This window comes from Macrotis lagotis, chromosome 1 (assembly GCF_037893015.1).
Source record: "Macrotis lagotis isolate mMagLag1 chromosome 1, bilby.v1.9.chrom.fasta, whole genome shotgun sequence".
Lineage (NCBI taxonomy): Eukaryota > Metazoa > Chordata > Mammalia > Peramelemorphia > Peramelidae > Macrotis > Macrotis lagotis.
This window is the reverse complement of record NC_133658.1, coordinates 866,384,373-866,528,551: the sequence shown is the minus strand read 5'-3', so window position 1 is coordinate 866,528,551 and position 144,179 is coordinate 866,384,373. Positions and strand designations below refer to the sequence as shown.

Sequence of the window (144,179 nt, the reverse complement as noted above, 5' to 3'; positions counted from 1 at the left end):
GATGAAGCCTCACTGGCTCTTTGTGATCACTGTTTCCTTTCCTAGCTATTCATTAACCATCCCTTTAATAATAAGTCCTCAGGAATATTGCCAAGCATCAAAATCAAGCCTATTTGGCTTATGGTTTGCAGGCTCCATTTGCCTCCCTTTTCTGATAATTGAGACAACTCTTTGGTTGGACAAAAAGTAATCCCCTCATTCTCTGATTGGGCCAGGACACACCTCCTCATTCTAACTGGACAAGGAGATGCTTCTGACAGGACCATGGAGCCTCCTTATTACCAGGCAGGCCTGGACTGGTTTTTCCATTCCTTGTCCTCCATCTTAGGGACCAGTTTTGCTCAGGAGAGCTGGTGGTTTATGGGGTCACTACTATGTAATGCCAAAGCATGAAATTGAGCTTATTTTCATGCCCATTCATTCACAAAAAAGTCTTTCCCCCCTTCAACAACAGGCTACCTCCGGTTGTTCTTTCCTCCTTTTCTTTGCTCTTCATATGTTCTGTCTTGATCCCATGTGGGGTAGTTCTACAGCAGATCTCCCACTGACAGCAGAGAACAAGAGGAGAGCCAAAGGGAAAAGAGCAGATTGGGATCTGAGCATCTACACATGGGGACCAGAGATCAGAGGATTTGGAAGGAGCCAAGGTCCTATGAAGGGGGCAGGGGAGAGGAAGGATTGAAATAAGACAGACAGATTCTCTGCACAGCCTCAAGTCCCATGATTGGAAGGAGAAAAGTTTTTTCAAAGTTTACTCTCTCTCCAAAGAGATGGGGAGGCGCTTAGCATGTTGTGCTAAGAAAGACACTGCTGGGCAGGAGGTGGGGTAGGTTTAGCCAGGGACCCAATGGTATCCAAGAGAGAGAAATTTAGGTGAGGGTCCTGTTTAAAGGGGTAAAGGGTACCCTGTGTAGTTTTACCTACAGGCAAGATAAACAGCTGATTAGAGCATTTTGAGATTTGGGGGATAGAGTGGGTAAATAATCTCTTCAATGAATGGAATGCTTTCATGAATGGAAAATCCTTCCACTAATGCAGATGGTCAATTGTCATGCTTATTAGCCTTACAGGTGACATTTTCCCATATTGACCTCTCTGAAGAGTTTTTCTCCAGTGTTATTTCCTTCTCCTGGTTATCCTCTCTTTCCTTTTTATGATCCTGTTTTCTCTCACTATTGGACCCCCCCCCCCACTGTCTAAAATGTTTTTATTAGTTTCCTTTTCTGAGTCTCACTTGCTATGAATGGGTAAAGTCTCTGGGCTCTTTTTCTCTTCTTTCTTGGGGAATCTCATCTGTGCTCATGGGTTATAAATAAATGCTTATATTACTTGTCTGTTGATTGAATGGGTCAGCTCTCAGCACTATTCCAAAGACTCCTCTTGAGTTTCATTTCCGTATCTCCCTGTTGGTTATTTTTGTTTCAGAGTCCCAACGGCATCTCAAACTCAACATGTTCTAAATAAAACTCATCATCTTGTCTCCTAAGCCTACCCTCCTCCTAACTTTTCTGTTTCTGACCATACCACCATCATCCCTCCAGGCACCCAATGTTGGAGTCACACTCAACTAACTCTTTACTTTCCTACCCTCCTTATATCCAATCAGTCACCAAGTCCTGTTATTTCTATCTCATCACCATCCCTCACATGTCTCCTTTCTAGTCTATAATTAGAGGCAGTGTTGGGTGGTTGGAAAAGAGCTGGGGTTGCAATTGAGGATCGTAGGTTCACATGTTGGCCCCAGCACTGAACAGCTGCCCCTAATTGAGTCCCTCATCACCTCTAGACTGGGCTGTTGTAATAATCTTCCAAGTAAGCTCTTTGTAACCAGCCTCATCCCTTTCTAATCCTTAACAGGTCTGCCAAAATTACATTTTTAAAGCAGAGGTCTGACAGAGTACCTCCTGGGTTTAGTAATTCCTATTACTTTTAGAAGAAGCACACTGGGATCATAGATTTAGGGCTGAAAATGTGTGTGTGTGTGTGTGTGTGTGTGTGTGTTCAATCAATTCAGGTTAATGACTTGCCCAGGGTCATATAGCTAGTAAATGTCTGAGACTGAATCTGAATTCAAGTTCTCCCGGACTTTAGGATTGGAGTTTGGAAGGGCTCTTAAAGATTATCTTGTTCAGTCTCCTCATTCTACTCATTGAGACTCAGAGGGCTCAAATAGCAAAGACACAGCTCCTCTGCCAGGTCCTCTAGCACTAAATCTGATATCCTTTGCACCATACTCAGGAAACACTGAAGAAACTTAGCATGCATATCACCTGGTGTACAGTTGAATAAATGCTTACTGCCTATATTTCACTGACTTTCAACTCTTGTGTTTGCTATTTAAAACCTTTCCAATCTGCTTCAAATCTATTTTTTCAGATATGTTTTATATTACTACATTATGGACAGTCAAACTACTAACTGTTTCCCACCTCCATTCCTTTGACCAGGCTATCATCCTTGCCTTGGAGGCCCTCTCTCTACAACTTGGAACCCCCAGCTCCCCTCATGGCTTAGCTTTGAGACCTTTTCTGATTTGCCCAGATGGTGAGTATTCCCTCCATCCCCCAACTGAAATCACTCTGTTCTTTTATTTTTTGGGGGGGATGTGTGCTATTTTTGTATTTGCATATTTGCATACATGCTGTTTCCCTCAGAAGAATGTAAACTCCTTGAATTCAAGAATAGTTCATTTCTGTCCAGGATCCCCAGTGCCTCAAATGTACATAATAGGCACCTAATAACTTGTTTCTTTAATTGCATTGAATTAGCTGTGGTTATAGACCAATGCATTCCCTCTGGTCATAGACTGACTCCCAGCCCTGCCAATAGTCTCCCCAAAAATGTTATAGATCATATGAAGGAAGGAATGAAAGATCATGGATGGCTTAGTGAATTCATCCCCACTTCTCCAGGCTCAAAGCAGCTAGAGAATGAGACAGAAGCATCATCTGTGTAAGCAGAGCATCATCAGTATGTAAAGTTAGATTAGAGAGGACCTTAGATGTCATGGAATTCAATCCTTTCATGTATATTTGAGGGACTGAGAGACCCAGCCAGAAGTTTCAGAGATGACATTTGAACCCAAATCTTCTGATTCCAGATATAGCCTCTCCAGCAGGTATGTGATGGAGATGGACCTTCATCCATCTTTCCATGGTTTCAATCCCTGTATTCAAGGGAGATGAGAGCAGATGACCCCCCTACCCCTATTGTTTGGAGACTGCTAATGGGTTGCCCCCAATCTTCTTTTCCCCAGGCTAAATAATCTGAATTTGGAGATCTTAGAAAATCATAGAATGTCATACCTGAGTTCTAATCTTGACTCTCATCTCCCACCTGTGTGAGTTAGAGTAAGTCTGGACTTTAGTCTTCAACCCTGTAAAACAAGGGGGTAGCATTCTATGTTTTCCCATTCCTGTGCTGATCTCTCATCTTGAAGGTCCTTTCCAAGTCTGTCTTTGCTCCTAGCTTTCTATTTTAGTGTTAAGAAACTTAGAACTCAGAGGAGTACAGAAACCTACCCAAAGTCACACAGCAAATTAATGCTAGAACTCTTAATCACCCCCCAGCATTGGAAAGAGAGTTTGATTTGACATCTGAGATTCTGAAGTTTGAATTCTGGCTGTGCTACTTTAGATGTGCTACTTCATGTCATCTCTCTGGGCCTCAGGTTACTTCTTGTAAAATAAGAAAGTTGGGCTAGATGGCCTTTAAGGTCACATGTGCTCTAGAACTATGGTTCCTAAGTAGAAGACCATGTGGTCCATCAGTGGTAATCATTCCTTTATTCTGTTTTATTTAGTTTTTTTTCATGGATTATACTTCTTGGACAACTCAGTTGGGAGCATGTTGGGTTTTTGCATGATGTGTTGAAATAAAATTTATCAATAAAAAGATGAGGAGGAGAGAAAAACTTCTGGGTTTGAAGTTCCAGAGTTTTTTTGTAAAATGGCTTTTTCCTCTTCTTTGCTCTCACCCCCTTTTCACGATGTTTCACCAAATATTTCTTCCCTTAATCCAAACCATTGTTTTTCCAGGGTGAAACTCAAATCAAAGCCACATGTTGCCCTCCCTAAACAGGAGCGTGTTCTGAGCAGACAATAGGGAAACTCGTTGGAGACAAACCCGGGACTCTATTACTGGGAGGACCACCAGGAAACCCTGGCTACAGGACCTCAGTGGAACTTGGGCTGGCCCAATACATTAGGATTTTCTGAACATGGGTTTGAATGCAGAGCCAAGAACTATCCCATGAGGTCTGCAGTTGGCAGAAGTAGCCTCTCCCCTTCCCTCCCATGGGCCAAGGAGCATCCTAGTCTGAGAATGCAAGCAAGACAACATGGCTATCATCCCCTTTTGGTGTTGGTCTTTCATGAACTCATTGGAATAGAACCTTATCTTCCAGGTGCGTAGAACAGGGAAGACAATAAGTCTCAGTCAAGCCCTGGTTATGCCACTTATATACTCTGTGACTTTGGACATGTCATTTCCCTTATTCTGACATTCTGAAGAATTAGACTAAATCATCTTTAAAGTCCTTCCCAACTCTCTGTTGCTAGCTGGCCTCTCTAGCGTCTTTCAACTCTTAAAGCAATCTTAAGGATTCCTCCCAAATCCCAAGTCCCTTTTCTCTGGGACAACCCCTGGTTCCTATGATTGGGATGTCCTGCCTGCCTCCCCTACTTTGTCGAATTTCTACCAAAAGTCCAATTCAAATACCAGCTCCTCCAGGAGACCTGATAGTATTCTGCCAGGTGCCAATGATCTTTTCCCAACTAAGGATCTCACAGAACACTTTTGCATGTTATATTATATGATCACCTGTATTTGTGTCCTAGTCCCCGCTAGATTAAAAAATCCATGATGCCAGGGACTGGGTCTTCCCTAGCCTTTGTACAACCAATTCATCTTAGTGTCATGCAAATTTGGTACAAAGCTGGCTCATGGTAGAGACCATCTAGAGTAGATCAACTACCTCATTTTACAGACAAGGTAACTGACTCCCAGAGAGAGAGGAAGGAACATCTCTGAAGGACAGAATTAGGAAGGGGAAGAACCAGGGATGTTAATCCAGGCCTCTGATCCAAAATTCAGAGTTCTTTCCCTTGAATTTCCATTTCAATGGTAACAGATAAAGATTCTTGAAATACTCAGATGCCCCAAAGAGATGTGAATAATCATCATTACTGAAAACTGTGAAAAAGAGAACTTTCAATAGCTACTTAAGAAACAGAAAGATAACTGGATAGAGAGCCCACTTTGAAGCCAAGAAGACGAGGGTCCAAGTCTTGCCTCTGACCCATAATAGGTGTGTTACCCTGAGCAAATTCTTATGATTCAAATATGATTTAGGACTAGAAATCTCATTGAAGGTGCTGAGCTGCATCAGTAACTGGGATTTCCCAGTCTAGGAGCACCCTACACTAAAGAAATTGGAAGTTCACTCCTTGTCCCTACTTTAAAAAGTATAGCAAGTAGTGGAGTCAAGACGGCATTGTAAAGCTGGGAACTTACATGAACGTTCCCCAAACACTCCAAATACCTTGCAATTATGACTGAACAAATTCTAGAGCACCAGAACCCACAAAAAAGACAGAGTGAAACAATTTTTCAGTCCAAGATAACTTAGAAGGTTGGCAGAAAAGTTCTCTTGCACCAGGGTGAGGGAGGAACACAGTCTAATATGGGTTATGCCAGCCCAGCTCCAACAAACCAGGAGCAGATCTAGGGGTGATAGAATCATTGGCAGAAATAGCAACCCACAGATAGTTAGGGATTGGATATAGGGTCAGAAGGAGACTTGAAGGATTGAGATGGCCTTTCTGCCAGGGCAGGAATCTGTTACATTGCTTATACTTGGATCTGGGTCACAGTCCTTTGTCTTAGTTAAGAGCATGAGATCCACAAAATTTGTGGTCATAAGGGAGCAGGGACTCTGGTCATAGTTCCAGGATTGAAAAGAGTGCTTGTGGTCATTCAGGGCACAATACAGGAAAGTAGAAAAGTAGAAAGTAGAAAAACACAGCTCTCCTTAGATAATAACCATCTTGGAAGCACCAAAAACTTATAGATCCCAGAAATATCTGAAAATAGCTGTACAAAAGGAACCAGAAGCTTGGGACAGTGACCTCTCCACTTGGGAAGCAGAGCCCTACTTTAGTAGACAGTTAAAAGTCAATAAATAGTTTGGGAAAAATGAGCAAACAGAAAAGATTCTGACCATAGAAAGTTTTCATAGTCACAAGGAAGATCAAAACACACACCCAGAAATGACAAAGTCAAAATTCCTGCAACCGAAGCCTCAAAGAAAAATATGACATCACTGCCAATGATTCTATCACCTGTAGTCACAGGCCATGGAAGAACTCAAAAAGGATTTTTATTATCAAATAAGAGGAGAGGAAAAATTGGGAAGAGAAATGAGAGTGATACAAGAAAATCAAAGCACAAAAACAATTTGAAGAAAATAACACTTTATTATAGGCCAAATGGTAAAAAAAAAAAAAAAAAAGATATAAAAATCCAATGAAGAGAAGAAAAGCAGAATTGGTCAAATGGAAAAAGAAGTACAAAAGCTCACTAGAGATTGTAATTCCTTAAAAGTTAGACTTGGACAAGTGGAAGCTAATGGCTTTATGAGACATCAAGAAACAATCAAAAAAATCAAAGAATGAAAAAATAGAATAAAATGTGAAAAGTCTCATTGGTAAAACAATTGACCTGCAAAATACAACCAGGAGAGATAATTTAGGAAATATTGAACTACCTGAAAGTCATGATCAAAAAAGAACCTAGGTATCACCTTTTGGGAAATTATCAAGGAAAATTGTCCTGATTCTAGATCAAAGGGTAAAATAGAAATGGAAAGAATTCACCAACCACCTCCTGAAAAAGATTCCTAAACTAAAAATTCCCAGGAAAATTACAGAAAAATTCCAGACCTCTCAAACAGGGAGAAAATACTACAAGCAGTCAAAAAAGAAACAATTCTAAAATTTTGGAGACACAGTCAGGATAACCAAGATTTATATAATCTTCAAAAGGGCAAAAGGGTTAAGATTACAACCAAGAATCACCCATCCAGCAAAACTGAGTATAATCCTTTGGGAGGAAATGGATATGCAATTAAATTAAGGATTTTGAAGCATTATTGATGAAAAAAAGAGAAGTGAATAGAAAATATGACTTTCAAATAAATACAAGATGCAAAGGAAACATCAAAAGTTAACAGGACAAGGGGTAGCTAGGTGGTGTAGTGGATAAAGCACCAGCCTTGGAGTCAGGAGTACCTGGGTTCAAATCCGGTCTCCGACACTTAATAATTACCTAGCTGTGTGGCCTTGGGCAAGCCACTTTAACCCCATTTGCCTTGCAAAAACCTAAAAAAAAGTTAATAGGACAGAGAAATCATAAGGGATTGGATAAGGTTAAACTATTTATACTCCTACATGGGGAAATGATATTTATGACTCCTTAAAACTTTCTCATTGTTAGGGCAGCTAGAAGAAATATATATAAAAAGCAGGTTGAATGTGATGGTATGATTATCTAAAAAAAAAATTAAGAGTTGAGAAAGAAGAATCCCTGGGCGGGGCAGGCTAGGTGGCATAGTGGATAAAGCACCGGCCTTGGAGTCAGGAGTACCTGGGTTCAAATCCGGTCTCAGACACTTAATAATTACCTAGCTGTGTGGCCTTGGGCAATCCACTTAACCCCATTTGCCTTGCAAAAACCTTAAAAAAAAAAGAAAGAAATATTGATCAGAATGCTGTAAGAAAAACGTAGAAAGACTTACATGAACTGATGCAAAGTGAAATGAGGAGGACCAGGAAGACATTGTACACAGTAACATCAATATTGTCTGAAGATCCTATATGAATAATAGTTATTCTCAGCAATAGTTATTTATTTTTGAATTTTACAATTTTTCCCCCAATCTTGTTTCCTTCCCCCTACCCCGCACAGAAGGCAGTCGATTAGTCTTTACATTGTTTCCATGGTATACATTGATCTAAATTGAATGTGTTGAGAGAGAAATCATATCCTTAAGGGAAAAAAATGAAATATAAAAGATAGCAAAATTGTATAATAAGATAATGGTTTTTTTTTTAAATTAAAGGTAATAGTCTTTAGTCTTTGTTCAAACTCCACAATTCTTTCTCTGGATACAGATGGTATTCTCCATTGCAGACAGCCCAAAATTGTCCCTGATTGTTGCACTGTTAGAATGAGCGAGTCCATTAAGATTGATCATCAACCCCATGTAGCTGTTAGGGTGTATAGTGTTCTGGTTCTGCTCATCTCACTCAGCATCAGTTCATGCAAATCCTTCCAGGCTTCTCAGAATTTCCAACCCTCCAGGTTCCTAATAGAACAACAGTGTTCCATAACGTACATATACCACAATTTGTTCATCCATTCTCCAATTGATGGACATTCACTCAATTTCCAATTCTTTGCCACCACAAACAGAGCTGCTATGAACATGTACTTTTTTCCTGTTTTTTTTCACACATGGAAAAGTATTTTGCATGGCTGAAGAAGTATGACCCATGTCAAATTACTTGCCTTCTCAATGAGGAGGAGGGGAGGAAGGGAGAGAATTTGGAACTCAAAATTTGAAAAGAAATTTTAAAGTTCTTTTACATGTTATTGAGAAAAATAAAATATTTAATAAGATTTTTTAAAAAGAATGTCTGGGAGTGAAGGAAAGAGAGAAGGAGAGGTCTGGCTGGTGGAGAGAGAGATGATTTAGAGTTCAAAGATTAGAGTTGAGCTTTTGCAAGAACTGTGTGACCTTGAGCAAGTCACTGCCTGTCTCTGAGCCTCAGTTTCTTCCTCTGTAAAATGAAGAAGAGGGAAGGAGGTCAAAATCAATCTTTCCAGTTCCAAATCTTTGAAATTATGGTCTTTTGGCTATCACTGAGAAGAGAAACATAAAAGCAGGCAGGAAGTGAGTGGAGCAGTCAGAGAGGGAATCTGAAGAACAAATAAGCTAGAGAACCCTTTTAGAGTCAGGGGTATGGGAGGTCCTTTCATGGTATGTGGACATATGGGGAACTGATTGTTGAGGGTGAGAATTGGGGTGCAAGGCTAGAAAAGCCTCTTTCCCTCTCTTCCTTCCTCTCTATTTCTGTCTCTCCCTGTCTTTCTGTCTCTGTCTCATTCTGTTTGTCTGTCTCTCCCCTTCTCTCATTTCATCTCTGTCTCTTTTTGTCTCCCCCCTCCCTTGCCACTTCTCTCACTTTCTCCTTCCCTCTCCCATATTTTATAGGTTCTATCTAACCCAACAGAGAGAACACAACTCTATCAGTATCCTCACAGTCTTTTCTCTCTCTCTCTCTCTCTCTCTCTCTCTCTCTCTCTCTCTCTCTCTCTCTCTCTCTCTCTCTCTCTTTCTCCCCCCCTCCCCCCATTTCCAAGACTTCCTCTCACTGGGCTTCTTTGCACAGACTGTCTTCACAAGTGGATCCTTCACTGCCTGGAAGGAGAGGTTGGAGGAAGTACCTGGGTAAGTAGATAGAGACACCCACATGTGTTGGCTGTGTGAAGTACTATACTTATTAGATCTTAAGTGGGTTATTTTGGAATATCAGGGTTTAGGACCAGAAGGAACCTTACATATCTTCTAGTTCAACTTCCTCATTTCAGAGATGAGAAAAGTGAGGCCCAGAGAGCTTCAGTGACTTCCTCCTGTCATAGTTATAAGAAGCTGGTATGAGAACATCAAATCATCTAGACTGACTCCACCTGCCTTTTTTCTTGTCTTCTTTTTCCTTCCCTTCCCTGCTTATCTTTTCTTTCTCTTTTTGTCTGTCTTCCCCTCTCTTCCTTCCTCTCTATTTCTATCTCTCCCTGTCTTTCTGTCTCTGTCTCAGTCTGTCTTTCCCCTTCTCTCTGTTCATCACTTGTCTCTCTTTCTTTCTTTGCCCCCCCCTTCCTTCTCTCCTCGCTCACTTTCTCCTTCTTTCTCCCAATATTGTACAGGTTTTATCTAACCCAACAAAGAAAAAGTCAAGAATAAGCTTGTACAAACTCAAGTCTGTTGACAATCAGGAAAACAGTCCCTGAGGCTCCATTTGGAAAGGCATCAAACAATCCCCCACTTTAGTTAGTTCCACCTTTCTTTTGGACTTTTACAGTCTCTGACTTCCAGGGAAGGAGAGGATGGAGCTGGGATGCTCCTCTGGACACAGGGCTTCCTGCTCTATCACTCTTTCTTTCTTTCCCCTTGGGAAAGATTCACCTCACAACTCTAAAGATTTATTTAAATTACAAATGAACAAGAAATGACTCACATTTCTACAGTGCTCTGAGGATTGCAATGAGCCTTTCTCACAACTCTGAGTTAGGCAGTTTAATTATTTTTATTATTATTACTCCTTTTCTATAAATGAGGAAATTGTGGCTCTAAGATGTTTTGTGACTTCCTAGAAAAAGTCGGACCTTGAACTGAGCCTTGGAGGTTGGGAAAGAATCAGCCTGGGAGAGAGGGAAGCATGAGAAGCAGACAGGACCTTCCAGTGTAAGAAATAAGAAGGAAAACTCAGAGACTTTTCTGGAGAAAAAAAGTCAGAAATAGTGAGACCCAATTAGTTAGAGAAGAAGGTGGGTGCAAGGGAACCCCCCCCCATGTTCCTGCTCCCAGTTCTTGTCACCCCCCACCTCCCAGAAACCTCATTTACTCAACTATTCAGCCTGATTCATCTCCCTTGACCTTTGTGAGGTTCAATAAACTTTTGAGGGATAATCATGACTGTCACCCCAGACATTTCCTCTTCTCTGGTCCTGATGCAGAGCCAAGTGTTGTGGTCTTGAGCATATCACTTCCCCTCTCAGCCTCAGTTTCCTCAAATTGAAAAATGCGGTTAATAAGACTTTGGTAAGAGAGAACTAGTGTGGCCCATGGCCTTGCTGTTCAGTAAACACCAGACTCCTGTGCAACAATGTTTGGATTTGAATCCTAGCTACAAAGAAGTGTCTTGAGACATGTCTGTTCTTGGGATTCTTAACCTTTTTTGTATTATAGGCCCTTTGAACTATGATCCTCTTCTCAGAATCATAGCTTTAAATGCAAATGATAAATGCACAAGATTACAAAGGAAAGCAATTATGTTGGAATGCAGTTTTCAGCATATGTTTAAAAACAAAAACAATTTCCAGACCCCAGGTTAAGAATCCCTGACAGTTCTTAATTTTGTAGATGTGCAAACAGAGAAACCCAAAGAGATGTCTATCTACAATCAAACACCTAGTAACCAGCAGAATTTGAACCTATATCCCATGACTTCTGTCCCTAATTCAAGTCTGCATCCCACTATACATGTTGCTGGTTCTTCTACTTCCACTGCACTATGGAGAATTACTGACTGCCTCACTCACAGGGCATATTGGGGAAAAAATGCCTAAGACGTCATGGTGGCTCAAGGGCCAATCCTCTAGGTAGGAGGAGCTGGGTTTGAATCCTGCCTCTGCCAAATTCTGGATATTGGCCACCATTTTTGAAATCACTTAACCCTCCTTGACCCCAGTGCAAGCCCAGATGTTAGAGTTGAGTTGCTGACCTATGTTATTGGACAGGGTTTCCCACTGGGAATTCCCAACAGACTTGGTCTAGATCCCAATCTCCTATCTCTTCAAAGAACAGAAACAAAAACTAATAACACAGGGATGAATATCATTGCTACTCAGTAAAATTTTATTGATGGATTAATTAGTATTAAGAGCCTTGCAGTAAGGACTTCTATGGTTTTAACCTGCTTCTACAAAATGGGGGGGGTAGTGCTAGACCTTAGTGACTTTTCCTTTCTGACCCATCCTCAGTTCATCCTTCAGGGCTAGAGGACATTCAGCCTAGAGGCCATTACTCTGGATTTGAGTTTAAGATCTCATTGTTGCTGAGAATACTTATTCATTGGATAATTCCTTAATCTCTTTGAAATTCTGTTTACTTTTTTGTAAAATGGAAATACTTCAAATTACACTATGTTGCATTGAAATTATTGCGTGAACCTCTAGCATTCTGTAGAAACGAGCGCCCTTCTTCTAAGCCTCTGCCCAGGGGAGGTCTGAGATGGACACTTTATCCTAGCAGAACCAAGCAGCAGAGGATTCCCCCCCCCCCCAAAGTTTGGCCTCTGAAGTCTGAAGTAGAGGGATTAAAGATTGTGAGGCCTAGTAGGCCTCAGGGGAGGGAGGTGCCCCCCCCCCGGGTCTTCTCAGAACCCCCATAGGCCTGACACCCTCACCAGGGGCTGCAGGGTGGATGAGTTCATTTACTAGAAGTGGCCCCTCTGTCAAAGGGTGGAGGGGGGCCTCTCTTTCTCATCAGGGCCCAAACAGGCCCTTTAAGCAGACAAGTGCGTCAGCAGCACAGCCGGGCTCCCTAGCTCCGGAAACGCCACCCCGGCGATCAGTCACGAACCCCAGAGAGCAGAGAAAGAATCAGGTGACTTGCAGGGAAGCTGAGCCAGACGGAGGTGCAGAGAGCTCCCAACTTCCCCCTCCTCCCCCTCTCCCCGCTTCTCAGGCCCCTCCAAGCTGGCCAGGAAGTCAATAATAGCACCTGGCTGGCCGGCATGCACCTGGCTGGCATGCAAAGTGCCCATCACCAGCCAACACTACCCCCCCCAAGAACCCCGATGCCAGACTGGTAGGATGTAGGGCAAAGAGCAGGAGATCAGAAGAGGGTTCCCATCCTGAAGTACCACTCCCTCACTACCTGTGTAACCAGGATAAACTACTTCTGCTTTCTCTCTAGCTCTCAGTTTCCTCATCTGTTAGATGAGGGACCTAGATTAGCTGTCTGACCAGCTCCTGGCCAGCTCTGAATCCTACGGTCCTGTGACTTCATCCTCGTGCTGGCATACATGAAGGACGGGAGGCAGACAAGGTTTGGGGAGGGGGCAGCGAGAAGAAGGAGGGGGACAGGGTGTGGAAGTGTGACTGAGCCCTGGGCAAAGCTCAACCCCCCCCCCCCCACTTCTTTCTGAATCTATTTAAAGCCCATGGTCGTGGGAAACCATCAGATGTGTGGTTTCTTCTGCTCCCTCCCCGTCTGGTGACTCATCGAGAGTGAGAAAATGCATCTTTTTTTTCTTTTCTTCTTTTTTTTTTTGACACCCAAGACTCCTGGGCTGAGAACCAGGACTCCAGAGGGCTATCCCATCCTTCAGCTTGCTTCCAGGAATGATGGAGTCTGTGATCATGAATGGGAAGACAGGTTCTAGTACTGCCTTTACTACTCACTCACTCATCATGTGACTCTAAGCATGCCACTTCCTCTGTCTGGGCCTCAGTGTCCTCCTTTGTAAAATGAAGGATTGGGCTAAATAATCTCTCCCTATAGTCTATATTCTATATTCTAAGGTCTGTCCCAGCTCTGACATTCTGTATTCTGAGGTCCCTCCTAGCTCTGACAGTCTAGGTTCTAAACTCTCTCCAGCTCTGAAGTCTGTGTGATTAGGTCCTCCCAGTTCTGACATCCTGTGTTCTAAGTTCCCTCCCAACTCTGACATCCTACGTTTTAAGGGCCCCTCTGAGTTCTGACATTCCATGTTCTAAGAGCCCTCCCGGCTCTGACATCCTGTGTTCTAAGGGTCCTCCTGGTTCTGACATCCTGGGTTCTAAGGACCCTCCCAACTCTGACATTTTATGTTCTAAAGTCCCCTCTAGCTTTGACAGTCTAATTCTAAGCTCTCTTCTAGCTCTGAAGTCTGTTCAAGTCCCTCTCAACTCTGAACTATGTTCTAAGGTACTTTCTAGCTCTGACATTTTATGTCCTTTTTTTTTAGGTTTTTGCAAGGCAAACAGGGTTAAGTGGCTTGCCCAAGGTCACATAGCTGGGTAATTATTAAGTGTCTGAGACTGGATTTGAACCCAGGTACCCCTGACTCCAGGGCCGGTGCTTTATCCACTATGCCACCTAGCCTCCCGTGACATTTTATGTTCTAAGCACATTCCCACTTCTTGTTTTACTAAGTATTGATCTTTTGTGTTCTAAGGTCCTGTCCAGCTCTAGAATTCTTGGTCCTAAGAGCTCTTACAGCTCTGACATTCTGGGCTCTAAGTTTCCTCTCAATTCTGATATTCTGCATTCTAAGGATCCTCTCAGCTCTGGCATTCCATGATCTAAGGTCTTCTATTGTCAAGTTCTGCAATCCTTTCCAAATTTAACATTTTATATTCTAAGGTCCCTCCTAGTTCAAGATGGGGCAACTCATTTGTGGACTGAGGCCATATCAACCTGGGTTTGTATAATATGGAATCAGAGAAGATCAGAAAAGGGAGAAACCAAAGAGAACAGGCCATTCCATACTTAAACAAAGATCCTCTTGGCAAAATCTCTGAAAAACTATCATCCATCCACTGTTTGATGATGTCCCCCTACATCCCAAAATGAACAACTTCATTTTTTAAAAGCTCAATTTGTCTGGAAGTTTTCCCCTTAGATTCAATCACTTAACTTAATAAACTTAATTTAATAAATAATGAATAAATTAACTCAACATTTATTAAGGGCCTACCATGTCCCAGAAATTGTGTTAAGCCCTACCAAAGGATACAAAGAAAAGTTACAAAAAGTTTCTGCTTTAAAAGAGCTCATTCCAATGAGAGGTAGGGGGGGAATGTAACACTCAAATAATTCTGTCCAAACAAATAATTGACAGGATAAATTGGAACTGGTCTCAGAGGGAAGGTATTCAGATTAATGGGTAACTGGGAAAAGTTCTGTGCAGAATTCAAAACTTTAACTGCATCCCAAAGAGGGCCAGGGAAGGAAAGAAGTGCTGATTAAGAGGGAGAGTTCCAGCCATGGGGGAGATCCAGGTGAAAATGTTTGAAGTTCAGGGTTCCAGTAACTTGTGAGAAGAATAGCAAGTCACAGAATCAGAGACTATTTGGAATGAGGAAGATATAAGAAGAGAGAAGAGATAAGAAGGCTTATAAAGGGTTTTAAAAGCCAAATGGAGAATTTTATCATTGAGTCTGGAAGTAATAAGGATTTTCTGGAGCTTGAACCTGCTGCTCCCTAATTTTCTCTGGTTATTATTGCTTTGTCCTCTGACTGAATGAGTAAAATGTCATAACCCCCCTTTCCAGTGTTTTAAAGGGAAGGTACAAACTAGTGACCATTTTCCTCCATCTCTAACCTCTACTATCAGGAGACCTTTGGAGAATCTCTTGTAGACTTCCAAGAATGCAACAATTTTATAACCAAGGCACAGTTAAAAACAACCAAAAAAACAATAAAGACACAAAATATTTTGAGTTTGTTCTAGAAATCTATATACCTCCTATTTTCTCTTTTCCCTCTCTAAAATTTAAGGAATCAGATGTAAGGCTGAATGATCTTAGGTTTCTTGGGGTTGTGAATATATCCCACACAGGGGAGATATAAGAAACAGGAGACAAAAGAAGCAGACTAAAGTCCATGTCAAGGGAACAGCAAATTCCTGAACAAGGTAGGAGAAAAGTCACACCAAATTGTAGAATTCCAAACTACCATGGCCTTTAGAACAAAGAAGTTAGAGCACACACTCAAAGGTAGAAAGAACCTTAGAACATAGAATGTAAGAACTAGGAGAGGGGCCTTAGAATACAAACTGTCAGAGCTGGGAGAGCCCTTAGAACAGAGAATGTCAAAGTTGGGAGAGTCCTTAGAACCCAAAATGTCAGAACTAGGATGGCCCTTAGAACACAGGATATCAGAGCTGGGAGGGCCCTTAGAACATAGGATATTAGAGTTGGGAGGGCCCTTAGAACACAGAATGTCAGAGTTGGGAGGGCTCTTAGGACACAGAATTGCAATGCTGGAAGGGATCCAAAAGACCACAGAAACCATCCCTGAACAGCAATTAATCAGTCTATAATTGAAATAGTCCAATGAAAAGAGTTCTGAACCTAAAGTCAAAGAATCTGTGTTTGTATCTTGGAATTGCTGCTAAACCATAATGTGACATGAACAAACTCACTAAATATCTCTAAGTCTTAGTTCCTTAAGGGAAAGCAAATGGCTTCTAAGGGTCCTTCCAACTCTAGATCTAGGATTCTATGAAGACCTCTGGTCAGAAAGAGCACCATGAAGTCAATTAAACGTTGGGATATGGTCAGTCTAGGTGACATCTGATTCTACCCTCCTGTAAGTTTTTTGAAGAGGGATAGGAATCCAGAGAAGCCTGGAAGGATTTGCATGAACTGATGATGAGCAAGATGAGCAGAACCAGAAGAAAATTGTACATCCTAACAGCAACACGAGGGTGATGATCAACCTTAATGGACTTGCTCATTTCATCAATGCACTAATCAGGGACAATTTTAAAATACCTTCAATGGAGAATACCATCTGTATTCAGAGAAAGAACTGTGTAGTTTAAACAAAGACCAAAGTCAATTTAAAAACGGGTCTAATGTACTACATAATTTTGCTATCACTAATATTTTATTTTCTCCTCCAGGATATGATTTCCCTCTCCACACATTCAATTTCGATCAATGTATAGCATGGAACCAGTGTAAAGATTAGCAGACTGCCTTCTGGGGGGGGGGGGAGTTTAAAATTTAAAACCTTACAAAAAATGATTGGTAGAAGCTACTATTGTATATAATAGGGTAACAAATAAAATATTTAGATAATAAAAAAGAAAAGACCTGAGATAAATAGAAAATTTGGACTTCAAACAGGAGACTGAAGTTCTAAAGTAAATGGCTTCTAATGGTCCTTCCAACTCTAGATCTCGGATTCTTTGAAGACCTCTGGTCAGAAAGAATACCATGCAGCCAATTCAACATTGAGATATGGTCAGTCTAAGTTGATATCTTACCTCTCTGTCCTTGATTCTGCCCTCCTGTAAATATTTTCTTTTATAAGCCAAACATTCCTACTTTCTTTGACTAGGGAAGTAGGGTTATCCAGAGGAAAGCATCCTGCCTCTGAAGTCCAGAGAGTCTGAGCTCCAGTCCAAAGTCTAGCACTTACCACTTGTGTAACCCTGAGCAAGTCCCTTCCCTCTCTGGGCCTCAAGTTTCCTATCTATAAAAGATGAGGTTAGACTGGAAGACTTCTGAGGCTCCTTCTAGATCTAAAACTATAAACTAGGGGATCATTGGGATGGTGTGGTTCCAATCCTTACACCATCCTGACTGACTACTTGAAGACATACTGTCCATCTGATCAATTTTCTTCCTAAAATAGAGTTTCCAGAACTAAATACAATACTCTAGATGTGATCTCACCAGAGTAGAAGATAGTGAGGACTGTAACCTTTTTAGTCTTGTATCCTATGACCCTATTGATACTATCTAAGATCATATTGGTCTAAAATCACCTAGTCACCATATTATAGTGTTGACTCATGTTGAATTTACCATCCACTGAAATCTCCAGATATTTTTCCAGATAAGCTGCTGTGCAGTCACGCCTCCATTGTGTGCTTATGAAGTTGATTTTTTAAACTATGTGGCAGACTTTACATTTTACATCTATCAAATACATTTTGTCTAATTGGAGTTGACCCATTTTTCTGGTCATCAAGAGATGGATTGGAATCCCAATTCTACAATCTCTCCTAGCTCTGTTTCATCACTACATTCCACAAACATGTCATCTATAACCTAGATGACTCATCAAGAGTGATAAAATGCATTTTGTTGGGTAATTTTCTTTAATAAGAAGAGACCTTAGTCACAAAAATATCATGTCATGAGATTATGTTATGCTGTTGTCACTCTCACAGAATTAATTGCCTTGACTTACTCTAAGATCCAATGTCCTTGACCTGTTTGTTGGTTTTTGTCTATGACCTTCCAGCTTCCAATTCTGTGCATTTTAGAATATAAATTTAAAATTAGATTATAAGGTTCTTGAGAGCAAGGACTGTCTTTTGCTTCTTTTAATATCCCTAAGTGTTTAACACTACAGTATCTGGTACAGAGTAGAAACATTATTGAATGTTTATTGATTGATTGCTTAATTGACTGATTTTTATCCTGGTCTCCTGGCTTCCCTGGTTTTCTTTAAGGCTTGGTCAATATCCTATATTCTGCAAGAAGTTTTCTCTGTTTCTCATCATTTTCATGCCTTCTCTCTGAGATTACTTCCCATTTATCCAGTGTGTATATCTTATTTGTGTTTAGTTTTTTACATTGTCTCTCCTATTGAACCATGAGATCCATGAGGGCAAGGGACTGTTTTTTCCTTTCTTTGTATACCCAGGCCTTAGTACTGTGATTGGTTCATTATAGGTGTTTTAAAAATAAATGCTGGCCTTTAATTTAGAAAAAAACTCAGATATCTTATAGTCTGATCTTTTTATCTCATACTTCATGTCTCTTCCTTAAGGATGTGATTTCTCTCTCATCACACAATTTGGATCAATGTACAACATGGAAACAAAGTAAAGACTGACAGATTGCTTTCTGTGCGGGGGAGGGAAGTAAGACTAGGGGAAAAATTGTAAAATTCAAATAAAATCTTTAATTAAAAAAAAGAATAGGAACTATCTTTTGCCTTTTTTCGTATCCCCAGCACTTAACACATAGCCTGGGACTTAATAGGTGCTTAATAAATGTTTCCTGATATAATAATAATAATAATAATAATAATAATAATAATAATAATAATAATAAATGCTTGCAGGGGCAGCTAGGTTGCATAGTGGATAGAGCACCAGCCCTGGAGTCAGGAGTACCTGAGTTCAAATCCAGTCTCAGACACTTAATAATTACCTAGTTGTGTGGCCTTGGGCAAGCCACTTAACCCCATTGCCTTGCAAAAAAAAAAAATAACAAATGCTTGCTGACTAACTTAGAATGGAAAAAGATCCATGAAGAACTAAAAAAAAATCCTTAAGGTCATCTAATCTAACCCTTCTAATGTAGAAACTGAGTCCCAGATTCTAGGTCTCTTAACTCCTAGGTCATGGCTTGGGTCTGAATTTCGAAGAGGTCCTCTCTTTCCAATGTTTCAGGCATTCCTTCATTGCTAGGACCTTCCAACCCCTAGGAAGTCAAGCATTTGGTTTGCTATTGATCTTAGGGTCAGTTGATATATAAGCTCTTTCAGGGCAGCTATCCTTGTCCCTTACAGGATGCCTGTCACAGAGTAGACACTTGATCAATACTTCTTGAATTAAATTGAATATTGTAACCTTCAGGCTCCTGCTTGGAAATCTGGTCTTCAGTGATTCTGTTGAACCTTCCCTCCCACCACCATCCTCCAATAATTAAGAAGGGGAAGCCCAGTTCTAGGAGCAGCAGATGTCAAACCAAAGACCAGACAAAGGCAGCAATCAAATTCCCCTGGGGCCCTTTGCGTCAGACCCTGGTCCTGGCCCCTGTCTAGTTTTCCTGAGGAGACCAAGAATTTTGTTTGTGGTTTGAAGCACATCCAGTCATCATTTCTATTTCCTGCATCCAACCTGGGCTGTTGAGTGCTCTGGCTGGATCTCAGCTAGGGAAGGTGGAGGTGGCTCAGAGGAAGAGGGGATCCCACCTTTGGCGTTGCATCAACAGTAGTTTAGGAGGCATATCATGGCTTATATTCCTAAAAACAACAGGAAACTATTTTCTTTGGTTTCTATAATTTCAACAACACATATCATGGAGGAGACTTAAATAATCAGTTATTGAATTAGTGATGGATTGGGCTAAGTAAGAGTTCCCTGGGGCTCATATTCTGGAAGGGAAAGTTAAGTCTCAGAGAATATCAGAGATGAATAGAATATGGTATGTGAAATCTGGAAGGGCCCTTAGAACACAGGAAGTCAAAGTTGGGAGAATACAGAATGTTAGAACTGGGATGGAACTTAGAACACAGAATGTCAGAGCTGAAAGACTCCTTAAAACATAGAATGTCAGAACTGGGAGGGCTCTTAGAACACCTGTATGTTAGAGCTTGGAAAGAACTTAGAACCCAGAATGTCAGAGTTGGGAGAACACTTAGAACACAGGATGTCACAACTGAGAAGGTACTTAGATCACAGATTTTCAGAGCTGGGAGGGAGCTAGTAGAATCTGGAACGCCAGATCTGGGAGTAAACTTAGAGTACAGAATATCAGAACCAGAAGATACCTTGGAATTAGAATGTCAGAGAAGGAAGGAATTTTAGAATATTGAATGTCTGAGCTTGGAGGGAAGGTAGAACACAGAAAATCAGAATTGAGTAGGACCTTATAAAAGAGATATTCAAGATAAATGGAATCTTAGAGATCACAGAGGAACGAAATGAAGCCTCAGTTGGGGTTTTGCCTAATATCCCATAGTGAGTTAGGGGCAGATCTAGGGCTGAGCTCCAGATCTTGCCCAAAAGTCCACCAATTCTCTATGGACCCTTGGACCAGTTTTCCTATGTGGTCACAGGAGCACGTGGCTTTGAGGAGTAGTTAGTTTGTCCCACACACCTTTACCTGGAGTCTGTTCTACACCTACCCCTTCCCCACCCCCACTGCCATCTGCTTCTTTGCCATGATCTAGCAACCTAAAAAAAAAGTCACTGGATTTAGAAACAGGAGACATGACTATTTCATTTCCCCTCCATCCCTTCCTTGAGCTTCAGTTTCTTTTTGTGTAAAATGAAGATGTTTGAATTGATCTCTAAGTTCCCTTCTCCCACTAAAACACTGTGATGCTGTCAGGTCATTGCCAACCACATCAACATGGGAATTGCCCTGGTCCCCAATCCCAGCCTAGATCTTAACCTTAAAAGGGGATGATGAAATGGACCACTCAGACCTTTGGGCAGGCAGCAGATAGAAATCAAATGAAGCCCAGAAAAATGAAGTGACTTGTTTCATTTTTAACATCAGAGAACTCAGGCCTGGAAAAAATCTTAGAGAAAACATAGTCCAGATACGTCATGCTACAGATGAAGAAACCAAGGCTCATATGATATTTTTTTTGAGTGACTTGCCCAAGGTCACACAGCTCATACATGTCAGATCTGGATTTGAACTCATGCCCTCTCCTCCTTCTCCATCAAGCCCCCTTTTCTAACCCAAGAGCATTCATTAAGTTTGGGACAGAGTTTAGAATGGTGCCCAGGGCTTCTACCTCTTTACTGACCAATAATGCCTTTGTAGTCTCTGTTTTCCTAATAAGCTACCCCATGTCTTCCTCCATCAGAGGAACATCTATCTGCTTTTATATGGTAGTATCTGAGGGGTATTAGGACTTGCCCCACCAGCACAAATTGATTCCCCATTGGTACCTGAATTTCTACAATTAGAGAGTCATTTCTTTAAGTCAAACAGTACTCTTTCTGTGTTCCCATGAGAGGGGAACAATTAAGGTTATAATATCTCCTTGTGGATGAGGATGACAAAAGAATATCTGAGACTTGAGAGTAAGGGGGTGGGGGGGTGTTCCTCTGAAAAGAGAAAAATATAATCAGAATTCAGCCCAATTCTGCCTTTACATCTTTCCCCTCACTTTCACTGACAGTCATCACCCTAGTTCAAAGGTCCCGACTACCACTCATCTGCACTATTGAACGTTTCCTAGTTCTTTCTTCCAATCTTCTCCTCTCCAATCCATGTTTCATATAGTTGCCGAAAATATCTTCCTAAATCTCAGGCCTGATCACATTTTTCTCTTCAAAGGTCTTCCATGGCTCCCTATTGTTTCTGGTACAAAATAGAAACTTCTCAATCTATTGAGTAATACCATCCACAATCTTGTTTTCTCTGACCTTTCTAGCCTTATTTTTCATTCTTTCTCTTTGAATTCTGCGTTTTAGCCAAACCATGCAACTAATTTTTTCCAGAACTCCAAATTCTATCTCCTATTGTATTATATTTATTTAATCTTGGAACACACTCCCTCCCTCCTTTAAGGCGCAGCTCAGATCCCCTATACCTTTGTGAAGCCTTCTCTGACCCAACAGACTATATCCTTGAGCGTAGACCGTTTTACTGAGGGATGCAGTTTGTTGTTCCGTCGTTGTTGCTCAGTCGTTTCTTCACTCATGTCTGACTCTTCATGACCCCATTTGGGGTTTTCTTGGCAAAGATATTGGAGGAGCCTCCTGGGTCGCTTTTGTTGTTGTTTGTTTTTTCATTTCCTCTTTGGGTTTCAACACCTAGTGAAATACCTTGCTTAAGGTAGGTTCTTAATAAGATCATATTAAGTGATGGTCAGAAGGGAGACCGGGTGTCCCTTATCTTCTCTTCTGATAATGCATTAAGTTCTAGAGGAGTTCAGAGGATAATAGGGGGTCCTGGATGAGATAGTCAGTCGTTTCAAGAGAGAAAAGGATGCAGACTGTGGATCTGTGACTGAGGAAGACCCAGGTAAAATTTCAGGATAGAGTCAGATACAGTGCGATGGTCTAGGAATCAGGAGACCTGGGTTCAAGTTCATTGCAAGGTATGCCTAAAATAGAATCTGGGTGGGGGGAGATGCAATTGCACTAGATGAGATGATTCCGAGTGTCTCTGAGGGCCCCCAGGTTCCCTGATCAATTCAAACATTCTCTTTGGCAGCCGGAACACACCCTGTGACTGAACCCATGGAAACTGGTAGAGATGAAGTTCTGGATTCCTGTTATCACTTTCTCAATGAATCAGAGCTGTCGAGGTAGATAGGGGTGAATCATTTGGGGCAAAGCTTAAAACCTCAATCCATTCATCCCCTAAAAGGAGGGGGGGCTCCTGCCTTGTGGTTGGTTCACACCTTGGGGCCAGTATTCCCAGCCCCATCTGCCCTAGCATCTCTACATTAAATCACAGAATGTCAGTTCACATCTCAGTGGGATAGTACAATTTATAGAGTACTCCCTCTTTGGGGCGTGCAGGAGACCAGCATTTATGCTTAGAGGTTTGACTTAGAGGCGGCTGGTGAATGCCAGTCCCGAGACTTTATCTCCAAATAATAGTAATTGCAATGAGATCAATAGATAGATAGATAATGATTATATGTGATATATAGATAATTGTAATAATAATGTTTGTCCTTCATTTTTGAAGAGTACCACAACTTATTATATATCATATTACATGTCACACATATCATGTTATGTATTACATGTATTGCTACATTTATAACATTACAAATTATTTATATTATAATACTATAAAGAATATAAAATACATGATTATATAAATATAATGATAATTAACAATAATAGCTAGTGCTTATATAGCATTTTAAGGTCTATAAAGTTCTTTACAAATAGTCTTTCATTTTATCCTCATGACAACAACCCCACAAATTCTGCCCATTTTACATAGATGAAGTTGATACTCAGAAAGACAGAGTCATTTCTGGTGGCCATACAACATGATGAGAAGCATGATGTCAAATGCTTCTTGATATTTAAGCTTAGAGTTGGATCCCAATCCTGTCTTTGACACCTGTTTTCTGTGTGACCATGGGTAGGTGACTTCATTTCCCTGAAACTCAGTTTCCTCATATGTAAAATATAATTCTAGTGCTTTCCCTTTGTTGAATATTTCAAATTTGTCCTTGATTATATGGGATATGCTTGATATATGTAAACTCATCAACCATATAGTGATAGCCTGATTACATTTATATGCCTAGGATTATATGTACATGCTCTCTCCTCTTAAAAAAAACGGAAACTCCTTGAGTAGGGAGCATTCATTTTTGGCCTTTGTGTTCTCAGTGACTGTTATACTGACTAATTGTTAAATAATTGACTGATTGTCTATCAACAGGAAGATGACCAGAGAAGAGTGGAATCCTGTCCTAGTGAGTCCTATTGAAACAACTGAAAGATCCAGACAATTTGGGAAGCTTCCTCAAACCCCTAAAAGTCTCTGATGTCTGAAGAGCTCTTGTTAGTGAGCCTCTAAATTGAGTTAGCCACCAAAAAGGAGTGTGACGGGGTAACAATGTTGGTGACAGAGCTGAGATGTCTTGCTTTGAGTCCTGACTATATTGATCATTTTCTGTGTGACCTTGGGTGAGTCATTTCCCTTTTCTGGGCTTTAGTCATCTCTATAATAACAGCTGGCATTTGTAGATACCATTTCAGAATCTACAAAAGGCTTTCCATTCATTTTTCTTCATTTGACTTTCACAGTAAAGGGAGGGAGGAAGAGAGGGAGGGGAATTTAAAAGGTTTAGGGAATCCTGTGTGGAATCTCCTTCCAAAGGCACTAATTGATAACTTTTCTGCATCAAGGAGCCCAGGATGGGGCAACTGATGACTCTAAAGGATAGAGCACTGGTCCTGAAGTCAGGAGGACCTGAGTTCAAATCCAACTTCAGATGTTAATAATTACCTAGCTGTGTGACCTTGAGCAAGTCATCCCCCCCCCAAAAAAAAAACACAAGGAGCCCAGGAGTAATAAGGGGAAGGTGACTTGTAAAGGATCACATAGGGAGAAAGTATCAAAGTTTCAGCTTGTATTTCATCCTGATTTTTTATGCACTAATTCAGAGGCATCAAATATTAGGCAACAAGCAAAACTCCAGAGTGGTTTCTGAACCAGATTAAAATGTCACTGGGAAATGTTTAACAAAATAAGGCAAACAACAGTGCAACAGAGACAATATTAATCTGTGGTTTTCTAAGTCAACAAGCCTCCATTTTTGATTGAGCTGGACTTATACAGTGATGCCTCTTTAGGGAAATATTCTTATTATTTTCCCTCTCTCTTCCCACCATCAAGAAACTGAGGTTCAGGGAGGTAACATGACCTGTCTGTGATTACATACCTAGAATCAAGGTGGGAATCAAGCACATTTCTTCTGCATTGTCAGTAAGAATTTACTAAGTACTTACCTAGATATCAGTCTAGAACTCAGGGTTAAAAATTAAGACAAAAACAGTCCTTATCCTTTTTACTATAGAACAAAAAGAACAAGATATGTTCCCAAGGGTCCTCCCAGCTCTGACATCATGTGTTCTAAGGGTTCTCCCAGCTCTGACATTTTCAGTTCTAAGTCTTCTTACCTCTGACATCCTGTGTTCTAAGGGTCCTCCCACCTCTGACATCCTTTGTTCTAAGTGTCCTCCTAGCTCTGATATTCTGTGTTCTAAGGGCCCTCCCAGCTCTGAGATTTGGGGTTCTAAGGGTGTTTCCAGCTCAGACATTTTCAGCTCTAAGGGTCCTTCCACCTCTGACATCCTGTATTCTAAGGGTCCTCCGGGCTCTGACATTTTGGGTTATAAGAGTCCTTCCAGTTCTGACATCCTGTGTTCTAAGGACCCTGACAGCTCTGACATTCTATGTTCTAAGGGCCCTCCCAGCTCTGACATCCTATGTTCTAAGGGTTCTCCCAGCTCTGACATTTTTGGGGTTTTTTTACTTTTACATTCTGGGTTCTAAGAATCCTTCCTGCTCTGACATTCTGCTTTCAAACATTTTGTGCCCTTCCCATCTACCATCTCTATGCTTCACCTGAATTCTGGACTTGAAGATTAAATTTCCTGTTCAGTTCTCGTCATTTCAACAATTTGAAAGTTTGAAAGTCCCCTATTTCATTGAATATCCATCTTTTCCCCAAAAAGAATACACTCAGTTTTGCTGGATAGTTGATTCTTGGTTGAAATCCAAGCTCTTTTGCCTTCTGGAATATCATTTTTCCAAACCCTATGAATTTTTTTTGCAAGGCAAATGGGGTTAAGTGGCTTGCCCAAGGCCACACAGCTAGGTAATTATTAAGTGTCTGAGACCGGATTTGAACCCAGGTACTCCTGACTCCAGGGCCGGTGCTTTATCCACTACGCTACCTAGCTGCCCCATTATGAATTTTTAATGTAGAAACTTCTAAATCCTGTGTAATACTGACTGTAGGTTCATGATAGTTGAATTGTTTCTTTCTGGCTGCTTGTAATATTTTCTCCTTGCCTTGAGAGTTCTGGAATTTGACTATAATATTCCTAGGAGTTTTTGTTTGGGGAATCTCTTTCAGGAGGTGATTGGTAGATTCCCTCAATTTCTTTTTTTTTGCAAGGCAATGGGGTTAAATGGCTTGCCCAAGGCCACACAGCTAGGTAATTACTAAGTGTTTGAGGTCAGATTTGAACTCAAGTCCTCCGGACTCCAGAGTCAGTACTCTATCACTGTGCCACCTAGCTACCCATGATTCCGTCAGTTTCTATTTTACCTTCTGCTTCTAGGATATCAGGACAATTTTCCTGGAGAATTTCTTAAAAAATGAAGTCTAAGCTCTTATCTAATCATGACTTTCAGTTAACCCAATAATTATTAAATGATCTCTCCTGGATCTGTTTTCCAGGTCAGTTATTTTTTTAGTGATAAATTTCATGTTTTCTTCTAATTTTTCCATTCTTTTTTTTTATTGTTTCTTGTTTTCTCACAAAATCATCAGCTTCCCTTAACTTCATTCTCATTTGAAGGAATTATTTTCTTCAGAGAGCTTTTGTATCTCCTTTTCCATCTGGTCAATTCTGCTTCTTAAGATGTTCTTCTACTCTTTGGCCTTTTGGACTGCTTTTTCCATTTGGCCTGAACTATTTTTTAAAGATGATATTTTCCTCAGTATTTTTTTTTGTATCTCCTTCACCAAGCTGCTGACTTGGTTTTTCATGATTTTTTTCCACATCTGTTTCACTTCTCCTCCCAACTCTTCCCAACCTGGTTTTTCAAAATCTTTTTTGAGCTCCTCCATAGCCTGAGACCAACTCATATTTTTTTGGAGGCTTTGGATACAGAAGCTTTGACTTGGCCACCTTCTATGCATTTTGATCCTCCATAGGATCAAAGTAATTGTCTATGATTAGATTTTTTTTCTTCTGATGTTTGCTCTTTTCCCTAGCCTGTGTTTTGATTTTGTTAAGGTAGGACTCTGCTTCCAGGTTGGAGGATGCACTTTTGAGGGCTTTTGTAATTGTTTTCAGGGACACACCCCACCCAGGGACTTCAATTCCTTCAAGGTCTTATAAGAGGTTCTGACAGCTCTCCTGGCATGTGCTCTGGTCTGTGGATGATCACAAGCAGTGCCCTCTCCCCTGGAACTGAGAAGAGAATCCCTGCTCTGCTATGGCAGTAAAGCTCCCCTTTCTAAGATTTGGAACTCAGTTTGGGCAAAGCAACAGAAAAATAGCAGAAAGACCTCTGCTGTCTTCCCTGACCCCTTTATGGTATATGAGCTAAGTGCTCTGGAAGCAGCTTATAGGCGGCTCTCTGCCAGGTTTAATTCTGGTTCCCAGGGGCCAGGCTGCACTGAGGCCTGCACTGAACTGGGCTCCCCTCTCACTCTGGTGTGGCAGTTTTTCTCACTGACCTTTCAAGTTGTCCTTGGCAATCCCAGGGCTTGGAGAGCTGCAAACTACCCTCACTGCCATCCACTCAGGCACCCCCAAGGAACCAGGTGCCCTGAAGGCTGTTCCTGGATGACTGGAGCTAGTATTTTTCTGTATGGCTTGGGCTGGGCTGTGGCCCTTTCCAACTCCAGTGTAACAGGCCTTTCCTATAGATCTTCCAAGTTGTCAAGTCAGAAAATTGTTTCACTCAGTCTTTCTGTGAGTTCTGCCACTCTAAAATTTGGTTATAGTCATCATTTAAAGCATTTGGAGTGATCTGGGGGAGACCTGCCTTCACTCCACCATCTTGGCTCTACCCCCTAGCTATTAAGTATCTAAGGATGAAATTGAACTCAGATCGTCCTAGCTCCAGTACCAACCTTCTTTCCACTGGGCCACTTAGCTGTCTTGGTGAACTTGGGCAATCATTGGTTACCCTTGGTCTCAGTGCCCCCATTTATAAAATCAGAATTGAATTAGATGATAGTTAAAGTCCCACCCTGAACTGAATTTCTGACTATAACTTAGTCCTTCTCAGATCTCAGGCTCAGTCCAAAGACCACCTCCTTGGTCATTTTTGCTGACTGATTAAACCCATCCCCACTGAACTCTCTCCCTTCTTTGCAGATGTAGCACAGTCAGAAAGGAGCCATGTTTAGTCTTGGGTCAAAGCCCTTCTCTGGTTCATACTATCTGTGTGACCTTGGACAAGTTGTTTAAGCCTTTACTTGTAAAAGGAGAGGGCTGTCCTAAATGATCTCTAAGGTCTTTCTACCTTTAAATCTGTTAGCTATGGCTTTGCTATCAGAATCATCTACTTTAAGCATCATAAAAAACAAACTGGATAATTTTGATTATATTAAATTAAAAAGCTTTTGCACAAACAAAATCACTATAATCAAGATCAAGAGAAATGTAGTAAATTGGGAAACAATTTTTACAACTAGTCTTTCCAACAAAGGATTCATTTCTAAAATATATAGAGAACTGAGTCAAATTTATAAAAAAAACCAAGCCATTCCCCAATTGATAAATGGCCAAAGGACATGCAAAGGCAATTTACAGATGAAGAAATCACAGCTATCTATAGTCATATGAAAAATTGCTCTAAATCATTACTGATCAGAGAAATGCAAATTACAGCATCTCTGAGGTACCACTTCACACCTCTCAGAGTAGCCCATACAACCAGAAAGGACAATGATCAATGTTGGAAAGGATGTGGGAAATCTGGGACACTGATTCATTGTTGGTGGAGCTGTGAATTGATCCAACCTTTCTGGATTTGGAATTATGCCCAAAGAGCAATAAAAATGTGCATTCCCTTTGATCCAGCAATGCCACTACTGGGTCTATACCCTGAAGAGATCATGAAAAAAGGTAAAAACACCACACATAAAAAAATAGTCATACCAGCTCTGTTTGAGGTGGCAAAGAATTGAAAATTGATGGGGTATCCATCATTTGGGGAATGGCCAAACAGATTGTGGTATATGTACATTAAGAAATACTACTGTTCTATTGGAAATCAGTAGGGAAGGGATTCCAGAGAAGCCTGAAAGATGTGCATGAACTGATGCTGAGAGAGATGAGCAAAGCCCAAAGAACATTATATACCCTAACAGCAACATGGGGGTGATGATCAACCTTAATGGACTTTCTCATTCCATCAGTGCAATAATCAGGAACAATTTTAGGATATCTGTGACAGCGGATATCATCTGTATCAAGAGAAAGAACTGTGGAGTTTAAATGAAGACCAAATATCATTACCTTCAATTAAAAAAAAAGTTGTCTTACATACTACATAATTTTCCTTTCTCTAATATTTTATTTCTTTCTCAAGGAAATGATTTTTCTCTCAACAAATTCAAATTTGATCAATGTATAGTATGGAAACAATGTAAAGACTATCAGATTGCCTTCTGTGGTGGGGGAAGGGAGGGTAGGGGAAAAATTGTAAAATTCAAACCTTACAAAAATGATAGGTAGAAACTACTATTGTATATAATTAGAAAACAAAAAAATTTTTAAAACAAAAAAGAATCATCTATATTTATAGCAACAACATTCAGGGTGGCAAATAGTTGGAAACTGAGGAGATGCCAATCAGTTGGGGCTGAATATGATGGAACATGAATGTGATGGAACACTATTGTTCTATAAGACTGGAAGGACAGGACTTCCGAATAGCCTGGAAAGACTTGCATGGACTGATACAGAATGAAGTGAACAGAACCAGAATAATATTGTACACACTAATGTTAGCAAATGCTATATCATTTGATCCTCACAACAACCCTGTGAGGGAGATGTTGCAACTATTCCTATTATAGAGATGAAGAAACTGAGACTGAGAGGTTAAATGAGTTTCCCAAGGTCATATGGTTAAGAAGGACCTTAGGTAGGATTTAAACACAGATCTTCCATCTCCAAGTCTAGTTATTCACACTACCTAGTTGACATTAAATTCCTGCCCTCAAAGAACTTACATGGTTATGGGGTTGGGAGCATGTATAGAGAAAAATAAGTGAAAATATATATATTTACACTCTATATGTATGTTTGTATATATGTTTATAATTCATGGGAGTGACAATTCATGAAGGTTGCAAACATTAACAGTTACAGTGATATCATGAGGGACTTGGAGGAAATGACACCTAAGCTATGCATTAAAGGAAGGTGGTTCTAGCATCTAGCTATTTCAAGTATCGCCTTCTTTCCTTCTTCCCCTCTCCTCTTTTTTTTTTTTTTTGGCACTATAAACTCTTCCAGTGATCCCTTGTTACTCATTATACAAGGTATAGGCTTGGACTCACAGTAAATCTGAAATGAAATTAATTCCATAGATTAAAGAGGGGCCGGTCTATTATGGCAAAATCACTGGAAGGACCCATGCTAGAAAGTCTCAATGGAAGGAATGTCAGCTTTGGAATTAGAAGAACTGGGTTAGATCCTTGACTCTGTCACTTCCTACCTTTATGACTTTGGATAAGTCACTCATATGCTCTGGGACCTCAGTTTTCTCATCTGTAGCTCTATTGACCCAGATGGGAAAAATCTCACATGTCCATAAGAGAAATGAAATGATTCTGACTCTGGAAATGCAAGGAACCTTAGGAATCATCTCATCCAACCTTCTTACTTTATAGCTAGTCCACCAATATGGAGATAGATATAGAGTTAAAGTGATTTGCTTAAGGTCGCAGGATTGCAAGGAACTGACCTGGGATTCAAATTGAGAACCTATGACTCTTTCCATCACACCACGCTGCTCTCCAGGGAAGAGAAACCTTGTATAATTAGAAGGACATGACAGCTACCACCTAAAGTTACCGACTGACTGTCTGTTGGTGGTTTCAGGAAAGGGGGAGGGGAATGAAAAGGGGCCAGACAAAGGTGGGGGCCACCATTGGGCAAGGGGAGCCATTCAAAGCTCTCACTAACATTCCCCCTGCCCCCTTTCCTGGGCTCAGAAAAAAGGGAAGGCTGGTCCAGACCGGGAAGTCATCAGTTTCTGATGGCTAGTGGGGCGGTTGACTGCTACCGCGCCAGGGGACGGGGCCCCTCAGGCTCTGGGAGGCAGGAAGTGGTTAGACTCTCTCCTTCCCTGGCCCCCACACCTAGCCAGGCATTTCTCTATGAGCTCACACTTGGGAAATGGCCATGTCCCCAAAAGCCCCTGGCTTCTTGGGCTTGGTGGTGGTAGGATGGGGTGGGGGGAAGTGGGGAGTCTTCTTAGAAGTTCATCGAGTACTGTTGTTTGAGTCTGATTTGGGGTGGTAAAAGCAGATTGAGAATCAGAAGTCTGGGCTGTTGTCTTGGCACTGTCTCGGATTCCCCCCCCCCATGTGACTGTAAACAAGCTCCTTCACTGCTCTTAACCTCAGTTTCCCTATCTGTAAAATAGGGAGAATAACATTTGTCCACAAGGTTCTGAGTGGTTCTTTCCTCTCTGGACAGGGGAGGGGGAGGGAGGGTAAGAGGAATGAAACTGCCCAAACAGTAAAAATGTTAAGATACTTCTAGTTCACTTCTCCCTAATATAGATAGCTCTTTGTCTCCATGTTCCCCGGTCCTGAGTCCCATCCCCCATAATTTGACTCTCAGTTATAAATAATAGAGTCTCAGAGCTGGAAGATGGTGGGGAGGGGAGACATCATGCCTCTGTGATATAGTGGCTTGGAGTCACAGGACCTATTATTTAGTTTCTATGGGCCTCAGTTTCCTCATCTGTAAAAAGAGAGTGTTGACCTAGAGTTCCTCTAAATTCTTGTGCAGCTCTAAATTAATGATCCTATAATCTAATCCATACCTTAACAAGAATTCCTCCTACAATTTTTTCAACAACCGGTCATCCAGACTTCACTTGCATATTTCCAGTGATGGGACACTCACTTTCTTATAAGAAAATTAGGATAGCTCTTGCATTAACATTAAATTTGTCTCTTCACAATTTCTACCTGTTACTCTTAGTTCTGTTCCCTGGAACCAAGTGGAACAAGTTGAGTCCTTTTACATGAAAGCCTTGGCAGGTTCTAACAGGCTAGAAGGATTGCTGTTCCCCAACAGATAAGTGGTCAAAGGAGATGAATAAACAGTCTCAAAAGAACTGCAAATTAATAGCAACATGGAAGAATAATCACTCATAGTAAGAGCAAGGCAAATCACCACAAACTTTGCAAATTGGCAAAGATGACCAAAGATGAGTATAATCAATGCTGAATAGACTGTGGAAAGATAAGCACATTGGTGCATTGTTGGTCGACCTGTGAATTCGTACAATAATTTGGAAATCAATTTGGAATGAAGCAAGTAAAGTGGCTAAAATGTCCATAATCCTTTAATTCAAAGATCCCACTTCTGAGTTTATATTCCAAGAAAGTCACTGAAAAAGAAGAAAGTTCTTATACACATCAAAATATTTTTGAGATAGCAAAAAACTGGAAATAAAAACAGATTATCATCTGGGGAATGGCTAAATAAATTGTGATATTAGAATGTAATATATATGTGCCATTAAAAGAAGATAAATGTGATGAATACAAAAAAGCCTGGAAATATCTACGTGAAGTAGGGCAAAAGAAAACAATTTACTCACACTGACAACAACAAAGTAAAGGCAAAGAACCAAAGTGAATGTTACACAATTACACAGACCAAGCATGATCCTAAAGAAGAAAAATGAGAAAACATTCTACACTTCACTGTTTGTAGAGAGATAGGAAGTCCAGAATATTCCATATATTTTTCATATTTCATATAGTTTTGTGATTTATTGATTAGTTTTGCTGATTTCTTCTTTCTTTTTTCTTTAAAAAGAAATTTTTTATTATATAAGATGGAAAAAGTTAAAAGACACTAGGAAAAATTCTGATTCGATTAAAAAAAATCAAAAGATATCAATAAATATTTCTTGGTGGGATGGGGTAGGGGGAAGTGAGGAGCCTTCTTAAAAGTTCAATGAATACTATTGTTGATAGAATCTGATTTGAGATGGTGAAAATAGACTGAGATTCAGAAGTCTGGGTTGTTGTCTTATCATGGTCTCAGATCCTCATCCTGCATTGTGATTGTAAGCAAGCTCCTTCATTGCTCTTAGTCTCAGTTTCCCCATCTGGAAAATAGGAGAATAACATTTGTCCAAGAGTTTCTAAGATGGTCTTTTCCTGTTTCTGGAGAGGGGGGTGGGTGGGGAGGGAGGGAGGGCAGGAGGATTAAAACTGCCCAAACAGGAGTGGCTAGGTGGTGCAGTGGATAAAGCACCAGCCCTGGAGTCAGGAGTACCTGGGTTCAAATCCGGTCTCAGACACTTAATAGCTGTGTGGCCTTGGGCAAGCCACTTAACCTCCATTTGCCTTGCAAAAACCTAAAAAAAAAAAACCTGCCCAAACAGTAAAGATGTTAAGATCCTTCTAGTTCCCATCTCCCTAATATAGATAGATATAGATTATCCATCTATGATCCAAGGACCAGTCTAACCAAGTTTAGAAAGACTCATGACCAGACTGGCCACGTAGCATATATTTTAAGGGGTTTACGACCTTGAACAAAGTCATAGAGGAACTTCAATCTACATGTGTGAAGGGACACCTCATGCCAATGAAATCACAGATCATGGAAATATGGAAGCACAGAAACATTAAGCCAAGACAAAGGAATGAATGTCTAATATCGAAATCTCAGACAAAATCGAGCTGGTAGGGAAATATCTAATGGAAGAAAGTCTTTCCCAAATCCCTTCAATTCATCTCATGAGGGTGATTAGCCACTTACTCTCCCTCACAGATATTCTGACCTGACCATTTGACATCAACCCTAGCCATGGACATGTTTTCCCTTTATCTTCAATCAATCAACAAGCATTTTGAAGTGCTTCCTATGTAGCGAGCAGTGTGATGTACAAAGAGAAAAGTGCCAGTCCTCAAGAAATTTACATTGTTCTAAGGAGGTGCAACATGTTCTGTTAAATAACTAGGGGATCAATACAAAGGACTCAGTGATAGGGGAGACACTACGGGCAGCTAGGCGACTCAGTGGATTTAAGCTCAGATCTGACCTGAGCTCAAGTTTGGTCTCAGATACTTCCTAACTATGTGAGCCTGGGCAAGTCACTTCACTCTGTTTGTCTCAGGTTTCTCACCTGTAAGATGCGCTGGAGAAGGAAATGGCAAACTACAGTATCTTTGTCAAGAAAAGCAATAAAATAGTCTGAAACAACTGAACAACAGTAACACCAGGAGAGATACTAATAGCTGGGTAATCTAGAAAAACCCCTTTAGGATTTGAGCCTTTAAGAAAACCAGGGGTTTCAAGAGGTGAGATGAGCAGGGAGGAGAAATGCTTAAAGGGAGGGATGGGATATCATGTACAGCAAATCTCACATAGGTCCTGTGGCTGGAGCATTGAGTTCCAGAGCAAGAGGAATGCACAAGCAAACCGCCAAGAAGGGCTGGAGATATCCTATGTAGAGCCTGTTCCTCTGAACAGTTCACAACAGACACCTGGGTCCCTCTCCTCCCAGCATTTCCCAAGCCCGCTATTGGGCTCTGTGGTGGTGGTGGTGGTGGGAGATACCCAGGCAGGATGCAACAAATCTCATTCTCTGACTCCTCCTAGTTCCCAGCAACCACTTTCCAGAGAAGTGAGAAGGGTGTGAAGATCACAGCTCACCCACGTCCGGGAGATGGTATCTGGGACCTGAAAAACTCCTCGAGGCCCAATTTCTGCCAACCTCAGCCCCACCTCTCCCACAGGCTCAAGGAAATGTGGACTTGATCAGTCATTTGGGGAACCTTAGGTCAGAGTTTGGAGATGGTACCCCCATGCCCCACCCATCATCACCATGCTCATCCTACCTTTTCCCTCTCATGAGATTTGGAAGTCTTGGCTTTGCCATTAATTTATAGTGTGACAGTGGGCAAGTCACTTCCCTTCTGGAGCCTCAGTTTCCAACTCAGTAAAATGAGGAAGTTGTCTAGATCTACTATGGTCTTTCACTGGTAGTTCTATGTTCTAAGGTACCTTCCAGATCTGCATTCTGTGTTCTGATATTCTAAGACCCTTTCTAGTCTTAACATTCTATAGTTTTACCATTTGACTATTATATTCAATTCAATTCAATAAACATTTATTAAGTGCCTACACTGTGTCAAACATTGTCATAGGCTTTGAATATACAAACAAGAAAATGAGATAGTCCCTTATCCTCTAATCAGCATTCAGCTGAAAAGGAAAAAAAAGACATGTTTGTATATATGTTATATATCTATATATATGTATGTGTGTATGTATGTTATACAATATGTAAATAATGCATAACAATATATACAAAATGTATGTAATTTCTGGAGATATAGATGGGGATGTTAGGGGAAACACAAGTCTCCTATGAAGGACAATTTGTTATCAATAGCATACTAATTCCAGAGTGTACAATGGGAAGGTAGGAAAGAGTGAAACAGGGACATGGGAGGGATAGGGGGATGGGGGTGACATGGATGGGGATGAAAAAAGTTGAGTGGACATGATGATATCACTTCATGCATCCGTCAATCAATCAACAAGCATTAATTGAGAATCTACTAGTATTAGAGAAACAATGACAAAGGTGAATTGGACTCCTGCCTCCAAAAGTATGCAGTCTATTGGGGTAAATCACACAAACACACACACACACACACACACACACAAACACACACACACATATAAAATGAAGTTTATATAAAATAATTTCATTCCTGGGGGTTTCAGATGAAGGATCTAGTCAGATGTGGGAACTTAAGTCTTAAGAATTCAAGTGACTTGTCTGGGGTCACCCAGCATGTGACTGAAACTAGAGCTCTGATCTCCTGACTCTTTGATGATACATCCCATATTAGATGCCTCAGCAATGCCCAAGACTAAAGAACTAAGCCGACAGCAGAAGCCCTTAGTGAAGCTCAACACATGGTTCCAGTAAGAAGGAAAAGGAAGGAATGGAAAGGAGGTAGTACTTTGTGGTAGAGTTAAGGGTGGTTGCTTATCAAAACTCATTCATTCCTTTGACTTGGGTATGTGTCTTCAGTTGTGTCTAACTCTTGGTAACCCCATTTGAGTTTTCTTGGCAAAGACACTGAAGTGGTTTGCCATTTTCTTCTCTAGCTCATTTTACAGATGAGGACACTGAGGCAAACAAGGTGAAGTGACTTATACAGGGTCACCTAGATAGGGTCTGAGGCCAGATTTGAACTCAGGAAGATGAATTTTCCTGCTTTCAGGTCCAATGTTCCCTTCACTGTGTCTAGGGTGATTTGAGGTAATGCATTATAGAATCAGATTGTCAGGAGAAGGGAGGGATTTTGGACCCGTGACTGTCAGAGTTGGAAGGTGACATTAAAGAAGAACGACAACTAAAAAGGATCATCATCAGAGGAAATTTTAGAATATCTAGAATCTATATAGTGTTTTAGACTTTACAAAATACTTTATAAATATTATCTAATGTGAACTTCACAACAACTCTGAGAGGTGAGTGTGTGATTATTACCATTTTACAGATAAGAAAACTGACAGAGGGTAAGTGACTTTCTCAGGGTCACGCAGCTAGTAAGTGTCTGAGACTGGATTTGAACTGAGGTCTTTCTGACTCCAGGGCAGGTACTCTATTCACTGAGTCACCTGGCTGCCTCTAGACCACAGAATGCCAGAACTGAATGGGAAAATTAGTGGTCAGCTCTTCAAACCCCCAGTTATAGATAAAAAAAAAATACCCATGAGGCAGGGAACTGACTTTGCCAAGGTCATCTAGTTGATTAGAGCTATTGGTAGAACTAGAATCCAAATCTTCCTCAGGAGGAAAGGAGTCCTTCTACACTACATTAAATTGAGAAATAGCCACTGGCAAACGACTGGCCTCAGTGGACAGCAGCCATGTGGACATGGCCATGTCGCCCCCTAGTGTCCATTCCTTCCAAAGCCCAGGCTCCAAAGGGACCCTGCTCTTGTCAGGTGGTCGATTCATTGGTAACCAAGATCCCATTGCAGCTCCCTGTGCCCCATCTCTGTCAATAGCCAGGTGCTATTGAACTCCCTCTAGCACTAGAATTCTTGCACTGGGAAGCAGAGGAAGTATCAGGAAGTCTACAGGATCGGTGGAGCCACCATGATTTTTCCCTCTGATTAGAAGGCATCTCCAAGACCTTCCATTGCAGGAGGGTCTCTGGACCAGCCTTGTCTTCATTTCTCTCCAGATTGCACTCCTGACTTTCTCCACAGGGACTCCAGGCAGAGTCATTTTGTGCGAGGCCACTCTTCAGCTTCCTCATTTGTGTGGTCTTCCCCCATTAGAATGTAAACTCATTGAGGGCAGGGATTGTCTTTCTGTTTTATTTATATTTCTCTGTTTTAGCAGTGTCTGGCTTAAAAAATGCTCGTTGACTGTCTATGCAAGAGACAAGAAAAGAAGTATCCATCCTAAAGGATGTTTCACTGTCAGTGGGGAGACAGTAGTGAACAAAAGAGGAGTCTATTAGCAAATTGGACCAGATTCCAAAAACCTGGGTTCAAATCCTGAGTGTACCACAAAATGAAAGTGTATGACCTTGGGTATATGACTTCCTTTCTGAGTCTCACTTTCCTCTTCTCTAAAATGAGAAAATAGAAATCTCTAAAACTCAAATTTTCTTCTCAGTTCTGATATTCTCTGCTCTAAGGTCCTTCTGTCTCTGAATAAGGGCTCCAAAGGACAAGGATTTATTTAAGAAGTGGTAGCACAAGAGACTTAAATAGATGAGAAGTCTCAAGGGAGAAGAGTTCAGACAGAAATAAATCAGGTTGTCCTATATGATTTTAGGAAGGAAACGTAGAAAAGCTCTTAGAACATGGAATGTAAGATTGGGGAGGGCCCTTAGAACACGAATTGTCAGAGCTGCAAGAGGCTTAGAACCCAGAATGTGAGAAGTGAGAGGACCTTTAGAACAAAGGATGTCAGCATTGGAAAGAATTTCAGAAGTAACCTGATCTAACACCTTCATTTTATAGATGAGGACTTAGTAGCAGAATTAAATGACTTGTACAGAGTCACACGAATAGTCAGTAGCAGAGGTAAAATTTGAACCCATGAACTTCACCTCCACATCCTCTGTACCAAACACTTTCTCCACCTTTTTCTTTTGCCATCCTCATAGACACTGAAGTAACTATGGGGGCTCTTTCACCCTTGCTTTCTTCTTACAATGAAAATAAGCCCTTATAGGATTCCTCCCAGTGTTCCCAGAATAGCTGATACAGCTAAGCCAGCCTGAAGATTTTGCCTGTCTTCATGACCTTGGTTACAGTTTTACACACACACCACACACACACACACACAGAGTCAGGAAGACCTGAGTTCAAATCCACCTGCAAACACTAATCAAACCACTTTACCTCTGTCTGTCTCAGTTTTCTCACCTGCAGAACAGGAATCATAGCAGCTCCTACCTTGAAGACCAAATGAGATATTATTTGCCTTGAACATAGTGGGCGGCATATAAATGTTTATCCACCCTCTCCCATGCTGCCCACTTATTCTGAACTATGGCTTGTAAGTTCACCCTTAGAGCTTCATTCCTTCGGCTCACCCAGTGCCTTATAGTTCTGTGAGACTTCTGACTCTGTTGCTGAGGACCCATGATATTGAGTAGTTTGGGGGAAGGAGGTGGTAGCAGAGCTGGGGAGCACTGGAATCATCCAGATGACCAATCGCACATATCAAATGAGGAGAGAGTTCTCACAGTAAACCTTGGCTTAGGGTCCATAGTTAATTAAGAGTCTCAGGATCCCTGATTCCCTTAATGATCTATCTGGTCTTTTATGATTCTCTGAAACTTTATCCAGGTGATAGAAAGAAATAATTTTATAATATCAGATGTGAAAGAGACCTCAGAGATTGATCCAAACCATATCTGAACAGGAATTGCTCTATGATCTACCTATCATGTGCTCATCCAACCTCTTGAACATCTCCATTGACAGAAAGCTCACTACCTGTTGCACAACTTTCATTGTCAGGAATTTTTCATCATGATTTTCTACAAATTCCTCCCATGACTCAGAGGCCTGCCCTCAGGACCCTAGGAGTACAAGACAATCACCTCTTCCAATGACAACTGTTCTGATAGATGAAGACAGCAATCCTGTCTTCTCATCCTTCCAAAGAATTTTTTTTCCTTGACTTCCCTGGTTCATTCCTTTCCCTAGCATCCCATGGTCTTCTTTCCAGCCTGTCTTGATTATTCTGCCATGTACTGGATAGGACCTTAGGTTTAGAGTTCAAAGGATCTTTGAGACTCCTGAATCCAAATCTCTTTCTATAAATGGCACATTCCACTCATTCACAGAGTATTAAAGACAGGATTCAAACTCAAGTTCACCTACTAAGGCTTGGCAATCAATCACCACCATTTATCTTCTGGCTATCATTTCTCTCAATTAATTAAACTATATCAATAGACTCATTGTGTCCAAAGCATTAGCTTTCAGCTGGGGCTGGGGCTGGGGCTGGGGTATGGGGAGAAGGAAGAAAGTGGCTGTTAAATTCCCTTGCTTACTCATAATGAGCTTTTAATCTAATGATCAGCCCCCACCATCTTGTTCATATTGAAATTTGTTGTGAATAGCCCTGACCCCAACTATAGGATGAATCCATTTTGAAAATGGAGATTTCAGGGATTTCGTTACTCTAGAATAGGGGAGGCATCGGTTTTGAGTTCTAGTTATTATACCTATCTGCTTTGACTCTGTTTTCACATTTGAAAAATGGGCACAATGAAGCATCTCCTTTCTCATTAAAAATTATTGAATTTGTTTCTTAAAAATATTTTGTTAAGTGTGTAGCACTATGGAAATGGAGGCTGTCCTTATTGCCTACATCTATTTTGGCCAGATATTGTACCGTGTAAGAAAAGGAAGATACACTGAATTAACAAATATTTTTTAAGTGCTTACTATTTGTTCAGCACTGTGCAAAGGGTTAGGAATAGGAATACAAGCAGGAGGAAAAACAAGCCTGCCCTCAAGGAGCTTATGTTCTCCTGGGCAAAAACAATACAAGAAAGGGAGATAGAAAACTGGGGCAGGGTAATTGGAGATCTGTTGGATAAGCTTCAAAGGCAAACAAATAATCCTACTCAGGTCCAAAACTCTCGGAGGTTTACCATCTACTTTTACAACAATCCTTTGAGGGAGTCAGGACTAGCAAGGACGTTGAATCAGCTCAGAAATCGAAAGTGACTTGCATGTGGTCACACAGCTCCTATTGAACTCAGGGCTTCCAAGTCCAAATCCAGTAGTTTTTTCACCACTCTCTAATGGCAACAATTAAGTGTTCAGTTGTCTTTTCAGTGAGCCCCTTTGTTGGATCATCACCTTCTTTTCCCTTTGCAAAGGAACATGCTCCTAAAGTCAAATGTATCTGTACTTAAACATTTTTCTATTGATTTCGCACTCATTTTCTCCTTTAAAGAACACAGAATGTTGGATTTAGGAGAAACCTTAGAACATAGGATGTCAGAACTAGGAGAGACCTTAGAACCCAGACTCTCAGAGCTGGAGGGGTCCTTAGAACCCAGCATGTCAGAGCTAGAAGGGGCCTTTGAATCTTGAATGTTAGAACTGGGAGGGCTTTTAGAATATAGAATTTCAGAGCTAAGAAGGAAGATTACAACAGAGAAGGTCAGAGTTGGAAGGGTTCTCAGAAAAGAGACTGTCTAAAAAAAAAAAGAAAGAAAAGAAAATGTCAGAGCTGGGAGGGCCCTTAAAACACAGAATTTTAAAATATTTGTACCTGAATAATAAGACATCAGACCTGGAGAGGAACTTAGAGATCATATAGCCCAGAGGTTCTAAACTTGAGGCAAATAGGGGGCGGCTAGGTGGCGTAGTGGATAAAGCACCAGCTCTGGAGTCAGGAGTACCTGGGTTCAAATCCAGTCTCAGACACTTAATAATTACCTAGCTGTGTGACCTTGGACAAGCCATTTAACCCTGTTTGCCTTGCAAAAACCTAAAAAAAAATAAAATAAATAAAAATAGTAAACAGTTTTGTAAACAATATTTTGATATTATCAGCTTCCTATGGAATCGTATAACTTTTACTTTATGCATTTAAAAGCATTATTCTGAGGAGTCTATAGGTTTCATCAAAAGGTCTACAACATAAAAAAGGTTAAGAACCTCAGATCTAATCCACTCCTTTATTTCATTCTAATTATCAATATTAATAAATTATTAATAATAATAATGACTAGTGTTTGATTTTACAGATGGGGAAACTGAGACATGGAGTTGGGAAACCACTTGCACAAGGTCATACGGTAAATCAGCAATAGGGCTCTATCTGCCTCCTGTGTCCTTGCCCTTGCCTGTACAGCCCAGTTTTTAACCAGACTTTACCTAGTGTTGATTCTCCAAAAAGCCTGGCTTTTCCTCTGATTCTTGATGCCCTGGTGTGGGAGGGGGACAAGGAAAGGAGGAAGATGATTTGAGCTAGGCTCCATGTGGATGGGTGTGGGGAAAAGGAGGATTGGTTGGGGGGGGTGGAACTTGCAGTAAGTCCCCCTCCCCAAGATCTCCCATCCCTCTGGTCAGTGCTGTGGCCCTGGTGGCTGTGGGGAAGGATTAGAGGTCACCACCTCAGTGGCTCCTATAAATGGGCTTTCTTTCATTGAATGGGAACGACCACAGCAGCCAGCCATGGAGCCCAGAACTGCCACCACTAATTGCTGGAGTGTGTTTATGGTTAGCACCACAATTCCCCCTCATCCCTCAGAGCTGTGGCAGCCCAGACCCCCCCAGGGATCATAGAACCAGAGTCCTAGAGCTGAAAGATCCTAGAGGCCGGCCAAACCCTCTACCACCCACATCAGCAGAGGATTGCTCATCATTTCCCCTGTCTCAGACACTTTTGGGGACTGGAGACACCAAGACAGAACCATTCTTGTCCTCAACAAGTTTTTATTTTGGTTGGGAATGGAGGAACTCAGATAAATCATAGAATCATAGCACTAAAAGGAAATTGAATGGCTATTAAACCCAAATCCCCCATTTTACAGGTGAAGAAACAGAGACCTTGTGCATAGCTTAAAGGCTATCCTCACCCAAGGTGATGAAGTTTTCCCAGGAAGGAGCAACAATGACAGAGCTGAGTCCAGGAAATGATCAATAACATGAAATGCAGTCAAGATGCAGCATTTGAACCCAGATCTTCCGTGTCCAGGATTAATGCTCTTAGCCTTGTTGTTTGGGTTCTTAATTAATGCTTGTTGGATTTATTGGCTGGGATTGGCCCTTCCTCTAGCTCAAAAACTGGTGTGTTTCTAGATGTGTAACCAATAGGGAACTTGTGATTTCACTGATATCAGGAAATTACAGAATGAGAAAATTTCCTGTACTTATTCAAGTCAGTGTCTTCTTGTATAGATAGTCAGAAAGTTATCCAAAGACTTAGAAAAGTTAGTTGTTTCCCCGGGGCAATACAACCTCTGTGTGTGTGAGAGGAGAGAGGGAGAGGGAGAGGGAGAGGGAGAGGGAGAGGGAGAGGGAGAGGGAGAGGGAGAGGGAGAGGGAGAGGGAGAGGGAGAGGGAGAGGGAGAGGGAGAGAGAGAGAGAGAGAGAGGGAGAGAGAGAGAGAGGGAGAGAGAGAGAGAGAGAGAGAGAGAGAGAGAGAGAGAGAGAGAGAGAGAGAGAGAGAGAGAGAGAGAGAGAGAGAGACTTGAATCCAGGCCCACACCATCATACTCCCTCTGAGGCCTAGGAAAAGAAAATCATAAAAAAATACCCATACAAGGCTTTGGATGTTGATCCCAACTCTGTCCTTGAGTCACCATGGAACCTCATAAACTTTTCATATCTCTGAGACTCAGTCTCCTCCTTTGTAAAATGTAGATTCTCTAAAGACTACTGAGAGGCAAAGCAACACAGTCTTAGAAGAGAGAAACCTGAGTTTGAATCTTCCTTTGAGTCTTTTCCTTCGTAAAATGAAGGCTCCCTAGTCTTTGAAGAGATAGACAGCCCTGAGTTTGAATCTTTCCTCCAATACTTACTGGTCATTGTTTGGATTCAGATGCTCAGAATGAAAGTAAATAGCAATTGTTTCTGTTTTGGCCAGAAATCCTAAGGGTCTTCCCCTCCCAGATTGATTTTTTTTAAAAACTATGCTAAAGAGACCATTCTTTGCTTCATTTCATTCTTACCTAATCACTCAATGGGCATTTTCTCAGTCAAACTGAGACTTGTTAAAAAACCTGCATCTAGGCCATCCCCACTCATTCTGATACATATCTGGCTAGTGAATACAAATGACTCCAGAGGAAACACTGAGGCTGGTGACTGAACCCACCACCTCCTCATTTAAATCCAAGGTACCTGTATGTCCTGGCATCACCTCCCTGATGTCCTCTTCCAAAAGGACAAACACGCCAATACTTAACCAGTCCTTTGAATCTCATTTGTAATGTGTGATCTCATTCTCATCTGTAAAATGGAATAACAAATACCTTTAACAACTGTCTTCTATGGCTGGCATCCTAAGTTAACAGATTTGAAATGCCATTTAAATGAAGTCAGCTCTTTTTACTAGTATCCTTTCTGAGTTTGTAGGTTCTTGGCCTGGATTTATAGGAAGGTGAATGTTGTAAGTGGGTTGCTTACTGGCTATGTGACCTTGAGGAAATATCATTTTCCTCTTTGGACCTCAGCTTGGTCAGCTCATCTCTTTCCATTACAAGGAGATGGATCTCGTTGAGGATGATCCTTGGTAAGAGGACAAGCCTAGGGCAATCCTTCTCATCCCTACCCACCATTCCATCTGACTATCCCACTACTCCACTACCCCCAATCGCCCACCTTGAACCCCTGGCTGTGCTTTGGAAAGATGCTGTAAATTGCCAGTCTGTGTGGTTTGTGGGGTGTGTTCTGCATAACGGCTTGTAAAGTGCTGCCGACAGGAGCTGCGGGTGCATTAGTGGCCCAGGTCCCTGGGGGGCCCACCCCTGCCCTCAGCCCATCCATCTTGCTGACACCCATTACTGTGAGCTCATGGTGCTGCTTTACAACCAGAGTAAATGGGAGATTTGCAGCTTGGTGGCTTGGACTGGGGCTGGGGCTAGGCTCATCACACTGCTAATGATCTGCCTATTGATCTCTAATGATTCTCTTGCATTAGGCCTCATAGTTTTAGCTTCACAGCCAGTTCAAGCTCCCAGTTATAGGCCCCAGGTTGGTCTGAGCCGCCCACTAGACCAGGCAAGGTGATCCTCTATTCCCAAAGGGGAAGATTAAAGGGTCTCGCAAGTGATGACAGAATGTCAGAGGTGGGAGGCCCTTAGATCACAGAATGTCAGAGCTGGGACAGCCTTTATAACACAGGATGTCAGAGCTGGGAGGGTCCTTAGAACACAGGGTGTCAGAGCTGGGAGGGTCCTTAGAACACAGGGTGTCAGAGCTGGGTCCCTTAGAATAAAGAATGTTAGAGTTGCAAAGGGTCCCGTTTGCCAACAAGAAACCCCTCTACAATACACCCAACCCATAGTCTTCTTGCCTCTGAAATCTGCTGATGATGAGGCCTTTATACTCAGTATTCTACTCTGGTTCAACTAAATGTCTATTGGGTCCCTTCAAATTCCAAAGAATAGCCCCATGATGTGACTGACATTCACAGCATCAGGGAATTAGAGCCAGAGGGGGACCTCAGAAGCCCTCTTCTCTACTCTTTCTTTTTTACAAATAGGGAAGCTGAGACTCAGAGAGATTAAATCACTGAGTTTACCAAAATCCCATCAGTAGTAAGCAATAGAGCCATGATTTGAACACAAGACCCATGATTCTAAATACAACATTCTTACTGCTGGATAGCCCTGCTTCTCTGTTCCTTCTGCTCTGACCATCTATAGCCTAGGGTCTCCTCTAGCTCTGACATCCAATGGTCCTTCCCAGTTCTAAAATCCTGGCTTCTAGGGTTCCTTAGTGCTCAAGGCATACTCTCTCTTTTGATACTGGATGCCTTCAGAGTCTCCTCCATTTCAGAGGAATCTTGACCACAAGGAGAATTCAAAGTCAGTCCTCAGCCTGCCCCTCCTCCTGCTTTCCCTGAACTGGAGGCCACTTCTGACCTTGGCCTCCTGACAGCCCTATGGATCAGAAACCAATTGATTAATTAAGCGGAGGGTTGGGGCCACCCCTACCTTTGGAACCTGGGCAGCACGACCCACAATCCGGCCCTCAATCAATAGGCATTAGAGGCTAGGCTCTGAGCGGCTAGGCCGTTTGGGGCTTTTGTGTCTCAACCACCAGTCAGTGGAGAACAGCTGGTCCAGACCACTGAGTCGTGTCTGGGCCTGGGAGGCCACAGAGAGGAGGGAGGCTGTGGGCCATTAAGCCTTCCCCCGCCCCCCCCAGAGGGGCCAGTGCTGTGGGTAGGACAAGCAACTGAACTGGCACAAGTCTTTTTCAGACTAAGGCAGCTATTGGAGACCCAAACACCTGCCAATCAATCAGCTATTGAGCCGACACTTTCCAGAGATACTGGCACAGTGGGGAATGTCTGGCACCTACTGTGGCAGAAGGCCTAGACTCGTCCTGAAGCCACCAACAAGTCACTTTCCCAGCCCTGGCAGCCAGGAGTAAATCAAGGGCAACTTTAATGAATGAGGGTTCTTAGCTTTCTGGTAGCAGGAATGAGATGTAATTGCCCCCTAATTGGTCACTGTCCCCCAAACCATAGGCAGAGCAGAGACACCAGACCAGAGGAGTTCACTCCTCCAGTCAATAAGGGAAGAACAGACTGGTAAAAAGGAAAAGGTGTGAGAGCAGGTACCAGGAGGCCTGTGTTCTAATGTTAGATCTGTTCTTCACTCAGCTGTGTGACTTTGGGCAAGTTAGAGTTCCTCTCTGGGCCTCGGTTTTTGTTATCTAGTATGAGAAAGAATGCCCTCCCCGTGCTGACATTCTGTGTTTTAAGGTCTTTCCCAGCTCTAACATTATGTGTTCTATGGTCTCTCTCCCACCTCCAACTTTCTGTGTTCTAAGACCCTGCAATACTGACATCCTGAATTCTAAGGACCTCCCTGCTCTGATATTCTCTGTTCTCAGGGTCCTTCCAATTCTGACATTATATGTTCTAAGGGCCCTCCCAGCTCTGATATTCTGTGTTCTAAGGGACCTCCCAGCTCTGATATTCTGTGTTCTAAGGGCCCTCCCAGCTCTGATATTCTGTGTTCTAAGGGCCCTCCCAGCTCTGATATTCTGTGTTCTAAGGGCCCTCCCAGCTCTGATATTCTGTGTTCTAAGTTTCTTCCTTGATCTGACATTCTCTGCCCTAAGGGCCCTCCCATCACTGACATTCTCCGTTCTAAAGTATCCCAGTTCCAACATTATGTGTTCCATACTTTCCCACCTCCAATTTTCTGTATTCTAAGGCTCCAGTTCTTACATCCTGTATTTTTTTGACATCCTGTATTCTAGGGATCTCCCATCACTGACACTATGTTCTGAGGGTCCTCCCATCACTGGTATTCTATGTTCTAAGGCTCCTCCCAACTCTGCCTCTCTGCTCTAAGGACCCTTTCAGCTTTAATGTGTCCTGAGATCCCTTCCAGTTTAATATTCTCTTTCCTAAGTTGTCTCCCAGTTCTGAGATGCTGACCTCTCAGACCTTCTAATACTCTATCTGGGCAGGATTTCATAGGCTTCTAAACCCGGAACTTGAAGAGACCTTAGAGGCCCGGTCTCCTCCAGAAGAGGAAACTAAGGCTCAGCGGGCTTTCCCTGGGTCACACTGGTAGCAAATATAGCTGGAATTAGAACACAGGCTTTCTGTTTTCACATGCAACCCTCTTCTCCTCAACAATATTATGCAAAGGCAGCAAACCCCTGCACTCCTAGGAGTAGACTTGGTCCCCAGATGTCCACAAGGTTGGCCCTGAGCTAGTCTAAAGCATGATCTTTAACCTAATTATAAGGATTATACTTGGAAACCAATTGTTAAGTTTTTAGTGTGAGGCATTCCAAGGCTATCTCAGAAGACCCTCATCAGGTGTTGTAGGGTGTCATTTCCTTCCTTTGGGAAGGGGGATGGCCTGGGTCTCTGATTCAGGGAGAAGGGACTCAGCCTTGGTTACAATCGCTTGAGTCATTTAAGGGTGGAGAATCAATTACAGGCCCATTTTCTGGTCTCAGATTTAGAGCTTTGTTTAAGGTCATATTCCTCTGAATCAATGGGGTCCTGAATGAGGCTAAGGTGATGATCCAGGCCTAGGAGTCAACTATCTGTCCAGGGCCCTGGTTAGACTAGGCCAGAGCGATCCTGGACATTATCAGGCTCAATCACTCCCCTCAACCTACCCTTCAAAATGACTTCGCTCCAGGCAGACTTAGGAGGATAGATACAGAAACAGGGAGCAAATGGCCCCACAGACCCCACCTTCCCTCTGTGGTCACTAACAGGCCTCCTTTTCCCCCATCCAGCCAGGCCACTCACCAAACCAAGAGCTTCAGCTCATTATTTTTAGCCTTTCTCTGTGGCTGAGCCACAGACCCTACTGCTCCATTTCCTGCTGGGGTGGAGGCAGAGCCCACCTGGGTTCCCAGCCCTCCCGAGGTTTAGGAGAAGCAGGGGGAGGGTTTACTAGAGGCTGGAGGATGGGGTGTCAAAAAATCTTCTTGCCTTTTTCCCTGGAACGCTCTTCCTCCGCCCTCTACCATGTTGCTATGATTCCCATCCTCTGAAAGGGAGGGCACTGAAGACTCCTATTAAAAAAAATAGCAACAATAAAACATCAAGGATACCCCAGAACTTTGCAATTTATAAAGCTTTTCCCCAGCTTTGCTACCTATTGCCTCTTTGACCTCAGGCAAATCTTTTTGTGTTTCTGGGTCTCAGTATTTATGATCTCATTGGAACCTTGCAACATGGCAGCCAAGAAGCAAATTGGATGTCTTACTGTCTTAAATGCACAGAGGTGGAGCTTCGATCCATTCAATCAAATGACCAACTTAAGCTCATTTTCTCGAAGGTCTTCACTCTCGAAGGAGACAATGACATCAGGAAGGTGATGCCATGACATTAAAATGAATTGGATTTGAGTGAGGGTGTGCTGTGCCAAGTCACCAGTCTCACTTTCTCCTCTGAAGTCATCTGTGTCCACTGGACAGATATAAATCAGGATGACTGGAAATGGCCCTGGATGTGAGGCCGTCAGGGTTAAGTGACTTGCCCAAGATCATATAGTTAGCAAGTGTTAAGTGTCTGAGGTCGGATTTGAACCCAGGTCCTTCTTACTCCAGGGCTGGTGCTCTATCCACTGCATTCAGCTGCCCTCTTCAGTCCTTTTAAAAACCAAGTGAATTCTATTCCTGGATGAACCCAAGAACTCAAGACTCTCAATCCAATGCAAGGAAATCTTTTGGTTGGAAGACAAGAACTCAAGAATGAAAGATGTGGGGAACATTTCCCTTCCTCCTGCCCAAGCAGCAGTTTCATTTGTATTCAGTTAAGAGTCCCAGAAGACAGCTCAGTATCCTGAAGAATCTGAGGGCAAGGGACAATACTGAGACTGGACCTTCAAATAGTCATTATGCACTTTAAGTACCTACCGTATAAAAGGTATTATATTAATATAGCACTGGTGATATAAAGAAAGACAAGAGACAGTCTTTGTTCTCAGGGATCCCACAGAAGAGCAGGTGGTCCTAAGACAGCATTCTACCCCAACCCTCATTATGTTAAACTGGTAAAATAGGTAGGAATCCAAGATGGGGGAATGGATCACTGGGAATCTTCCAGGACTGGGCCCATGCCTGGACTTTATTCTTGATGCACTCAGCAGGATTGCAGGTGCTTCCTCATTGTTTCTAAATTCCCAATGAATAAATGAATAATCGAGAGTGCTGAGATAATAGCTTGGCCAGCCCCAGGCTCTGGAAGATTCGAGGTGGGGAGGGGGAGTTTGGCTGGGTGCCCAGGCTGACTGGTTAAGCACCTGGGCGGGAGACCAAGAGAGAGATCTCTAACAGCCTCCACTCCACTTTCAGGCCATCCCCCAGATCAAAATGGGATCTAACTCCCCTGAAGCCTTCCCTGATTCTCCCTCTTCTCTCCACTTCCTCCCCCATTGGAGGCACCCTTCAGGCACACATCCCATGCTTTAAACTTCTCTCAAATACTCTGCAAAGAAAAGTTAGAATTGCCTTTTGGAGCTTTTTTGTCATTTAGAATGGAAACTCCTTGAAGACAGGGACTATATTGATTTTAAAAATTTGCTTCTATGTTTTCTCATGTTATTTACGCCTTTTTAAATCATCTCTGGGACCCCATTTGGATTTTTTTGGGCAAAGACACTGGAGTAGTTTGCCATTTCCTTTTCCAGCTCATATGACTTTGCATACGATAAATATTTAATCATAATGGGTTTTTTCCATCATTCTTTACTCAACTTATAAGACCAAAGACTTAGAGCTGAGGCCATCAACGAATTCATTTTATAAATGAGGAAATGGAGGCACAGAAAGATTAAGTGATTTACCCAGGGTCACACACTAGAACTGTCTGAGGCTGGGTTTGAATCCAGGTTTTGCTGGCTCCATGATCGGCTCCCTTTTCATTCTATATCTCAATCATGCTAATGTAAGTGCTGAATGAACACAGAACAAAAAAAACATAAAATAAATATAATCATAAAAATAAACCTAAAAATAAAAAATAAACCTAGTTTTTAGGATTTATTTAATCAATGCTTGCTGAATAAATGAATAGATGGGAATGTGGAGAGTCTCATCCAAATCTTCTAGGTTTCTCAGATCACACAGTCGTGTGTTCATATATGCTTCATAAATGGCCAATGAATGAATAAAGCAACAAATGGACAAAGGATTTATGAGGGTTCTACTTGAGGGAATGGGAAGCATGCAACAGGTGAGTTTTGTGGTCCAGAGCATGAACAACAGAGGTTAAGTGACTTGTCCAGGATCACACATCTAGGAAGTATCTGAGGCTGGATTTGAACTCAGGAAGATTAGACATAGGCCTTCCTGACTTCAGGCTTAGTGCTCTGCCCACTGTAGCACCTGGCTGCCTTGGGGGGGATAAAATAGATTGAGGAAGCCTCAAGACTGAGAGAGGTGAGGAGGGTAGTGAGGAGGCACTGGAAGACAAAAACCAGGATTTCCAAAGTTTTTTCTCTTCTTCAGTCCCTTAGCTTTCAGTACAATTTCCTCTATCCTCTAATTGAATGAAAAGTAATAAATTCTAGAGGTAACCATGCATACATATACAAATAAGAAATGACAAACATTGATTTCACCAGGACAATAGAGTCATTTGCCAAATGTTCCATGTTCCTGTTTGACAAGCTTCTCATATTCCCCAATGTCAAGTCTAGGCCAGGTTGGGAACCCCTGGTTTAGAATTTGGGGGGTGGGGTTTGACAGTAACTTGGAGTTCCTTGAGAGGCGAAATTTAAGAGCTGGTAATTTAAGTAAAGTGGATGATCAGGCTCAATCAGGTCTCATTCATCAGGATCTGGGTTCTGGGGGAAAAGGTGTGGCCAGCACTGGGAGGACAAGGGACAGACCTGTAGGAACCAGCCTTCAAATAGCAACTAAGCAGATGGATGTGAGATTGACCTCTCCACAATATTGGGGAGAGGAGTCTTATCAATGTATCTTAACTTTCGGCAAGACTTTTATGCCAACCAAGTCAAGGATGCTTCCCTTCCCAAATTGTCATTTTCCCCAAATTCCAGCTCTGCCAAATGTACAACAACTCCATGATGCAGGTTACAATCACTCTCATTTTACATGAGGAAACTGAGACTGAGAGAGGCCAGTGACTTATCATGGGTCACATAGTTCAGAAGTACCTGAGGTTGAATTCAAACTCAGGTCTTGCCGAGACCAACCCATGGCTTGGGAAGAGTGAGGAATCCTTTCAGATCAAAAAAGTTGGAAACCCTTAGCCAGGACAGCCTCTACTTTGGCCTGTCGATGCAAACACACTCACAGCCCTCATTCTCAGAAGAGGTAACTAGCAGGTCAGCTGTCTGGAGCCCTCAGGGACTAGGGTCATACTGCCTCTCAGTCTGGTGATCTCCCATTGATCTTCCTGTTCACTCCAGAGGCCCCTTCTGTCTTGAACTGGCCTTCCTTGCCCCAGGGAAGGCTGCCCTCTGCCAAGTTCAGGGTCGGGATCAGCTGACCTGGCCAGCTGGGTCTCTTGCTAATGTGACCATCGATTCCTGTCCATTCAGTCTCAGCAATGACTAGCATCTGGCCCTTCCTCTCCGTTCTTCCCATCCTCACTCTAACCAAGGTCTTCAACCCGGGTCAGCTGGGATATTGCAAATAGATTCCTAGTCAGCTTGTCTGATTCCACCTGCTCCCCAACCTTCCATTCATTCATTCACTCATTCATTCATTGATTCACTCAGTCATTCAAATTCATTCAAGGACCATAGGAGTTTGTATTAGAAGGGCCATTAGAACCCAAAATGGGTTCTGGGAGGACCCTTAGTACACAAAATGACAGAGTTGGAAGGGCCCTTAGAATAAAGAATGTCAAAAGTTAGAAAGAGCATTAAAATCCAAGGTAGGAGGAACCTTAGAACAAAGAACATTAGAACTAAGAAAGAACTTAGAACAAAGAATGTTAGTGCTGGAAGAGACCTTAAAGGTCATCTAGCCCACCTTTTCATTTTACAGATTAAGAAACTGAGGCCCAGAGAAGTAATTTGACTGAGGTCACACAAGTAGTAAATGACAATGCTAGGTTTGATGCTCCTCTGCAGCAGTTCAATATTTTAATAGATCTATGATATTAATAATGCGGGTATTCCCTCCATCAAAGCAGATTGCAGCTCCTTGCCACCTTAGCCATCAATTTCATAAATTACTGGAGTCAAATCAATGATTCTCAGGTGGCCAGTCTTCACCACACCAAGCTAGGCTGGTCTTGCAACGTCTGTCACACAGTGAAACAATGCCTGAAGCCTTTCCAATTTGATAAGTCACCTGCAAAACAAGATGAGGCATCAGGAGAGGATGTCAGGGAACAGAAAGATATCCAGCAGATGTCCACAAGTTACAGTTTGATGTCTGAAATTCCACTATTAGAGAATCTGTGCTTTGGGGTAGACAATACTGCCTCTAAAAATAAAGGTGGTGAGGTATGTTAGAAAGCATCCTTGCATTAAATTCAGAGTCCCTGAATTAAAATCACTTCTCTGACATTTATTAGGTTACACATCCATCTGCAACATTTTGTGTTCCCTCCCTACTCTGACATTCCTCCTAGTCTGACATTTTCTGTTCTAAGGGTCCTCCCTAGCTCTGATTTTCTGGGTTCTGAGGTCCTTCCCAGTTCCATCATCCCAAGTTCTAAGGTCCCTTTCAACCCTAATAGTACATAATCTCGCAATTCTGATATTTTGTCTTAAGGTCTTTTCCACCTCAGACATTCTGTTCTAAGGCTCCCTGCTAGCTTTGAGCCTCAGTTTCCTTAAATGTATAATAGAGGTGAGGGGAGATAATAATGCTTGCCCTGACTTATAGAACTCCCATTAGGAAAATTCTGTGAACCTTTAAGCACTATAGGAATATGACCTGTTTTATAATTTTTAAAAACTTGATCATTTTTGTTATCATTTTGAAAGGCAATCCCCCAGAGAGAAAGAGGACATTAAGTTCCAGACACCTCAGAGGAGGTCCTTCTCTCCTAGTTTTCTGGCTATGTTGAAGAGAATCAGGGAGGCTGTTTTCAGATGGAGACTGGGCCCAGGCCCCTGAAGAGGCCCCCAGGGTCGTGGGAGGCCCCTTGGTCCCCCGAGGGTCTGAGCCCTGGCTCCCTGACCTGAGCTCCCCGCGAGATGGCGGTTGCAGACAGAGTGTCTTTCATAACCCATTAGGGCTGGGCGGCCCTGCACGGCTGAGTGCCCAGGTCCCCCCACCCCCACCAGCCTCTCAGCTTATATATTTAATGATGTTGTTTTTGTTTAAAAGCCAGTGACTCTCCCTGGGCCAGTGCTCTGTGCTTGGGGCCAGAGAGGTGCTTCTGCCTCCAAGCACCCAGGGCAGCAGGGAGCTAGCTGAGGATGGGGAGGTCTTCTCTTCCCCCATTTCCAATGAGAGAAGATAAGGGGGTCAGACAAGTTAATGCCCTATCTTGGGGAAGCATAATTCAGTCTGTTCTAGGGAAAAAATAGAGAATAGAAAAAGTCAGAATTGGGAGGGCCCTAAACATACAATATTAGAACTGGGAAGGTCTATAACACAGAATGTCAGAGAGAAGGTTCTTAGAACACACACTGTCAAAGATGAAGAGGTCTGAGAACATAGAATGGGAAGCTGAACAAGATCTCAAAAGATAGAATATTAAAGCTTGAAGAGGTCATAGGACCTCGAACATCAGAACTGAGAAGGAACTTCAGCTAAAGAATATATTCTAGCTTCAGGGGACCTTATGAATCACCTTGTTCAGTCTTCTCATTTTGCAGATAAAGACCATTACTTCTGAGGTCACACTACGAGTGGGATGCACATGTGTATCTATGTTTGTGGCATGGGTAGAGGCAGACCCTGGAGTGTCCATCCCCATCCAGTGGGCCACAGGTCATTTTGGGGTTTAGGGGCTGCCATCACATCCTGCTTGGAGGTAGGGAGGGCTGCAGTAACTTCAACTGCAAATATGTGAAGGTAGCTAAGTCCAGAAGCCATTGCAGATTTGGTGTCCTAGAATGTCTGAACTAAAGGAGACCTTATAATCTCAAATCCTTCATTGTACAGGTGAGGATAGGGAGGTTCAGTCAGCACATGTAATTTGCTTAAAGTCATCCAATGACTTGAAAGTCGCTTTACTGTGTCGATGGGGGTGACAGAGAAAGGTAGGAAGGGACCTTCCGAGCTCTCTCCCCAGGAGTCTACCTACAAAACCACATAACATTGCCACCATTCTTTGTCCCTATTCCCATCTCCTCTAGATCAGTTATTTACTCAACCTCCACAAACTCCCTGTAAGAGAACTCAACTTCTCTAGTCCCCAGCCTCTGCCCCCTCCCCTCCCATTCCTGGCTTTGTTGTCTAATGGGGAGGGGGCAGTCACTCCGATGGGAACTTACCATGAAGTTACTCAGTAAGAAGAGCAGGCCAGAAAGACTGGGGAGGGAGCTATTTGCTTGCAAATACTGGAAGGGACTTTGTCTCTCCCTTTCATTGGGATGCCTTTGTGGGATGCCTAGGAATATGAACTACTCAAGCTCAGTGGAAGCCTGTTTAACCCACCAGCCATGGGAAAGGACAAGAAGTGGGGATGGGGGATACCTGTCTCTGTCTATGGTCATGTCTTTTACCCATGGTTTCTTGAATAACTTGGCCTTGGGCTTGTTGCTTCCCACTTCTCTAACTACTGACCACTGGGTGGGGGGGGGGTTTCCATCCTTGGCCAGTGTGGTCATCCCCAGGTGATGACTCCCACTTCTCTGTTCCCAGCTCTGGCTCTGTGATGTGAGAACAGACCTGTGGTATGGGGTTCGCCACGGTGGCCACAGATCCCCGTTCCCTCCCTCCCCTAGCCGAGCTTCCCATTCTTCCCTCACGCCAGGAGAGACTCAAGTTCCGGAGAAATGCCCACTTCACCCAAACTCCATACCTGTTTTCTCCATCAATGGCCTTGCAGTTCCTAGCTAGAAACTACATCAGACACCTTCTTGAAACACTCCCTCCCTAGAGCCCCCACTGACCCTGTCTGAGTAATCTCATGGAATTACTATCAAATGACTCTCTGGATATGGTATTAGGAGACTTGGCTTTGAATTCTTCTCCAATACTTAGTGACCTTGGACAAGTCTCTTTTCCTCTCTGAACCTTTGTTTCTGTAAAGTGATGATAACAGTAATAAGAGGTAGTAAATGGCTTTGTAAATACATTGTAAATTTAGATGTAAAGAACTGGAGGGGATATTTAGGTGGAGAAGCTCAGGATGTGTGTGGGGTGGGGGGCAGAGAGGGATATGACAGACTTGAAAGTCTGTCTTGTAGGAAAGGAATTATTTGTTCTGCTTGGCTCCAAAACACAAATCTAGCACCAAAGAATAGAAAGTACAAAGAGGGAAATATAAGCGTCATCTCAGGGAAACCTTCCTAATACTAAACTTCCCTAAAGGGTCTTGGGCTACCTCGGGTGATGAGCGTGATGCTATGATATGAATCACCTTGCACCTGTTGAGTTTGCAATGCACCTGAAATAGTGATCTCATCTGAGCCAAGAAGAACCTCAAGCAGGAGAATCTCAAGGTGTCCATTACACAAACTAGGAAACTAAAGTGAGAAATAGGAAATGTCTTGCCCTGAGTGATATCCAGAACTTGCCAGGATGCCCATGACAAGTGGTTTCCCTCTTGTTGGAGATGTTGTAGAAGGTGAGTCTGGATCATGTCTGGTTTGAGGGTCCCTTTCAATTCTGGAGGTTCTGGGACTATGGTAGGGAAAGTTCTATGTAAGTCTTAGTATTATATAGATCTGGGACGTTTTCATTATCAATAATAATATTGCTTTTTCCCTTCCCCAGGCAAATCAGTCTTTCTGACCCAATCTCCTCTTCTGTAAAATGAGGAGGATGGCTAAGATGATCTCTAAGGTCTCTTTCAGTTCTAATCCTTTCAAGTCTCTCCAAATCATCCTCTACACAATCACCCACTTGGAGCACAAGTCTGAGTATAGTTCTCCCCTTCTCAAGAATCTCTATTGGTTCCCTATGGTGTCCCCATTTGGTTTTAAAACTCCTTGATAGACTATAGACACAACTCTAGCTCTCGTGTAACCTCTTATAATCACCACTAAGATGAAAAGTCATCCCCGGACCTCTCAGAGGTCTTAGAGGCTCTTTCACTCCCTACCAGTTTTGTGGAAACTGAGGCCCAGGCCTAGGGTAAACCTGGCTTCATGATCCCCTAGCCAACCACAGAGTTGAGCTCAGACAATCTCTGGAAATATTTCTAACATGGTAGAGTGGAGAGAGTGGCAGCACTAAAGTCAGAGAACCTAGATTTGAATTTAGGAGACAATGGACAGGTCCCAGGGACCCCAGTTTACTCATCTGCCAAGGGGGGGGTACCTGGATGTACATGAGGTGATTTCTAAAGTCCCTTCTAATACTAAAGCCTCTATGTATACATCTCTTAGTCACAAAATGGTAGAGCCAGAGAATTTTCTATTCACATTTTTCTGTTAGAGTGGACAGGTTCCTATCTTTTGGGTCATGGACTCTTTAGGTAGCCTGGCAAAATCAATGGCACTCTTCTCAAAATAAGAGGTTTTTTCCATTTGCTTTCTAATTTGTTTTAATTTAGTTTTTGTTGTTTCGTTGTTTGTTTTTAAATCCATAATTGAAGGAAATACTGGGGGCAGCTAGGTGACACAGTGAACAGAGCACTGGCCCTGGAGTCAGGAGGACTGGAGTTCAAATTCAACTTTAGACACTCAATAATTGCCTAACTCTGTGTGACCTTGGGCAAGTCACTTAACCCCATTGCCTTGCCAAAAATAAAAAAGACCTAAAATGCTAAATTTCAGTTCAAGGTTCATTACATAAAGATGTAATTTTTTTTCCTAATTAGGTTCATAGGCAACCCCCCCACCCCTCCATTCCCACCAAAATTTATCCATGTACCTTCCAGGTTAAGAACCATTGTGGAAACTTAGCATTTCAGAGTTGGCGAGGTCCCTTTGAAGTCACAAGACCAACCTCCCACTCCATACCCTGGTATTACCTTGGTGGCTTCCATCTCTGGCACACGGAACTTTCAGAGTCTTATATCGTCTTGTTTTCAGGACTCTAACCCATTAACTAGTCAATCTCAAACCCCAAACCCCAAACCAGTCAATGGACTCCTAATACCACCTTCTTTCATTTTCCCTGCAAACCAACCTGGCCTTGTCCTCACCCAGAAATCTACTGAGGGTTTCTATGACTGGGATGCTCTGGTTCACTTACTGGTTGTGGTCAACTGGAGTTTGAGACCCTTTGAGACCAAACTTTGCTCTTTCCAGAGCTTGAGGTAATATTCAAAGGAGGAAGATATGGGGACTTCAGCAGCATGGTGTAATGGAGAGGACCTCAGGCTTGGAATCAGGAAGACCTGGGGTCAAATCCCACCCCGCCCCCATACATTTATACTGTGATTTTAGGTGAACCATTTCAGCTTGCTGGGTTTTAGCTTCCTTATTTGTAAGATGAGGGTAAATGTCCTTCAAGTTCTCTAAAGATGTATAACCTATATCATATTATCCTCTTACGAAGGGAGGAGAGATGAAAGGGAAGGAGGGAAGGAGAAAACTGTGGAACTCAAAATTTACCAAAATATTAAAAATAAAAATATTAAAATAAAAAATAAAATGTTTATGTTAATGATTTCATATTTAATAAGGTTGATGAGGAAACAAAAAGCATTAAACTTGGGGAAATTTTTATTTTAAGAAAAGCACAAAAGGGGAAGAAATAAAGGGAGATGGATAAATAAATAGGGGGACGGATGGAGGAATGTAAGAAGTACCAAGAGACAGAGAGGGAGAAGGCTAGAAGGAGGAATGGAGAGAAGACTCAGAGATAAGGAAAGGTCTAAGGAAATGTAGGAGAGATAGAGAGACAGGATTGGGACAGAAGGGCAGGAGAAGGGAAAAGAGACAGAGAAACAGGCAAGGAGAGGTACATATGAGCATAAGAAGAAAGACAGATAGAAGGGCAGAGACAGACAGACAAGGGGAAGAATAGAAACAGAGACGGAGGCAGAAAGACAAGTCAGAGACAGGGAGAGAAATAGAAAAAGAGAGGAGATGGAAATGGGGGGAGGAGAAAGACAGACATATCCACAGATGCAGGGAAAAGGCGGAAATGGGAGCAGAGAGGGGATATATATATTAAGCCATTTTTGGCCAGTGAGACCTTGGAATGGTCAAATTTCTCTTCTAAGTTTCCATGGCCCTTACTAACAGGCATCTGTAACTGGGGACAGGTCATATTCTGTTATCTTATACTGTCAGTGATCTTTCTAGATTTTCTAGGCAGATTGTGAGCTGCCTAAGGGCAGGGATCAGGGTTTATGCCCCTTTGTTTCTACCACTGTCCTATCCACATACAGTAAGTGTTCAGGGAAAAGTTGGTGAATAATTTAAAGAATGGGAAATTGAGTAAATGAAAAGAAGGAAGAGAGAGAATAAAGAAAGAAGGAAGTAGGAAGGAAGACAGAAATAAGGTAGAAAGGGAGGGAGGGAAGAAGGAAGGAGGAGGGAGGGAGGGAAGGAAAAGAAGATAGGGAGAAAGGAAAAGAAAGAAGAAGGGAGGGAGGAAAGGAAGGTGGAAAGAAAGAAGGAAAAAAGGAGGGAGGAAGGAAGAGGGAAGGAAGGAAATGAGGATGGGAGAAAGGAAGAGGGAAGGGAGGGAGGAAAAGGAAAAGAAGAAAGGGAGAAAAGAAAGAAGGAAAGGAGAGTGGAAAGGCAAATGAAAGGAAGGAGGAAGGAAGTACAGAAGGAAGGAAGAGAGGAAGGGAGGAAAGGATGGAGGGAAGAAAAGAGGAAAGGATGGAGGGAAGGAAGGAAGAGAGAGGAAGCAAAAGTTACTCACATTTCTAAAGCCTTAAGATTTGCAAATATTTTCCTCACGGGGCAGCTAGGGGACACAGTGTATAGAGCACTGGCTGGATGACCTGAGATCAAATGTGGCCTCAGACACTTGATAATTACCAAGCTGTGTGATCTTAGGCAAGTCACTTAACCCCACTGCCTTGCAAAAAAAAAAAAAAGATTTTCCTCACTAAAGGCATTTTGTTTGTTTGTTTGTTTTTTAATTTTTGCAAGGCAATGGGGGTTAAGTGGCTTGCCCAAGGCCACACAGCTAGGTAATTATTAAGTGTCTGAGGCCAGATTGGAACTCAGGTACTCCTGACTCCAAGGCTAGTGCTCTATCCACTGTGCCACCTAGCCTCCCCCCAAAGGCATTTTGGGGTAACTAATATAAGCATTATTATTCTATTTTACAGATAATAGTAGTGATGATGACGATGATGATGATGATGAAGATGTCAGCAGTGAATGGAGAGTAGACCTCCGTCAGAAAGATAGGAGTTGAAGCCTTGCCTCTGACCTAGGCAATTCCCTCAAACTCTGAGCAACCCAAGCATCTCTGTAAGACTTGTAAATAATAGAGAAATTGGAAGGCATCCCCACTGCAATGCCATCTCCATCCTAATGAAACTTTGGACTTGACCCAACAGCAGCAATATGCTATAGTGGTATTCACATAGCACTTTAAGATGCTATGCCTGCTGGGCTTTATCACAACTGAATCCCATTTCTCACACACACCAGCCTACTGTTATTGCCCTTGTTTTCTAGGCAACAAGAAAGTGAAGTGACTTCAGGTATTGGAGACAGGATTTGAACCCATGTCTCTCCGAACTTCAGATGAGTAGAGTTGAAGTGACTTGCCCAAGGAGTAAGAGTCAGTGCCAAGGCTGGATTCCAGGTCCCTTGATTCTAAATTCAAAGCTCTAACAGTGAATGACTGAACAAATCAATGACTGAATGAACACGTTTATCTCCTGGGGTAACCACAATACCTTCCCCTTCCTTTGTCTTCTCCCTTCAGAGTCCCATCTATCCCAGGCAGAGTCACCCCATGTGCATCCTAGCAGTGGCTAGGCAGCCATCATCATTCACGGATGACCAAGAGACTAGACTCAAAGGCTGAAGCAGAGGGAGAAACAGGGGCTGGTCCAGACCCAGCCCAGGGGGTTCTGAGTGAGCATGGGAGTGAGGCCCAGAGCCCTTGACTTCATTGGCCATGTCTGGGGTCCCCACAGCTGCATCAGATGGATGAACAGCTCATTGTTCAGGGGCCTGGCAGGCACATTCTGGCCAGGATGGGGTGGGGTGGATGGGCTGGGTTGGCCCACAGGAGAACTGCTTTCATCTCTGGGGAATGAGGGTCAGAGCTGCTGCCCCACTTGCTTCTGCCCAGGAAATTGAACTGCTCACCATAGCAAAAGTTTCATATCAGTGAGTGGGCTTGACACCTGGTGACTAATTTGCTAGCGGGGGCAGGGTTGAGGACCAGGCAAAACAACCCTTTACAGCCTCCTAAAGTGATCCAGGCAGGAGTAGGCAGGCCTGGGAGTCCATCATTCTGTCCACCCAGTCAGAATCCAATCCCATCCCCCAATACCCCTACCACAAGGAAGTCCCAGGACCTGATTCCTCCCCAGGGGACAAATGGGAATGAGGATCAAAGAGGACCAGGGAGAGATGAGCAGAGGAGGGGGAAGGAAAAGACAGGGACTCTTGTTCAGAGGTTTTTGGGAGCAGACCCCTGGATTCAGAGTCCAGAAACTTGCATGTGAGCTTTAACATCCCAATGAGCACATAGGAGCTGCAGCACTGTGAGGGACTCTCCCCAGATCCCTGGACTTCAGTTTCTTTCAATGTAGAATAATCATTTTGGACTAAATGGTCTAAGGCCCCTTCCAACTCTGCCATTTGATTCTCTAATTGATTGATGTTCCCAGGTCCTTCCCTTTCAGACATCTTCTAGTCTCTCATCTCATCCAATGTCCCCAAACCTAGCATCTGAGCAGTCATTCAGTGAGAAGCCCTAGGGGCTACTGCACAGAGGCAGGCTGTTCCAAGCCCTGATCATCTCATGTGATCTTCACAAGAGTCTTGAATGGTACAAACTACAGCCATGATTATAATCCTTCCCATTTTTAGATGTTTTTCAAGGAAGGAAGGAAGGAAGGAAAAGGAAGGAGGGAAGGAAAGGATGAGGGAAAGATAGAGGGAGGAAGAGAAGGAGGAAGGAAGGCAAAAGGGGAGGGAGGGACAAAAACATCAGCAATTCATATTTCTATAGTTTTAAATTTTACAAAGACTTTCCTCAAACAGTCCTTTTGGCATAGCTGAGGACACTGAGGCAGGGAAAGGCAAATGTTTTGTCCTGAACAATAGGGAATTAGTGACATAGCCTAAGGTCAGACTCTTGTTGTCTGTCTTGCCATCCAGTGTTCTTTCCTCTAGAGCCAACACCTCCTAACTTTTGCTCCCTAAGTATTATGGATCATTAACTTCAAACAGAAAGTCATCCTTATGGCCTTAAAAGCATTTCTCCCTTTCTCTCACTCACAAGTCTCCCCCCAAGCTTGGGTTCACATCATATCTGGCCTGTACAATTGCAACAAACTTCTAATTCAATTCACTGCTTCTAGTTTCCCTTTTCTCCATTCCATCCTTCACCCAGTTTCCAGAATGTTATTTTTTCTTAAAGAGAATGCCCATTGAAGATCTTTTGGTAGTCCCCTATTTGCTTTAGTCAGTCCGTCAATATAACAATAATAAACACTGGTTGTTTACATATATATATCAGGGGCAATGGTTAGAGCCAAATCTGAAATCAAGAAGGCTCATCTCAATTCATTTGTGTTCAAATCTTGCTTCAGACACTCAATGACTATGTGACCCTGGGCAAGTCACTGTCTGCTTCAACTTCTTCCCCTGCAAAATGAGCTAGAGGAGGCAATGGTCAACCATTGCAGTATTTTTGCCAGGGAAGTCCCAAATGGGGCCATGGAGAGTTGCACATGACTGAAAACAACCAAACAACCAAACAACAGGTGTGCTAGAACTGCACATATGTACTAAGATAGGCAAAAACAGTACCTGCCCTCAAGGAGATCACATTCTAATGAGGAGACGCCATGTAACTAACTAGGTTCATGCAAGGTATATAGAGGAGATGGGAGATATTCTCAGAGGGGAAGGCAGGTGGTGGGGCCTGGGGGTGAGAGCCTGAGAAAGACCTTCTAAAGAAAGTGGGATTTGAGCTGGGTCTGGAAGAAATTAAAGGGGAGCATTTCAGACATAGTGGACTGACTTTATATTTGATCCTGGAGGTAATGGAGAGCCATTGGAATTCACTGGACAGAGGAGTGACATGGTCAAACTTATCTTTTAGGGGAAATCATTTTTGCTGCTGAGGGGAGGATGAATTGTAGTGGAAAGACATGTGAGGCAGGGAGACCAGGTTACTGGGAGAGGGTAGGATAGTGGGAACTGGGTTAATAGCGCTATGAGAGATTCTATAAAGGCAGAAATGACAAGATTTAGAAGTCAACTGGACAGGTGGAATGAGTGTGAGTAAAGAGTCAAAGATGATACTCTTATTGGGAACCCTGGATCACTGGGAGGATAGTGGTGCATGTTCAGAAAACAAGGACTAAGTGTTTGAGATAGAATACAGAAATCTCAGCATTTTGAATCCTTCACAACCTGGCTCCAGTATTACTATATAAACATCTTGAATTGGAACTCCCATTAGTGTCAAGTCTCATTTAACTGACCTTCTCCATTCATGATATTCTTTCTCCCACCTCTGTGCTTTTGCAAAGGCTAGTCCTAACATCAGGAATGGTCCTCCCTCTTCAGTTTTTCTTCTCAGAATCCCTAATTACTTTCAAAGTTCAGTTCATGAGGCATCTCCTATGGGAAGCCTTCTCTAATGAATCCTTGCTGGTTGATTGATTGACTGAATCCTCTAGCTATTCTTGTTCTCTTAGTCAAAGAACCAGGTATTTATTTATCTCTTTAATATGTTGCATCTCCCTTTCCCTTTCTTTTCCCCACAGTCAGTTTCTTAAATGAAAAGACTTGGGTTCAAGGCTTCTTTTGCCAATATAACACATGGCCCTGGGCAGATCCCTAAACATTTTAGGGCCCCAGGCAACTCTTAAGACTACACATTTCTAAATAGGTGCTCACTGCACTGTTAGAAAGAATTTCCTTACTGTGAGATCTATATCCAGTTCCCCTGAAGAATAAACAGTTCTTTAAGGACTCCCCAAAATCCTGTGCTTACATTCACAGGTTCCACTATCATTCCTTGCACATAGTAGGTGCCTTATAAATAAATGTTTGTTGGATTAGCTTGGACTAGAGATTTTTAACAGCTCTTCTAGGAAGGTCCTAATAAGGTATACCCTTAGGAGATGAGGACCTGTCTGCCAGAAGAAACAAGAAACAAGGAAAAGACATGTGCAAGGGCCCAAGAGCCAGAAGTAACTGAGCAGCACAACCCTTCCCCCACTCGTGGTGATATACATCCGGCTGTAATCTGTATTGACAGACTGTTTGTCTGTGCTAATAACTAGAACTAATTGTTCAAGGTTAATAGAGAAGCAAGAGAGGCCCCCAGCAACAGCTGGGGCAGACGGACAGGCTCCCAGCAATAAGGCAAAAGGGAGCTAGATACTGGCAGAAGACAGAGGAAGAAAAAAATCATAACAGGTCACATTGACATGATACTGTTAATCACACGGTTTAAAGCTGGAAGGGACTTGGAAGGAAACTATTTCAACGGCAGCTCAAAGGAGATGAGTAGTGACATATCCAAGGCTCCAGACATAGTGTCAGAGCTAGGATTTGAATCTCAGACCATAAATCCAGGGCTCTCTGCCTTATACAAATTGCTTATCATCTGACCCTCACAACAGCCCCATGAAGGAGATAAGTCTTGACTTATTATTCCCCCTTGCATAGGAGGGAAGCAAGACCTATAGAGGCTGTAACTTGTTCAATGTCAAGGAATTGGGAAGGATTTGAGAACAGAAAATGTCAAAGCTGAGAGGTTCCTTAGAACCCAAAATATCAGAGGTGGAAAGGGCCTTTAGAACCTAGAATGTTGGGGCAGCTAGGTGGTGTAGTGGATAAAGCTCTGGCTCTGGAGTCAGGAGTACCTGGGTTCAAATCCAGTCTCAGACACTTAATAATTACCTAGCTGCATGGCCTTGGGCAAGCCACTTAACCCCATGTGCCTTGAAAAAAAAACCTAAAAAAAAAAAAAAAAAGAACCCAGAATGTCAGAGCTGGAAGGGTCCTTAGAACCCAGAATATCAGAGGTGGGAAGGGCCTTTAGAACCTGGAATGTCAGAGATGGGAGGTCCCATAGAACCCAGAATGTCAGAGCTGGGAAGGTCCCTAGAACAGAGAACGTCAGAGCTGGGAGGGGCTTTGGGGCCTGGAATGTCAGAACTACAAGGGACTTAGCTGATCTCTTTTTTTTAATAGATGAGGAAATTCAACTTGGCCATATCACACAATTTTGACCAGAACTAGAAATTGACCCTCCCCTCCCCAGTATTATGCTCTTTTTGCTAGACCTTTTCCGCCATGATCAGTACTATCACCAGAGACAAACTGAAAAATTGTTTAATGAATCCTTTCTTGAATTTCTTTGGCCAGCTTTTCCTGGGTCCCATTCACCCATTTATTCATCTATTCATCCAACAGACATTTACTGAGCCTATGTGTTGGGGAAAGTCCTCTGGCTTGTGTTGTTCCTATCTAAGATAGTAGACCCAATGGTACTTTCTGGGGTCAGCCTCTGCCCACTGTGGAGCTTCCAAAAATCTCTCAGGGGAAGGGGAGATGTGGGAGAGCCAAGAGAGCAAAAGTGTGGTGTTTCTTTACTAATGAGGGAGGAAGTACATACATTCTCTTGCACACATTCCCTCCTACACTCAGATTTCTACTCCTATTCACAAACACACAGGATCATGGAGTCATAGATGTAGCTCTAGAAGAGATCTTAGCAGTCATCTACTCCAACCCCTTATTGGTTGATGAGGAATGTCTACATAGTTTGGAAAACATAACCTTGCCTAGAGGATGCTGGGAACCTTGTTGGGAAAGATGGGGGAAGATGGGGGCCATTGAGCTGTCTAGGGAATGCTAGGAGCCTGATCTGGGAGGTCAGGGAAAAATGGGGGGCATGGACATTACCTATCTAGAGGACTAGAGATGAAGAAACTGAGACCCAGAGAGATGAAGGCATACTCAAAGCCACCCAATTAGTAAGTGACAGAGCAGGGAATTGAACCCATACTTCACCTCCATATCCAGTCCTCCTTTTGCTGCACCATGGTATATTACAGCTGGACCCACACACTCACATTCACTCATCAGACTCATAAGAGGACAAATGTGGAGATGGAAGGCTCTCTAAAGTCATCTAGCCCAACCACAGTGAGCAGCCATGAAATAGAATTTGAACCCAGGTCTTTAGATGCCTGATGAGCCATTTATATGCTTTCCTGCACACACACACACACACATTTATAACCATGTCATATCTTTGTATCTGTTGGCACAGACACACTCACTCAAATATACAAATGCATTTATAAATATGTATGCCCTTCTGCCAGCCCTTAGCTCCTCATATTCACGGACATACTTATATACCCCATCTTATGCAAATATACACAGACCCTTATGTACAAAGCGATTTATAGTCTCTCTGGCTTGTATCTACACACTCTGACACCAATACGCATATGGTATATCCTGAGAGTATGCCAACTCTCTAGATGGGTAAGCTCCATGGCCCCCATTTTTCCCTGACTTCCCAGATCAGGCTTCCAGAATACTCCAATCATCTGCATATAGTCTCCATCTTCCCCTGACTTTCCGATCAAGGTTTTCAAAATGCCCCAGTCAGCCCCATGGCCCCCATCTTCCCCCAGCTCCCAGACAAGGCTCCCAGCTTGCTCTGGGCAAGCCTGTGGCTCCCACACTCTGCAGAAGCCACAGCTATCCTGACTCCCACAACCAGCTCGAGTCAAAGAGCAATTAATATTCTGATACCTGTGGCTGATGAAGTGATAAAGAGCTGAGGATTCTTTTTCCATTTTACTCCAGCCGTGGTTTTGTTTCCCCAGCCCTTCTCTGGTCAGTGGTTTCAGGGCCACTGGAGTTCACTTTTGTGGGTAACCTGCGCTTTGAGCTGTTGATTTAATTAACTCAGCTGTGCTTTCTCCTCCTTGACCAGAGCTTGGGAGCCAGGCTGGGCATCTTCACAGGCACCAACCGGGATGGGGAAGAGACTTCCCCTGGGCACACAGAAAGATCAGTGGGGCCCCCCTGGGAATCTTCCAATTTTTAGCCTTCCCTTCCCTCCTCCTCAATTTTCCATCCTTTTTCTTTTGAGTGATCCCAATGGGATTCCTTTGCAAAAGGCAGCCAAGGTCCATGCCAAGATGCCCATTTGACAGACCAGCAAAATGAGATATAGAGGTGATTTAACTTAAGGCCACAGAGTCAGGTAGGTCTAGAACCCAGTTCTTCTGAGTTTTAGTCTAGTGTTCTTTCCACTCTGTTACACTTAAACTCTCAAGAGTAGCACTGAAGAATGTCAGAGCTAGAAGGGTCCTTAGAACATAGGATGTCAGCTCAGAACACAGAATGGCAAAACTTTAAGAGACTTTAAAATATAGAACTTTAGAGTTTAAGGAAATCATAGAATATGGAAAATCAAAGGCAAAAGTATTCTTAGAACCTAAAATGTCAGACCTGGGTGAGACCCTAGAACACAAAACATTAGAGCAATAGAGCTTGAAGAAATCTTAGAAATTTTCAAGTCCAGACCTCTTTCTTTGGTCTTATATTTGATGCAAAGAATTTTTTTCTTCCTTCTTATCCTGACTGCATTGATTTTCTATGTACAAAAGCTTTTCAATTTTATGTAGCTGAAATGATCTGTCTTTTATGTCTTTTATGATGTCTCTATCCCTGGTTTGCCAGGATCATAAAGCAGAAACTGAGGTCCAGAGAACTGATGCTATTTTCCTAATGAAAAGTTATTGTCAAAATTGGAACAGGAACCCAGGATTCTTTCCATGGACCTAGAGGTTTAGGGTTTGGGTGCCAGGGGAAGTCTGGATGACAGAGAGAGGGACTTGGTCTGAGAGTGTCCTCAGTTGGGAAAAGAAACAGAGCATAGGTTCATAGATGAACAGAGCTATCTCAACTATCCCAAACTGCTTGCTTTGGGGAGGGAGGAGGAGGAAGGATTATGGGCACAGGGCTAGGGAAAATGCTTAAGAGATAGCCCCACGATGGGTGCAGTTACCCTGGGAGGAAACAGCCTTTGCGAGGCCCCACTCAAGCCCACCATTCATATCTGTTCAGCTGTCAGTATCCTGAAGCAAACCCCCATTTGCCCAGTGCTAGTTGGATCTCTTTTAATCACTCCCTCTGTAGGTCCCAGAAGACAGTCACAGAAACAAGGAGAATGGTAAGGGCAGAGTCAAATTTGAGGATGCCTACAAAGGAAACTGAGACTCTTCTGGGCATAGACTCTCTTTCCCTCTCTGAAGTCCCAATCACTTGCCCAAGGTCACACAGCTAATAAGGGATGGTGGCTGAACTCAAACCCATGTCCCAATTCCTTTGAGTTCCTGTTCTTCACTTGACTTGAGGAATTTGAGCTTTGGGGGGCAAAGGGACAGCAAGACAAAGGCACCAAGACTAGTAGCAACAGAAAGCTGGGGATGGAAATGGGGATGGAGGTGGGGTACAATTTGGAAGTAAAAAGGTCCTGAAGACTTCAACCCTGCTTCCCTGTTCTGGACCCTCTCCTCCAGGAAGCCTTCCTCTAATTTTTTTTTTCCAACCACTGAGGCCCTCTTCCATCCTGGGCTCCTCATCCTGGCCCCCACATGGACTTGTTTTCATCCCCCAGGGGGTGAAACGTCAATTGATTTGTTATTTATCCCACTGACAACAGAGAGAGCAAAAAAGTCATAATTCTGGGCACTGGGGAAATTCAATTCCTGTAGTACAGTCAGCTACATTAACTTGCTTCCTGGATTTCAATTCAATTAGAGCAACATTCCTGAGCATTAATAAATCAATACTCCTGCCATTTTGATATATTCTGAATGTCTTTCATTATGCATTTCAGGCCGGGGGTTACTGTTGAATTGGAAGTTAATGGGACGGGACAGGGCAGGCCGGGTTATTTGGGTAAAGGCTCCAAGCTAAGGGCTCTAATTACTCTCTGTTGCAAGAGTCAGGCCAGTCAGCCTTTAGGAAACCAGGGGCCTAGTTAACTCAGCTACTGCTGAACTACAGCTCTGAGTTGCCAAGCCTGGCCTCTTACAGACAAGTAACTGTTGGTGGTGAAGCAAAATCTGTTTTATGGAAATGAGATCTCCTGGATGGACATGGAACAGGATAGTGGGTGGGCAATGGGGCACAGAAGGGCATCTGATTATCCCTGCATGTTGGGTTTGTTGTCTAATCTATGGATAACATTGATAAGTTTAATGGGAAAAGGAATGGGAGCTAGGAGACTTGGATTTGAACCTCCATCTTGACTATTAACTGGCTGGTTGACCTTGGGCAAGTTATCTCAGATTCTTCCTCTGGAACTAATTAATTAGCAAGTGTTTCTGAATCACTATTCACGATTCACAGAGCTAGACCGTGAGGATACACACACAAAAGTGAGATCCGCTGCTAAATGTGGGGGTGATCCAGACAGTCCCCGATACTCTATGTAATGTTCAACTGGAATACCCTTGAGGGAAGGGACTGTGTTGTCCTTTATCTCCCTATCTCTAGTGCTTTATAATTAATAATTGATTGCATACCATGGAAACAATGTAAAGACTAACAGACCACCTTCTGTGGGGAGTGGGGGGAGGGAAGCAAGAATGGAGGGGAAATTATAAAGCTCAAAATAAATAACATCTTTCTTTAAAAAAAAATTAGTCATTGATTAAGAAATGTTGGTTGATTTAAGGGTTCTTCCAACTCTAATATTCTACTTTATGTACTAATAATATTCTAATTATATTGCATTTTAATTTTATATTGTGTTCTAATAATATTCTAATATCATAAAGTTCTTCCAGTTTTGCCATTCTATGGCAGTTCTGATGTTCTCTGTCCCAGGGTCCCTCTCATTTTATGATTCTAGGTTCTAAGGTACTTCCAGCTCATTCTAATATTCAATGCCTATCATTCTAACATGCCAAGTTCTAATATTGTGTTCTTATTCAAAATAGTTAAGTAGCTATGGAATGTAATGGAAAGGACAGAGTCAAATTATGTCCTAGGCATTGTGCTAAGTGATGGGGTTACAAAAAGAAGCAAAAGACAAATGTATGCCCTCAAGGAGCTTACGATCTAATGGAGATCCAACATACAACCATAGCTATACAAAGTTCATTTACATTCCATGTTCCTGATTCTTATCTTCTCAAGTCTTTCTTTAGTCAAATATTCCATATTCTAACATTTGGTATTCTAAGATTTCCTTTAGCTCTGATATTCTGTGATTTTTTAGAAACTCATCCTTATATGATCCCTGTAACAGAGTCAAGAGCTAATAAGAGTCTTATTTGACATATATAGAGAGATGTGACTCATCTGAGTTCATATCACAGTTAGTGGCGCAGCCTTCTCTATCATTCACCACTCTAGGTGGTAATGTTTCTCCTTTGTTCTCAAAGACTAAGACATCAGGGATTTGAGTGAGGGGGGGAACTTTGCTAAATCACTAGCCTCACTTTCTCCTCCAAAGCCATCTGAGTCCAGCTATAAATCAGGATGACTGGAGATGGTCCAGATGAGAGGCAATCAAAGCAAAGTGACTTGCCTAAGGTCACACAAGCTAGTGTCAAGTGTCTGAGGCCAGATTTGAACTGAGTCCAAGGCCAGAACTCTAGCCACTGTGCCAGGAGGTGAGGGCACAGGCCAGAGAAGAAACTCAAGCTCTCAAGAATGAGTAGACACCAGCAGATGTCATTGGGACACCAGTATTTAACTCATACTTCCTACCTTTCCCACCAAACATCCTCCTCCATATTGGGTACCTAGAGCCTCCTTATTTGAAGATGAAGGGATATCTTTCTCTGACTATCCTACACACCTTTTATGGGAAGATGATGGTGTCATTTGTTTTTATAAGGTGGGGAGTTGGCATCATAGAACTCCAGATTTGAATAGCCAGGATAGGGTATAGGGTCATCCTGTATACCTGCCTGGGATGCTCTCAGTACCATCCTTGGTACTGTCTTCCTGTCTTGGCTTTCTCATTGCCTCATCCCAGTTCTGCAGTTAAACTTGCCCGTGCCTGGGCTATTTTCCTACTCTGACCTCAGATTTTTTTTTATTTGTCAAATAAAGCAAAAAAAGTCCTTTCCAGTTTTGAACTCTTTTAGTACGTAATTACTCAAATTGTCACTGTAGGTTTTGGGGAGCTCAGACACATTTTGTTTGTTTTCCAATCAAGACAGTCAAATAAATCCAGTGTCCATTTAAAGCTAAAAATGATTGTGGTACCCTATAACCTTGCCCGATCTAGGGTACCAGGGAAGGGTAGGACTTTGGGAAATGAAAAGGTGAAACTCCAGATAGATTCTGAGTCCCAACACCAGAATCCTTGGGAAGCTGCCCCTAACCCTGGGAAGCAGATGGATGGGTCCCTAGCAGGATACAGCTAGTGCTGGGAGCCAGGACAGATGAGAAGGATCTGTAGAAGAATGGGCACAGCTATTACTGGGGTGGGTGAATAGGGCTTAATCCCAGGGAGTGGACAAGCAACAGAGGCAGTTCAGTTGCATGAACAACACTAATAACCAATTCTCCCCTTTGATTCACTAAATTTGACTATTCTTTCTTGCATTATTTTTAAGCAGCATGTCATCAGGTAGCCTAAGGAGGCTAATGCATACATTAAGCACCTACTGTGTACCACACACTGCGTAATGGGTCAGGAATACAAAGAAAGGCAAAAACAGTCCCTATTCTCAACCTTCTCATAATCTAAAGAAGGAGACAACATAGTAGCAGATGGAGAGTCAGCTTCAGAGTCGGGAAGACCTGAGTTCAAATTCCATCTCTGCCACCAGCTAATACTGGCTGAGTGACTCTAGATGTGCTTCCATTCAGTTCTGGAACACCATAAGCTGCAGAAGAGTCAGGTTCTGAACTGGCAGAGAGTTTCTACACCAGGAGTTCTCTTCCTCAGGGAAATCATGGGTCTCAGCAACAACAACAGAAAGTATGAGCCACATCCTGAAGCATGGGTTCATTTCATATTGTCTGCCTTCTAAAGCAAAATGAATGGTTCTGATTCTGTCCAGGAGGGTCTTCTGTCAAGTCAGGGAATCCTGGGATTGGGACAGGAGACACCTTAGATTTAAGTTCAGCTTTGTCTGATCTGCTCAGAAGGTTCGAGATCTCTTTCCAACCTCTTATCTCACTACCCAAATCCCCCTACTCTGACACAACCTTGGATTCTCAGCTCCAGCCAAGCTTAGCAACTTGCCCCTGTCAGTACTCATTTCAGTGAATGTTGCTTGTGCTGCTTTTCTCTGGGTTTAAGCCCTCCTCCTCCCTTTCCAGTCTTTTTACCACTTCAGATTCTCCACATTACATTAAGTGACTCTGGTCTCCTTGAAGTTCCCAAACTTCCAGGTCCTTTCACTTGCTGTCCCACTTGCCTGGAATGTTGTCCCTCCTCATCTTCCTTTCCCTAACTTCCTCCAAATCTCTGCTGAAGAGTTTCCTCCTGCAAGAACCTTTCCTACCTCCTTAATCTTAATACCTCCCCCCCTTAAGATAAACCTCAGATTGATCCTGTATGTATCTTGAATACACATAATTGTTTGCATGTGATCTCACCTGTTAGATTATAAACTCCTTGGGGGCAGGATCTACTTTCGATTTTCCTTGTATTCATAGCATTTAGCAGTTTAATAAATGTTTGTTGCCTTGACTTGACTTCTCTCTGTTCATACAGCCCCTACTCTTGTTCAATCCCTCATTGCATCTCACCTAAACTACAGAAGCTGCCTCCTAATTGGGCTTTCTGCATTTCATCTCTCCCCTCCCCATTCTGTCCTCCAGATAGCTTTAAAATCATTATTCTTTGGGGGGGGGGGGGGGAACAAGGCAATGGAGTTAAGTGACTTGCCCAAGGTCACACAGCTTGGTAATTATCAAGTGTCTGAGGTCGGATTTGAACTCAGTTACTCCTGACTCCAGGGCCCATGCTCTATCCACTGTGCCACCTAGCTGCCCCTAAAATCATTATCCTTAAAGCAAAAGACTGACCACTTCTGCTCACCCCTGCTAAAGAAGCTTTGTTAGATCCCTGTTGCCTCCATACAAAATGCAGACCCCATTTGTTGACTGTTTAAACCTTTTCTTAATTTGCCTCTCATGGTCTTCTAAGACAAGTCACACATTACTCACCTTTACACTTTCTTTAATCCAGCCAAACTGAACCAAATGAATTCCCAGCTTCTAGTTTCTTCCTATATGACTCTTGTATCTCACTTCCTGTCTCCAGGACTTTGTATGGATTGTCCACCATGACTGACGCTGTCTCTTTCTCCCCATTCTTTCAGAATCCTTGGCTTCCTTGGAAGCCCGGCTCAGGTGCCAATTCCTCCAGAAGACCTTCGCTGGTCTACTCACTTGTCAGTGGTCTTCACCTCTCCCTCCAGCACTCCTAAATTACTTCATGTTTATTTTTTAATTTCTTATCTGTTCTTTAGCAGAATAAATGAATCCCCCCATTAGAATGCAAACTCTGAGGATAGGGATTGTTTCTCAAAAGCCTTTATATACCTGGAGTCCAACAGAGAGTCTGACACAAAGTAGGCACCTGGTGGAAAGGACACTGGATTTGGAGTCAGAGGCCCTGGAACTGGGTTCAAAGTCATACTCTTCAATTAAATATCATTTACTAGCTTTGAGCAAGCACTTCTCCCCACTGGGACTTCATTGTAAAATGAGGAAATTTGATAATTATTTATTAAGTACTTTCTATATGTCAGACACTGTGTTTAGGGCTTTTATATCACTTGAGTTTTATAACAATGCCAGGAAGTAGGGGCTGCTTTTATCCTTATTTTCCAGTTGAGAAAATTGAGGTAGGCAAAGGTTTAGTGACTTGTCCAGGGACATCTAGCTAATGTCTGAACCCTGGTCTTCATGACTCTAGGCTCTATTTATTGTGCCACCTTACCTGCCTCAGCAAAGTTGGACTTAATTACCTTCCAGCTCTGAATCTATTGTCCTATGATGAATTAATATTGCTCTCATTATGTCTCAGTTACTGTGTTAAGTACTTTATAAGTCTGATCTCATTTGAATCCTCACATCAGGTTCTGGGAAGTAGATGTTGATATTATTCATATTTACAGATGAGGAAACTGAAGTATAGAGATTAAATGACTTGTCCAGGATCACACAACCAGTAAGATTCTGAAGCTAGATTTGAATGCAGGTCTTACTGAATCCCCAGGTCCAGAACTTGACCCACTATATCACCTCACCAGTATTGCCTGGTGCTCCATGGTCCAACTTTCTAGCCATCCCTAGACCAATACTGACCCTCTTCCCTGAGACAAAGAAAAAGATATAAAATGACCTTGGCCTTTGGAATTTCTAAGCATCTTTACTATATATAAGATGAAGAAAAAAACAGCAGAAAATTAAAACCCCTATCTTTGGGGAAGGATAAAGCCTTTCTTGATCCTATCCCCTATAACCAGAAGGACAGCTAGGTGGTGCCACTGGAGTCAGAAGGAAGGGAGTTCGAATCTAGCCTCAGACACTTGACACTAATTAGTTGTATGTCCTTGGGCAAGTCACTTAACCTTGATTACCTTGTATCTATGGCCATCTCTAGTTGTCCTGATTCAATTCCGGGCACTGGGATCCAGATGGCCCTGGAGGAGAAAGTGAGGTTGATGAAAACAAGCCCTCACTCAAATCCAATTCATGTACTTGCCATGGCATCATCTCCCTGATGTCATGGCCTTCTAGAATGAAGGATCATCATCATCATCATCATCACTAACCAGAAGTGATCTCTGCCTCTCCTACTCCACCCTGCTCCAGATCTCTTGAGTCTTCAGCTATGCATCCTAATCTATATTTTCTATATCAATTATATACCTATGAAGTATAAGGCACACCCTTTTATCTGTGCTCACATCTCCCCCCACCCCACCAATCCTTTTTTGTTGCTGTTGTTTTTTGCTAAGCACTTGGGTTAAGTGATTTGTCCAAGATCACACAACTTGGTAATTACTAAGTGTCTGAGGCCAGATTTGAATCCAGTCCTCCTGACTGCAGGACCGGTGCTCCATCCACTGTGTTACCTAGGTGCCCCCCCACACTACTTCTAAACATTTGCAAGGATAGGATCTGTATTGTGTCCCTCCCCCTCCCTTCTCCAGCACCAAGGACAGGGTCTGAGGGAATGATGGCTGCATTTTCTATGATTTGTATTTCATAAATACGTGTCAGTTTGAATTAAACTGAATTTGTGAAATGGACTAAAACTATTACAAACAAATCTACAAGTGTTGCAAGGTCTTATTTGTGATTTTCTGGGGTCCTTGGAATAGGGATGGGACCCATTAAGGCAAAGAAATATAGAAGAGGGATTTGGTATCCAAGAACCCAGGTTTGGATCCTGCCCTTGTGGCTTCCTATGTCACTGACTGGTCATTTTCTCTTTCTGAACCTCAGTTTCTTCCTCTATAGGATGAAATTTTTAGATTAGATGACTTTTAATAATACTTAAATTTCTAAATGTTTTGGATTATTTTTTGCTTTTTTTAACTTTCTTCTTTCACTGATCCTTCAAGACCTCCCTCTTCCCCATCTCATCTTCTGAATTATCCTTTTTTGTTCTCAGATATGAAAAAGGTTAACAGAATGCCAGAGTTTAACAGTAGAACCCTTAGATTATATTATCAGAGACCTCAGAAACCAACTAGACAACCTTCTCATTTTATGAGGGAACTAGTAACCAGAGAGGGACTTGTCCAAAGCCATACAGGTTGTAAGTGACAAAGATGGTCTACTGATTCCCAATGCAGATCACTTTCCACTGTAAATCTCAGTATTATAAGATCTCTTCTCACTCTGACATTTGTCTGTCCTTGTTTGACAATGATATTTGCTAGCAAAATTTCATCTTTGTCCTCCAAAAATGAATTCCTGGACAAACAGCAGCCAAGAATAAGTGGTTCCTCCTGAAAGCATCCTCTAAGAGTAGAGACCTCAGAAGCCATAGGGGCCTGTCCATCATTCCCCGTCATTCTGTCAGAGCATCTCGGCCAATGCACTGGCCGATGGAGTCATCTCAATGCGCGTTGATCCCGTTGGGCCCATCCATCAGGGCGCTCAGTGCTCTGTTCCTTACTGAACATTAGAGAGCGAATGTATCATCATGCCTAGAGGCCCAATAAACCAGGCACCTTTCAGAATTTTGTCTTCAACTCTTAAAGGTCTTAAAAGCATTTTTCAATTATGAATGGCCTGAGGGGAGTCGTTCCTGAGTCGTCGGGGGATGAATAAAGATGGAAAATAATAGCATATCAATATTGTTGCAACTTAGCAGGATTAATCTGGAAGAGTTAAAGCTTCTGGTTCTCTCCAGCTTGCATAGGGTGAAGAGTCCATGTTATGGGGGGGGCGGGGGAATGCCAGGACCTACTTACAGTAGTAGTCACTTGTCCTCTGGGTGAAAAGGAGTCTGCCTTAGGCTCCAATTCCAAATCAGTTTCATTCTTTTCATGCTCAGTAAGGACCCCAGATCCAGGATCATGAGATTTAAAGCTCTAAATCCAATGGATTTAGAGCTGGGAGATATCCTGAGCCTTCCTCTTTCTCCGTGGCCCTAGAACTTGAGCACCCATTGATGTGTCGACTTACTCTCTGAGGGTTCCAAGTATAAGGTCAATTTTCATCAGTTAAACCCCATAAGTGACTAGGTGTAGAAAATAAAAACCAGAAGGATTCTTGGTACAAGGGATCTATTGACTTTGAGTGATGGCCCTCTTAATTAGAGCAAAACTGAAATAGAATAATTTGGATTGTTCCTTCAAGTTTACCTTGTTGGTATTTAAAGAATGTTAACAACAGAAGGTACCATCGAACACAGAATGTCAAAGCTAACAGGGGACCTTAGAACATAAAATATCAGACCTGGAAGAAACATTGGGACTTAGAATGTCAAAGCTAGGAGGGTCCTTAAAATACAGAAAGAGAGCTGTGAGAACCCTTAGAACACAGAATGTCAGGGCTGGGAGGGATTTTAAAACACACACCACAGAGATGGGAGGTCCCTCAGAATACAGAATGTCAAGATTGGAAGGGACCTTAGAACACAGAATTTCAGGACTAAGAGCTGGGAGAGGACTTAGGACACAGAATGTCAGAACTGAAAAAAAGCCTTAGAGAATAGTAGAGATGCAAAGGTTCTTAGAACATAGAATATCAGAGCCAGAAGGGACCTTATTTTATAATAAAGAATATTTTAAAATATAAAGGAATGTTTTATAAAGAATATTTAAATATAATATTATTTTATAATAAAGAATAAACAAAAGGACAGGAAAATGACTCAACAAAATTGATTACATCATCATCTTCAGTTTCCAGTGCTCAAAGCTCCTGCCTCTACCAAAAAGTAGGACTGGTGCCTTCTCATATTTTCTTTTGGGCCAGGTGGTCATTCTAATCACACCCCATTCAGTCTCAATTGTTTGCTTACTGGTCTCATCATTGATAGTGTGGTTACTGTGTACATTACTCGTTTCACTTTGCATCAGTTCCTTCTCTGTTAGAATATACTGTGTTAAAACATAGGCTATTAGTGATCCTGACCCACATAATAAGCATTTAATAAACGTGTAATCGAATTAGATTGAACTGGGAGTAAATAGAACATAGAACACCAGAATTCAAAGAAAGAGAAGACAATGGACTGCTAGTGTTGGAGGGGTGTTAAAGAGAGGGGTCCCTCAAAGGGCTTAGAGACCATTTATTCCAATTTCCTTTCCAACCTATTTGACCTCTACGGAGGATTATTCAAGATCAGATTTCTTTTTTTTAAAGGTTTTACTTATTTTGAGTTTTACAATTTTTCCCCCTAATCTTACTTCCCTCCCTCCCACCCCCCCAACAGAATGCAATTCGCCAGCCTTTACATTGTTTCCATGGTATACAATGATCCAAATTGAATGTGATGAGAGAGAAATAATATCCTTAAGGAAGAAACATAAAGTATAAGAGATAGCAAGATCAGACAATAAGACATCTGTTTATTTTTTCTAAATTAAAAGTAATAGTCTTTGGTCTTTGTTCAAACTCCATGGTTCTTTATCTGGATACAGATGGTATTCTCCATTGCAGACAGCCCCAAATTGTCCCTGGTTGTTGCACTGATGGAATGAGCGAGTCCATCAAGGTTGCACATCAGCCCCATGTTGCTGTTAGGGTGTACAGTGTTTTTCTGGTTCTGCTCATCTCTCTCAGCATCAGTTCATGCAATTCCCTCCAGGCTTCCCTGAATTCCCATCCCTCCTGGTTTCTAATAGAACAATAGTGTTCCATGACATACATATACCACAGTTTGCTAAGCCATTCCCCATTTGAAGGACATTTACTTGATTTCCAATTCTTTGCCCCAACAAACAGGACTGCTATGAATATTTTTGTATTTTTTACCCTTTTTCATCATCTCTTCAGGGTATAAACCCAGTAGTGGTATTGCTGGATCAAAGGGTATGCACAATTTTGTTGCCCTTTGGGTGTAATTCCAAATTTCTCTCCAGAAAGGTTGGATAAGTTCACAGCTCCACCAACAATGTAATAGTGTGTCAGGTTTTCCACATCCCTTCCAACAATGGTCATTAACTTTCTGGTCATATTGGCCAGTCTGAGAAATGTGAGAAGCCTTAGAGAAGCCTTAATTTGAATTTCTCTAATAAGTAATGATTTGGAGCAATTTTTCATATAACTATAGATTGCTTTGATCTCCTCGCCTGTAAAATTGCCTTTGCATGTCCTTTGACCACTTGTCAATTGGGGAATGGCTTTTTTTAAAAAAAAAATTTGACTCAGTTCTCTGAATATTTTAAAAATGAGTCCTTTGTCAGAAACATTAGTTGTAAAGATTGTTTCCCAATTTACTACATTTCTTTTGATCTTGGTTACAGTGGTTTTGTCTGTGCAAAAGCTTTTTTAATTTAATGTAATCAAAATCATCTAGTTTGTTTTTGGTGATGTTCTCCATCTCTTCCTTAGTCATAAACTGCTTCCCTTTCCATAGATCTGACAGGTAAACTAGTCCTTGATCTTTCAGTTTGCTTATAGTATTGTTTTTATGTCTAAATCCTGTAGCTATTTGGATCTTATCTTGGTAAAGGGTGTGAGGTGCTAGTCTAATCTGAGTTTCTTCCGTACTAACTTCCAATTCTCTCAGCAGTTTATATCGAAGAGAGTTTTTAAGATCAGCTTTCTTTAGATATGAAAATGATAACTTTATCATAATAATAAGTTTCCACAATTTCCAGTGTGCAAGGGGTATTATTTGATGTTCCCCAGTGAGCCAGAATGAATTTCTCAAAGTCACTCAACAAGTCAATAGCAAATCAAGAACTTGAACCCAGATGATGTAGTCATTAGTTTTGATGAGCCATTTTTCCTCCCTTTTGTTTATTTTTTTATTATAAAAGAATGTCCTTTTTAGCTCTTATAGTCTATGTTCTAAGGGTCTTTATAATTCTGATATTCTCTAAGGCCCCCTCTCAGCTCTAATATTCTGAGTTTTGGGCCCTACTCAGCTCTGACATCCTGTGTTCTAAAGGTCCTCCTAGTACTGACATTCCATGTCATATCTATTCTTTCTAATATGCTACACTGATTCTCAGTAACTATGATACAGACCAAAGTCAGTGAGTATTCAATAGCTGGTGCAGAGAATGGAAGGTTCTAGTCTTGGAGTCAGGAAGAAGCAAGATCAAATCCAGCCTCAGACCCTTTCTAGTTGTGTGACACTGGATAAGTCCTTTAATCTCTGCCTCTATTTCTTCTATAAAATAAGGGATTTAGACTAGTTGGTCTTCAAGCTCTAAAACTTTTATGCTGTAATGTAGAGAAGGAGAAACACTGAGCTAGGAGTAAAGAGATCTAATTTTGGTCCTTCTTCTAGTCACTAGCTTCTCACATCATCTCTCTGGGTCTTAGTTTGATCCTCTAGGGAATCGGAGTTTAAAAAAAAAAAGATGATCTCAAAGAGTTCTCCCAACTCTTACATTCTGTGTTCTAAGGTCCACCAAGCTCTGACATTCTTTGTTCTAAGGACCCTCCCAACTCTGACATCCTGTGTTCTAAGGACCCTCTGAGCTCTGACATCATGTGTTCTAAGGACCCTCTGAGCTCTGAGCTCATGTGTTCTAAAGGGCCCTCCCAGCTCTGACATCCTGGGTTCTAAGGGTCTTCCTAGTTCTGACATCCTGTGTTCTAAAGACTCCCTGAGCTCTTGTTGCTGTTTGCCCTTCATTCTCAAAGAGGACAAATCACATCAGGAAGGTGATGTCATGACATGCAAGTAAATTGAATTTAAGTGAGAGGGAGGGCTGTGCAAAGTCACCAGCCTCACATCTGAGCCATCTGGGTCCAGTAGCAAGTTATAGATTATGACAACTGGAAATGGTCCTGGATGCAATGGGAGATCTTGGCCTTTTTAAGTTCAGGCTTTAACAGGTCTCAGTTTGACTGAGGCAACACCCATTCAGTGCTTGAGGCTAGATAAGAAAGGAGGCAAAAATTTACCTAGTTAAAAAATAAAAATAAAATCAATCTGAGAGGGAAAGACTCTAGAGGTTTCTGGCTAAAACAGAAACCATTGCTATTTTCACTCACTCTGAGTCACCAAAACCCAAACAATGATCAAGTGAGGCTTGAGTTGGGACCCATTGTTGGTCAATCTGTGAGAGGAGGAGTGATTTGGGTTTAAGGCATGTTTCAAGGAGATTCATTTGAATTGAAACACATTTTATCAAAGCCTACATTTCCAAAGCTGTATTTCAAGAAATCACAGGCATAAAGAGCTAATTTTATGACTTAGATTTTTTTAATGATAGAATAAATTAAGTAGGAAAGAGAAAACAAACAAAAACAATCTAGCCCATAAATCTCAAGATATCTTGCGAGGTTATAGAGGTCAAAATTTATTCTGATAGCTATTGTAATAGTATTTATTTAATACTCTAAGGTTGGTTTTGCAACTATTATCTCACTCAATCCATATAACCACCCTGGGAGAGAAGTGTTACTGTTATCCCCAATTTATAGAGAAGGAAACTGAAGCAGATAGAAGCTAAGTGACTTGGTCAGTCTCATACCCCTATCAAGTATCTGAGGTTGGATTTGAACTCAGGTCTTTCAGAATCCAGGCCAAGTCTTCTATGCGCAGGCCACTTAATGCCTGGCTGCCTTCATTCCATATCCTAATACCCACTTTTTGCTCTAAAAAAGTTTTTTTCATGTTTTGAAATCTCCTAAACCTTTTTAGAACACAGAAATGGGAATAAATGAAATTGAATCCATAGAAAAGAGCTAGTATTTTTTTGGTCTATAAGGTGCCCCATTTTGAATATCCAATCAAATTCAGGTCTCAGGCATTTAGGTTCCTTGAATGCTCTGATTAAATTGGAAATAGTTCTTTTTTACTTCCCAAATGCTAACGCTCATCAATTGGACAGGATGTTTCCTGGAAGAAATAAACCAAGAAATTTGTGGGTCTGAGGTAAGCTAGGAAAACGTGTTTCTGAATCTTATAGTCTATGAGAGACTATGAACCTTCCCTGAGTATATAATCTTAGAATGGAATCATCACCCCAAGGGCTCCAGAGGAGAGAATGAAGCTGGTGACTTTGCAAAACCTTTCCTCACTTAAATCCAATTCACTCATATATCATCGTATCAGCATGGTCCTCTTGAGGAACAAAGGACAAACAACAAAGACAACAATCTTAGAATATTGAATGCCAAAGCTAAATAAACCACAGAACATAGAACGTTAGAACTGCAAAGGCCTTAAACCCAGAATGTCAGAGCTGTGAGGAACCTTATAACAGAGAATGCCAGGGCTGGGAGGGCCTTTGGAACATAGAATATCTGAACTGGGGCAACAAACTACCTGGTTTCTGACTCTACAAACTTCTTCCATCATATCATATCAATTACCCCACCCAATAAGTTCATTCTACTTCTATGCCCCCTTCCTATAAGCTCTTTCTATCTCTCTATTCCCCCTTTTTTGGTCATTTCCTTCCTGAACTTCCATTTTTACTTCATTCTTCTCTGGGGTCTGATTTTGATTTAAACTATTTTCTCCACCATGTCCCCCACTATGTCCCCAGTCCCCTAATCTTTCCAATTTTCTTTTATGTATTGTTACTTACACCCCACATCAGAATGTAAGTTCCTTGTGGCCAAGGATTGTCTTTCATTTTGCTTTTATTTGTATCTCAGTGGTTAGTTAGTACAGTGTCTGACACACGGTAAACACTTAATAATTGCTTGTTGACTATCTAGTCCAAACTACTAATGTTACATATCATGGTTTCCTCAATTCCCGCAATTTCTTCTTGCCACAATAATGAAGAAATTAAGGCATAGAGAAAGGAAATAATAAAGAAGTGACTTATCTGATTTTCCCTTACAAGCCCCTCTCTGGGATTCTTGAGTCCACACATTCTCCTCGCTTTGGGGTTTTCCATATATTGAGGACCCCTTCACAGTCTGGTAAAGCCCATGAACCTATCCTCAGAACACTGCTTGTTGTCTATGTTCATGATTAAAGGACCCCCTGATATCTATCTCAGGGAGACTCTTAGGGAGGGTCTATGGACTTCATGTTTAGACCCCCTACTCTAATTTTTCTGATGTTGACTGGGTAAGGATCAATTTTCCTTTAATGTCATTATATAAATTTGCCATTGGGGGGACATTGGTGGCATAAAGCTAAAAAAAAAAAGATACTACACTTGATCTTAGCCAAAAGATGAGAAGTGATAAACTTTTAAAAAAAATGTGACCAGATAATTTTAAAAAAGGTCACATCTAGTTAAAGGAAATGGCCATTGACATTCTATGGGACTTGGTCTCCTTTCCAGATCTATGATTCCTCCAGATGCTGCCAGTGCTTGATCCAAAGGGGAGCCAGAAAGCAACAGGGTACCTCAAGGAAAACTTTACCAGATGTCCCGGCTTATGGCAGATTATGAAATTTGTTCTCATCTTGATGATCTTGGAGAAGTCACTTCCCAGAGAGTCCTCATTTTGTTCTCCTGTCCTTTGCAAGTACTGCTATTTGCTCCAGATGTCTCCTCACCTCCATCCTTACAGAGCTCAAACTGGTTCAGTTTCTTCCCTGCTTCCCTCTTGACTTGCCTCACTAATTCTCACTAAAGTGCTAATGGCTAGAGTTAACACTCCATTAGTAGAGCTTCAGGATTCTGAACAGACTGAGAAATATATTTGGGGCTTTCTGTCCTGTCCATGCAGGCAGCAGCATACTCTGCCTTACACAGAATGCTAGCAAGGAAGGTAAAGTCAGTCACAGAATCTTAATTGAAAGGGATTACTGAGCCCTAATCCTGCTTGAAGCATGATTTACTAAAGTCAAGGAAATAACAGTGAAAAGATTTGGCTTGGGTGAACCTAGATTCAAATCCTAACTCTATTACTGATTAGCTGTATGACCGGGCCTCAGTCTATGGAATGAAAGGGTTGGTTGAGATGATCTCTAAACATTCTTAAATTCCATCATCATCCGACCTTGTAAATCCCCCTCCAGGTAGCCTGTTACTTTCTGGCTCCTCTTTGGACCAATCACTGACAGCCTCTGGAAGAGTCATGTATCTAGAAAGAAGACTCTCAAAAGCTACAGAACATCAATGAACATTCGGAAGAGGCTGTTGCTAGACAGTAGTCACTGTCAAAAGTCTTTCCTTAGTCTAAATGTAAACTTGTCATTGTAACTCATAGGGTTAGAAGATTTAAAGTTGGAAGATGTTTTAGACAAGATCGAATCTAAACCCCTTCTTCCATTCTTACTTCTACCTTCTGGAGGCATCAAAATCAGACCAAGATAGACATCCTTCTACCTAACAGCCCTCCAGTTATTAGGGAAAAAAACAGCACAGAGAGGGTCAACAAATGACCAAAAGTCACACAGCAAAGTCAGAATATGAACTGACAACCCCCTAAACCTTTCCTCCTAGGGAACAGGGCAACCTGAGACCTGAAGGACAGGGAGAACAGCCAACTCCCAAAGCCCTGGACATTGACTGATGCCCAGAACCAAAGTGATGCTATTCTTTCCTCGAGCGCACACCCCCAGTCCTCCCAATATAGCCACTTAATGCAGCTCTGCCTCTCCTGTCCCCGCCTCCCAGATTAGCTCTGGAACACGGCTTGAACAAGTGCCCAGATACACTCAGCTTAAAACCCCGGGAACAAAAGAAAACCAATCGACCGCATTAATGGAGCCTTTGCAGGGAGGGTCTGAGCTCTGTCCATTAGGCAGAAGGGCCCTCCGAGGGAGCTTGGCCACAGAGCAGTAAAGGGGCCAGGCTGGGCAGCGGGCGTCCTGACCGCAGCATTAAGGCCACATTAGGCCCACAGCAGAGGAGGGAGGGAGCTGCCTGGCCAGCCTTCAACCTGGGACCCAGCTCCCCTGCTCCCTGGGGCCCAGCCCCTCCCCTTGGAGAAAGTCAGAGCCTAGGGAGCCTCAGGACACAGTATGTCAGAGATGAGAGAGGCCTTAGGATACAGAATGTCAGAACTGGAAGGCCCTTAGAACACAGGACATCAGAGCTGAGAAGGAGCTTAGAACACAGAATGTCAGAACTGGGAGCTTAGTATCAAACCACCAGTATCTCTACCAAGAAAACCCCAAATGGGTGGTGGGGGAGGTGATACTATAACCTTCCTGATATTGAAGTAGAGAAAATCAGAACCACAGCTAGGATGCTAATGAGTCACTAAGAGTCAGATCCCATTGAAATGAGCTGGAGAAGATCTTAAGAGCATAGACTCAAGAGTTGGGCTAGTCCTTAAAACATAGGGTACCTGCTAGATCACAAGTATTGCAGGTATTATAGGAAGGCAAAAATGCAAATAAAAAGAAAGCTGCCTCCTGCCCTCAAAGAGTTTACCTTTTAATAGAAGACAAAACTTAAAAGCAGAGGCCCTGGTGTTGAAGTTCAGAAGTGCTGTCTTGTGTGAGGTTAACATCTTCCATCTCTTCAAAATGGTGACACCTGGAAGAACTCCCTCATCCATGGGAGGAGAGAGCCAGCATGGTGGCTAGATGTTCCAAAGTGAGAAAGGACATGAGGTTGAAGTAGAGAAAATCAGAACCATGGCTGGAAGGGTAATGAATAAAGAGAAGAGAGAGATCTTTAGACCAACCCTGCTTGTTTTACAAGTAAGGAAAATGAGGGGAAGGAATTTAACAAAATCATTGAGTTAGGAAATGGGAGAGCAAATAATTCCTTCAATATCCTCTCATTCCAATTTCATCACTTCTTTGCTTCCATCTTCTTGTCACTGTTCAGTCATGTACAACTCTTCTTGCCTCTGTTGTGAGCTTTTCTTGGGAAAGATACTGGAGTGGTTTGCCATTTCCTTCTCCAATTCATTTTACAGATGAGGAAACTGAGGCAAACAGGGTGAAGTGACTTACCAAGGGTCACACAGTTAGTGTCTGAGGTTGGATTTTAACTCGGAAGATGTCTTCCTGACTAGTGTTCTATCTAAGTTGTCTCCTAATTGTCCAAGGCTTCCTTGCCTACACTAAAGGGAGTGAGAACAGTGACTTGTCTGTAGTTCCTTTCAATCTGATATCTAGTGGATGCTTAACACTGTGTCTGGTTTACAATAAGCACTTAATAAATGCCAGTTGACTCAATGGGATGATTGATGGGTAGGTGAACCAAGACATGTTCATTTTGGTAGGCATGGAGTCATCATGATAAATAGTAACTGATATTAACTGCTACCTCATTATGGAATGATGCCACAAGTCACTACAAAGCACTTTATGTATATTGTCTCATTTATAGTAGAAAAAGGGCTAGATCTAGAGACAAGAGTTACCTATTCTCAGAACCTGCCTCTGGACCTAGCCATGGACAAATCATTTAACTGCCCTGAGATTTTTTTTCTGCATCTTTCAAATGAAGACTGTAATATTTGTAATAATATCTATATCACAGGGACCATGAAGATCAAATTAAATGTGTTTAAGGTGCTTTGCAAACCATAAATAGAAAAGGTTCAACACACTTCTTCAAAAGTTACACAGTACTGTAAGATGATATGAATTAGACATTCATCATGCTTTAGTGGAAAATAAGGTAAAATTTTTTTCTTCAAAAATATTTTTAAAAAATAATAGAACTGAGGAAAAAAGGGTAATTTTGATGATGCAATGAATAGAGCCCTGAGTTTGGAACCAAAAGAACATATCTTCATGTGAATCTGATCTCAGACACTTACCAGCTCTGTGACCTTGGATAAGTCACTTAACCCTGTTTGTCTCAATTTCCTCACCTGTAAAATGGGCTCATGTATCAAACCACTCTAGGATTTCTACCAAGAAAACCCCAAATGTGGGTGGGGGATACTATAAGTGACATGATACTGAAGTAGAGAAAATCAGAACCACAGGTGGGAGGGTAACGAGTCACAAAGTCAGATCCAGCTGAGATAGCTGAACAACAAAATTGATGAAGCTTGCTCTCTTTGAACTAGAATAATTAAGAAAGGCTTTCTAGACAAGATGAGATTCAAGCCCAGCCTTGAAGGATGGTTAGGCTATATGGTTAAACCTCAGGATAATCCTATGATGGAGGTATAGGAAAATCTATATTATCCACCTTTTGTCAGAAGAAGAAACTGGGGTGTTGAGAGAGGAAGGGACTGGGTCAAAGTCTAGTGCCTAGAGGTGGGACGGTTTTGGTATCATGCAAGAAACCCTAGTCCTGACATTGGATTTGGAACTTGGATTCAAGTCCTGACCTGCTTGCCACTTGCTCCTATACTATATCTTCCCAATTCTCAGTTTTCCCTTTTCAAAACGAGGTAGACATCAAGATGATTCCCCAGGCTTTTTTCCTACTGTTTTGTATTGTGTGGGGGGTTTTTTTTGGTTTGTTTTTTTGGTGAAGCAAATTAGGGTTAAGTGACTTTCCCAAGGTCACACAGCTATCAAGTGTTGATGGCTCAGGTCAAATTTGAAATCATGTCTTCCTGATACTGGGACTGGTGCTCTCTTCACTTTGCCATCTAGCTGGCCCTCCCTTCCTAGAACTTTGTGCTACTACCCACAGCTTTCTAGTCAATTTGTTGATGGACTTTGGATAAGTCACTAGATCTCCTAGGATTCTTCCTCTTCCTTCCTCAGTTTCAGGTTAACTATCCATCTGCTACTCAGAAATATGGAGATGACCAAAAAGACTCTTGCTACACTGGAAAGTGAGGTCACCTTCCAGGCTCTGTCCAGGTCTTTAATCTCACTTTTGTCTTCAACACAAGAAGCTTCCACCTCTTCACTCCATAGGCCCAAAACAACAAGCTCTCCTACTATGAGGGATTTTAGTCCATGCACAGTACTTTTCTGTCCATGGAATAATCTTTCAGAACTGGGAGATTCTTTAGAGTAGACATTCCAAATACAGGGCCTATAGTCATATGCTGCCTAGACCAGATTAAAATGTAACTGAGAAATATTTAACAAAATAAATAAAAATACAGTATAACATAGATAATATTAGACTAGAGGACAGAATGTCAGAGCTGGAAGGAGCCTTAGAACATAGATTATCCAAGCTAGAAGGGCCCTTGGAACACAGGATGTCAGAGCTGGGAGGGTCCTTAGAACACAGAAGGGCAGAGCTGGGAGGGCCCTTAGAACATAGGATGTCAGAGCTGGGTCTTATCATCTGGTCCACCTGAGACCAAAGGAATTTAAATTGGACTTTTGAAGGCCTGAAAGTATTTAAGGTCTTTCAGAATGGTGTGTCTTTGGCTCTCAAGTGTCCCTGGAAGCCCTTTTGTGCAGAGAAGGCATTCTCTCTCTAGATACTCTCACTATGGTTTTGCTAGCCAGGGGGACAACTCTCATGACTTGTAGACTCAGTTTTCAGGTCTAGAAAGATGAGTTTAAGGAAACCAATAAGGATATTGCATCTCATTTTCAAGATCCCTGTCCTCAGCTCATCCAGATCCACTGTGAAAAGTAGAGCTTGGTTGGGTCCTGTCCTAAGTAGAACTTCCACTTTTTTCCGGAAGACTATGCGTGGCTGGGAAGGGGAATTCTCCCTCCTGTGGGGGATGAGAACATCTGGTAGGAGGAGGAAGTGGGTAGGGGTCTGGTGGCCTGGTGGTCAGCAGAGCCAGCCCACCTGCTGGCAGGGAAAAGGTGCTCCTGTGGCTCTGTCTGTCTGACCCCATGAAAACTAGGCATGGCCAAAGAAAAAACTGGAACCAATGGAACAAGTCCTGGCCCTGGAGTCTGGAGAGAAGATGAGAGATCTCAATTTCACCACTAACCACAATGAAGACCCTGAGACAGTCAGAGGGACTTCAAGTTAGTGGGGTCCCAATCCAGTGCCTTCATTTGAAAAGAGGAAAAGTGATTAATCCCATTTTCCCCTCACTTTTGTCCTCTGCAATAAAATGCTAATCATGTAATACAGATACTTGCCTATATCACAGACCTGTTGAAATGCAACTAATCATGATGCATTGGGACAAGCCCTGAGCTAGAGGTGAAGCAATGCCAAGCTGACATTCTAGTCTTGCCATCTACTTGCTTTGTCAGCTGGTGATAGCCACATCACCTCACTGGGCCTTATTCTTCAGAGACTCCTCCTAAGGGTCCTCCCATCTTTGACATTCTGTGTTCTAATGGTCCCTTGCAGCTCTGACATCCTATGTTCTAAAGGCCCTCCCAGTTATGACATCCTGTGTTCTAAAGACCATCCCAGTTCTGGCATGCTGGGTTCTAAGGACCCTCCCAACTCTGTCATTCTGTGTTCTAAGGTTTCTCTCAGATCCCATATTCTTTACTCTTAAATATAGACTTAGTTCTCAAATTCTACCTCTGTCTTTCCTTCCTCACGCTTTGGTAGTTTCATTAGCACACCCAGCCTTCAAGAAACCCAAAGTCTGTTGTCCACAGACTCAAAACCAAATTGACCCAGCCCAGGAGGCCAGGTTTCCACCAGGCTTCCAGGTTTGCTTCCCCAGGCCCTTCAACATCCCCTGGCCCCCCACAGGTCTCTCTTCATCTTCTGTCCTTAGGCTGAGTCTGACAGGAGGGGCACAGCAAGTATTAATTCCACCGGTGGGTCGACTGATTTCAGACATGACCTTTGATTTCTCGGGTAGAGTGTAAATTACATGTCGCCGGCATAAAATATTAAATCCAATTTATACTTAATTATTGATGCTATTATGTATTCTGTAGTAATGGCACCAGAAGGTGCAGCCTCCGTCCTGGCCCATTAAAGGGCTTCTTTGCATTAGCAGGTCCTTGAGGTAAGAAATCTTGCTCCATCGCTCTGTGTGATTGATGATGATGGGGATGTTTGTAAATAGTCTTCCAGAAATATTTCTCTGGTCGCCTGCAGCTCTGTGGGGGTAGGGGTGGGGGAGGGGCCGTGGCTAATTATTGGGCCGGAAGCGAGCCCAAGGGCCCGGCCAAGCTCTCCCTGCCACCATTTAGAGGGAGGTGGATTGAGGCGGCCAGAGAGAGAATGATGGTTTACACAAAACCAACCTGGGCTGTTTAAGAGATAGCGGACAGAGGCCCATAGTGGTTTTCTTATAGGCCTTTCACCTCCTCCTTATCTTCAAGTGGATGCTGGGGTTTGGTTTCTTTTTTTTTAATTGAAGCATGAATAATTCCCATTTCTTTTAAAATATTCATTGTTTCTGAGGCCACTTTTGAGCCCCTTTTCCGGGGGCATTTTTAATTTCCACTGCTAGGCCCCATGTGGGGATTTATATTCAGTGAGCTGTAGTTTGGGTTGGAAGGTAAGGGCTAGCTATGTGGTCTTGTGGATAGCAAGGGCAGGGGCAGGGGCAGGTGCAGTCTTTGGGCCTTTGCAACAGAGAGGCTAAGGAACAGGAGCATTCGGGGAATGTGTTCACCAGCAGAAACCCTAGGGGCCCAAGCTCTTAGGAGCATGGAAGTTATGGAATTTAGAGATGAAAGGGACCTTAGACTATATTTGGTACAACATAGAATGCCAGAACTGAATATAAAGGACTACCCCACAGAATAGCAGAGTTGTACAGGACCTTAGACTATATTTGGTACAACTTAGAACATCGGAGCTAGAAGGGACCTTAAGAATATAAATGACTACACCACAAAACATCGGAGCTGGAAGGGACCTTAGACTATACTTGCTACAATTTAGAACGTTAGAGCCGGAAAGGACCTTAGATTATATTTGCTACAATTCAGAATGTCATAGTTGGAAGAGAACTTAGACTATATTTGGTACAACTTAGAAACATCGGAGCTGGAAGGGTCCTTAAGAATATAAAGGACTACCCCACAGAATGGCAGAGTTGTACAGGACCTTAGACTATATTTGGTACAACTTAGAACATCGGAGCTAGAAGGGACCTTAAGAATATAAATGACTACACCACAAAACATCGGAGATCGGAGCCGGAAGGGACCTTAAGAATATAAATGACTACACCACAAAACATCGGAGCTGGAAGGGACCTTAGACTATACTTGCTACAATTTAGAATGTTAGAGCCGGAAAGGACCTTAGATTATATTTGCTACAATTCAGAATGTCATAGTTGGAAGAGAACTTAGACTATATTTGGTACAACTTAGAAACATCGGAGCTGGAAGGGTCCTTAAGAATATAAAGGACTACCCCACAGAATGGCAGAGTTGTACAGGACCTTAGACTATATTTGGTACAACTTAGAGCATCAGAGCTGGAAGGTGCCTTAAGGATAGAAATGACTACACCACAGAACGTCAGAGCTGGAAGGAACCTTAGACGATATTTGCTACAACTTAGAATGTCAGAGCTGAAAAGGACCTTAGGCTACATTTATTACCACATAGAACATCAGAACTGGAAGAAATGCTAGAACATATATGGCTATAACAAAGTGTCAGAAGGGAATATATAATGCTAGCATTAGAAGGGATATTGGAATATAGATTACTCACAATTGCCAAGGATCTTGGAATGCAGAATTCTAATGCTAGAGGGACTTGAGTCTTAGTACATAGAATGGCTGAAATGAAAAAGTACTTAGGAAATAGAATGTTAGCCCGGAAGAGATCTTGTCATTCTATAGAATGCCAAAACTGGAATGTGATCTTAAAAGATAGAGCAGAATACAGATATTCAAGCTTGAAGAGGTGTTATGACATAGGATCTTAGTGACACAAGGGATCTTTGAACAGCAGCTATCATAGCTGGCAGGTTATCCTAGAATTAGAATATTAAAATATAAACTAACTGCTCAAGCTGGAAATAGTCTTAGAATATATCATAAATGGAAGAGTCCTTAAAATATAGAATGTCCAGGCTGGAAGAGCCCTTAGAATATCAGATCTGGGAGAGCTCTTAGAACACAGCATGTTCATGTCAGGAGAGGCCTTAGAACTCAGGATGTCAGAGCAGGGAAGGGCCTTAGAAACAGAGTATATCAGAGCTGGAAGAAATCTTAGAATGTGGAATGTCAGAGTTGGAGGGGTCTTAGAACCCAGATGATAACAAATGGAAAGGACCTTAGAACACAAACTGTCAGAGCTGGGAGGGTTCTGGAAGGTCATTCTAATCCAACCCCCACATTTTCCATCTTGGCTCCCGAGGACACACAGATGAGAAGATTTCGCTTTGATGCTTCCCATCTATAAAATTCAAAGGGATGTTCACAGGATGTTGGGGGGAGCTGGCAGAGCCTGATCTGAGAGGCTGGGAATCTGGGTCGCAGCAGCCTCTGTGGCTGTTGAAGAATTACATAAACCAGAGCAAAGGGTATGTAGAGCATGTGATGTGTGTCAAATCTGCATTTCCTCCTGTTGGTGGGACTGCTTTTCTGGGGCGAGCTTCAGGGCTCAGCATCCTCCACACTCCTTTTAACAGTAGCCTGTATCCATTTCTTCCCCGATGCAGTGATCCCTTTGTGATCTAGCCATTCATTCAATGTTACCCTACCTACCCAAGCCACGCCAAGCTCTAGAATAAGCAGAAGATCCAGGTCTGGGTTCTGCCTCTCATCCTCAGTAGCTGGGAGACTCTGGGCTTCATTGCTCCAAGGGTCTGTTCCCTCATCTGTTAAATGCACACCATCAGACTGGTGCCCCTTCCCTCAGAGGATTACTGTGCCTAATAAACCTTAAAGCATTTTAGAAACATAGAACATTCCCATGTTCCCCAGCTATGTCCCTCAATTTCAACCATCCCTTTGAATTTTTTTTTGACAGGAAACATCAAAGAGAAGCCTTCTCATCTGTGTTGAGTCAGGAGCCAATATGCAAAATGTGAGGACTGAAACAGGATGACCTTTAGGGTCTCTCCCAGCCCTGACATTGTGTCTACAATGGAAGGTCTGTTCTATTTGTGGCACTGGATGCTCTATGATTTCTTCCACTAATGGTAGTCTATAGTTTAAATTCCTTTCAGCTCTGCCATTGCAGATTCTAATATTCTAAGACCAGCTTCCAGCTTTGACATTCTGTATTCTAAAGTCACCCCAATTAGATATTTTGTGCTCTAAGGACCCTCTAAGCTCTGACATTCCATATTATAAGATCTCTTCTGGCTTTTCCCTTCAATGCACCTTCCCTCAACCATGCCTTTATTGACCTTCACCCTTTTCCTGCCATCTGTCCAACTCTGTTTCCTACAAGTCCCAGTTTCTAAGCATCCTTTTTCAACCCAGCCCTTCATAAGCATTCATGTAACCATACCATTAGAAAAGATCTAATCATTAGAGAGTTTGAGCTGGGACAGACCTTACAAGTCACTTGCTCTATCTCCCTTATTTTACAGAAGGAGAAATTAAGCTCTAGAGACATATAGGGACTTGACCAAGGTCACAAAGTTAGAGAGAATATAAACCCTCATCTTGTTTGACTCTAAGTCAAGTGCCCTGTATATAATGCCCCTCTGATTGATAGGAATCTTGCCTACAACTGTGACAAATGACCATTTAGACTCTGCTCCATTGCTCCCTATGATGGGGGAATTTATTTTATTATTTTTTTTTAATTTAAGGCAATGGGGTTAAGTGACTTACCCAAGGTCATGTCATACAGCTAGACAATTATTAAGTATCTGAGGCTGGATTTGAACTCAGGTGCTCCTGACTCCAGGTCCAGGACTCTATCCTCTGTGCCACCTAGCTGCCCCGATGGGGAATTTATCTATGAAATCACTCATTTCTTTTTGGACAGCTTTAGGCAATCAGAAGTTTTTTCTCATGAACAATGATGCCCCTGGCCCTTACTGCCCAAAGGCCAAGTCTATTACATTTCATCCTTCCCCAGATTCTCTTGTACCCTGAAAAGGATTTTAGGGTATCCAATCTAACTGCCACTAGTTCAAGCCCTACCAATGATGGTCCCCAAATGTTGGGAATCCTTTGCAGTCCAATTCCATTTAACCATTTTTTTCTGTCAAATTAGCTTTTTACCAAGGAATATTTATTTCAAAAGCAGAATAAAAATAAAAATAAAAACAAAAACACACCCCCAACAAGTGGGAACTTAATTCTACCATACACCCCATACACCACTTCAGTCTCTGAGGAGAAAAAGGGGATTAATTCACAGCTTAACTCAGTTCCTATATAACATGATCCAAATTCTAAGTCCAGAACCTCTTTGGAGAAGGTTCAGGGCTTCCCTGTTGCACTTTCAGCAACACCTAGCCTGGAAACCCAACGCCAAGCTCATCGCCAAGGTGATGGATCAGAGAGCTCCATCACCTGTACCGAAAGTGGAAAAGAACAACCCCCAACTTGCTTCTTCCCTCCACCCAGCTTAATTCATATACTGAGGGGGAACAGGACCTTTTGGGTGATGCTAGAAAAATAGCCAAACCTTCCCAGTCTGGTAGTTTTAAAGATGCAGCCTGTTCTGTCCATGTGGCCAATGGAAAGGACTGCTCCTGCTCACATGGTATGGGAACACAGACCATCTCCCAAAAATGAATCTTAGGCATCTCCCATGTGAGATCTAGACATGTTCAGCAAAGATCCCCCAAAGCAAACTAAAATCAACCTTCCTTAGTTTATACCTATTCAGATTCACTTTGCTACTTTACACACCCTAAGACAAGAAAGGGAAAAATTAGAGGAGTCATCTAGGGCTCCAAGCTTTTGGCAAGGTTCCTGGGAGAAAGGAATCTTGACTCTTTCTGCCCCATTTGGAGTTTTCTTGGCAATGATACTAGAATGATTTGCCATTTCCTTCTCCAATTTATTTTGCAGATGAGAAAACTGAGGCAAATGGGGTGAAGTGACTTGCCCAGGGTCACATAGCTAGGAAGTATCTGTGCCAGGATTTGAACTCCAAAAGACAAGTCTTACTGACTCCTTCCAGGCCCAGAAGTCTATCCTTTGTGCCGTTTAGCTTGCCTCCTGCCTAGCACACATAAAAAATGCTTATTGACTGACTGATAAGCCACTTGCCCTCAATTGTCATGGAGAAAATTAAAGGTGCACAGAACGGTGATGATTTGCTACAATTTAGAACATCAGAGCTGGAAGGAACCTTAAGAATATAAATGAGAGGTAAAGGCAGATTCAAACCCACGCCCTCTGACTCAATATTCAGTGCTCTCCCCACTATGCTGCAATTGTATTCAGACAAACTTTGCCTTTTTGGATTGATTCTAGTTATTTCTTTTGGGGAGAAATGGAACAAGTCTTATCTCTTCTTTTCAGGGTCCTTCAGGTGTGTGATGATCCAACCAGGGCCTTTCTAAATTTCCTTTTCTTCTGTCTAAACATCACTTGTTCTTTTCCTCTGGCATAAGAGTCTCCTTCTTCTGAATATATACTATACATGAAACATACTTGGATAGCACATAGGCCTCTGGGTCTTATGGTTACTTTTTTCATATAAATACACATGTGGAATATAGAATACATGTTAAATATAGAATACATATGGAATATGCAGTTTCATATTTTTGTTTCCATATATATATATACATATATGTAAGTGTGGATGGAAAATGCACAAAGATTTATTTATTTCCATATATATTAATACATTCATATATTTACACATTATATATACATATATATGCATTATATAGAGAGATACAGAAAAACACATGAATATATATTATTTCAACTAAATTACAGAAATATAGTCTTAGAACCTGAAGGGAACTTTGGAATATAGATTTTGAACTAAAAATAGCCTCCAAGATCTTCTGATACAATCTCCTCATTTTAGAGATAAAGAAACTGAAATCCAAAGGAAATTAATGACTTATCCAAGGTCACACATAAAAAAGTCAAAGAACTGGGATTTGAACCAGGTTCTTTTACCTCCACATTGCATACTGCCTTAAAGCGCATCTATTTCAGTCTCACTCAAGACAGAAATTCCCTCTACAATCTCCTGTTATTTTTAAGCTCCTGATAAGATAACTTGTGAGAATTAGGTCCAGAGTAGTAGTTCATTTGTCATTTTCTTTACTTCCCAAGAGACAAAATTATCAGAAAAGCAAATCAAGAACTTATCAGAAGCTCTGTTTTTTGTGAAATTGGGTTTCCATCAGAAATCTGAGTATCTGAATCAGTTTCTCATCACTATAATAGAGGATCTGGGTCAGAATGCATCATCTATTTTCTCCATCTGGCCTGGTGGTCTGCTGTATATATACCCTTACAATATTATTAATGCTGTTTCTTTTTTTTTAATCCTCCACCTAAATACTTTTCCCCATTCAGGTCAATAGATATCCTAGATCAGTAGTCCTAACATATTGTGTTTCCCCTTCCATCCAGTATAATCTGTCAAGAATAATTTTCTCCTACTCCATAAAGCTTCAGTAAACTCTTTGAAGACTAAAATTGTACCTTTGTATTGTCCATGGTGCTTTTCACAAAGAGCTACTCAGTATATATTTGTGCATTTTCTGATTATGTCTTGTTTTCTAATTATTTCAATATAAGTTTTAAAAAGCCATAAAAACAATAAGAACCTTGAAGGCAAAAACTGCATATTATTTTGTATAATTCATAACATGAATTATACATAGAGCATAGAGCAGGGTCCAAAAATTAGATTACATATAACAAAATAGTAGAAATAGAAGGGGCCTGAGAACAAAGAATATTAGAGCTGAAAGGGACCCTACATGTCCTTTGTTCAAATCTCATTCTAAAGGATGAATCTGTGACAGAAAAGGGAAGAGATAATGTTATGAAGTGAATTTAGTGGCCTAATAACAACTAGAAAGTGTGACTCGATCTCCAGGCTAGTCCTTTTTCAACTATATGTGTTGGGTCATACTGAATTCAATTTACTCTACTACTCATAGTCATCCAACTTTCAAAGATTTCCTGGACCCTCAGAATAATGTTGGCATTGCAAAAAAAAAACCTAAAAAAAGAATAATGTTGGCAGAAAGAATTTTGCCAAGAGGTAAATGGTTCTTTTTTTTTTTTTTAGTGGTGGTGGTGGTGGTGTGTGTGGGGTTGGGGGGGTTTTGTTGTTTTTAGTAAATGGTTTTTAAGAAGAATAAATGTTGAATTATCTGTTAAAATGGACTTGGTTTACACAGAACATTTCCCTAGAGCAAAATTGGAAATATAGGGGGCTGAAAAAGTGTGTGGACAAAGTCAGCCTGGTTTTGGTTAAGCCAAGACCACAGAGTTCAGACTGTTGACCAACTACTTCCTTCTTCCTGGACTGGCTTTTTTTCCAGTTCAGCATATTCAAAGTAAGCAACAGCTCTCCCTACTGTGCTTTTGTGGTGACACATACTAGGAGTAATCTGATCTAGTTTTGGAGATGAAGCAATTTCTTTTCTTTTCTTTTTTTTTTCAAGGCAATGGGGTTAAGTGGCTTGCCCAAGGACATACAACTAGGTAATTATTAACTGTCTGAGGTCACATTTGAACTCAGGTCCTCCTGACTCCAGGGCCAAGGCTCTATCCACTGCGCCACCTAGTCACCCGATATAGCATTTTCTAATAAAAGTGATGGGCAAGTTCTTTTGTCAAGAATCTGTCTTGGGTAAAAGAGAAATGAAATCAGTTCAAAATTCAAATAATGTCAGTAGGAAGTACTCAGAGAAGATGGAGTTAGGAGAACCTGAGAATATGCAATATTGAAGTTGAAAACCAAGGACAGAGTGTTAGTTGGAAAGGATATTAAAACAGAGAAAGTGAGAGCTGGGAGGACCCTTAGAACAGAGAAAGTGAGAGCTGGGAGGACCCTTAAAACAAAGAATGTCAAAGGTTTGAGGGCTCTTAAAATATAGAATATTAGAACTGGGAAGTGTCCTTAGAACAGAAAAAGAGCTGGGAGGACCCTTAGAACAGAGAATGTCAGCACTGGGAGGGTCCTTAGAACACAGAAGGTCAAAGCTGAGAGGGAGCTTAGAACACCAAAGCCAGAGCTGGATGGGAGGGTCTTAGGAATCATCCACTTTGACAACCTCTTTTTACACATGAGAAAACTGTGACCAGAGAGAGCCTGTGAGTCTTGCCTGAGAAATCTCCACAGAACCCAGGGCTTCTACCGACTAGGGAGGGACAGTTTTTAATATAGAAAGTTTGGCAGTCTAAGTAAAAATCAGGTGTCCCCAAAGTCTTACTGAGGTTTTTAGGTCTCTAAACAGATCCTATGTAAATCACAGAATCTAAGAGCTGGAATGAACACCATTGCCCATTCCCCCCATATAACTGACCAGTGCTCATGCAGCATTGGCTTAGAGACTGATGGGGAAAAGATGCCCACAGCACCCAAGGTGGCCCATTCTGCTTTTGGACCCTCCAGTCTAGGAGATCTTTCTTTGCTAACTTCAAAGCCTCAATTGGCCCATTTGCTACTTCCAGCTATGGCTCTTCCATCTTTGGGAATCAAACAGGACAAGCTTAAATCCTTGTCCACAGGACAGCCCATCATCCCTGAGTTCATGAAGTACTATAAATGTCATTCCCTTAACTGTTGAATGAGGACACCCAAATGCTTAAAAGACAGCATTTTAATTTATCCCTGATCTTTGCTATATGCAATCCTGGATAATTAATGAACCTCATAGGGGTCTTAATTAGAAAAATGAGTATAGAAAATTCCTGGTCTGCTGATTTTGGTCTGAGAAGAAGCCTAACTTCTGGGTTCTCTGAAGGTCTGGGCCTCAAGAGATTTATCAGGAAGAACCTTGGTAAGATGTGGGCTGTTAATTTGCCTTAATGCCCCTCTCCCAACATACTTAAAGTAAATCTCAGTTTATTCATCTATAAAACTAGGAGAGTTGAACTAGTCACTAGATAATCTCTCTGGTCCCTTTCAGCTCTAACATTCTGTGCTCTAAGGACCCTCCCAGCTCTGACTTCTGTGTTCTAAGGGCCCTCCAGTCCTGACATTCTGTATTCTAAGGGCTCTCTCAGCTCTGACATTCCATGTTCTAAGGTCCCTTCCAGTCCTGCCATATTATATCCTACGACTTTTTCCATCTCTAATATTTTGTGTATTTAATGTTATCATGTTGTGTTCTAAGATCCTTTCTTTCCCCATAGTTTATGAATCTCTGAGTCTTGATGCCCTAGGACCATTCTAGAAGGACAATTCATTCCTTCTCTGTGCTCCCAGGGGAAGAGCCTGGAGGGACCTGGGGCTCAAGGCAGTGAGTGGGCTTTTGCCAAGTGTTCCGTTCCTTTTAGTCGGAAACCCATTGCATTTCTAAACTGGGGCCGGAATGTGGCTTCCCTGCCCTCCTGGTGGGACTGATTATCTGGCTTTGGGGAATCTGGCCTCATTTTCCAAAAGCCACTTCCAATTGGTGTTGACACGTTTGCTGCTGCTTCTCCCGAGGCCTGGGCACGCTGTGGGGAGGGTCTGATTGGAAGGGAATGCTTGACTTCCCTCACATCTTTGTGAAAGCTGGCTAAGAGGCTGGAGTCTTTGAGGTCCCGACTGCCTTTCCCAGCTTCATATTATTCCTAATAATAACAGCAGGTCCCATTTGTGCTGAACTTTTAGACTTATAAATGCTTTTTTAGCTATTGTGGCATTTGATCTTCTCAATGGGTCCATGAGGGAGATGGGGCAGAATGAGGAGCTTCATTTTACAGAAGAAAAAACTGAGGAACAGAGAGGTAGAGTCACTTGCCCGATTTCCCAAAGGCAGTAACGTAGCAACCTCCAGAGTTCAATCCAGGTCTCCTGACCCCCACATCCATTGCTCTTTCCATTCGACTTGGGCAGAGGACCCAGGCTTCCTTCCTACTTCCCTTCTCCTCCTTCTGATCTTAATAATAATTCACATCACAGAGAGCTTTTTGGTTTATATGACCTCATTGGATCTTTACAACCCTTTCTTGGAAGGGAGAAAAGACCAGGAATTTTCTATATTCATTTTTCTAATCAAGACCCCCATGAAGTTCATTGATTATCCAAGGTTACACATAGCAAAGGTTGGGGTAAATTAAAATTTTATCTGATTCTAAACTTGATAAAGTAAAAGTTTTAGAAATGGAAGAGGCCTAAGAGGCTACTTCATCCAATGCCTTCATTTTACAGGGAGGAAACTGAGGCCCAAGAAAGTCAAGTGACTTGTCCAAGATCAAAGAGGTAGAAAACATCAGGAATGAGCTCAGTATGGGCTCTTGACCATTCAAAGATGTCTGGGGGACTATGTGAATTGGCTTCTCCTGTGAACATCATTTAAATAGCTAAATGCCTCTCCCTATTATTCTGAGTATTTGAAAATCATAGAAACAAAAGGAAGGTCCTAGAAGGAACCTTCATGATCATCTCACCCACACACACCTATTTAACACATAGGGAAACTGAAACTTGGACAGGAGAAATGACTTGCTCAGTGTTACCTAGCAAGTGATTGGCACAGCTAACCCCTGGGTATTCTCACTCCATGTATTGTACTCTTGGCTTCTATAGTGATAAATATTCTGCAGTCAAATCAAAGTTACCTCTATTAGTACAGTTTTACCTTTCAGAGGATCCAGAAGATGAATAGACTAATCTGGGTTTCAGTCATTTCAGACATAGAGAACATGGTTGGTGGGGCATTCCTGGTGGTTTTCATTTGTTCATTCATTCAATAAGCATCTCTTAAGTGACTCCTTGGAGATAGCTGAGGGCAGTGGAAGAGTACAGGGTTTGAAATCAGAAAACCCAAGTTCTAGGTTTAGCTTTGTCATCTGCTAACTACAAAATTTTGCTCATCACTTGCCCAAACTGGCCCTAAATTTCCCAGTTAATAAGTCAAGGCATCAAATTAGATGAACTCTAAAGCCCCCTTCCAGTCCAAACATTCTATGTTCTTAGATCTCTTCCAGCTGTAACATGCCATGTTCTAAGATCCCTACCAGTTCTGACATTCTAGGTTCTAATGCCTCTTTCTTCTCTGCCATTCTGAGTTCTAAGATCTCTTCCAGGTCTAACATTCTTATTCTAAGGTCTCTCATAGTTCAGAAAATCCAAGTTCTAAGTTTCCAACAAGTTCTTACATTCTCTAATGTAAACGTTCTAAGAAGGTTTCAAGTTCTGATGTTCACTGTTCTAAGGACATTTAAAGTTCTGATATTTTAAGTTCCAAGGCCATTACACTTTTGACATTCTCTATTCTAAGGACGTTACAATTTCTGATATTCTAGGTTCTTAGGACACAACAAGTTCTGATATTCTGTGTTCTAAGATGTTACAAGATCTGACATTCCAAGGATCATTCCAACTCTGACATATTATGTTCTATGAACCCTACTAGCTCTAATATTCTATGTCTTAAAGCCTTTCCAACCTAGCTGTGTGGCCTTAGGCAAGCCACTTAACCCCATTTGCCTTGCAAAAAGTAAAAAAAAAAAAAAGCCTTTCCAATGACTACAATCTCCTAACTTTTTCTCACACAAGATAATCCATATTCCTCTCTGTACATTTACTATATCTCCTGTCCTGTTTTTCCTACTCATCTTTTACTTCCTGGGTTCCCTGAAAAATTCCCAGATTTTGACAGAAAATTGGAGCTAGGGGGTGAGAGATAGCAAGGAGTCAAAGATGACACCTGGGTTACAAACAAGGGCTGGTAAGATGGTATTGCATTCATTGACAATAATGGGAAAGTTGGAGTAGGGGAAGAATTTAAGGGGAAAGATAATAAGTTCAGTTTTGGACTAAAATATCTACTGTACATTCATTTCAAAATGGCTGGAAAGTAGTTAGAGAAGGGAGACTGGAAGTCAGCTGAGACATTAAGGCAGAATGAGTAGATTTGAGCATCATCAGTATGAAGGTGGCAATTAATCCATAAATATGAATATCACCAATAGTATGGAGGTGAAGAGAATAAAAAGAACAAAACCCAGTGGGAGCACATGACTTGGATGTGGACCTAGCAAGTAAGTAGGGAAGGGGGCTTTAGAGTTCATCTAATTTGATGCCTTGACTTATTAACTGGGAAATTTAGGGCCAGTTTGGGCAAGTGATGAGCAAAATTTTGCAGTTAGCAGATGCTGAGAAGTAACCACATGCTTCATAGGAGGAGAACCAGGCGAAAATGGTGTTCTGAAAACCTAGAGAGAAAAAGGTATGCAGAAGGAGAGTGTCATTGATAGGCTGTAAAGAGAGATCAAGAAGGATGAGACTGAGCAAAGTAAACATCATTAGTAACTTTGGAGAAAGAAATGTCAATGGAATAATTAGGTTAGAAACTAGATTGTAAGAGTTTAAGAAAATAGTGAGCGGAGGAAAAAGTGGAGACACCTATTGTAGATGGTCTTTTGGAGACATTTAGGGCAGAAGCGATATAGGATGTTATGATAAGAAAGGATCAAGTGAAGGTTTTTCAGGGCATGTTGGTAAACAATAGGAAATGAGTCAGTAGAAAGGAAGAAACTGAAAATAAGTAAAAGCCTGGGGATGACAGAGGAAGCAATTTGTTGGAGGAGGTGGAATGGAGTGAGATCACTTGGGCAGATGGAGAAGTTTGCCATGGTAAGGAGCAGAGCTTCCTCTTCATGAGACCAGGAAAGGAGGAGATAATAGCAGATGGCATCTGAATCATAGGAGGTGACAAAAAGGGGAGAAGAGGGAGCTTAGGGCAAATGACCTCAATTTTTTTCTGAAAACTATGAGACATTTCTCAACTGAAAGGTGGGGAAGGGGGAGTCTAGGATCTGATTCCCTAGACTCAAAAATTTTCAGTGGCTCCTTATTATCTCTGGGATAAAACAGAAACTCCTCAGCCTGATGTTCATAGCCTTTCACAATCTGGCTGTCATCATATCTTTTCAATGTTATTTCATATGACTCTCTTTTATAAACCCTTTTTACTAAACAAATTGGTCTCCTCGCCCTATCTTCTACCCATCACTCCACCTCCTGTCTCTATGATTAGAAATGTATTTCTCTTCTCATACTGACCCTTGTCATACTGACCTCTTTGAATTCTCAGCTTCTTGCAAGGATCAACTCAGTTGCTACCTTTTATCTGAGTATTTTTCTTATCTCCTTTCTCCCAAGTTGTACATACGCTTTCCCTCCTAAAATCCTTACAAAGCATATCTATCTGTATTTATCTACCTACATACATGTCATTCAATTTGTTCTTGTTCAGTTGCTTTTTCATCTGCATGACCCCTTTGGGGATTATCTTGGCAAAGATACTGGGATGGTTTACCATTTTCTTTTCCAGTTCATTTTATAGATGAGGAAACTGAGGCAAACAGGGTTAAATGACTTGCCTGGGTCACACACTTAATATCTGGTCTTCCTGACTCTAGGCCCCCCCTAGCTGTCCCATGCATGTCCTAAAGCTCCAGAATGGAAACTTTAGGAGGACAGATGCTATTTTTTCATTGTCTATATCTCCTTATCACCTACCATATATTCTTTTTTTTTTGCAAGGCAAACAGGGTTAAGTGGCTTGCCCAAGGCCACACAGCTAGGTAATTATTAAGTGTCTGAGACCGGATTTGAACCCAGGTACTCCTGACTCCAGGGCCGGTGCTCTATCCACTACGCCACCTAGCTGCCCCTCCTACCATATATTCTTGACAAATAGTGAGCATATAAAACATTTTTTCAATTGAACTGACTACAAAAACAAGTAAGACATGGTCCTTGTCCTCAAGGATCTATTAGTCTGCAGGGGTGAGTAAAACATAATTAGGATGATAGATTTAGGGCTAGAAGAGACTTATTTTGCTGATGAGGAAACTGTAGTAGGGAAAAGCTATCCTTGTCCAGAATCTGAAATGGGATTTGAACTCAAGTCTTACTGTCTCCAGATCTAATGCACTATTCATTAAATACTGTTACTTCTCATAGCAGATTTTTAGTGCAATGGAAAGGCTCATAGAACCTAAGAACTGGAAAGGACCTTAGTGACCATCTAGTGCAACCCATGACTTGAAAAGGAATTTTAGTTACATGAAAGGAATTCCCCACTAGAAGATATACAACGAATGGTGCCCAGCCCTGAATTTGAAGTCAAAGTACCTAGGAGGTTTGAATCCTAACTAACTCAAGTGACCATGGGTAAATCTCTGAACCTCAGATTCCTCACCTCTGAAATGAGTGCATTGGATTAGATGACCTACAAGTTCTATTCCAGTTCTAAATTTATGATTCTACAAGAGATTTTAGAGAATTGATTCCCTGTCCCTTATTTTTGTGCACAGATAAATATGATGCAAATTAAATAATGGCTAGTGAGTTAGCAAAAGTACAAAATACTCTAGAATTGATTGAGAGAATGAACACATCAGTCACTGGTTGGGATGGAAAATGGGCTGATGATAATCTGAGAATGGAACCTTTAACCTTTGATTGCCAACAACTACCAACCAGTGTTCAACCTGGGCCAACTATTTCCTTCTTCCTGTAAGAAACAGACCCTCCTGTGAGAACATGCTGTCAGCACCCTCTCCTGCCCATCACAAACATGGCACCAGCTGTGACTTTCTAGAAGAGAAATCACCTAGAGAAATGGAGGGCTGGGTGGTACCTTGTCTGCCTCTCCCAACTTGGCCCAACCTTTGTCACCAGGATAACCTTATATGGCCCCTTTGTTTAAATCAAATACGTTGAGAGCAAAGCCAAACAGTTCAGCACATGGTTACCATTTAGTTCCTTTGAACATTTTTCTTCGGCATCCTCCCATCAACCATTGAGCCCAGAATCAGAGCCTGTAAGGGCTGGGAGTGGCTATGGTGCACATGTTAGAAACATCGAATGACAGGGCTGGATGGAAGATTGGAATGTTAGGATGTTAGTGCTGGAAAGGTCTTAGAACATACAATATGAGAGGCAAAAAGGGCTGCAGAACACAGAATCTTAGAATAGATGTGAACATTAGAACAGAGAAAATCAAAGCTGGAAAGGATTTTTGAACTAGGAAAGACCCTAGAAAACAAAACATCAGTGTTGTGAGGGCCTCTTAGAACATGAATTTCAGAATATATGAATGTTAGAACATAGAAAACTAGAGCTGGAAGAGATTTTAGAGCTAAGAAAGACCTTCTAATCCAGAATGTTAGAGATTAGAGGATACTTAGAACACAGAATGTTGAAGGGAAGATTTTTTAAAAAGAGAATGTTAGGGGGCGGCTAGGTGGCGCAGTGGATAGAGCACCCGCCCTGGAGTCAGGAGGACCTGAGTTCAAACGTAGCCTCAGACACTTAATAATTACCTAGCTGTGTGGCCTTGGGCAAGCCACTTAACCCCATTGCCTAGCAAAAACTTGAAAGAGAGAGAGAGAGAGAGAGAGAGAGAGAGAGAGAGAGAGAGAGAGAGAGAGAGAATGTTAGAAAGAATAGAAAGAACTAGAAAGAACTTTAAAATGTGGAATGACTGAGTTGAAGGGACTCTTATAGTACTATAGGTTGAAGTTAGAGGGGTCTTAGAAAACAGAACTCAGAACCAGAAAAGACCTTAGAATGTTAAAAACTGGAAGGATCCTAGAACATGATATGTTAGAAATAAAAGGATCTTCAGAACACCACATTTTCAGAACATATAGAATATTACAACAGAGGACCACCAGAGCTGGGAGACCCTTAGAAAACAGAATGTAAGAGCTAGGAGGACCTTTAGAATACAGCGACAGAGCTGGAAGACCCTTAGAACACAGAATATCAGAGCCATGAGAGCCCTTAAAATAGAAGGTCAGAGCTAAGAAACCCTTAAAGCCCAGCAAGTCAGAGCTGGGAGGGCCCTTAGAGCACAGATTATCAAAACTGGGAGGGATATTAGAATATAAATTGTCTGAGCTGGGAAGGATCTTAGAACAGTAGTTGTCCTTATAGACCAGATGAGAAAACTAAGTTCCAAAAAGGAGTCCCAACCAGCTAGTGAGAGAGGACTCTTAGGACCTGGGACTCTCAGCTCCCAGCCTAGCACTGTTTCTAGGCTTCTCTTTTCTCTATACTAATTCCAGTTTTTTTCTTCCCCAACCTACTCAGCAGAGAACGGACAGGCAGGCAGGAATGGAGTTCAAGTGTTCGTTTAAAGGCGATTCGGGAGGGGTAATGGTGGTCCGGAGTCTCCCGGGAGACAAACTGAAGCCAAAGCAAATGTCTGGTCAGAGTGCCCCTTCCCTTCCCAGCCAGAGCCTCTTCTCCCATTAATTGCAGTCAGCTGCCCCCAGGGAGATAGTGAGAGGCTCCTAGCTGCTCCCTCTTCTCCCCTCACATGTGGCTGTTTGAACAAGGGGTGGGGGAGGGGGCCGTCAGTCTGTCTCCCTTACCAGCTGTGCCAGCTGTGCACCAGCCCTGCCTGGTGGCTGACAGTTGAAGTCCCAGATGTGTGGGGTGGGGTGGAGAGAAGAGGGATGGGATGGGGGGGGGGGGGGCTGAGGCAGAAAATTGCTGCCCCACCTCCCCCGGCCTCCCCTCTGTGGGATTAAGCAGCTACCCCCCCACCCCACCCTCGCCTCCCGCCTGGCCTAGCATCAAGGGAAGGCCAAGGGTGGGCAGGAGATCACAGAACCGAGATGATCAGAGGATTTAGAGCTAAAGGGGACCTTAGAGATCAGAATGTGGATTCTCCCCCCACACACACACCTCATTTTACAGAAGGGAAGGCTGAGGCCCTGAGTGTGGATCTGGATTGGTCCATGATGTACAAATGGTGGGTCAACAGCAAATCTGGGCTTCAAACCACGGGTCCCTGACTTCAAGCCCCAGGCTCTTCCCACTACACCAACACAACACAGGGCTTCTGAGCCAAGCACCCTCTTGGAAACAGAAATCCAAGACCCAGCGGTGGGAGCGCCTAACAGAAACTGGACCAGTGGGAGATGATAGCAGCCAAGGCCTGGCTTGGGAAAATGGCCTGAAAGGGAAAACCTAAATCATCCCATTGAGAACTGCCAACCTCTGCCCCTTAGGGGGATCAACAAGTGACCTTCAGAAACTCAATTCAGCCAATATTTAGTTTTAATAACAATTTCCACAACAGCAGTGATGACATTTATATTATTTAAACTTTGCAAAATACTTTATATTCATTATCTCAATAATCCTCACAACAATCCTAGAAGGGAGGTCCTATTATTATTCCCATTTGACAGATAAGAAACTGGAAACTAAGGGACTTGCCCAGGATCACACAGTAAGTGTCTGAGGCAGGATTAGAACTCAGGTCTTAATGGATCCACACACCTCTATCCACAGTGCCACCTGTCTATTTAGAAAATTCAAAGCTGATTGAGTCATAGTTCCCTACTCTCATAGTGCTCATATAGACGGCAAACTCTAATGTCTAAAGATAGCTAACATTTAAATAGTTCTAACTATGTTCCAGACCCCACCTGGGGATTAAGTTCTATTATTATCCTCATTTGATAGACGAGGAAACTGAGATGATCAGAAGTTCAGTGACTTACCCAGATTCACAAGAGTTAGTAAGTATCTGAGACTGGATTTGAACCCAGATCTTCCTAACTCCAGACACAGAACTGAACTACCTAGGCACACCTAGATCATTTAAAAGCAGACAAGTATAACAAGATATTAGCACAATAGATTTTTATACTAGAGCATTATAAATGTGTGAAAGATACGAGAATTCTAGGTGGTGAGATATGGAGAAGAGACAAGACTTCCTGGAAGAAGCAGCTTTTATTTGTATTGGATTTTGGGAAATCTAGTGTTGGAAAATACATTGCAGACCTTCCAGGATAACCCTCTTCTTTTGCAAAACCGGAAACTAAGGCCAACAGAGGTTATAAGGATTGCGTTTGGTTACACAGGTAAGAAAGATGAGAATTAACATTTGAACCCAGGTCTTTTGACTATAAATTCAGGGTGTTTTCTCCTCCATGTTAAAAGGCTAGAGGTCTCTGCTCAGAAAAGTGATGCCTTCCTTTGCCTTTCTCCTGTCTAGACTTTGACAAAGCCAGAGTCAATGGAAGGCTAGGATCCAGGTCGATGCAACATCGGGAATTATTCTGAACATTGCATACCCAAGTTTGTCCCTTTCCCTGACCCTGACCCAAGACCACCTTTGACTTTAGATAGGTGAGAATACAAAAAGTCCTAGTGTGGTAGAGTGGATAGAGCACTGGACACATATTAAAGTCAAGATAACCTGGGTTCAACTCCGGCCTCAGATGTTTACGAGTTCTGTAACCTTACACAAGTCTAAATTTCTCTGTGTCTCAGTTTCCTTATCTGTAAAATTAGAGAATTAGACTTTGTGACCTTAAGGCCCCTATGCAAGTATGACTGATTGAATGAGGAGACCCAAGTTCAAACCCTGGTTATTCACTGTGTGATTTTGGACAAATCACCTAACAGCTGACTCTTTCCTTACAGGTCCAAGGATAACCCTGATTTCACGGGTTTGTATAAGAATCCAGTGGTCCATGTCAACTCTCCAGCATCTTGGGGCTGCTGAGTCCTCTTAAAGACGAGGAAGATACCACTTCTGAGGATGCCTCAGATACTCTCCAAGGTCCCACAGCCCTCTGCCCTCCCCAGGTCCTTTCTCCATTGTTGTTCAATGGCAAAGGGGTAGAGGCTTTGGGCAGGGCCCGAGATGATGCTCCAAATATGCTCCACTCTCTATCTCCCACCCTCTCTGAGTGGGAGGGTGCCTTTCAACCTCTATTTAAGTCCAATTTTACAGAGAGGATAACAACATGAACACAGAACAACACAACACAGAGCATTAGAACTAGAAGAGACTGGAAGAGAATATTGTTACTGATATAACATCAGATATATTTATTTTTATTTTTTTCAAGTAGCATGACCTTCCTTTTCACACACATTCTTAACAGAGAAGGCACAAGTTGTTGCTAAATAGCCAATGTTCATATAAAACTGATTTTCATAGGTATTTGAAAGTACATGTACTTGAGGAAAATTACATTTAATTCTAAATTACAAATTTAAAGATATCCTAGAAGCATAACAAGACTCTCTCTCCCCTTCCCCCTCTCTTTTCTCCTTTCTTTCTCCTTTTCCCTCTTTCTCTCTATGTGAATGATTGCATGTATGCACAACATACTTCACACTTGAGAATTTATTGAGCCCCTGCATAATCTGATATACTACTTACAATTCAAAAAAACCAAAATTATGTTTAAATAAACAAACCTCCATATAAATTGTCTTTATTTTACAGATCTTTTTCCACAAGAGAATTATCTACCAGTTTTAAATAGAAATCACCCTCTCACTTTAAGTAAACAATGTGGAAAACGATATCAATTTCTGAATTCACAAATTCAGAATTTATCTTTAGCTTAAACCTTTTCTTCATAAATAGCACAAAGAAGATTATAAGAAATACTGAATTACTCCCTTATATACAAATAAGTTACGCTTATTGACCTAAAACAGCCTAGCTATTTTCTAGCCTAGTTGGAGTTAGTAATTGTCCTTCAAAATAAAACTTTATCATCTATATTTTCATAAGACAAAATGTGTAATTCAAAAGGAAACCCCTTCCTATTTTGCTTTGGTCCATATTGGTGAGACAGATCTACTGAACCCTGAATCCTGCTGATTCTTTTGAAAGTAAGGATGCATATGTATATGTTTGGGTACAACATGTGAATACAACTTACTTGGCCCCATTTAGAATGACTTTGTTTTGAACAAAACCAAGAATCTTAAAACAGACAAAAATCAAAGGTCAACTTTGAAGAAGTCACCAAGAACAGAAATATATTTTTGTAGAGGCTTGGCACAGTCAACAGTAATGGACAAATGCAATTCTGAGTCTCTCAGAGTTGAGAAAAATTCTTTGAGAGAATTGATTTAGCTGTGATTCTCACATCCATATAGCTATGGAGATGATCAGTTAATGGATATGTTTCAGGAGAACAGAGTAAAAATTCATTCTAAGAAGTTTGTTACCAATATTCAAAAAGATTCTTAAAGTTCAACACCTGATAATAAAGGTGAGAAAGTTAAAGGTACTTGCTCAAAGTCACTTAGATAGTAACAGTAGTAGTAGTAGCAGCAGAAGTAGTAGTATTAGAAATATTAGTAGCAGAAGTTGTAGTGGTAATAGAAATAGTGTAGTAGTCGTAGTAGCCATAGTAGTAGTAGAAACAGAAGTAATAGAAGTAACAGTGATAGAAGTAGTAATAGTAGTAGTCGTAGTGATAAAAGTAAAAGAAGTAGTAGTAATAGAAGGAGAAGTAACAGTAATAGAAGTAGTAGTAGTGACTGTAGAAGTATTAATAGAAATAGTACTGTAGTGGTAGTAGTACTAGCAGTAGTAGTATGAGTAATGGTACTAGTAATAGAAATAGTAGTACTAGTAGTGGTAGTAATAGTGGTAGTGGTAGTAGTAATAGTAATTAAAGTAGTAGTAGTAGTAGTAGTAAGAGAAGTAGTAGTAGTGATAGAAGTAAAAGAAGTAGTAGCAGGGGTGACTAGGTGGCGTAGTGCATAAAGCACCGCCTTGGAGTCAGGAGTACCTGGGTTCAAATCCAGTCTGAGACACTTAATAATTCCCTGTGTGGCCTTGGCAAGTCACTTAACCCCATTGCCTAGCAAAAACCTAAAAAAATTTTAAAAGTAGTAGTAATAGGAGAATAGTAATAGAAGTAGTAGTAATTGTAGAAGTAGTAATAGAAATAGTACTGGTAGTGGTAATAGTAGTAGTGGTGGTAATAGAAATAGTAGTACTAGTGCTAGTAGTGGTTGTAGTAGTAGTGGTAGTAGTAGTAGTAGTAGTAGTAGAAGAAGAAGAAGAAGAAGAAGAAACAGAAGTCGTAGTGACAGTAATACTAGAAGTAGTAGAAGTAATAGTAATAATAATACATTAAGCACTACTTACTGTACTAAGCACACTAGAAATATTAACCTCATATGATTCTCAAAACAACCTGAAAGGTAGGTGCTGCTATGATCCCCATTTTACAGATGGTTAAATGAGGTTAAATGACAAGGACATATAGCTAATTGATGAAGCATCGGAACTTGGAGGTGAACTCACGGCTTCCTGACTCCAGACCCATAATTTTATCCACTGAACCACCAGCCAGTGCTGCCTGGGGTCTCACTTGCCCCAAGATTTGCTTCTTTATCAGCTGGATTGGTCAAGCCTGGGTTTGAAGCCTGTTTCTCCGACTCTAAATTCAGCACCTCCATGTATGTCCCATGCTGCTCTAGAACATAGAAGATAGAAAGATAGAAGATAGAAAATCAATTCTTTGAGTTGAAAGAAATGGCATTTGGTCCCCCACCCCAACCTCAGTTATAAGGATCCTTAGAAGTTTTCTCAGTAGTCAGGCAATTGCTGCTTGAAGATGCCCCTTGGGGGGGAGCTCACTGCCACTTGGTACAAGCCATCATTGCTCCCCACCCTTCCAGAAAGGGCTGCCTATTTGGAATTGTTCCCAGACCAGGTGAGGTCTCCCCCCACCCCAACTCCCTTCCTTAGCTTCCAGAAGTCCCGTCCCTATATGGCTGACGCCTTGGCCAAGGAGCCGAGGGCGTAGTCTCGGCCCCCACAGGAGGCTCCAACCACAAACTGGCCCATGTTTACTTTCTCTTGAAGATGGTGAAAGGCGCAAGCCAGGCTGAGTTAGAGGAGAGACATGATTATAGGAAGCCATCACCTGGAACACATTACACCAGCTGGAATTGATTAAACTCTGATTTCCTTACATTTCGATCTTCCTTGGAAGTTTCTTCTGAAAGCAATGGTATCCAGGGTAGGAGCAGAAAGTAAATCGTAGGCAGGGCCCAGGAGCCAAGGAGATGGTGCTCTCTTCTTCCCTCACTCTTACCTACTCTTGCGCTTTCTTCCTCCCTCCCAGTTTCCATCACCCTAAAAATCCCTCTTTCCCCACCCCACCCCCGGGTGTTGTAAAGCATAGAATCTGAAATTACACAAGCTTGTTATATTTTGGAGGGATGGAGGGGAATAGCATGCAGATTTTAGTCATACCTAAGGCAGGGCCATAAGACCTTTGCCCCAGGTTACAAAATTTAAAAGGGGCTGGTAGTCCTGCAGCACAGCAACAACAGAGTTTGACGCCGAATTGAAAAGAATATCTGATTAAGTAGGAAAACTGCTGAAAGATCTATTTTTTTCCCAGCATTCCCAGGAGTCTCTGAGAGGTTGGTCCTGCCTTGACCCTCTTACTTTGTGATGGCAGTGCCCTTTGGGATCCTGGGCACTGAGATCTTGGGGCTGCATTTCAGAAAGGACACTGACAACCTAGAGTTGAAGAAACAGTGTTGCATAGAGAATAGAGTACCAGGCTTGGTGTCTAGAAAACCTGAGTTCAAATCCAAACACTGACTGTATTACCCTGGGCAAGATAGTTAATCTTATGGACCATTTCTTCATCTATTAAATGAGAGGACTGAATTCAATGGACTCTTTTAGCCCTAAATTTATGATCCTATGATGTGAAGTCCAGACCTCCTAGGGAATCACTGGTAGGAGATTAGGATAATGAGCCTGGAGAAGAGAAGACTTAGTGGGGAACCTGTCTTTGAGTATTTGAAGGACTAGAAAGGAATTAGGCTTATTTGGTATGTCTCCAAGGGGGTTGTCAGATATAATCATTTCCCTTGATTATAGTCATTTCAGTCTAGTGGGAGTAGGCCAAGGATCATCCTCACATCTACACTGGTTATGTAACTCTGGGCAAATCTAAACTCTTGGGACCCCTGTGACATGCTCTAAGACCACAAATGGCAAAACATGCAAGAGTTTCCTCATGAGTGGAATCATAGGAGCTGGATTAGTCTAACACGCTCAACTATTATCATGACCCTTTTGTTGTTGTTTGGTAATTTCTGTTGTGTCTGACTCTTTAGGACTCTATTTTGGGGTTTTCTTGGCAAAGATAATGGAATGGTTTGTCATTTCCTACTCCGGCTCATTTTTGTGTATGAGGAATTGAAGCAGAGTTAAGTGACTTGTCCAGGCATGGAACATAGATCAGATCTTAAAGGACTCTTAGAACACAGGATGTCATATCTGGGAGGACCCTTAGAACACAGGATGTCAGAGCTGAGGGGGCCCTTAGAACGTAGGATGTCAGAGTTGGGAGGAACCTTAGAACATAGAATAGTAGATTTGGGAGGAAGGTGCCTTAGATCATTTAATTCACCCCTCTTATTTAAAGAAGAGGTAATAGACCAAGAGAGAAGGAATGTCTTCCTCACAAGATTATTAAGTGATGGAACCAGGAATCATTCTCAGACCCTCTAACTCTCTTCCACATTAAACCCACAGGGTCTTTGCTACAGCTGCTGGAGCTGCCACTGGACTGGAAGTGGAGCCAAAGCAGTCAACCCCATTTCTTTGGAATCCCTTTCTCATTTTCAGAAGTCATTCTGGCTGCTGCTCCCTTTGGGAGCTCATGAAAAGGCTGCCTCCACCCCCTTGAGAAGGGTTCAATGGGCCTTTATGAATGAACCACTCCAGAAAAATCAATTAACCTGTCAGTCAGGTCAAGTAAACAGATGTGCTTTCTCCTCTTGGCTCAGGGAGGGCTGGGCTGTCTCATCCCTGTTCCATCCCCTGAGCAATGATAGGCAGGAGAACAGATTACAGGTCAACAGAGGCAGTGTAAGTATATGGAAAGAAATTTGAAGTTAGAGAGGGCCTGGATTCAAATCCCAGATAGATAAATATCTCTCTCTCTCTCTCTCTCTCTCTCTCTCTCTTTACATATATATATATCCTTTCTCTGAGAGTCTCTTCAATGTCCTCATCTATTAAATTAAGTAAATTGGATTACATCAGTTCTGGATGACACATTATGAGAGGGGCATTGACAAACCAAAACTTATCTCAACAAGGATGGTTGGCAAGCTAAAGAAAGTCACTGGAGACCATGGTATTCAAGAAACTAGGAATGTTTAACTTGGAAAAGGGAACACTAGGGAAGATGGGCCAGTAGACTTCAAGTAGCTGAAGTAATACCATCGAAAAGAGGAATCTACCTAGATGGTAGAATTTAGAATTATGGGGGAAAGTGGTGGAGAGGTCAGTGTGGGCTACATTTCCTAATGGATGGTGCCAAAAATGAAATGGACAATTCAGTTCAACAAATAAACAAAATTAAATTAAAAAATAAAAAAGTTCTTGTCTTCAAGGAACTTCCATTCTACTGAGAAGGTAGCATTCTTCCTTGGAAGATAGTTACTCTTCCTTAGAAGTCTTCAAAAGGAGGTTAGACAGGTAGATGTTGTACTGGATTGAGTCTTAGGCTAGGAGACAGGAAGCTCTGAGTTCAAATCAAGTCAAAGATACTTATTGCGATTCTAAGTAATCACTTAATCATTGTTTGCCTCAGTTTCCTCATCTATAAAAGGGGGCTAAAAATAAACCATACCTACCATAGTTGTTGTGAAGATAAGATGAGATGTTTGTAAAGCTCTTTGTAAACCTTAAAAAGAGCTGTGTTGGGGTGGCTAGGTGACACAGTGGATAAGCACAAGCCCTGGAGCCAGGAGTACCTGGGTTCAAATCCTGTCTCAGACACTTAATAATTACCTAGCTGTGTGGCCTTGAGCAAGCCACTTAACCCCATTTGCCTTGCAAAAAAAAACCTAAAAAAAAAAAGAGCTGTGTTAAGGGAAGCAGAGGGATCTCAGGACCAAGGTACTGGGAGCCTGGAGAGAGAGACTCCACCAGCTCAGAGGTAACCCCTCAGACCCAGGTCCAACCATCCTCCATCCCTTCCCTTCCCCTCCCCTCCGGATCCCAGCAGTCATGGCCAGCTTGAAGCAGTGCTTCCAGAGATCCCTTCTTGGGGAAGCTGGAGGAATTCTCCAGTATCAAAAAGTATTACCTGACTACAGGTTTCATTGCCTTCCTGAGCCTTTATCTCGTATTTGGCTATAGTGCCTTCCTGATCTGCAATCTCATCAGATTCATCTACCCAGAATATGCCTCCATCAAGGCCATTGAAAGCCCCAACAAAGATGACAATATCACTTGGCTAACCTACTGGATGGCATACAGCATATTTGGCCTAGCTGAGTTTTTCTCTGACCTCTTCCTTTTTCTGGTCCCCCTTCTACTAATGTAGGGAAGTGTATCTTCTTGCAGTGGTGTGTGCTTCTAGTGACCTGTAATGGCTCCCAGACCTTGTGTCATCGTCTGATCCACCTCATCTTCCTGAGACATCAAGCTTCCATGGACAGCCTGGTGAATGACCTGAGTGGACAAGCCCTGGCCACAGCAGCCAATTTGACCTGGGAAGCAACCAATGCAGGAATGATTCATCCACTGAAGAATAAGTAACGAGGATCACTCCTGAGCCTGAGGCTTCGAATAACTGGACACCCTCCACCCAAGGACCATGCCCCCCCATCCTGGCCCAAGTCTAAGCAGCTGATCCCTCCCAGCTGTATCTCCCCAATCAACTCCACCTTCTTGGATGTTAGGGTATTAGAGAAGTCTCCAGATGTGGTTGGGGGGAGGGACCCCTGCCCATCTAGGTTCTGTCAGCCCTGACTAAGGGCCCTGTTGGTGCACAGAATACTCTTAAGTATTCCATTGACCATCTGCCTCTGACCCCCTAGATCTACCACACTGGCCTCCCCATAGGTTGCTAGATGTGCCCTGGCTATTCAAGCTGCCTATGTATTAAAAAAAATCCTACACAGGCCAAATTTGTTTGACCTCACCAAAAAAAAAAAAACTGTTAAATACATTGTGGAGTGTTTCAGAAGATTTTGTTTGTTATTCTTTCTCAAAGAGGGCCATGACATCAGAAAGATGATGCCATGAGTTGTCATGACTTAAGTGAAGAGGTGCTGTACAAAGTCACCAACTTCATTTCCCTTCTGGAATCATCTGTGTCCAGTGACAAAATATAGATCCAACACCTGGAGATGCCCCAGATGCAGTAGGAAACCTTGGCTTTTTTAAATTGTCTTTCCCAGGGGTGACTAGGTGGCCTAGTGGATAAAGCACTGGCCTTGGAGTCAGGAGTACCTGGGTTCAAATCCGGTCTCAGACACTTAATAATCACCTAGCTGTGTGGCCTTGGGCAAGCCGCTTAACCCCATTTGCCTTGCAAACAAAAAAAAACAAAAAAAAACCCCTAAAATAAATAAATAAATTGTCTTTCCCAAGTCTCAATTTGACTGAGACAATGCCTCAGTGATTAAAGCTAGGTAAGAAATGAGACAAAGAATGGCCTCTTTTACCTAGTCAGAAAACAATAACATCAACAAAATTCATCTGGAAGGGGAAGACCTCAGGATTTCTGATCAAAAAAGAAACAGATGCTTTTTTTCTCTTGATCTGAGTCATTAGAAACCAAACAATAACCAAGTCGGGCTTAACCTGAGACCTATTGTTGGCCACTCAAAGAGAGTCAGAGTGATCTGGGTTTATAAGGCATGGTCTTTTTCCCCCCCTCTCTTTAAAGTAGTTTTCTTAATTCTGATGACAATGAAAAGGAAACATTAAAAGCATAGATGCCTGCAAAGGAAATTTCTGTTGCTTCCCTTCCCCAGAATTATATATGACTCGTCATTGAGAAAGATGCAAATATTTTGGTTCACTTGTCAATGACAATTAGTATTTTGTGACACAAAGTTCATCTAAGTGGGGTTTTTTTCTTTCACTATGGCAGTTGAAATTTTAAATTGAACATTTTTCCCCTCCAAGAAAATGTCTGTCCAAATGTGTTGCTTGTACTCTATTTTTGGTTTAATAATCACTAGATTTGTAGGGCATGGTTCTTAAGAAAGAAATCTATTCCATAGACCCCAAGATATCTTGTCAGCTTTCATAGATCAAAAAATATATTCTTTTGGGCGGAGCACCCACAGGTAAGAGAATGAACACCCTATGAGGAGAGATGACATAGGTACTTCCAGACTTTCTTCAGGGAGACACCAGTGGGGGGTGGGGAGGGGTGAATTTTCAGAAAGGAGTCAGAAGGAAGAGGCTGAACTCAGGGCTTCTCATGAGATTCCTCCCAATTCCCAGATTTTGCAATTCTAAAATCCCTTCCAGGTCTGAGCTCTATGGTTCTTGGCTTTACATTTTGCAATTGACCTAAAATCATGGGCCCTTGGCTCTCTGGGATTCCTTCATGTCCCAGCTGAAATCCCATCTTGGAAATCATTTCCAATCTCCCTTAATTCCAAAGCCTTTCTCTCTGTTTCTCTTTATCTCCAATTTGGCCTGTTAATATCTTGCTTGTACATAGTTGTTTTTCTGCTGTCTCCTCCATTTTCCTTTATTTCCCTAGTGCTTAAAACAGTTCTTGGAGCATAAAAGGTGCTTAATAGATGTTTGTTGACTGACCGTCTATCTGAACTGGAGTCTTATCCCTTTGCTAGACTGAAAGTTCCCTGAGGTCAGGTCTCTCCTAATTCTAAACCTTCTTCCTGTGAACAACCATCAGCAGGCCCTTGCCATACCCCAAATTACATAAGCCATGAGCCAATCTTCCTAAGCCTAGGATGACCCAGGGGCTTCTCCCCAGTGTGAAGTGGGAATGGGGTAGGGAGGGGAAGAATAAGAACAAGAACCAGCTGGTAGTTTAACGACTGGCTCTTGAGAAAATGTACCTACAACATACTTTTCTGTTTACATTGTTTACATTTTCTCTACCATTTTTCTTAAGTTCAGACTCTAGACAATCAAGAAAAAATAAATCAAGCCTAAGTTTGTAATGTTTGTGGATTTCCAAGATGACCAGATATGAATCAGAACAACTGGAAATGGTCCTGGATGTGAGGCAATCAGGGTTAAGTGACTTGCCCAAGGTCATACAGTTATTAAGTATCTGAGACTAGATTTATACTGGGGTCCTCCCAACTTCAGGGCCAGTGCTCTACCCACTGAGCCATCTAACTGCTCCATGTACGTTTTCTTTACAAAGGTGACTCTTCAGTCTTGAAGGGAGCAGGAGGGAATAAGCATTATTTAATTCTCATAACTGCCCTGGCATTATTATTATTACTATTCCCATCTTATAGATGAGGAAACTGAGGCAGATACTGGTTCAGTAACTTGCCCAGGGTCACCAACTAGGAAATATATGAGACTTAATTTGAACTCAGGTTTTTCATAGTCCAGGTCCAGTGTGCCATCTACTGCATCACCTGGCTGGGCATTTATATCTGTATCTACTTTTCCCACTTCAGCTCTATATATTTGTAGGAATGTATGCCTCAGGTTTATAAGAAAAATCTTTTGTTGCTACCATTCTTGCTGGGTCATTTCAGCAAATGACTTTGCTTTGACTTAATTGTGTCCTATGGCTGATTAAATACAAGGAGAACTCAGAAGCTGGAGCTCAGATGTTTGAAAAGTGTGAAGTCACAGTACCCCTTGAACCAGGGAACACAATAAGTTGTGGAGGGGAGTAGTTCAGAGGGGTATTTCTTTTTTTTCCATCTTGCCTCTCATTTCTCTTACTCTTCCCCCCATTTCTTTCTCTCCCTGAGAGATCTTGAGTGATTCTTTGTCAAGAAACCTGACCTAAGAGTCAGGAGGTTTCAGTTCTAGAACTAATTGTCCTACCATTTTGATGTGTGAGCTTGACTCTGCATCTCAACTCCATCCTATGGAAATGAAGAGGATAAAATAAGGTCCCTTCTAGAGGCAAGAGTTCAGTTTCCTTCTTCTTCCAGGACATTACAGAGTCTGCCTTAGAAATCCCCCTTCTTAGAAATACATAGGGAATAGGTTCTCCTATTATACACAGAGAAGGCAAGGATGGCACAGCTGGTCAGCACAGTAGTCAAACCTCAGTTGTGCCTGATCAACTAGTCTGAGGCAAGTTCTGTGAGTTTAGGCCCTGTCTATAGACTAACTGGTATACTCACATATGTGTATATGTCTGTGTATGTTATATATATATATATATACATAACCACATAAATGCATTTATATATACAAACTACATATTATCTGGGCTCAGAAGGCTCTGGAGGAGAAAGTGAGACTGGTGAATTAGCACAGCATCCCTCTCACTCAAATCCAGTTCATGTGCTTGTCATGGTATCACCTCCTCCTTGTTGTAGTCCTCTTCAGAAATGAAGGGCAAACATTATTATTTAAGGTTTATAAAGTGTTTAATAGATAATCTCATTTGATCCTCACAACAATCTTATTGTTAAATCCTAGAATGTCAGAGCAGGGAAGGTCCTTAAAACACAGAATGTTAGAGCTGTGAGAACCCTTAGAACACAGAATGTCAGAGCTAGAAGGGTCTGAATAGAATGTCAGAACTCAGAGGGACTTTCAAATATAGTATGCCAGAACTTCATAAAATGTCATAGAAACATAGAATTTTGGAACACAAAATATCAGAGCTAAGAGGAATCATGAAACATGGAATATCAAGACTGAGAAGATCCTTAGAGATCATCTAATCTAGAGTTCTTAAACTGGGGTTCATCAACTGGTTTTTTTTTCAAAAATATTTTGCTAACCATATTTCAGTATAATATATTTCTTTAGTAATGCTATGTATTTTAAAATATTCTTGTGAGAAGGTCACCACAAGGGTCCAGGACACAAAAAAAGGTGAAGAACCTTTGATTTAAGTCAACCCCCTCATTTCATGAGCAAGAGACTCAGTCCCAGAAAGCTAGACTAAGTTCACCAAAGATAACATGAGAATGTAGTGGTCAAGCAAAGATAGACCCACAGTCTCCCATCTCTTAGGTCTTTTCTTTTGCTCTACTGTGTTCTTCCCTCCTTAGAGATGGTTTTATCCATTCTCACTAGATCTCTCCTCCTTCCCACAAATTATTTTTTTCCTACTACTCTGTTTCTTCTTGGAATCTCTCAACAGACTCTTGCTACCTCTGTCCCTAAGAACTCAACCTTTCCACTGCCTTGTCTGGTGGTCTCTGGGTAGCCTCCAGGATGAAGGGGTAGAGTCAACTCAAGACATCTGTGTGTTCTAAGAAAAGTTTGAAAAGTGTGTCCCAGTCAGCTGGGATGGGAAGGCATCGGTTCTAAGACTGTCATTCAGGGGCTTCTATAGGGTGAAGTGAGGTCTCCCAGACTCTTTGGGGAGTCCATGAGGTCAAAGCCATTTTAATAATACTGTTAAAATATTTTAATTTCTCATAAAGAAATCATCAATAGGGGTGGCTAGGTGGTGCAGTGGATAAAGCACAAGCCCTGGAGTCAGGAGTACCTGGGTTCAAATCCGGTCTCAGACACTTAATAATTACCTAGCTGTGTGGCCTTGGGCAAGTCACTTAACCCCATTTGCCTTGCCAAAATCTAAAAAAAAAATCATCAATAGAACCTACATAAACAAAAGTTCTTTGGAAAGTTTTCAGCATTTTTAAGAGTATAAAGGCATCCCAAGACTGAGAAGTTTGAGAACCACTGGAGTTGGAAAGGACCTAAAAGTTAGAGTCAAAGATCCAGGGTTTAGATTATTGTTTCTGCCACAGATTTACCTATGTGATTGGTAGCCTTAGTTTTTTCTTCTGTAAAATGAGGGTATCAGATTCAGTGACTTTCAAAGGTTCCTTTCCATTCTAAATCTTTTGCATAGTGGAGAGAACACCAAACATCTCCCTGAGTCTCCGTTTCTTAATCTGTAAAATGGAGAGGACCAAAGGTGATAATTCATGTAAAACATTTCACAAACATTAAAGCACTAAATGTCAACTTTTACTATTATTATTATTATTATTTTCATATTTGATGTGATTCAGACAAATTGCTAGTCTACTATTGTCCTTCTATGCTTAGGGTTTTATATATAATATGCTTATATATAATATTTATACATATTTTACATTTAATGTAGATGATTATACAGGTGGATAACATGTCTTTTTTTGGCAAATGAATGTATTAGGATATGAGTTCATCTGTAGGTTCACTGAAAGCATTCTTGATACAGATCCAGCATTATTTAGCCAATATTTAAATAACATTTTAATATGATTTCATTTATTCCTCACAATAACAGTGGGGAATAGTTGCTATGCTTATTTCCAATTTACAAACTCAGAAACTGAGGCAGAGATAAAATGACTAGCTCAGAGTCATACAACTATTAAGTGTCTGAGACTGGATTTGAATTCAGGTCCTCCCGATTCCAGGACTCTAACCACTATGCAATTATACTGTCTCTTGCGAAAGAATTCAGCTAGAAATGGTCCCCGGGACAAGTTGCTACCGTGTTATTAGTCTTTCCTATTTAATGTTGTTTGAAACTTTATTTTCATCATCATCAGTATTACATTATCATCTTTTTAATGACAATGGTGGTGCTGATGACGAGTCTTCAGATTTTGAACCATCACTACAATACATACAACATGAGATTTAAGGCAGGAAGAGGTCTGAAAAAAGATAAGAAAGCTCTCAGAGCTGTCCAAAGTGACTCAGACAATGGATCACAAAATAGATTCTGGCATGCCATGGAGAGAGCCATTGTCTAGTGTTCAAAATTCAAGTGCATTTGAAAAATCAAAGGAAAGAAACTTTCAAGACCTCCCCTGCTCTGCTGCCCACCTTGGAGAGAATTGGCTCCCTGGGCCAATGTTTCCACCGTCCTGCCCCGCATCCTACCTGAACATTCTGAGGGCACCCTTGGAGAGCGGGGGCCAAGCCCCTAACCGCCCAGCCCTCCTTGCCCCCAGCTGCCAGAAGAGAAGTGAGTGTCGAAATCGTTCCATTCGACGAGGCCAAGAACTTGATTATGTTATTAATTAAAGCAAGATGCTGGGCCTGGAAGATTTATTTTCTTTTCCATATCTTTAGCTGTAAACGCCACTCGGGGAGCTCAAAAGAGCATGTCAGACAGAATCAGTCTCCTGAACAGACTTTTTGTTCCTGGCCCCCTGACTGCCCCCCCAAGCTCTCCTCATCCCCCCTTCTTAGAGCCAGGAAGGAAGCCTGTGTTGTGATACCAGCCCTCACCCCTCCGGCTTCCCCTGCTCCATCTGCATGGGGAGAAAAAAAAAGAACTCTGGGGCTTGAGGGAGGGGAGTTTCCAAGAAATTTGTTTCAAGATTTCTGCCTCCTAATTACAGCCCTTTCATTTTTCTATTTTTAGTCCCACCAATCGGCCGGTGCCCGATCTCTCTGCATCTCCCCACAGACCCAACCTCTGTTTATACAAAGCACATGCTGAAATCATTATTAAAAAATCCTTCAGGCCCTTCGAGGTTCAGGTGAAGAAGAATGTACTCTTTATGAATGTGGGTTGAGGGTGTAGACCAGAGCAGAGACTGGGAGCTCCAGTCAGCCAAGGTTCCCCCAAATTGGGGCATGGGGAGGGTTCTCCTAGAGTCTGGGATGGTTGATTGTGGAGAATAGACTATATTTCCAAACCAAGGTCCCTAGGCAGAAGAGTCGGTATATCAGAACTGGATTTACAGTTGAACAAAGATTGTCTTAGAACACAGAACGTTAGAGCTGGGAGGGCTCTTAAAACATAGAATGTCTGAGTCGAGAGGGTCTTAGAACACAGGATGTCAGAGCTTGGAGGACCTCTAGAACACAGAATGTCAGAGATGGGAGGGTCCTTAGACCACAGGATGTCAGAACCAAAAAAGAACTTAAAACACAGATGTCAGTCAACCAACAAACATTTATTAATTAGTATGTATCAAACGCTGCTCAACACTGAGGATCGAAAGAAAAAGTAAAGATAGTCTCTGCCCTCAAGGAGCATATCTTCTAAGAAGGCACCTTAGGTGCCTAAAATAGGTACCTACAAGATTCAAAAAGAGTAAATAGATGGTAGCTTGATGGGGGAAGGCTAAAGACCTTGGGGCAACCAGAAAAGGCTTCTTGCAGAAGATAGCTTTAAAGCCTCGTCTTGAAAGAAGTCAGGAACTATAAGAGGCAGAAATAAAGGGGGGGAGAGAGGGCATTCCAGGCAAGGGGAACAGCCTGTACAAAGGCACAGAGATGGGAGATTAGAGAATTGTGTGCAAAGACCAGCAAGTAAGACCAATGAACCTTAGAATGTGTGTCTGAGGAGGAATGAGTACAGATTCTGACCAGTTTTAAAAACCAGAGAGAGACATTCATATGTGATTCTAGAAGCAACAGGGAGTTGCTGGACTTTATTGAGTAGGGAGGTGAGATGACCAGACCTGATCCTTGAGGAAATTGGCCTTGGCAGCTGAGTGGAAGATGGCCTGGAGTAAAGAGAGACATGAGGCAGGGGGATTCATTAGAAGGTTATTGTAGCATTATAGTTCAAGATATAGGTTATGAAGCCCTTAGCTAAGGTAGCAATATAAAGAAGGGGCTATATCAGACAGATGCCATGGAGAAAGAAAGGACTAGGGAATTTGCAAAGAAAGGGCATATATGGGATGATTGAGAGTGAGAAGTCAAAGATGGCACCAAGTTCGCAGACCTGGATACTTGGATGATATGATATAGGTAGAATGTTTCCATTGGTGCTTTGTTTTCTGTATTTAAAGGTTCTAGGCAGTTTTCTTCCCTTTTTCCTTGCATTATGGTGTCTCAGTGGTTTTACTTGTCAGACTCTTCTTAGAGAACAATGATGGTGGGTTTGAGGAGAAAGAGAATGTACTCAATGTGGGACATGTTGTAATTAAAGCTATTTAATGGGGCATCCAGTTCAAACTACCTAAAAGGTAGTTATATATGAGTATAGAATGTCAGAGCTAGAAAGGACCTTAGAAGATAGAATGTCACAACCCAGAACATGAACCTATGATCTTATGAATGAAGATGCTAAGACTGGAAGGATCCTCACTCAGATTATAGAATATCAGGGCTAAAAGACACCTTATAATATGCCTCTATGAGTGCAGAATATTAGGGCTACAGGAGACCTTAGAATATCATCCTTTGATCCTAAGAATACAAAAAGTACATAGTATTTGAATATAAGGATTTGGGGATCATAGAACCAATAAAATTGTGGCTGGAAAGCTTTTCACAATTTTCACTACTTCTCCAAAGCCTACCAATAGAGAAATCATGTACCATATGTATAGCAATTACAGACAAATACACAGAACAGAAAAGAGAGAGCCCCAACAAGGTAAAATCCTGAAGGAATTCATACCACAAAGCACTAATACTTAAAGTGCTCACTTAGCACCCCTATCCCACCCCAAGATGGACTTGTCTCTGAGATTCATAATGGGATCTCCAACCCACCTCAGCTCTTGGTTATACCATCCAAGAACATCTGATAGACAATGATACTGCCCAACCATCTAGGGAGAGGGCAGGGATAATGCTGTTCTCTGCTTAGAGTGACCCTTAGGCTAAGGATTCCTCAAGCTTCTGAGACTCTCCCCCGAATGATCTACCCAAGATCACCCTTGACTATGCAAAAAATGGAGTTGATACTTCAGTTGAGTCAGACAAAGAATGGAAAAGAACCAAGAGCAGGGGAGCAAGGCAAATGTGAGACTTAAAAACCTGTGAGACTAAACTAGGGTGAGTCCTCTCCCCATATCACCCCCAAGAAGCTACTCAGAAGCAGGAACCAATACCAAAAAAAAACCTAAATGCTAAATTCTCAACCATGAAGGAGGCTAAAGAAACTTTGCAATCCAACCCTAGGGACACATCTGCCAGAAAAGAAAAAGAGTACATAGGGGAATATAAGGAGGAAAAGAGCACCATAGATTTAAAAAGGAAGGAAGATCCATTAAAACCCAGAATATAAGCCAACAAATCAACAGAATAACCTAAAATTTGAAAGAAGGATGGATGCTAAAACCTCAAAGAATTCAGAAAAGCCTCTTAACAAATATTACAAAACAAAGTGAACCAATGCTTGATGAAACACAGAATCCTGTAGAATCCCAGAAGAGCATGGAACAATAAGAAATCCCAGAACAGTTCAAAAAAATCAGTGAAATATATAAGAAAATAAATTAGGAATGAATTTGTATCATAATTTATTATTGTAAAAGCAAAAATATAAAACCCAATTAACAGATTAGAAAAAAAATTCACAATAGAGTTTCTCCAAAGAAGTGAAAGAGATCTGAAATAGAAATATTGGAGTGAAAGAAAACATGGTAAAAGGAAAAAGAGAAGCACAAGGAAATAGCATTAAAAGAACACATAATCTCTATAAAAGCAAAAATAATTGGTCTTAAAGATAAGATGTGAAGAGATAACTTAAAAATCGTAGGTCTCAAGAAGATTATGACACTATAGTGCAGAAAAAAGGAAGAAAACTGCCTAGAACTTCTAAAAAGAAAAAACAAAACACCAATGGAAAAATTCTACATATTTCCTCTAGAGAAAAAGAAAACCTCTACTTCAAAACCCCAAACCAAATGGTGGTTATAAGGAAAAATTTCTGAGCCAAACAACAAATTCTATGAGAAGCTAGAAGAAAGGTCTTCAAATGTAAAGGAAAAGAAATATTAACAACAAGATTATTTCACATTCCCTAGAATTGCAGAAAGTAATGGAATAGTATATTCTAGAAAGTAAGGAAACTCAAGATACGTCACCAAACAACCTACTCATCAAATCTAAGACCCAATCCTCAATGGAAAAAAAAAAGATATTTCATCCAAAGAGAGGAATTTGAAGTATTTCTGAAAAGAATATTCAAATCACACAAAGCCCTAAACAACAGAATAAGAACCCAGAAGCAGAATAAGATAAATAAGTCTAATTATCAAGGAAAGAATAAATAATTTTTAAAATTATCCCATGTTTACAGGTTATTTTTTTAAAAGATAAAGAGAAATGTTAACCTATAGAGTAAAATGTATAGTTGTATTATTATTCTGTCCATTTCCAAAAAGAACCAATGGCATCACAGGAATGACTCTGTGTGAACTGGATTTAAATAAGGCAGAGTTGCACAAAGTAAGCTTCACTTTTTCTTCCAGAGTCATTGAAGTTCAGTTTCAAGACTAAAGCCAAGATGACTGGTAATAACCTGAGATTCAGTAAATGATCATGGCATCTTTGATGACTAAACAAGCTCTATGTATTTCACAGAACTTGCTTCAGCCACTTTCATAGCAGTTAAGAATAAATTGTTCTCATCTACTCATTTCATTGGGGGAACATCATCATAAACTTGGGGTAGACACCCCTCTAACCAGCGGGTTTGAGACCTGTAGATTATCCCCAACCTGGTTTAACCTATCTGCCTATATGGTTTAAGATGGGCCACAGCACATGGCTACAGATTCTTGGAGTCACAGGTAAGAGTTGTTTGCCAGGTAGACATCAAAGATAGACATGTAGCTCTGAAAAGGATTTGGTAAGCCCTTACACTAGAGATGCCAGTTTTCCTTGAATATCCCATATACATAAATAAATAGATCTGTCATCTCAGGGATTTTTGACTATTCATACTGATGATACAATTCATGGATATGCACACTTGCTCATCCTATGAGATTCTTGTTCATATCTTCCCACAAGTTCATCAAAAGGGAGCTTCCTAGTTTGCTGAGGTCATTTCTCCTTTTTCTCCTAATATTGTGAGAAGAATTTGTTCTGTCCATCTCTCATCCTCTCTCACCAGTCTATCTTTTTTTCTCATACATTGTTGATGTCCTGTTATCCTTCAAATTAGTCGATTTTTAATATACCTACTCATACCAACCCTGCTTCACACTATTGTCCTTTGAGTGACACTCATTTTCAGTTCCTCAGACAGTATACTTATTTTATTTTTAATATACTATATTTTAAATATAAAGAAGGATCATCAAAAAATATTTTTAAAGCACACAAAGGGATAAAGATGTAAACAGTTCAAAAAAAGAGGAAACAGGAAAGAAGTGGAGCAGAACTGGAATGAAGTACCAGAAACTAAATCCCATAGCTCTTTGTATTTAAGAATCAATGGCTATTGTGAGAAAATATTAGAGTGAGTGAGGGGTTCTATGAATTTAGAAATGGGATCTAGGGGTCAGAGGGGAATAGATGTTATACCTTTATCAAGTTCACAGGTGTGCAATGAAGAGATGATGTCTCTTATAGTCTCGTAACAAGAACTAAAAAGAATGGAAGAGATGGCAAAGGAAAGAATCAACACTGGAATGAAAAACATGAGCATTCCCATTGGGGGAATTGATGAAATTTGAGAACCTTGGGATGAGTTTAATCCAGTTGAAGTTGATGTGTTGGTAAAGCACCTTCTTGGAAAGTGTTGTGTCTTGGCATCATATTTCAGAGAAGAAGCCTCTAGTCCCCAGTAAAGGGAGGAAAGGAAAGATAAAGACCCAAAGGTTTGGCACAGTCAATGGGAAGGAGAATGATCATAGAGAGGACAAAAAGTAGAATTGGACTATATATGGCTTTAGACATAGAGTTATTTCTCCCATAGAACATGGCTTCTATGCACATTGCTTGCTTCCTTGGAAATTGATACTGCTGAAAGTAAAGCTCAATAGAAAAAAGGGATGATGGAGCAAGATCTCTAAAAGCAGTAAAGGACCTTGGTTAAATAAGGTGCATCAAACCTACTACTTCAGAAATTTGAATGTCATGAAGAACACAAAGAGATTTAAAAAGGAAGAAATAATTAAGTAGACCAAAGAATAAACTTTTGAGAATACTATTATGAAGATTAAGTATTAGTATTTAATTATGCAATTAATGTTATTAACATTATTAATAAATATAATTTAGAATATATTATTCTGAATATTATTTAGAGACAACTTTGAGAATAGACAGGAAAGGAAGAGAATTAATGAGAGAACAAAGAAAACTTCTTAGAGAAAGCAAAACCTAATAAATATAAAAAGATGGAGAGACTAAGAGGAGTGAGATTTTGAACTAACCAGAGTGGGGGAATAGAGGAAAGTTAGATAACTAAATAAAAGAAAGAAAAAGAAATTACTAATTTAAGTAAAAACCCCATACAAGGGGAAGGTTGATTAATTAGAGAAGGGAGAGGAGGGCAAAGAAGCTAGTTAAATAGGAATATGTCAAAATACTTTTAAACAAAATTAATACTAAGGACAAAGGATTTACTTGAAAGACAACAGAGTTTTTAAAAAATCTTAAAAAATACTAGAGATACAAATAGTAGAAAATACAAACTGAACTCTCATGATTTTAAATATGAATCGACTAAACAATTCAATTAAAGGCAAGTAACAAAACAGATAAGAAAACAAAATCTTCAATTTGTTCCTCACACACACACACAAAAAAATCAAACTAAATTACTCCATGTTTGATAAACCCCAAATGTGAATTAACAAGAAAAGAATTCCTTATCTGACAATAATATCTGGGAAATTAGAAATCAGTCTGTTTGAAATTAGGTTTAGATCAACAGCTTACACTATATACCACAATAAATTCAACATAAATTCCCAATCTGATATTAAAAATCATACCGTAAAAAGAGAAATATATCATATACCTTTCATAGCTATGGCTAAGAGTTGAGTTCTTAACAAAAGAATAGAAGTGATTTTAAAAGGTAAAATATATATTTTGATTAAATTAAATTTAAAGGTTTTTGCATGAACAAAATTAATGCAGCCAAGAAAAGAAGGGAATCATTTGATTGGGAAAATTTCTTGCATCAACTATCTCTTACATAAAGTCTTATATCTAAGGTATATAGATAGTAGAAATAAATAAGAACAAAGCATATTTCGCAATGAATAAGTGGTCAAAGAATAGAGACAAGCAATTCTAAAAATATAAATTATAAAATATTAATAACTATACAATGGAATATTCCAAATCACTTATAATAAAAGAAATATTAATTTAAATAACCCTGAGGTTATTGGCAAAGATAACCAATGGTATGAAGAGTCAATGAAAGAGGTGTTATGGAAAGACTGGAACATTAATGCATTGTTGGTGGTCTAATTCTGGAAAGTGATTTAGAATTATGTAGAGAGCGTGACTGAATGTTTATGGCCTTTGACTCAGAGATTCCACTGCTACGTATGTAACTCAGGAGGTCAATGATTTTTTAAAAAGGCTCTATATATACCAAAATATTTATAGAAGTACTTTTTTGTGGCAGCAAAGAGCTGAAAATAAATAACTATTGATTGAAGAATGGTTAAATCCATTGTGGTCCATGAATGCAATGGAATATTATTGTGCCATAAGAGTGAATGATAAATACAGTGAAACATGGAAGATATATAAACTGATTCAGAGAGAAGTAAGCAGAACCAGGACAGACAATTGTTACAGCAACCTAAATGGAAAGAACAATGATGACAATAACAATTAAATTAAAACTGAATCCTTTGAAAATGCCAACAAAGAAACTTGACCTCAAAGGAAAGATGAGAAGACAATTCTGTCCATTTATGTGCAGAGGTGGGGAGGCCCCTAGTGTGATATGCTGAGTAGAATGTACAGTGGTTGTTTTATGTTCACTATGGTTTACTTTGTTCTTTATTAAAATAGAAAATCATTTTCTATGACAGGAGAAGGATTCAATAGGTAATGCAGGGGATATATAAGTGAAAGATCCCAATGCCAATATATTTTTTAAAATATGACCCTATTGAACTCAGAAAGTTTAAGCTGGGAGGGCCCTTAGAATATGGAACTTCAGAATTGAGAAGGATCTCAGAACACAGAATGTCAGAGCTAGGAGGAATCTTAGAACTCAGAATGAGAGAACTGGGAGAACCCTTAGAACCCAGAATGGCAGATTTGGGAGGGACTTTATAACAGAGAATGTTAGAACTAGGAGGACCCTTAGAACACAGGATGTCAGATTTGGGAAGGGTCATAGAACACAGAATGTTAGAACTGGGAGAGAACATAGAATACAAAATGTCAAAGCTGGGAAGAATCTTAGAACAAAGAATGTCAGAGTTGCAAGGGTTTTGAGAGCACTAGTTAGAAGAGGTACCCTTCAATCCTAGATTGTCTAGAGTCTATAAGAATCAAAAGGTGAAGTGTCGGGTGGCTAGGTGGTGTAGTGGATAAAGCACCAGCCTTGGAGTCAGGAGTACCTGGGTTCAAATCCAGTCTCAGACACTTAATAATTACCTAGCTGCGTGGCCTTGGGCAAGCCACTTAACCCCGTTTGCCTTGCAAAAAAAAAAGGTGAAGTGTCAAACCCATCCCAGTATCACCAGGCCAGGACTGAAACGTGGGTCTCCTGACTCCAGCTTCAGCCCTCTTTGCCTCCCCCCACCGAGCTTAGTCATACTGATACTGAAGATACCATGATTCTTGCCTGCTGTCTTTTTCATTGAAGATGTAAGAAAGTCTCCATCTAGCTAGAGAACAGAATAGCTCTTAGGGCAAAGGACACCCAGGAAGGGCTGTCTCACTTCATAAGACTCGGTGCTGGCCTCCCAGTATGAGTTGTTTAATGCTCCCTCCCTCCCAGTGTTTCATTATTGATCTGCTGCCTGTGGCTGGCTCCGGCCCAGTATGCGTGTGGACTTGAATCATCCCGTCTTCATCAAAAATGCAGGAGCTGGGGTTTCACTTGTCTGCTCACTATCTAGACTGTTTAAGTAGATGAACAGTGGTTTCTCTTGAGCAAAGGAGGAAGTTGGCAGACCATCCAGTTCTCTGAGTCTGCCTTAGAGTTCAGAAATGCTCCTCCCTGCTGAGAATATCAGAGAAGCCCTCTAGCCACCCACGGGTGGGGGACAAAGCCAGGAAAAGGGATAGGATCAAGCTCATTAGGGAGACAAAACCATCATGTCAGATGGTTTCCCCATCAATCAAATAAGGCTGGACGTTATGAGTCTAAATAACCTCCCAGCTTTCACTCCTCTGCTCTAAGGTGTCTTCCTGTTCTAACATTCAATTTCTTTCTGTGTTCTAAGGTGCCCTCCTACTCTCATATTCCATGTTCTCATGTTTATTATATATTTTTCTAAGAGCCCTCCCACCTAACAGTCTGGGTTCTAAGAGTCCTCCCAGCTCTGACAGCCTGGTTCTAAGGGCCACCCCAACTCTGACATCCTGTGTTCTAAGGACCCTCCAAGCTCTGACATTCTGGGTTCTAAGCCCCCTCCCCCAGCTCTGACAACCTGGGTTCTAAGGGCCCTCTCTCCTCTGACAGCCTAGGTTCTAAGGGCCCTCCTAGCTCTGACATTCCATATCCTAAGGGTCCTTCCAACTTTCACATTCTACATTTTCTGTTCTAAATTCTATGAGCTGAGATCTTTCCTTACTTGGCCATTTGATAGTCTTAAGATTATCTCAGTTTTTATATTCTTTGTTCTCAGGGCCCTCCCAACTCTGACATTCCATGTTCCAAGGTCACTGTCAGGGCTGACATTCTATTACCTGCAACCATTTCAGAGTTTCTGCTAGGTTCTGTGATGTTACTACAAGTCCTACTTTGATTAAGGATTAAGAATTTCTCAGGGTAGAAGTTCAAGTCGACAGTAACTACATTATGATAGAAAGCAGATACATAGTCCAGGCATAGAAGGAACAAGACCAGGAAGCAACTTTATTATTTTCCAAATGTTAGTCAACTAGAAAGTTAACAACATCTATTAAGCACCTACTGCATGTCGGGTACTGAGGATACAAAAAGGCCTAAAGACAGTCCCTGCCTTCAAGGAGCTTATAGTCTAATGAGGGAGACAGCATGCAACAATGATATATCAACATGATATATAATGAATAAATTGGAGATTATCAACAGAAGGAAAAAGTGAAATGAAAATTAAATAGGAGGTCTTTAATAGACTTATTGTTAATTTATAGTAGACCTAGGGTTTGTTTTTCTTAGTCTATAAAACCCATACTTTTCAAGAAAATTTTGAAATGAATGAATGAAGCATTTATTATCTGCCTTTTATGTACCAGGTTCTGTCCTAAGGGGAGGGAGTTCAAAAACAAGAGAGCAAGTTGGCTCCATCTTCAAAACGCTTACATTCGGGGCAGCTAGGTGGCCCAGTGGATAGAGCACCGGCCCTGGAATCAGGAGTACCTGAGTTCAAATCCGGCCTCAGACACTTAATAATTACCTAGCTGTGTGGCCTTGGGCAAGCCACTTAACCCCACTGCCTTGCAAAAACTAAAAAAAAAAAAGCTTACATTGTAATGGAAGGAACAAATAATACATAAAGGGGAACTAGCTCCCATATGCAACATTGGGGTTGAGAAATGGGGGCTAAGAATTATGTTGAGTTCTGGTTCTGGGTGAGATAAGGTAAATGATCCCCTATGAGGAAACCAGGATGGTTCTAGGGGCAGAGTTCAAGACTCCTTTGGGATGAGTCAAAGGGGATAAGAATGACGAAAGGAGGGAGGAAGGGAAGAAGGGAGGAAAGGAGGAAGGAAGGAAGGAAGGAAGGAAGGAAGGAAGGAAGGAAGGAAGGAAGGAAGGAAGGAAGGAAGGAAGGAAGGAAGGAAGGAAGGAAGGAGGAGAAATCAAAAGAGAAAGAAGGAATAGCCAACTTCTGCAGAGGCCAGAAAACACAGAAGAATCCTCAAGCCCCAATCCCTGATCTATATGGCTTGTGGTTAAGGAGGAAAACAGATCCATTCAGAGATTGTCCCACAGCATTTTTAACCTTTTCAAAATAGAATTCTTTAATGCTACTTCCCCAGATTGGCAGCGGGAGCCACGGTCCCCTCTGCCAGGTATGTGGGGCGCCAGCATCCAGCATTTCCCTTTGATAAAACCCTAAGCAGATGCTGACAGATAGGGCTGCCGTCCAGCCTGCTTGTGCTCCTGCCCTGATTGGTTAAACATGCGGCAAACAATGCGACTGTCTGAGAGTATTCTGAGCAGTGGCCACAGCAGGGAAGTTGCTTGGACCTGATGTCCAGGCCTGGGAAGCTCTGGCTGGTTGCCCAACTGCTTGGCAGCCTCTCCATCTTGGCACTGAATGAAGGGGCTCCCTACCTTTGAGGCTACTGCCCAGGTCACTGCCCCAAGACTCAGGGTCCCTAAACTTGGGAACTTAGCTCTACCTTATCTGTTCGGTAGCAAGGCCTCAAGTACCTCCCCAGGCCAGAAGGGTGGGAGGCAGGGGAAGCTTCTTTAGTCTACTAAAATGCCCATCTCTGAAGGTGTTATATGGGATAGAAGAAAAGTCTGAGACATGATCTCTAGGCTCAAATACCTTACTGTGTAGTCAGGGAAAAATAGCTGAGCAACCTGAAACAAAGAACGAACAGCTTCTCTCTTGTCAGATGAGGGGCTTGGACTAGATGAGCTCAAAGGTGCCCCACTCCCCAATTCTGACATTCTATGTTCTAAGGACCCTCCCAGCTCTGACATCCTGTATTCTAAGGACTCTTCCAGTTTGAAAGTTTTATATTCTAAGTTTCCTTCCTGACAAGGCCCCTTCTAAGGGGCCCTCCTATATCTGACATTCCATGTTCTAAGGTCCTTCTTACTCTGACATGCCATCTTCCATTGTCCTGACCAACTCTAATATTTTGTGTTCTACTGCAGAGATGTCAAATAGGTCTCATGTGAGTGGAAGTACTTCAGTGTGCATGCCCCAGTAACTGAATTAAAATGTAATTGGAAAATATTAAATTAATAAATGCAATGAAAAAATTATAATAATACCAATCATGTCTATGTGAAGTTTTTTAAGTCAACATGAGCCCTGGGGATCCTCTCACACATTTTAGTGACCCCTTTTTTATTTGACAGGACTGTTCCAAGGTCTCTTCTAGTTCTAGAAGAGGAAGGTAAGGAAATAAGCAATTAGATAACACCATGCTTTACAAATATAATCCCATTTAATCCTTACAACCACCTTAGGAGGCAGATACTGTTATTTTCTTCAATTTACAATTAGGAAAACTGAGGCAAACAGAGGTCAAGTGACTTGCCTGGGATCGCACAGCTCATAAGTGCCTGAAACCAGATTTTAACTTGCCTTCTCTAAGTCCAGTGCTCTATTCATTGCACTTCCCAGCTGCTTCATAAGTATCTGTATTTAAATAGTCTATATTAAAAATCTTCTCTATTCCAAGGTTCTTTCCACTTCTAACAACCTCTGTGTTCCATGTTCTATGTTCTAAGGTCCCTTTAGGCTTCAACAGTCTATCTTCTAATCCTAGTTCTTATTATTCTTACAGTTTGGCTTGTTGTTGCTATTATTATAACTGTTCCATCATTTCAATTGGGTCCTACTATTTTGGACCCCATTTGGTATTTTCTTGGCAAAGTCCTTTACCATTTCCTTCTCCATCTCATTTTACAGATAAGGAAACTGAGTCAAACTGCATTAGCTGACTTGCTTGTGGTAACACAGCCATTAAATATCTGAAGCTGGATTTGAACTCAGGTCTTATGCTTTACCCACTACAACACCAAGCTGAACCTTCTAACATAATATACCATGCAATTCAGTGCTAAGTATTTGATACAGACTCTAAAAGCTACCTTTATTTGGAAACTGAGCATTTTTGAGGGAATAACCTGCTTGGTAACTCTAACTCAAGAGCTCTGGATTTTGGATGACAATGACCTGCCTCCAAACTGCAGAGTTTCTAACTCAGATCCTTCCCCTGATCTTTGTAGACATACGTGACCTCTCACTCATATCCAGGCTGAGCTCTGTGGGCACCTTCTGACCACCTCAGGAAGTTTCTCCATCATTCACACAGAAGAGCTCCCAAAGTCTGGTTCTACTGAATAGAAGGTCTAACTTGGACATCAAGTCACTCATCTACCAACTATCCCTTTGCCATGCTCAAGGTGCTATGTGAAGAGGGATGCAAGGCTGTAAAAAATATAACTTTTGCCCTTCAGGGCAGAAGCCTATCTGAGGGGATAAGATATATCATATCCACAAAGAACTAGGAGAAGATCATCAGATTCAATGCAAAACCATAGCGTGCCAGAACGGGAGAGAACCTTAGAATATAGAATATTTGAGTCTAAAGGGAATTTAGAAACTGGAAGATCAGAACTAGAAGGAACCTTTGAACACAGAATATCAGAGCTAGAATAGATCTAAGATGACAGAATTTTAGACTCAGAAGGAATTTAGAACCTGGAATGTCAGAGCTGAAAGAAATCAGGACAGAATATACCAATTAGAAGTTATTTAGATCTGGAAGACTCCTTAGGACATAAAATGTTAGAACTGGAAGAGTCCTTACAACATAGAATATCAGGATTACAAAGGACCTCAGATCTCACAATGTTATCTAGAAGGGAACTTAGACTATGGAAAGTCTGATCTTAAGAGAAATATTAGGACAGAATGTAAGAATTAGAGGGGATCCTTAGAACACAGAATGTTGGACCTGGAAGAATTCTTAGAACATAGAATATTAGATGTGGAAAAATCTTTAGAACATAGAATGTTAGAGGGCAGCTAGGTGGCACAGTGGATAGAGCACTGGTCCTGAGTCAGGAGGATCTGGGTTCAAGTTGAACCTCAGACATTTAATAATTACTAAGCTGTGAGACCTTGGGCAAGTCACTTAACCCCATTGCCTTGCCAAAAAAAAAACCTCAATGAGTCCTTTCAATATAAAATATCAGAATTACAAGGGACCTCAGCATACAAAATATTAGCTAGAAGAGAACTTAAAACAAGGGAAGACTGAGCTTAAAGAAATCTTCAGAAAGAACGTAAGAATTAGGAGGGACCTTAGAATGCAGAATGTTAGCTTATCAGAATCTTTAGAGCACAGAATATTAGCTACAGAAGAGGCTCTAGAACACAGAATGTAAGACACAAAAGAGGACAGAGAATGTCAAAGTTACAAAGAGCTTCAGAATGCAGAATGTTAGAAGTGACAGATACCATAGAACAAAGGATGCTAAAGCTGAAAGGAACTTTAGAACACAGGATGCCAGGGATGACTCTTGTATCTACTCCTCATTTTATAAAAGATACCGAGAAGTAAACGAGGATTCACACCCATATTTTTCTAACTCCAAGTCCAGTCCTTTCTCTCATGATCGTGAATAAAGAAAAGCAAATATGGAAGCCATAGCAGGCTTGGGGCATTGGAAAAGTCTTCCTGAAGAAAGTACCCATTGAGGTAGACCTTAAGGAATGGAAAGGATTTTTGATAGAGAATGGAATGGGCATTCTTTATGGAAATGATATTGTGGCAAAAGGTTCAAAGGTGGATGTTCAGATAATAGCAAGTAACTCAAAGTGTTTAACACCTGAGATCCACATAGGGAGAACACTAATAGGTGTATTGAAATAGCATAAATGCTCAGCTAAGACTTTATATGATGGGCAATAGAGAGCCCCTGAAAGTTTTTGAGGAGAGGAACAGGCAGGATCTTTAAGGTCCCTTCTAGCTCTAAATCTTTGATTTAATTGCTATGATCATTTCTGTTGCATTGGAGAGATTAGCCTGGCAAAAGATAGATTAGAGAGGGAAAGAGTGGAAGCATTCATTTTGTTTTTATTACATTTATTCTATTGTAACAATATTGTAGTTATTGACATGCATGTTGCCTCCTCTGATAGACTATAAGTTCCTTGAAGGAAGAGACTGTTTCATGTTTCTTTTCTTAGACCCAGTTCCTAGCACAGTATCTGATCCATGGAAGGTGAAGTAAGTTTACATATTTTGCCCATATTATAGGTGAAGTAACCAGGTTAGACTCAGAGAGATGATTACCTTTCTAAAACAAAACCACAAATCTGAAGCCAAAAGGACTTTACAGGGCATTGAGTCCAATCACCTTATTTTTCTTTATGCCTTAGATTTATTTTTTAAAATAATTTCATTGATTTTTACATGTGTTTAAAATCCTCTCCAACCCTGGCTTCCAATTGAACAGAAGAAAGAGAGAGAAAGAAAAGAAAGGAGGGAAAGAAGAAAGAGAGAGAGAGAGAGAGAGAGAGAGAGAGAGAGAGAGAGAGAAGAGAGGGGAGAGGGAAGAGGGAGAGGGAAGGAAGGAAAGAAGGAAGGAAGGAAGGAAGGAAGGAAGGAAGGGAGGAAGGAAAGAAGGAAGGAAGGAAGGAAGGAAGGAAGGAAGGGAGGAAGAAGGGAGGGAGGAAGAGAAGAGGGAAAGAAGGGAAGGCCAGAGTGAAAAAGGAAGGAAATTAATGACAGAATTCAGAAAAAATTATATTCACACATTGACCATGACTGAATATTTGTATTATAAATTATTAGCTCTGTATTTTTAAGTTCATCATTCTAGCTGAAGTTAAGTGGCACCCAACCTGATACAAGAAAACTGAGGCCCAGAGAAGTGAAAAAAATTTCTCAGGATCAATCTCCTGCCTCCAAGCCTAGTCCTCTTTCCACATGTTTCAGCCAGATGATTGAACATCTGGCCTAGGACTGAGCTCTTCCATCTCCTAAATCCAGGGCTCTCTTTCTCTCACTATTACCAAGACCCCAAAATTCTCCATTTTGAGCATTGGAAAAAGAAGGAAGATAGACTGGGGGAGGGGGGACCACCAGTGCTGCAAACTCGCTCTACTTCTCCATCTCCATCCTACCCCTCTGCCCTCAATCCTGTTGACTTTTTCTATTAGCAGCCTCTCCCGCTGAGAACAGGATCCCAGTTGTCAGGCCCAAGTCAGATGAATGGCTTTCTCTTGGCCAGTATGAGCCTTTCAAGTCCCTGACATGGCACCCAGGCACAGTTCTACTGAAGCAACCCAGGCTTTCCTACAATAAAACTTAGAGCAGAAGAGAGGGAAGGAATGTAATTAAGTTCCCTAGAGCCCCAGTCCCTCATCTTATTAAGTTAGAACCCTTTGAAGCTTCATCCAGCTCATTAAAATAATTTGAATCCTGTGGAATTGTCTTATATGATCCCTGATCTGAGAAAATTGTTTTCACAACGACCGAACCCGAATCTCTCCCCATAGGGTTTGATGGTTAACTGTGGATGTCGGATAGGTTCCTGTTTCTGGGAAGTACCTCAGGGAGCCAGAGACTGAGGAAGGGAAGGCCGACACAGATGTCAGGTCATCGTCCTCCCATAGCACTGGTGGAAAGCAAGAAAAGCATCCCAAACAAGGAAGTGGAAGCTTAGATGAGAATCTGAGGAAGTCAGGATTTAAACATGGAAGAAGCCTTAGAACTTGCAAAATCATAGGATGTATAACAGAAAAGGACCTTAAAAGCATCTAATCCAATTCATTCCTTTAACAGATGAGGAAACTGAGTCCTAGCAAGATTGAAACTTGCTCAGGATCTCCACAGATCATAGGGAGCTATGAACATTTTACCACATCCTTTTACTCCAAACATTTTTGCTATTCAAAAATCCTGTAATAAACTTCTCATTCATATGTTTAATTCATTCAGTCCTTCAAAAGAAATATCTTAGTGCCTATACTCAGTAAAGAAACCTAAATTCTGTGCTGGGAAAGGAGAAAATTTAGATCAGACACAGTCCTTGCTCTCAAGAAAATTACAGTCTAATATCCTGACATTCAAGACTCTCCATAATCTGACTTCAACTCATCCAACTTTATCTCATATTCCTGTCCTTACAGCCAAACAGTACCAGTCATCATTTCCCAAATATATTCCCCATGTCACTGCCTCTACACTTTGCTTCTTGCCTAGAAGGCTCTCTTCCATTTTCTACTTGCTAATTTACCTACCCATCTTTCAAGGCTCAGCTCAAATATTATGTTCTCTAGGTAGCATTCCCAGCTCTCCTCTTCGATTTCCTAGCACTCCCTACTACTCTGATCATCTAAGATGCTAGTCATTTTCATAATGATCACATTTATCTACAAAAAGTGTAGGATGACTATTTAGACAACCCATGTGTTGTCCACATAGGTTATGCGTGTGATGGTTACAGGTTATGGGTCTGTCTAGATATGGCTCACAGGGAATAGGATAGCTATCTTTTTCTTTTTTTTTTTTTTAGGTTTTTTTCAAGGCAAACGGGGTTAAGTGGCTTGCCCAAGGCCACACAGCTAGGGAATTACTAAGTGTCTGAGACTGGATTTGAACCCAGGTACTCCTGACTCCAGGGCCGGTGCTTTATCCACTACACCACCTAGCTGCTCCTGTAATAGGATAGCTATCTCTTTCAAGGGAAACCTTGACCCCTGCCAGGAGGGGAAGAGCTCAAGGCTAGGACCCCAAAGAGAGGGAATATCAAATTATAATTAGATAGATGGATGAATAGATAGATAGATAGATAGATAGATATCAATAGAAACCTACCAATATGTCAATATTGATATATCAGTATCAACATATCTATATCTACCTATAAATCTTATCTACATTTATAAAATTATATAAGATATCTCAACATCAATATAGATATATATGTATATCAATCTACATAGATTGCTAGACAGAGACAAACAGACAGATACATAGATAGATAGATAGATAGATAGATAGATAGATAGATAGATAGATAGATAGATATCAATAGAAACCTACCAATATGTCAATATTGATATATCAGTATCAACATATCTATATCTACCTATAAATCTTATCTACATTTATAAAATTATATAAGATATCTCAACATCAATATAGATATATATATATATCAATCTACATAGATTGCTAGACAGAGACAAACAGACAGATACATAGATAGATAGATAGATAGATAGATAGATGATAGATAGATAGATAGATAGATAGATAGATAGATAGATAGATATAGATGGATAGACTTCTCACCCAGAGTCTCAGCTCTTACCCAAGGGGAAATCTCCCAAAGTCTCTTGAATAGCAGACTAGGGACAAATACGTGATCATCAAGGTGCCAGCTCCTCTATCCATCTGCTTCTTCTCAGACCCTTTCCCTTTAGGGATCTGAAGAAAAGCTAAAAAAACACTTCCCTCTCAAAAGTGAGACTGAGAAGACCAGGATTTTTTTCCTCTCCTCTGCTCACCAGTTCACAAAGGTACAGAGCATTGAGTAATCAATCTCCACCAATGAGGAAAAGTCCTATGCAGATAGACCTTGAGCTACTGCTAGTATCTGTGTCCAAATCTTATCTTTGCTGCTAGACCAGAAGCTCCTAGGGGCAGGAATTGTTTCACAATTATGTTTGTGTCTTCTTACCTTGATGTAATTATACATTAGAAGGCAATTTAGAGAGGCTGGTCCTCTGACCTCATAAGGATTCGAATCTAAAATATTTCAAGTGTGTAAGATTATTGAATGAGGATGTAAGATGACTTCACTCTTTCGTCTTGGTTATAGCTCATACCTATAACAAATTCCTCATTTCTATCTCTTCAGTACTCCTTTCTTTCAAGACTTAGTTCAAATACCAGTTTAACATGAAATCTTTCTTGATCCCCACCCCCATTCCCCCAATTACTGGTGCCTTGTCCCACAAATGACTATGTCACCTCTTTAGTAAATACCAGATCTCCCCTAGCTAGATTTTAAGAGTAAGCATTACTTCACTGAAATCTCCAGATTCCCATTGTCTAGCCTTATATCTGGCACACACTAGAGGCTTCGTAGTTGCTCGTTGAAATGAATTCTCCTGCTACCACCTTCTAGATGAAATTTTATTTATTTTCCTGATGTCTTTAATTGTTCTTCTTCCCAAATAACTCCCCCCAGAGATACCTCCCTTATAACAACAAAAAAACAGTTTTAACAAAAAGCCAAACCTATAGTCCCCCACCTTTCTACCAAGAGGAGAAAGTGTTGGAAACTACCTTTGGAACTAGAATTGGTTATGACACCTAAACTAAGTTCAAATATTCTTTGCATTGTTTTCATTTATATTATCTTAGTCATTGTGCCCATTATTCTTGGGGTTTTTCAGTGAGCAAAGAAGGAGACTTTTGAAACTTTTACAAAGATAACCAATACCTGAGCAGCCAGAGGAGGCAGGGCAGGATAACCACACTCACTCAGGGCTTAGCATGGTGTCTGTCACACAGTAGATGCATTAAGAACGATTTATTGACTGATTCAGAAGACTAGGGTTTGAATTCTACCTCAGACAGTTGTGAGTCGTGTGACAGGAAGCAAGTCCCTTCATGTCTCAGAACCTCAGTTTGTTTATCTATAAAATAGGAATAATGCTAATTTTCCTAAAATCTCTTGAGAAGTAGAGTGGGATAGAGTTGGAATCATGAGATTGTTGTTGTTCGGTTATGACTGACCCTGTGTGACCTCATTTAAGGTTTATTTGGCAGAGGTACTAGAATGGTTTGCCATTTCCTTCTCAGCCCAATTTACAGATAAGAAAACTGGGGTAAAGAGAGTGAAATGACTTGCCTAGGGTTGCACAACCAATTACTATCTGTGGTCAAATTTGAACTCAAATCTTGACTCCAGGCTACTCTGTCCATTTTACCACCTGGCTGCTCACTGGACTCACAAGGACAGGAATTAAAATTCCACCTTTGATCTGTGTGAGTGACCACGGGTCAGTCACTTATTCTTTTTGATTCCAATTAAGCTCCTCAAGGGAAGGGATTATTGTCCTGGTTCTGGAGCTAGTGAACCCAGGTTCAAATCCCAGCTGTGGCATATCACTCTGGACAGTTTGGGTAAGTTCCCTTCCCTCCCTGAGGACTCACTTTCCTTATCTACATTTTTTTTTAGATTTTTTTGCAAGGCAATGGGGTTAAGTGGCTTACCCAAGGCCACACAGCTAGGTAATTACTAAGTGTCTGAGGCTGGATTTGAACTCAGGTACTTCTGACTCCAGGGCTAGTGCTCTATCCTCTGCACCACCTAGTATCTACATTTTGAGGCATTTCATTCTCTTTATGAGTCTTTTCCTTAAGAAGCTCTTTGTTCCACATTTTCTCCAGAGTACCTAGAACCAAAGGAGATCCATAATAGATGCTCAAGATAGCACTTACTGAGTTTAACAAAATTAATTTGAATTGACCAATCCTCTCAGGTTTTTCCTCTGTCTTACTGATTCCCCATTTCCACCACTTTTTAGAGTGGCTCTTATGGCCAGGCCACCTACAAGAACAAATAAAGCAAGAACTTTTTGGGCAACAGTGTGGAAGAGAGGAATTCTATTTCTGATCAGAGTTAGAATTCAGCTCTCAAGTCTTCTCCAGCTCTGACCTTCTGTGTTCTAAGGCCCTTCTAGATCTGACATTCTGGGTTCTAAGGCTCTTCTAGATCTGACATTCTTGGTTCTAAGGTCCCTCCCAGCTTTGACATTCTGTGTTCTAGATTCTTTCTAGCTCTGGTACTTCATAATTCTAAGACTCCTAGAACTGTTTTAGTTACTAAGGTTCCTACCTTCTCCACTCAGAATCAGGAACCCTCATTCCCTTTCACTCTCATACTAGTCGTTTATTGATATTCCAGGCTTTTGGGACCTCATTAAACAAAGCATTCCTATGGAGGCCCTCTTGGAATCCCCAGCCTGTGAGGCTCCCCAGTCCAGTCTCAGCTCTGATTTTCAACTTAGAAAATGAATTCTCTTCAAGTCAAAGGGCAGGCCAGCTTCCATAAGAGAACCTTGATGGGGTGTTTCTGGTGTAGGGCCTTTGGGACACAGGGCTTCTCAAAGGGTATGTACAATCATCCCACTTTGCAGATGAGACCACTGAGGCTTCAGGACACACAGGACTCTTGGGCACTACCCCTCACTCTAGCATGGACCACAAAGGTGATGAGCACCCCCACATTTCTATTGGACAAACAGATATAGAGCATCATAACTTTATGACAATTTACTTTCCTCTGGGGCAAGAATTTCTTTCCTATAATTTCCACATGGCCCTTCTACTTCAGAGGCCATTTCTTCTATGTGGTGGAGAAAGGAGCTTCTGGAATGAGAAGCAGCTCAAACCCCACTTGGGGTTAGCCCCAGAGAGTGTGGTTTGGATGGGGCTTCATGCATCAATGGACCTTTGGAGAGAGCCACAATGTTCTTGAAGAGTAATTGTGGTCAGAAAAGTGGCTGAGTGTAAATGGACCTTCTTACTCAATAGAGCTGGGTGTCTTCAGTCACATCCGCTGTGGGACCATTCCCCCAGGCCAGTTGACACTTCGTGGGGCCTTATGGTTTGTTGAACACTTTCTTCCCAACTACCCTTGTGAGGCAGAAAGTGGAGCTCTGGTCTTCTCCATCTTTCAGGAGAGCAGGCAAACCAGTTTCATGTTTACCTTTTAGATCAGACCTTACAAGGCCCCCACTCCATCCCCAAGCACTGAATAAAGGCCAGATTTGAAATCAGAGGGCATGGTTCAAAGTCTGAATATTTGCTAGCAATATGACTATAGGCAAACTAGTGCATCTCTCTGAGCCCCAGTTTCTTCATCTATAAGATGGGTTGAACTCAATGACTCCCAATGTCTCTTCCAGTTATAAACCTACATGTGTTCCAACTCTGGCATTCAAGGTTTTCCATAATTTGTTCACACTCTACCTTTCTAGTCTTAGATGACACTACTGACTGAAATCCCTCTTATGTATATTCTATACTCTAGTCAGCCTAGAAGACCCTCTCTTCCCCAAACACATCCCACCCTTTCCCACTTCCAAACTTTTATTCATGCAGTCACTAGCACCAAGAATGTCCAATCCTACAAACACCCTTGTTGAAATGCTACCCATCCCTTAAAGTTCAGTGCAAATACCACTTCTTCCATGAGCTTTTCCCTGATTCTCCCCCATTATTGGGCAATGGCTGATATTTACTTAACACTTTGTGAACTTTAAAAGTATATCTTAGGGCGGCTAGGTGGCCCAGTGGATAACAGCACCAACCCTGGAGTCAGGAGTACCTGAGTTCAAATCCAGCCTCAGACACTTAATAGTTACCTAGTTGTGTGGCCTTGGGCAAGCCACTTAACCCCATTGCCTTGCAAAAATCTAAAAAAAAAAAAAGTATATCTTTAGCTCTCTACAACAACTGTTTAAAGTTGGTACTGTGGACATCATTGTCATTCCCATTTAATAGATTGGAAAACTCAAGGCCAGAGAGGTTCAATGACTTGCCCATGTTGACCCAACTGGTAAAGATGAGAGTCAATATTAGAACCTAGGTCTTCCTAATTCCAGCTCCAATAATTTGTCCACTGTACCACAGGGTATAGATGGGTCTCTCATAGTCTGTGACTAGTGCACTCATTATGTTCTGCCATTTTGTGCACTAGGACATGTCTTCCTCATTAACTCTCATGAGGCTCTTAGTTAATATTTGTACCTTCTTCAGCACAAGTGCATAGTAGGTATTTAACAAATCTCTTTTTGAATTTTGTCATGGACTAAAATTCCTAGGTACCTTAGCATTAACAAAAAAAAATTGAGGGAAAGAGTCCTGGATTAGAGGGTCAGAAGACCTAAGTTTGAATTCTGTTTTGGCTTCTGGTAACTGTTGTTGATGGTGGGTAGATTTCTCCATTATACTCCCAGATCTCCAAGAAAAACACATTCTTCCCTTGTGTTAACAAGCAATTGGCTTCAAAGATAGAAAGTGGTACATACCATTGACTGATAACCAATTTGGCTTGATTATTTTCAAGTGTATGGAGGTCTGGCATGTCTGTAGACCCCATCAGTTTGCTTGGTCAATGGAACCTCTACACAGGGAGACCACTAGCAAGCTTGCTTCAGGGAGAATTGTGATATTGTTCAAGGAAATACCTTGGAGAGACTGTGGAGAATTTGTAAACTTTCAATAACTGGTTCCAGATTGGCTAGTCATGTGGTTGACTATGGAGCTAGAGTTGCTGGCATCTTCAAAAAGACCTGAGTTATCTTCAGCTATCATTTTCCTTTATTCAGTGATTCCTTCACTCATGTCATCAAGTCAAGAGAACAACATTGTAAAGGGAAAGACCTTAGGGGCTTCTCTCCCTCCAAGGCCATATGACTTTTGAAAAATGAGCCTTGGACCCTGGTCTAGGTGAAGGTAGAAACTCCCTTTGGGGTCAGGGTGAAATTCCTGACCCTGGAAGTTTTAAAAGTGAAGTTGGAATTACAGGAATCTAGGCGTCAGAATCCAGTCCAGATTTTGCAGTATTGATGACTGAGGATCTTCTGGGGTGACCTTGGGGACCTAGCTCAGTGGAAGGATTAACCCAAAAACCATACCACATCCGAACATGAACTGAGCTAAGTTTTGACCCCACTCCCCCCAGAGACTGAGGCAGTGTCAGAGAGAGTATACCCTAGAGGTGGCAGGGGGAATGTTTGTACTTTACTTTTCTATATCTTCAAAGTAAAACCACTATGTAAAAGCTAATGGATGTTAAGTAATTAAATGGAACTGGGTTCCTAGTCACTGTTCCCTAACAATGGTGGGAACACAGCTAGTGGGGGCTCAAACTGCTAGCAGTAGTGAAGAAAGTCTCCAGGGTTCTCCCACCCTGAAGGGCAGATAGAGCAGCCAGGCTCTGGCACAAGAGAGGCAAAAAAGCCTGCATTATAACAGAATCACAAAGGCCATCTAGTGTAGTCTATGTCTAGAAAAAGATTCCCTCTACTACATACCCAACAAATCATCATCCACCCTTTGTTTGAAGACCTCCAGGGAAGGGGACCCCCACCTCCCGAGAGAGGCCCTTCTGCTTTGGGAGGGTCTGCCCTTCCATTAACCTGAAATCTGCCTCTTTGCATCTTCCAGCCATCACTCCTGCTTATGCCCTGTGGAACCAAGCAGAAGGAGGCTCATCCCTCTTTTATATGACAGCCTTTCAAGTACTTGAAGACAGCGATCATGTTTCCCTGGAGCCTTCTCCTCTCCGGGCTAAATATCCCCATATGTACTTTGTATGGGGAGGGGAGGGGGCAATGGCAGTAAGTGTTTATTATTAGCAAAACAAATTATATCAATACATTTCAAGAAGGAAAGGAAAGACAGGGGAAGAAAGAGCAAAAAACGGGGAAACAGGGAAATCCCCAAGGAACAAATTAATAGAGATGGAGAAATCCCCAAGGAAGAAATTTTCCCTACTTCCTAGGAAAACTAGGCTTGTGTTCCCACATTCAAAAACAGAAAGTTCTTCCTTGCACCTGAGGTAAAATCCTTCTGGCCACCAAGTTCACCCATTCTCTCTCATCCTGTCTTACCCAAGGGAAACCAGGGGGACTTTCTGTAAACTCCACCTGCCTCCCTCTGTTGATCAGGCAGCTAGCTGGTAAAACTCCTAGAATGTGAAACTCTCCCATGATGAGAGAGATGTGAGAGGAAGTGAGCTCAGGCCAAGATGAGGAAGCTGGCTCTCTGTGTCTAAAGGACACGTCTGGCCTAGATGGACACACGCCATGAGCCGCCAA

General features: G+C 41.6%; 1 pseudogene; it reads left to right on the top strand.

Moving 5' to 3' along the window:
- Window positions 1-36,658: 36,658 nt before the first annotated feature.
- LOC141508279 (receptor expression-enhancing protein 6 pseudogene) lies at window positions 36,659-113,400 on the top strand (annotated as a pseudogene).
- Window positions 113,401-144,179: the final 30,779 nt, after the last annotated feature.